Genomic DNA, 121,896 nt, shown 5'->3' on the forward strand with positions numbered 1-121,896 from the left:
GGTTGGCTGCTGCCACGCATATTTTGGGTTGAGGAATTTAACTAAGTGAATTTGGAAATAAAGTATGCTATGCTAACTGCTAGATCTAGGCAAAAAATGAATTATGTATAAGAACTAAATCAAATCAACTACTAGATCTGGGACTTCTACGAACATCTCTAGACCAAGGAGATTAAAACAAGTGGGGACCAAACTCTGAAAAAGGTAAGTACGGACAGAATCGAATCTGCAGCCTAACTAACTAAAGCATCAACTGAAAATGACTTCATCTTCTTCAACGAACACAAATAAATGCAGAGATCGAGAAAAAACAAACTCAGATGTAGATTGGAAACATAATTTTAACGGTAAACGAAACAACGACGGAAATCACACTACTAGACGAAGCAAACCAAGCAGAACAAAATCCCCATAATCTCATGCACAAATTTCACCTCCCCTGTTCAGATCCACACTTCGGATGCTAAATCCACTCCGGATCCAAGCATCCGAACAAAAATCCAACCGAACACAACTTCAATACCACGATTCTCGAATCTCCTAAAATATTCAGCAACAAATTCAAGAGAACATCTCAAATAAACAAACCAAAATAGCAAGCGTCATAATAATCAACACGAAATCCAACTTCATCAAGGCAAATCAAACGTAAACAGAACGGATAAACTGATTCAGCAACAAAACAACAAGCTCGACTTCCAAACGTGAAGTTCGAGACGGAACAGAGTAGTAAACAGAAATTAAGAGAACAATTGTTTCTTCGCCCTCAAGGGACGGTGATGCACTGATACGAGACTCCTGAAAACGAAAACCACCCCAAATTTCCCATATCCCTAGTGTGTGTGCTAAGAGCGTGACTGTGTGTGGAGTGTAACCGATCTGCCATTCTTGTTGCGCACTCCTTTATTTATAAGCTTCGAGGTGGGGCCCAGCGAGGTATTGATTGACTTGATTGCCCTCAGCTTTTGGCTTCCTTCCTCTAGCTTTTCCTCGTGATTCCGTTCCTGCTCCTCGCTAGATATCCTCCTCCAGCATCTCCTGGATCTAGCGCTACACACACACCTGGCTTAACAAAACTTGTTAGATCCAGCAGAAATGTGATGTTTTTCACTACATAACCAATGCATGAAATTAGCCTTATCAATACTCATGCGCGATATATATAAATGCTAGATCTAGATTTAATATGCGAGTAAACTATATATAGTGAACATGTTTATGTTTGGTCATATTAAGTTAAGTCGTTGGGAAAAGGGAAAAACGTCGAGACATGCATGAATTAGGTTTTGAATTGTGAATTTGATTTGTATGTACCTATGTGATTTAAAAGGTGAAACCCCGGTTGCAAAGTCAGATAAAGGAAAAGAGAAACTTACTTGAAATCTAAGCAGTCGAGGTGGGCTTTATTCTTAAACTCTTTTACTTCTTGCAAAATATTGATTGGTGTTATAAGGGTGGTTTAACTGTTATGCCATACCTATATTTGTTTTATTGTGATATTGTGCCTGAAGCCTAGTTTGTGAGTTCGCTCCATTAGGCCAAGGTTTTGGATATGTTATACGAATTCGGGTCTGAGTACGGGCCGCAAACCCTACCAGGCTGTGTACACGAGGGGATCGTGAGCCGTCCTTGCTAGTCGGCCGGTCTCGTGGGCGAAAAGTGTGGCCACACTTTCGTCGCACCATGGATATGATTGTGGAATTTGATGAGAAAATGGGAGATATTTGATTGGCCAATCTATGAAAATATTTTGTGACACTCGATGATATTTTATTTTGATAAATTGTAAAACTCGAGTTCACTTGGTAAGGGTGGCATAACTTATAAAATGTTTTGGCAACGAGCTCACTGAGTATTTCAAAATACTCAGCCCTGCATGTGTTTTCCTTATGTACAGGTTGAATGACGACGAGCGGTGGCGGGTGTTGAGCATGATAAATAATTAAGATGGATGTTATGAACTTCAAGCGTAGTTGTGTCTTCATACATGGCTATTCTTTCTCTTGGTCGTTTTCCGCTGAGTTCTGATGCACCTTAGAGTTCGTCGTTTTTGGATATTTACATCTTTCCTTCGATTTGAGGCCTTAGACTTTTTCTTGTGATTCTATCTTAAACATTATGTCATACTCTTGAGAATTTGATCGTTATTTATGATACCCCTTTCTCTTTCTCATTCAAGCTTTTAGGCTAAGTTGTCGCTTTAAATACTCTGATAGTTCTTTTATATCTCTTTGTCAAAATTCTTTAAATGAAACCCTAGCCTTGTTCATTTCTTCGAGTCCGGTTGGTAGCAGTTGCCGCATTTATTGTACCCTAGGAGAGCGGGCTGTTACAATAATGGTCTAATACGTTTTGGTATAGAAAATAGAATGCAGAAAATAAATACTATAGATTTCAATAAAAATAAGTATAAAATAAAAATAACTATCCCCTCTTGATATGATTTTCCCTAATCCTTCATTGATTTTAGTATCTTCTTTACTGTTCTTTAGTGTTTCATCTTGTTTCTTATGAGTTGTTTTTTTGTCTATTCGGGTTTCAGGAAAGCTATCTGGAGATTTGATAGTGTTTTAGATCTAACTTTGTTACTCCTCTGTTTTGTGAGGGTTGATCTCCCCTCTCCTAGTAGTCGTATCGGTTGATGAGGTGATGGATTCGCCGAGTTCGGGAGGGTCCGTTAACTCGCAGAAGAAGATAATAACGCATAAAAGATCAATGAACGATAAAAGATAAACTGAATTGATATTTTTTGAATGAATAATATGAAGGTCTGTATTTATAATATGTGGAGATAATATTCTACCTAAATATAGTTAATTATTATAATTCTAAGCAAAAGATATGATAAATTAATAAACTATGGAAAAGATATGATAATTCAATACTAAGTATTGATACTGGAATATTACCGAAGATGTACTCGTATCATCTACACTCAACATATTCTAGAACCAATTGGTGATAGGAGTGACCCATTAGACTTATATTGGTTTCATTATTATTATATTTTTATTTTATTTGCAAACTCCCTCTCTCAAAGCTCTTCAAGGTGAATTTTGGAGAGATTGGACTTTTATTTAGACTGGGGATATATTATTGGGTCAACTATTTTTCAATTTCAATCCAGATTTACTGCTCGATTAGTTAAATTTAAAAACCCCCCCTCCAGCGTCCCCATTTTATTAAAATGGAAATGTTTTTTCGAACACTTCAATTGCCGTAACTTTTTTATGGATGCTAATTATCATCCGCATGAAAAGTAACTTTTAGGTAGTTATGATTTTTCCCTACTCCACATATATCTAATCCCATTAAAGTGTATTTTCCATTAAAAGTCTTCATCTGTGTCTTTTTCCTTTGAAAGTGTTTTCATCAAGCTAGAGTGTTTTTTCCTTTTTTTTTAGTTTGCAAATTTTCATAAATATCATTCTTCAAAATCAAGACCCCTCACCTCTATATAAACCTATGTTCTTCATATATATTCCATCAAAACTTACATCCAACAATACAAATATTTTCGAAGAAAATGGAAAATATGAGAGGAAAAGTGGTTGCGTTGTTGTTAATGATGGTGTTTGTGTCCGCGCATGGGGATTGTTACGATGATTGTATGAAGGGATGCACTAAATTCCCTGCAACTTGCGATGTCGACTGTCGTCTACATTGCTCCCGTGATTCCAACGCCGAAATGTTGCCGTCCTCCGCTCCTAGTCATGTGTTTCATCGTGGCGGTCCGGAACTCAAAGAGGGAGAGGAATGAGGGTTGCTTGAGCACTTCATAATTTGAAAACTACATACAATAAATATTGTGATGAATGTGTAAGAGCATTTTAAAAAATTGTTCAATTAATATAAATAAATTATTAGATAAATTGAAATGGAGATTATTGACTATGATGTATTTTCATTTTAATTTTAATATTCTAATAACGGTGTCGAAATGACTTAAAATTCACAAGGTATACGTCAAAGTTTATCCCTTCCACCATGTATTTTTTGGATGTTTAGTCTTTTATCACACCCAACTTAGATATGAAAATCAAATGCGGAATAAAAGAGATCGAAAAAATTCTAAAGACTACTGCAGTATAATTATACTATTATGCTTGAGAGATTATTTCTCAATTGTTACACAACATTTGATTTGCTTCAATTCTAAGTATACATGAAAGATACTATTTTCTTGATATGTTTTCCAAAATCCTTCATTCATTCTCCTCTTAATTCTTTCCTTTAATGAAATCTTCTTTCCAATTTAAAGCCCAATTGTACACCTTTCAATGTGAAATTTAAAGGGATTGGACTTTTTTTCTGATCAGGTTGGACTAGCCCTTTATCAAATTGACTCAATTTACCATGTTAATTAAATTTGGCCCACATTCGGCGTTTGGCTCTCATACGATAATAGAATTAATAGGGTTTCATCCTAAACCAACTGGTGTTTGGAAGAGTGACCCGTTACACTTATATATTGGTTTCAGGGGGCTCTTTTTACATCAATGTGTGATATTAATTTACTCCCTCCGCCCGCCATTAGGAGTCTCGGTTTACTACTTTAGTCCTTCCGCCATTAGGAGTCCCGATTCCCTTTTACTATAAATGTTAGGTACACCTCACTTTCTATAACTCATTCTACTCACATTCTATTGTAAAATTAAAATATAAAAATGGGTTACTTATTCCACTATGTTTTCTCACTCACTTTCCTTCTTATTTCTTAAAATCCGCGTCAAACTAAAATGAGACTCTTAATGGCGGATGAAGATATCAGTTAATTTTATTTCAATTGCCAAAAATTCTGATTTTGACAATTTTAACGGGTTTTACTCATATTCAGAAGCCAATTTAGACATTTTTTACTTGTAGCCATGACTATTTCAATTTTTCCTTAAAATTAAAATATTTTTTCAAACACTTCAATTACCGTCTACTCTCTGTTGGAACAATAAATTGCTAATTATCATCCGCATTAAAAGTATTTTTTTTGTAAGTGTTGACTTTTCCCTTGCTCCACATATATCTATCTAATCCCATTCCATTAAAAGTCTTTATCTACAGTGCTTTTTCAGTCAAAAGTGCTTTTTCTATAAAGTGGTTTTTTTCCAGTTTCAATTAATTCTTAGTTTCTATTATAGATATAGTGGCTAATTTTCATAAATATCATTCTCCAAAATCAAGACCCCTCACATATATGTCGCATCAAAAAATTACATAATTTTGTAAGAAAATGGAAAACATGAGAGGAAAAATGGTTGCTATGTTCTTAATGATGGTGTTTGTGTCCGCGCATGGCAGTTGTTACGACGATTGTATGAATGGATGCGGTGATTTCGTTACAAATTGCTCTGTCACCTGTCGAAACCAGTGCTTCACCCGTCCGCGTGGTCCCACCACCGCGTCGGTGCCATCCTCCGCTGCCGGTCATGTGCTTCACCGTGGCGGTTCGGACCTTGAAGATGGAAAGCAATGAGGCTTACTTGAGCACTTATGTTGTAGCACAATATTGTGATGAATTTGTAGGAGCATTTTAAAAAAAATTTGCAATCATATTGAAATGATTATATATGATGTGTTTTAATTAGTACTCGTATGGCAACAACATAAAGACGTTCTCATATTCATATTTATCACTAATTTTATGTCATATGACTCGCAACCATGCTCAAGAAAAGCTTACTTATTGGTTTTGATAACTGAACCGATTATGATCGGTTATATGAATGGTTCCTATTATCAAATCACTACGCATGGGGTTCTCGGTTAGAATCAAGAATGGTTTTGGTTTAACTAAAAGAACTTTAGAATTTATAATTTCAAGAATAGATAATTTACATACTCCACGTGTCCACCATTTAAAGATATGTTTTATTCGACACGAGTTTTATAAAATTATTTAAGTTATATGAAATGAGTGAAAATAGTTATAGTAGAATGTGTGTAAAAAAGAGTTAGTGGATCATAGTGTCCAGTAACTAAAATAAAAAAATGTGTATATTTCTCTAAACGGCAGAGAAATCAAAATGACAAAATGTGTCAGATTTTAGGATTTAGGTGGACGGAGCGAGTACCGTTTATTTTGGATAAACTTTGTAGTATGACATAAAACTTTGGTTACAGAATTTTGTAAAGTGCCTCCGAAATTTCAATCACAAAATCTCAAATATTGCCTTAGGAAAAAAACTGGATGCCGTTGACTTTTCGATAGAGTAGCATGTAGTACTAAATACTACTACCTCCATTCCATAGTAGTGAAGACGTTTCTTTTTGGCACGGAGATTAAGAAAAATTGTGTTAGGTGAGTTAAGTAAAAGGAGAATAAAGTGGAAAATGAAAAAGGTAGAGAGATGAAGAGAGAAAAAAATAAGAGAGAATAAAGTAGGTGTGGAAAAATGTGTTGACTTTTACTATAAAAGAGAATTATCTATTACTATGGAACGTACTAAAATGACAAAATGACTCTATTGTTAGAGGGAATATAATGGCTTAAAATTAAAGTCTTTTATCAAACACATCCACTGCATGCCGTTGACTTTTCAATGGAACCATAAATTGCTAATTATCAATTGCATTAAAATTACATTTTTTAAAGCGTTGATATGTGGCCGGCCTTCATATACATCAATCCAACATATATTTCAGCTAACAAGAGATGAAATACATAATCTGCATTATCAACCCTTTCAAAAGTGTCTTATCTTTAAAAGTGGTTATTTCTTTATTTCCATTATATACTAATGGATATTTTCCATAAATACCTCTCTCCGAAATCATAATACCTCACATATATAAAAATCTACGTTCATCACATATACCCCATCGAAAAAATCACATCCAAAAATAAAAATATTTTTCGAAGAAAATGGAAAATATGAGAACCAAAATGGTTGCGTTGTTGTTGATGATGGTGTTTGCGTCTGCGCATGGGACTTGTTTCATCGATTGTATGAAGGGATGCAGTGGAAGCGTTATAGCTTGCATTGCCCATTGTATAGGAAACTGCCACAACCCGAGTGGTTCCAACGACACATCGGTACCATCCTCCGTTGCTAGTCCCGTGTCTCAACGTGGTGGTCCCGAACTCAAAGAGGGAGAGTAATGAGAGGCTTGCTTATATTGTTGCACAATTTCATTACTACAATAAATCTTGCGGTGAACACATTGATTGTTGCCTCTTTGAATTTGTGAAAGCATTTTAAAATTGTGCAATTAATATACAAAAATTATAAGATAAATTGAATTGGACATTACTGATTATGATGTATTTTAATCTCATACTCTAGCATGCCAACATACAGAAGTTCCCATAATTTTATGTCAAATAACTCACAGTCTTAATAGTATATACTGACAGTTTTTTTTAATATTTCACATATATATAAACATATGTTCTTCATAGACAGTTCATGTTAGTATTTGTGAGTATTCCAATTTTTGCTAAAAATTGAAATATTTTTTCGAACTCTTCAATTGCCATCTACTATTTGATGGACCCATAAATTACTAATTATCATCCGCATTAAACGTTTTTTTTTTGTAAAAGTTGATTTTTTCCATTCACATATATCTAGTCCCATTAAAGTGTTCAAATTTTGACTTATTTAAAAGAAATAATAAAGGCTAAGTTTTTTCTAATTCATCTTAATTAGGGTTCAAAATATTTGTTCAAGAACTGCACCATATAAGCGTAGCAGCTGCCGTTGATCTTGGTATAAGTGCAGCTTCCGTTGAGCCAGCTGGATCAACAACCATCCACGTCAGTGGTGGATCCCGAAATTTTTTAACCAAGGGGTGTGAGTCTTATAATATAAAGTTACTCCTACATAACATGCATAAACTAAAAATTAATACTCCTTCTGTCCTAGCATAAGTGAAGAGTTTTTATATAGCCACGGAAATTTAGGTAGTGTTATTTAGTGAGTTAAAATTACTATATACTCTCTATGTCTATCAAATGCTGTCCATATTTGATTCGACACGGGTTTTAAAAAAATGTGAAGAAAGAGCGTTGAAAAAGTTAGTTGAATGCGGATACCACTTTTATATACTCCTTTCGTCCCATTAAAGATGACCCACTTTTCATTTTGGTATGTCTCAACTAAGATGACCAATTATTAAAAATGGAAACACTTTTCTCTCTACTTTATTCTATCTCTCTTACTTTACTTTCTCCACTTCATACACAAAATAAAGTTGCATAAATTCACGTGTCGCCCAAAGAAGGGGTCATCTTCCTTTAAAATTTATTAATTTTATATTTTAGGATTTTTTTTCTCATTAAAGGCAAGACCTGTTCTACACTAAAAACACCATAATAATTTTTTTTTCTATCTCTCTTACTTTATTAATTGTGCATTAAATTCATTTCGTTTCAAAAGTTTTCATTTTCAATTGACGGATCATATATATAGCTGATAGTTAGGAGTAATATGGTGGCATGGTTTAAGAGTAATATGGTGGCATGGTTTAATCAGGATTCATTTATATGCAAAAGGACGTAGATAGAATAAAACAATTCAAAATTACTGTGCTTAAAATTGATAAAATATAGTTTTTCAAACACTTCAATTCCCGTGAACCTAATTATCATCCACATTAAAAGTATTTTTTTTCAAACGTATTGATATGTTGCCTTCCTCCACATATATATAGTATATTTTGAAATATTGTGATATTAAGTAATCCTTGCGAATTACATGCTTAAAGAGGATTGATTATATAAAATTATATAAATATTTTACTTTTTTTTCTGAATTATAATCTTAATGTGATTCTATAGAACTTTATAATTCAATAGTCTATTTGAAAATTCAATTCTTAATTAGTACTAGTACACTTATTGGTCTCAATTCAATAGTACACTTATTGGTCTCAATTCACCATCTAATCGTTGGAGGATATAATTTAGATAACATGAGATGAAAAACATAATCCGTAAAATATCATCCCTATTAACAGTGCCTTCATCTAGAATGCTTTTTCTTTAAAGTGGTTATATCCTCAATTTCCATTATAGACTAATGGATATTTTCCATAAATATTCCTCTCCAAAATCACAGTCCCTCCCATCTATATAAACTTATGTTCATCACATATATGATATATCCCATCAAAACTCACATATATCCAACTATCCAAGTGATCCAACCATACAAATATTTTCAAAGAAAATGGAAAACATGAGAGCCAAAATGGTTGCTTTGGTGTTAATGATGGTGTTTGCGTCTGCGCATGGGACTTGTTTCATCGATTGTATGAAGGATTGCAGTGGAAGCGTTATAGCTTGCACTGCCCATTGTATAGGCAACTGCCACGACCCGGCCGGTTCCGACAACACATCGCTGCCATCCTCCGTTGCTAGTCCCGTGCTTCAACATGGCGGTCCGGAACTCAAAGAGGGAGAGCAATGAGAGGCTTTTGCTTATATTGTTGCACAATTTCATTACTACAATAAATCTTGCGGTGAACACATTGATTGTTGCCTCTTTGAATTTGTGAACATGTATTTTAAAATTGTGCAATTAATATACAAAAATTCTTGGATACATTGAATTGTACATTACTGATTATGATATATTTTAATCTCATACTCTAGCATGCCAACATACAGAAGTTCCCATAATTTTATGTCAAATAACTCACAGTCTTAATAGTATATACTGACAGTTTTTTTTTTAATATTTCACATATATATAAACATATGTTCTTCATAGACAGTTCATGTTAGTATTTGTGAGTATTCCAATTTTTGCTAAAAATTGAAATATTTTTTCGAACACTTCAATTGCCATCTACTAATTGATGGACCCATAAATTACTAATTATCATCCGCATTAAACGTTTTTTTTTTGTAAAAGTTGATTTTTTCCATTCACATATATCTAGCCCCATTAAAGTGTATTCATCCATAGTGTATTATCCATTAAAAGTCTTCATCCAGTGCGTTTTTTCCTTTAAAAGTGTCTTCATGTAGCTAGAGTGTTTTTCCTTAATTCTAGTTTCCATTATAGACTAATGGCAATTTTTCATAAATATCATTCTCCAAAATCATGATCCTCATCCTCACATATATATAAATTAAACCTATGTTCATCACATGTATCCATCAAAAAATCACATCCAACAATACAAATATTATCAAAGAAAATGGAAAATATGAGAGCCAAAATGGTTGCGTTGTTGTTAATGATGGTGTTCGTGTCGGTGCATGGGGATTGTTACGATGATTGTATGAAGCGATGCATTGGACCTGATGTAGTTTGCTCTTTCGACTGTGTAAACCGGTGCTCCAGACCTCCGCATAATCCCAAGGCCGAAATCCCGCCATCCCGTCATGTGCTTCACCGTGGCGGTTTGGACCTCGAAGATGGAAAGCAATGAGGCTTACTTGACCATTTATTGTTGCATAATTTGAATACCATATAATAAATATTGTGATGAATTTGTAAGAGCATTTGAAAAAATTATGCAATTAATAAAAATAAATTGTTAGATAAATTGAAATGGAGATTGGTGGTTATGATGTATTTTAATCTTATAATACTCTCGCATGCCAACATATAGGTGTTCGCATATTCATATCTATCACTAAGTGAAGAGTTTCTATATAGCCACACAGCCTTAGGTAGTGCCGTTTAGTGAGTTAAATTACTATATATTTCCTATGTCTATTAAATGTTGTCCACATTTTACTCACACGGGTTTGAAGAAATATGAATAAAAGAGAGTTAAAGCAGTTAGTGGAATATAAATATCACTTTTATATACTTCCTCTGTCCCAATAAATATGAAACATTTGGTTTCCGGCACAAGATTTTATGCAAGTGTTGTTTTATGAGTTAATGAAGAGAGAGTGATGTTTCCATTTTAGGAAATGTTTCATTTTTAGTGGGACAACCCAAAAAGGAAAACGTTGCATTTCTAATAGGACAGAGGGAGTATTAGTTTTATAATAAAATGTGATTGTAACGAGTCAGTGAAGAGTAGGGTCCATTTACTAAAAATGGAAAAAATCAAAATGGACAATATTTTATTAATGGACCGAAATATGGACAATATTTGGTTGAAAAAGGAAGTAATAAATTAGGATATAGGAGTAGTAAAAAAGCAGGAAAGACAAAAAAGGATAAAGCAAAATAGAGAAAAAAAGAAGATATAGCAAAATAAAGAAGAAAGTTAATTATTGCTGAAAAAAAAGAAATGTATCACTTAGCCTACTACATCTATTAAAAGAGTCTTCACGAGTTGCCTTTTCTTTTAAAATTGTCTTCATCTAGAGCATTTTTTTCCCGTAAAAAATTGTGATCATATGGGTTGCTTTTTCCTTTAAAAGTGTATTTTTCCTTTAAAGTGTTTATAATTTTTTATTTTCCATTATAGAAAAATGGCTATTTTTCATAAATACCTTCCTCCAAAATCAAGATCACTCACATATATATAAACCTATGTTCTTCATGTATATCACATCAAAAAATCACATAAAACAATATGTAAAGGCAAAACATATTCTTGAGTCCTTATACTTTAATCAAAATGTTCATTAGGTCCTTGTACAATTTTTTCGTTTTAATAGGTCCTTATACTTTTCACAATATTTTTATCAGGTCCTCGTACAATTTTTCGTTTTATTAGGTCCTTATACTTTTATTATCTTTCATTAGGTCCTTGTACAATCTTTTATTTTAGGGAACTTTTTACATTTATCTTGGATAATAATCTAAATTTAATTAAACTTAATGAACTTTTTAATATTCCATTATTTAACTTAGCATAGTCTATAAAGATAATATCATCTTGTTATCCAATAATCTCAATAAGTTGTAGATAATAATAAAAAGATTAACCGTGATGATTGAAGATTAAAATCGAATTTTTTTTAGAATAACTATCCGAATTTTCAATTGATTATTTATATTTATATTGAAAGGTATGTTTCCCTGAATATTTATAATCATAAGATAAGTTAAATAATAAAACTAAAGGTTCATTAAATTTAATTAAATATAAATTATTATCTAAGATAAAAGTAAAAAAATATCTTAAAATAAAAAATTGTATAAGGACCTAATAAAAGTTATAATCAAAGTATAAGGACCTACTAAAACGAAAAAATTGTACGAGGATGTGATGAAATTTATGAGAAAGGTGTAAGGACCTATTAAAACGAAAAAAATGTACGAAAAACTAATGAACATCTTGATTAAAGTATAAGGACATATGAATGTGTTTTGCCACGTATAAATTGAAATGGATGTATTTTAATCTAATACTCTCGCATGCCACTGATTTTATGTTAAATGTTTCATAGCCATGCTCAAGAAAAGCTTACCTACTCAGTTCCAATACCCGAACCGACTAAGATCGGTTATATGAATGGTTCCGATTATCAAATTACTACGGATCTCAGTTAGAATCGAGAGCGATGTAATTTCACCAAAAGAACCGACCGTTATAATTTATAAATTCAAGAATAAACAATTAAGCATAAACTTTATAGTACAGGATTTTTTTCTATGCAACAGCGAAAAATTGAAAACTACGAAAAATTTCATCTGCTCCTCAAACCCAAATGCGCCAAAACTTTGGTTACAGAACTCAAATTGCATCGAATTCGATTTCTATTATATTGTTAAATTTCTGGCTTGACATCGTCACCAAAAGATACATATTGCACGGAATTGACTAAAATTTCATCCGTTGATTTCATGTTCATGATTACTTATATCGATTTCCTGAGTTTATAGCTAGTAGAAAAGTTTTCGTGAGAGAATTGTCCACCGAAAAATATAGTTTCTGAGTTTTGATTGGTTTAGATTTAGATAATTCTTTGCCCAATATATGTCGAGGCTCTTCCACTAAATGGTCTATTCTCTTACATAACTCCATTCACATTTTATAAAGTACTACTCCCTCGGTCCGCGAATAGGAGCTCCATTTTTCCATTTTAGTCCGTCCATGAATAGAAGTCCCAGTTCACTTTTACTATAAATGGTAATAGAGTCTCACCTTTCACTAACTCATACTCACATTTCATTTAAAACTAATATATATACAAGTGGACACCTATTTCACCCACTTTTTTTTAACATTTCTTAAAACTCGAGCCCCGCCCATAAATGGAACTCCTAATGGCGGACGGAGGGAGTATAAAACTAATATTCACATTTTCCTTTTTGGTTATCCCATTACAAACGAAACGTTTTCTAAAATGGAGACAAATCTCTCTCTACTTTTTCATCCCTCGTACTTCACTGTCTCTTCATTAACTCACAAAACAACACTATATAAAAGCTCGTGCTGATTTTCAAAAGTTTCATTTTAAGTGGGACGGAGGGAGTAGATAAAAGTAATGAGCGATGAGCTGCTGAGGTACGAGGTTGGTTGTAATGTTTTGGCGATGTTTGTTGGCAATGTGAATTCGGGGAGAGCGGTCGACACGTGCAATTGGAACGGGGTGGGACGAGCGGAGTTGAATGAAGATGAGAGAGGAGATGAAGTGGTGGATGTTGGGGTGGTTTTGAGGAGGGGGTTTGTGATGAATTGGTCGATAACGCCGACGAGTTATTGTAGGAGCTGCGGACCAAGTAAGATATTATTCACTTCTTTCCTTTATTCAGTACAAACTATGATCTTGATGGTTAGAAAATGTCAATAGATGGTTAGAAAATGTCAATAGATGACAAAATAATAGCAACAGAAAATGTCAACATAGTGTCAATGGTTGATGTTGTGTTGACATTTACATTTTTTGTTGCTACTATTTTGTCATTTGTTGAACAGATATATTTTAACGATTCAGATCATAGTTTGGAGATATGAGTTTACATTTTATCGCTACCCATATGTAATAATCTTAAATAGATTGTATATCTAATTAAATTAGTTATAAGGATGAAGGTGAGATTACACTATTTACAAGCCAAGTTTTTGAAAGAGAAGGTAACTGAACAAGAGGTAAGTACTCCCTCCGTCCCTCATTAATTGTCCAGAGAATAGACAATAGCGAGAATCGAACGCTGACATGTTAGACATTCAAGAGACACACACACACAGAATAGGTGTTGCCGCCCGCATTGACAAATATTGCGTCCCTCCATGCAAAATAGTCTTGTTTTTCCATCTTTGATCGTCCACTAAAATTAGACTCTTGACTGTTTACGGTGTATTTAAAAATTAATAATGTCGATTGTCTTTGCAGGAAAGACCAGACGCCATATGTTCTTTTTCATAGGTATGTGCATGTTCTTAATTAAATCTTCTTTTTTCAATCATTCATACTTCACCTACTCTGTTTCCTTTATGTTTGATTGTTGTCAGCATACTTTTTCACTTTCATTATTCTCAGATTCCTTAAATTTAACAACTCTTTTGCTTGACAGGTGGTCTGACTATAGCCGCTCTTATATCCTGTGTGATGGCTTCATATGTCTTCACTCGAAGGAAGCGTGGAAAGGCAAAACAAGAGCAACAAAAAGACATCGAACACTTTCTGAAAAACAATGGAAATTCTGCACCGATTAGATACAAATACTCCAACATAAATAAAATGACAAACTCATTCAATGAAAACTTGGGGAAAGGAGGATTTGGCAATGTTTTCAAAGGACAGTTTCCCGATGGTCGTCCTGTGGCGGTGAAAGTCTTGAATGAATCAAATGGAGATGGGGAAGATTTCGTGAATGAGGTCGCCAGTATTAGCAGAACCTCCCACATTAATATCATCACGCTTTTGGGATTCTGCGTTGAAGGTTATAAAAGAGCTCTCGTTTATGATTTCATGCCTAATGTATCTCTTGAGAAGTTCATTGGCAATAGTGCATCCTCGTCTCAAGAATCTGGGTTGGGATGGGACAAATTGTTTGAGATCACTCTTGGGGTAGCTCGAGGGCTGGAATACTTGCACCAAGGCTGTAATACAAGGATTCTGCATTTGGACATAAAGCCTCAGAACATTCTTCTCGATAAGGATATGAATCCAAGGATTTCAGATTTCGGGCTTGCTAAATTGTGTCCAAACAGATCAAGCATAGTCTCTATGATGGGGACAAGAGGTACTATAGGATACATTGCCCCTGAAGTGATTTTTAGAAACTTGGGAGATGTCTCTTATAAGTCGGATGTGTATAGTTATGGGATGCTGGTTTTGGATATGGTTTGGGGAAGGACAACCGTTGATCGAAGAGATGTAGATTGTACTAGTGAAATATATTTCCCCACATATCTCTGCAAGCAGATTGAGATGAATGCTGAAAGAGATGGAGATCTTGCTGGAGCATTGGACGAAGAAGACGAAAGCCAACACGTGAAGAGAAATTTGATCATTGTTGGGCTGTGGTGCATTCAGACAAACCCTAGGGACTGACTGTCGATGACAAGGGTGTTAGAGATGTTGGAAGGGAAATTTGGGGCATTGGAGGTTCCACCTAAACCTTACCTAAATTCACCCCCTAGAGCAGCACCAACCTCTTCAACTTCTGAATCTTTATACTCCGTCCGTTCCCTCATAGTTGAGGCGGAACTTTTCAGCACGGAGTTTAAGAAATGAATGTTGAGTGTGTTAAATAAATAGATAAAAAAGTAAGAAAGAGAAAAAGGTAGAGAGAATAAAGTAAAAAGTGAATAAAGTAGAGAGAATAAAGTAAGAGAGAGTAAAGTAAGAGAGGGGAAAAAATTACTATAAATGGAAATGACTCAACTATGAGGGAACTTCCCGAAATGGAAAAATGACTCAACTATGAAGGAACGGAGGGAGTAGTATTTTTCTTGAATTTGTGTGGTAAGTTATGTTAACTTTTACTGTAGAAAGTGTGTTACTGTCTGTTTACATAGCAACAAGAATGTATCCTTGACCTCTATATATCTCTATCTTTTTATTGTAAAGTAAAGTGAAGATCTCTGGCTTTGACCGCTCCGCCAAACTACGTAAATAGATATTGCATCAAATCCGATTTGTATTGTTACTATGATTATGGTTTGTTTTTTTTGCCTTATCTCTTGTTATTTTAAATTATTACTCCTCCGTCCCAAGATAAGTGACTTGTATTCCTTTTTGAGATGTCCCACTATAAGTGACCTATTTCCATTTTTAGCAAAAAGTCATCTCCCTTATTTTATTCTCCACCTACTTTATTCTTTCTTCTATCCTCTACTTTTCCCTCTCTCATACTTTACTCTCTCCACTTTAACTTATTTAAATACCATTCTTTAAATCCCGTGCCCAAAAGAAGTAGGTCACTTATCTTGAGACGGAGGAAGTATTAATTATAGAGTAAATGTCAAAATTGATCCTAAACATATAACCAGAATACGAATTTGGTCTAAAATATTCGTTTTTTGAAAATCAGGTCCAAAACATTTGAAATCGTTATCGAAGTGGTCCTAAACATTCGAAATCATTGTCGAAGTGGTCCTTTTCCGTTAAAAACTAATGGTCAATGCCTAATTAATGATTTTTTAAACTTAATTTATATACTAATGCATAATTAATTAAACAAAATTAAATCGGAATCTATCTCTCTCTTCTTCTCTCCGACGCTCAGCGTCGCGTCTTTCTCTCTCTGCTCGCTCCTCCACAAATCATCGCCATCATGTGTTTCTCCGCATTGCTGCTGTCCGAGATTGAAACCGTCGCCGTCCACCATTGCCCTCTCTCAATTTTCTTTCTCGGCGGTCCGGCGTTGTTATCAGCGCCGATGCGGTCGCTGTTGCTGGAAGATGGTTTCACTTCCGTTGTCTCTGCCTGCTCGTTGTTTTGCTTCTCCATGACCTATTCGCCACTGCTCTTGCCTCGGTCCAACCCATTGTCATCCTCTCTCCGTCTTCCAGCTCAACCATCAATGCCCTCTCTTCTTTCCCTCCTTCTTAATCAATCTTATTCAAATTCATATCTTTCTCATAATCAAATTTATGTGTTTCTCCTTTTCGAAGCTTACTGACTTGAGGCGGCGGGTGCTAGGGCTGATTTGGGGGCCGAGATAGGCGGCAGCGGCGTAGATTTCTGGAGCAGAGGACTCTATTTTGATTTTTTTAAAAAAAAATTATTTTATGTTATTAAATTATTATGCATCATTATACTAATTAAATCAAAAAATTATTAATTGGGTGCTGACCATCAGAAATTATGCATTAGTATATAAATTAAGTTTAAAAAATCATTAATTAGGCGTTGACCATTAGCTTTTAACGAAAAAGGATCACTTCGACAATGATTTCAAATGTTTAGGACCACTTCAATAACGACTTCAAATATTTTGGACCAAATTCATATTCTGGCTATATGTTTAGAACCAATTTTTACATTTCCTATTAATTACATATTGAAATTTTTGGTTTGACATAGTTAAATACATATTGCACGATATTGACTAAAAAATTATATGTATATTTTATGTTCATGATTGCTTATATCAATTTCGTAAACTTTTATAGTTAGTAGAAAAGTTTAGTGAAAGAAAAGTCCACCGGAAACTATAGTTTCTGATTTTTGATTGGTTTAGATTTAGAAAATTCTTTACCCAATATAGTCGACGGTCTGCCACTGACACATTGATTTCCAAGTCAAAATGGTCTATTCTCCCACTAGGGATGTCAATCGGTCAGCCCATCGGGTTTTGGGCCAATCCTATTCGAGTTGCAAGTCAATCGGGTGCGGGCTAATCGGGCTGTGATTTTTTCGGGTTATAAAAGTTTAATCCTAACCCTAAAAGCTCGGGTTTCGGGCTAGCCCAGCGGGCTAATCGAGTTGCTACCGATAAAATTAACATGCGTTCAATCCAATAAATAAAGGTAAAATTAGTTATATTTATAAAATGAAAATTTTTAATTATAATAAATTCGAGATATATGCTAAACTCAAACATAAACATGATCAAATACTAATATTTGAGATTTATGCAAAATAAAACATAAACATCAAGAAAAATGGCATCCCATGTTTTAACAGATCCTGACCCCATGCTGTCGTACCAGTCTCTAGCATCATCTCTCAAGGAAAATGGGAATAGCCTTAGTCTGATTTGTTCATCTCTCACCCCATTAAGCTTCATCGTGTTACTGATTTGAATAAACTTAGTGAGATGCTTGTTGGGATCTTCATTGGCCTTCCCCGCAAAAGCATTAGCCTCAGCCATATTAAGCAATCCTCTCTTGAGCTCAAAATGATTGGCATCGATCCCATCGTTTCCAATTGGTGGGTTCTCTACCTCTCTGTAAACGTACATGTTTTGCACTGGCACTGTGGCTCGTTGTTCCTCTTTTTCTTTCAGCTGTTTCATCACATCTGCAAGTTGTTATTGGAGTTGTTGGACTACCGGATCTGGATGTGGTGTATAACACTCTTCGTTGTCTGTCATTGCTATTGCAACAGGAGTAGGCGGTTCTCTCTTAAGAGGCGAAAGTGATCGCCCTTGGTTGAGCCTTCTCTGAGCGTTCCTCCTTCGGTTGGATGCTTCGATCTCAGGATCGAATAACTCTAATGGTTGCCCCTTAAAGCGAGTGAGCATACAACCTGAAAAAAAAAACACAAAAGTGAGAATAACTCAAAAAGAAAAGAAAAAAAAAATAAAGCAAGTAAAATCTAGATTAGTAATCTTAATTTTTATCACGATATTAGGCTATAGTAACACAAAATTGTCCCCGACAACGGCGCCAAAAACTTGACTCAACTTATCTTTAACACAAGTATACCCGCAAGTGTACAGGGCTAATGTAGCAAATAGTAAGCAAAGAGTATCGTATCCACAGAGACAATGAGTGTCAACCTAATTACCACAAACCAACCTCAACTACTATCTAGATGAATCGGAAAGTTTTGGTTTTTCTAAATCTACTTAAAAACAAGGTAAAATCAATTAAAAACAACTAGAGAACTGAAAGCAAATAAGAAAACGGATGTAGATCAAGGATGAGAAGGGTAGAATCCTACGAGATCGATAACAACTATCCTATGCTCAACTAACTTCCTAACTATGCCAACAAAAGGTCTCAAGGATTATTAAGCTATCACTAAGGTAAAACTATATCTTTTCTCAAAGCATATAATTTGTAGATTGCTACCTAGAACCCAAGTGTCCTTCCTAGAACTAAGGTAACAACTCCTAAAAGCTCCTAAGATACTTAGCTTCATTCAAAGGCTCAAATCTGTCGATTATATTGGCAAAGACGTCAACTTCTCTTCTTTCAAATTAAACTACTCATCTCCCGAGTATTGTAGTAAAATCCACATGCATTTATAAGGTGATCAGTCAAATAAATGTATAAGTACAAGAGAAGTCAAAATAACCACATGAGCTAAGGCATAGAAAACTGAAATCAATTAAACATAAGAATCATTGTATTTCCCCCGTAGAACTCTACGAAGGATTTAGTTACTCATGTTCAACACAAAAGTCAAAGAAATATTCAAAGAAATATTCAAAAAAACATTGTTTGAACAAAAATAAAACTAAAAGTAAAAACTCCTAGAATTGGATTGGGCGGATTGGAGGCTTCGTCTTCAATCTTTCGATGAATACTCGTCCTCTGCTCGTTCTACTCTTCTTCCTAGGTGAAAAAGTTGTATTTTTGGGGTAGGAGATGTGTAAGTTGTGTTTGGAGGCGTTTTCCTAGACATATATATAACTAGGGTTGACTTTGGGCCCGAAATAAACTGTCGGACGAAGCTGGCGGGTCGCCAGGTTGGGTGTGCGTCGAAGCTGGCGAGTCGACAGCTGCTGACGGCATTTTTCTCGTCTTTTGCTGGCGGGTCGCCAGGTTCGTTTGCATGCGAACCTGGCAGGTCGCCAGCTATGTCACTACTCTGCGCAGTCTTGGTAAAACGGCCATAACTTCTTCTACCAAACTCTGATTGAGACGTTTAAGATATCCACGCGAAGATATTTCGAAGACGAAGAGAATGGTATGCATTAAATACGAATCGGACTTCAAAATCTCCAGAAAAGCTGTCTCAAACATTGAGCAGCTGCACATCCACATGTTTTGTACATTTTTCTACACATTTTTCACAAAATGGTCAAAATACCAACATACTAGAGAAGTAGCTATAACCATGTCTCAAAGTACACAATATATGATCAAAAACAAGTAAAACTACTCTCTAAAACCATGTAAAATCCAAGTTAATCAACTCCCCCAAACTTAAACAATTGCTAGTCCTCTGCAATGAAGAAAAAGGATTAGAAGAAACTTGGATTCAAAAGAGTTTTAGACATCATCATCGTCTGAAATAATACGGAATAAAGGAGCATATCACAATACAAATTCCATCAAGTTAAGCCGTTGAATTCACTTTTACTACTAACTCGTATATCATCTTGAATTCATGCTCCACTCGGGATGTATATATGTGTGTATATTCACCTCACTCAAAGTGTATAAGATATCAAGTAACACTCAAATCAATAAAAACTGCATGGTTTACCATAGGCTTGCTGAAAGTACTTGTGTGTGTGTTCACGGTGCGCACAGAAGGAAATAAACAGGTTCCCTTGGTCCAGCAAATCCACTAGATCACGCGGTCTAGGAACTCGTTGGTCGTAGGAAATCCTGGTCGTCGGACACACATAGCACTTCTTTCAAAAACCCTCAACCACTTTACTAAACCTAGTATAGGGAAGTAGGGATCGATCCCACAGAGAAGGATGCGTAATAATCATGTTCAAAGATTTGGACTTGTTTTTGGTGTTGGCTGCTGCCACGCATTTTTCTTGGGTTGAGGAAAACAAATTAAAATTGACTTGGAGATTTTAAAACTTCTACACTAATAGCTAGACTTAGGCGAAATAACAAAAGAACGTTGAAAAGAAAATTAACTGCTCAATCACCAGATCTAAGAAAACTACTCTAATTACCTAGACCTAGGAAACAAACTGACTGTGGGGACCATGATTGAAAAAGCAGAGTACGGATGAAAAGTTGGCAGAATAACTAACTCGAGTACTAACTAACAGCGACATCACTTTCTTCAACCAAATTGCGTAAAAACTCAAAAGAAAATCAACATGAACGAAATCAGAGCAGAGCAAACTTAATCTAAATCAAATTGATGCATAACAATGAAGAACTGAGCGGATCTACAGATGCTAGACTAAGTAAAACAGGAAACAAGCAGAAAACTCAAATCCATCTAACAACTTCCTTTTCTTACTTCGGATCCAACCTCAGACGCTAAATCCACTCCGGATCCAAGCTTCCGACATAAACTCCAACCAACAGAAACACTTCATCACTTCAGATTTAAACAACAACCTCCAATCAGTCAATAAACCACAGATCTATCACCAAATTCCCAAATCGAGTACCACAACATCAAAATAAAACAGAGATCGACATAATACTTGTTAAAATAAACTCTCAGCAGCAAGATAACAAGTAACATTAACAGCCAAATCGACTCCCGAAAGTGAAGTTCGACCGCAAAAGTGCAAAACAACTGAAATTAAAAGAGATTGTATCTTCGTCCACACGCGGACGGTGTTGCAACTGAGACCTTCTAAAGAAATGAACCCTTCGTAACCCCGAACTATCCCAGATCTCCCATTCCCAAGTGTGTGTTATGTGTGTGAGCTAAAAGAGAGTGAAAAAGTGATATCTTGTGCGTTGCATGCTCTTCTATATATAGGCGTTGGAGTGGGCCCAGCGAGGTATAGATAGACTTTGTTGCCCTCAGCTACTGACTCCCTCCGTCACGCCTTCTTTTCCTTTGAATTCTGCTCACTTCACTCCATTCCTTTGCTAGACCGTTTCCTTCAGCATTCCCTCGATCTAGTGATTTTATCACACACCTGGCTCAGGAAACATGTTAGACCCAACAAATTGTAACGCTTTTCACCATATAACCGATGCATGAAATTAGCCTTATCACTTGCTCAATGTCTAACCTCTCCTCTACTTCGTGTGACAATAAATCTAGAGTCCGAAATATCTTTTATTTAGGTTATAATGTAGGCTCTTTGGTAAGGTGGGGTAATATTTGGCTAAAGTGACTAAATTCCAATACGATAAAATCCCAAGAAATCACAACAATCAGCTTTCAACTTCAACCATTCACCAAAACACTTCTCAACAATAACTAGACTTTGTCTAATTTCTTCCCAACTTCCAAAGACCTTGAATTATTTATATACTATATCTTTTCTTTTTTCTTTATTTTTTTTTCTTTCTTTTCTTTTCTCTTTTTTCTTCTAAGTACAACCAATTTCCAACTTGATAAGCTAAACACGACCAATTTCTTTCAACAACTAAACTCTCCAAATTCTTCTTTTCATAGCTCAACAATTCTAGAGTCTAGGATTCCCAACCCACTTGATTAGCTTGACAAAAGAAAAGGCAATAGGCTCAAACTTGGCTATCAAGGGTATTGTATAATAAGGTTAGTGTTTAGGTAAAAATGAGGGTAACAACGATGGCCTAACATCTTCCCCTATCTCTAAGGTCACTATGTAGACTCAATAAGACAAGGAGCAAGTTATAGAAACACATAGACAATTGATGATAAATCACACATGAAAGAATTAAAAGATCAAACCTCACTGGACAAATAGCATGAATCAAGGCAAACAAGCAATTCATTACTTATGCATCCTATTACTCAAACTCTCAAGTCAATGATAAAGTGATAGCTCAAAGTAGAAGGTTCTTTTATCATAGACGACTAGTCTTCACCCAAATTACTACCAAATTTTTCAATTCAATTTCAAAACCCAACCAATCAAAGTAAGCATTCAAAGAGTTCTAACAAAATAATTCTATCCTAAAACAAAATAAAGCAACAAAAGCAATAAGATACGTACCTCGTTAGTGTCCCTATCCACCATATCATCCCCCCAAACTTATTCAAAGCTAAGGAAAGAATAAGTTTAAAAACTTGGTGGAGAAGGGAGACTTACATGGTAAGCAAGCAACAAAAAAAAACACACCAAAAATAAAATGAAACGATAAAATTAAAAGTTACCTACTAGGGGTTACCTCCCCTACAGTGCCTTTGGTTATCGTCGTTGGTTCGACGTCCTCCATGAGCTGCATCATGTCACGCCATAAATGGTGGTGTTGGATTTTCTATCAATCTTGGAAGCATATGATCTAGCCAATCTCTTCTTCCACCAAGTAGTTTTCAAAGCTCCATCACAAATTTTGGTTTCCACTGTCACAATTCTTCCCCACTTTAAGAATTTTGTCCGCAAAATTTATTTCTTTCTAATTTAAATGTGCGCAATAAAATTGCTAACCCGTAAACAAATGTGGATAGTTCTTTCTCATCTTTTCCTCTGATTCCCACGTTGCTTCTTCGACTACATGATTTTGCCAAATAACTTTCACCATTGGAATATCTTTTCTTCGCAATTGTTTCATCTGGCGGTCCACTATATTGACAAGTTCTTCTATATAACTCAAATTTTCAAAAATCTGTATATCAGAATATTTCAGGACATGTGAAGGATCATATCGATAAAGCCGAATCCTACTGACGTAGAAAATATTATAAATCTGTGCCAACTCTGGAGGTAATGTTAACCTATACGCCAATGGTCCAATTCTTTCAACAATATCTCACGGTTCAATATGATGAGGACTCAACTTACCTTTTTGCTCGAATCGCATGACTCCTTTCTAAGGTGAAACTCACAAAAAGACCATATCAAGACTGAGATAGTAAATCGCGGATCTCTGTCAATATATAAGATACTAGAATACCATATAAGCGTTCCTGCAGATAATGATGTCAAATCTTCAAAGAAAAATAATGTCGCTAATAACAGATTTTGATCAGAATAAGAAACTTCATGTGCTTGCGATTATTACGACGCATAAGCAATAAACTTTCCATTAAGTCAAAAGATAACCAAATCCTGTTTCAGCGCATCACTATAAATAACATAATATCTTGTACCTTGAAATTGATCAAATAAGTCTTCTATTCTCGGTAATAGATATTTGTTCTTCATTGTCACTCGATTCGACTTCCAATAGTATATATAATGTCGCAGTGTATCATCTTTCTTCTTCAAAAATAATATTGGTGCTCTTCAAGGTAAAACATTAAGTCATACCCATCTCTAACAACTCTCGTAACTGTTTCTTCAACTCTTGGAACTCTAATGAAGACTGATAAGGCTAATTTCATGCATCGGTATGCGCAAAAAAAATGTTATAATTTGTTGGGTCTAACACGTTTCCTAAGCCAGGTGTGTGAAGAAAAGCGCTAGATCAAGGAAGTAAGGAAGGAGATGGTCTAGCAAGAGAAAGGAGACGAAATGAGCAGGAATTACGAGGAAATTGGCGTGAGAAAACTGGGGAGGCGAAGAAAAAAAAAGATGACACAGAGGATCTCATGGAGATTTTCAGCAAGTTGGAAATCAACTTGCCATTCTTGCAAGCCTTGAAAATGCCCACCTTCAGTAAGTTCATCAAGGAGTTTATTGCAGGGAAAACCAAGCTAGATGGGAAGATTGTGATTGGAGAAACTGTGTCTGTTGTGATACAAAAAAGAAGGATGCCCTCAAAATGCACGGACCCAGGTATGTTTACATTACCCATTTCTTTAGGAGATATCAGGGTTGAGCATGCCATGTGTGATCTAGGGGCGTCAATAAATGTTTTGCCACTTTCAATCTATAAAAGGTTAACTGGGGTAAGAATGGTTGATACCAAGGTAGTGATCCAGCTAGCAGATAGAACTTGCATTTGCCCTGAAGGAGTGTTGGAAAATATTATAGTCAAAGTGCATGAGTTTCTATATCCTGCTGATTTTTACGTGATCAAGATGAATGATAATGAGTCTGCTGAGTCTAGTGGGGTACTTTTGGGGAGGCCATTTTTGCGTACGGCTAAGACCATTATCGATGTGTTTGATGGAACAATTTGCTTGGACTATAATGGGGAAAAATATACCTTTAGCATAGATGAGGGGATGAAAAGGCCTTTAGATGTTGAGAATCTCTATGCTATTGATGTTATTAACCCTTTAGTCCAAGAATATCTTGAGACAGAATTGATACAGGAATAGATCGACAACTCGGAGTTGAGCCATTCAATTGACAAAGAGGTTGTAGGGTGGTGTGCAGCAGTGAACACAGAGGAATTGACAGATGAAGAGCTCACAGAGGCCATTATGGAATTCTGCAGAAGCCCGGAATCAGCTAGGTCTAAGGGATCAGCTTATGTGGCCAGCTTGGAAAAATCTCCTAGGTCAGGGAAAGAGACCACCAGAAATTTCAGAAAAAAATCCCTTGCCCCAGGAGACGAATGGAACGAAAAAGGAGCTGAAAACACTCCCACCAGGTCTTAAGTACGCTTACTTGGAGGAGGACGAGACATTTCCAGTAATAGTCAACAGCAACTTGACCAAGGGACAAGAGAAGGAGTTGTTGGAGGTCATCAAAAGGAACAAGAAGGCAATAGGATGGACGCTCTCAGATTTAGTGGGAATAAGTCCAGAGCTTTGCATGCACCACATCCGTCTAGAAGAAAGTGCAAAGGCTCATCGAGATGCACAACGGAAGCTGAACCCAAACATGCGAGAGGAAGTCCTAAAGGAGGTATTGAAGTTGCTTGCTCTAGGGATCATTTACTCCATTCCTGACAGTGAGTGGGTCAGTCCTGTCCATATGGTGCCCAAGAAGTCTGGGATACAAGTTGTAAAAAATGAGAAGAATGAATTGGTACCCACCAGATTAGTAACATGGTGGAGGATGTGCATCGACTACAGGAAGTTGAATGAAGCCACAAAGAAGGATCATTTTCCTTTACCATTCATTGATCAGATGCTGGAGAGATTGGCAGGCAAACAGTATTTTTGTTTCCTTGACGGATACAGCGGATATTTCCAAATCTACGTTAATCCAGAGGATCAAGAGAAGACCACTTTTACGTGCCCTTTTGGTACATATGCATACCGAAGAATGCCATTTGGATTGTGTAATGCACCGGGGACTTTTCAACGATGTATGATGAGCATTTTTTCGGATCTGTTGGAAGTGTGCATTGAGATATTCATGGACGATTTCACCGTCTATGGGAACTCATTTGATGCTTGTTTAGCCAGCCTTGATCTAGTGTTACAGAGATGTCAGGAAAAGCATTTGGTGTTGAACTTCGAGAAGTGCCACTTCATGGTGACTGAAGGCATTGTCCTAGGTCACGTGGTTTCTGAGAGGGGTATCCAGGTAGACAAGGCAAAGGTGGATGTGATATCAAAATTACCATACCCTACGAATCAAAAAGAGGTGAGAGGTTTCCTAGACCATGCAGGGTTCTATAGGAGGTTCATAAAGGATTTTGCAAAAATCGCTCAACCCCTCACTCGGTTGTTACAAAATGATGTTGAATTCGTCTTTGACGAAGGATGCGAGAGGGCGTTCCAGTTGCTTAAGGACAGGTTAGTGTCAGCACCAATAATCAGGGCACCAGACTGGAACCATCCTTTCGAGATAATGTGTGATGCAAGCGATTTCGCCGTGGGAGCTGTCTTAGGAAAAAAATTGATGGAAAAAGCTATGTTATCTTTTATGCTTCCAAAATACTAAATCAAGCTCAGAAGAATTATGACACCACGGAGAAGGAAATGTTAGCCATCGTGTATGCCTTTGAAAAATTCCGACCCTACCTTCTTGGGTCAAGGGTTATAGTCTTCACGGATCACGCAGCAATAAAGTACTTACTGGCTAAGAAGGAGTCGAAGCCAAGGTTAATCTGTTGGGTGTTACTTTTACAAGAATTTGATTGGGAAGTACGAGATAAAAGAGGAACGGAGAATAGGGTAGCAGATCATTTGAGCAGAATCTTCCAAGGAGAAACAGAAGAGGCCATATTCGATGCCTTTCCCGAGGAACATTTGTACCTTTTGGAGAAATTTCCTAGACCACCTGACTGGGAAGCAATTTTGGCCTTGACCGGTCTAGGGGAATCGGATAAAGGGAAGCGCACGCTGAATGCAGAACCGTGGTTTGCTGATCTAGCCAACTACTTGGTCACGGGAGAAATGCCGATTTCAGAAGAAGTTTCCCGGGCCTAGAGGATGAAGATTAGAAGCGAATCCAAATTTTATTTTTGGGATGATCCTTACTTGTGGAAAATGTGCTCAGATCAAGTGATTAAGCGCTGCATTCCTGAATGGGAACAAAGAGATGTGTTAAATCATTGTCACGTGTTAGCATGTGGAGGCCACTTTGGGCCAAGGAAAACAGCGAGGAAGGTTCTCGACAGCGGATTTTATTGACCAACATTGAACAAGGATGCTTTCGAATTCTGCCAGTGTTGTGAGAGATGCCAACAGACAGGGGGAATTTCAAGGAGAGATGAGATGCCACTGATCCCAGTGATCGTGTGCGAAATTTTTGATGTGTGGGGAATGGACTTTATGGGACCGTTTCCGTCATCATGGTGGCAGTGGATTATGTATCTAAGTGGATAGAAGCTAAGGCCACCACAACTTGCGAATCGAAGGAGGTGGCAGAATTTCTCAGGGATAATATTTTCAATAGATACGGAGTTCCTAGAGCCATCATCTCAGACCAAGGAACACATTTCTGTAATCGCACCATCGAGGCTTTGATGAAGAAATATGATGTACACCATCGAGTGTCAACTCCTTACCATCCTCAGTTCTTTTCGTTTTTTTCAGATCTATACCGATGGATTCTACCAAGGGAACTGAGTATGACCCCACTTTGCTGGCCGAATTGACACAGAAGGTGGGAAGCATAGAGAAAGCGAAGGAGGTGTACGCCCTATTCGCCGCCAGTTTGATGCCGTCTGCGCTGACTGTACCGTCACTGCCAATTCCGGCGGATTCGGCCGCGACACCGGCAAATCTCTCTGCAATAAGATCGCAAGTCGCTGAACCACCGCATGCAAAGGCCGTCTCGCAATAACAGAGAAAGAGGAGGTTTTACACAGACAATCGGAGGACGGTGAACAGACGAATGACGAGACCTTGAAGGAGACAGAAGGTAATGTACCGGAGAACCCTAATCTTGAGGGTAGGGAAATGTGTGAGGGGGAAACCCCTATTGCTGATGAAATTCTTGAGGGGGGAACCCCTATTGCTGTTGAAATATGTGAGGGGGAAACCCCTGTTGTATTTGAAGATCGTGAGGGGGAAACCCCGGTTTCTGTTGAAATTGCTGAGGGGGAGACCCCTGTGTTTGAGAAGGCTGTTGAGGGGGAAACCCCTATGTTTGAAACAACTACTGAGGGGGAAACCCCTACTTTGGAGAGAATCACTGAGGGGGAAACCCCTATTCCAGGAGATGTCAGGGGGGAGAACCCCATCTATATCGAGGGGGCAACCCCGATGTTGGTTGAAGAGGGGGAAACCCCAGAAAAGCTGTTGGCGGAGTTAGATCTACATTCGACGGCGGTACCGGAGCCCGAGGAAGGGCTAAAACTGATCGTGGACCTGGTTGATGACCAGGAAGCAAGTGAGCCCAAGATTGATGAAAGGGCCGAAAGGAGGCGCACTAGGAGAAGCCTCCTTGACGAAGTCGATGACTTCATACCTGAAGCGACAGAGACAGAGGCGCGCTTGGCCAAGGAAAAGGCAAGAAAAGGAAAGGCACTGACGACTACATCTACCCGGTCAAGGAAAGCTCCCTCCGTCCAAGAGGTCGAGGAGACCCTTTCCCCTGTGACCGAGGAAACCCTTGTCGACGAGCACGAGGAGCCCATCCCTGAGCCCAGCTATAATTCTGAGGAGGTTGACGAAGAGCCGATTCCCGGACGCCCGGTAATTTGGCTGACTAAGAGTTTGCTGGAGGAGATGAGACAGTTTGATGACCAGAAAAGGATCGCGGTATACAAGGAGAGGTGTAGCGCAGGGAAGATGGCCAAGTCGGGGAAACAGTATAGCAAGAGGGAGCTCAAGATGATTGCATGTGACAAAGAATTCCGCGCCTATATCCAGGCAATAGGGTTTGAGTGGCTGTTGCAGCACAGCCAAGAGAGGGTACCCGTGGATCTAGCAAGGGAGTTTTTCTCCACTTTTCGTTTGAAGAATACCTTAGACCTGGACGAGGATTCCATCACATTCCGACTCTTCAATCAGGAGCACGAGTTGAGCATTAGGGAGTGGTCCCTACGGATAGGGTTGTTCACTAAGGAGGAAGATGAAGAGGGGGCTTGGAACGACAGGATGGTAGGGATGCCAAAGAACACACCTGGGTTCAAAGTCCAGACAACATGGGAACTGGTCACGCACTCTAAATCAGGGGCGTTTAAATCCAGCTACTCCAAAGCCTCTCACATCGAAGATCGGATCCTCCGCTTTGCTCAAACATTTATCAGTTACAATTTGATGGCAGTGCGAATTCAGCCCTCACTACTACCGATCTCTACTTCACATGGTGCATGGCGGAGGGTGTGAAGGTGCACCTCGGATATTGGATGGCGCAGGCGTGCCACCGGATGACGAGCAACCCAAGACGTCATATGTACACCTGCCACCTCATCGGCGCTTACCTCCAGAGGAATATAGAAATGAGAATTGCCAAGGCCGCCCCACTTGTAGTCATGTGCGACCCCCCAGAGGTGTTCAGTGTTGATTATTTCTTCAACAAGGGGCTGCTGCAGACTCAAGGCACCAAAACTCTCTTTTATTCATTAGGAGACAAGGTGAAGGCGGAGCCGGAGGAAGCCGAAGAGGCCATGCCAAGTGAAGAGATCGAGGAGCTGCGGAAGGAAGTCCAGGACATGAAAAAGGAGATGCAGATAATGCGGAAGGATATGATGAAGGAACTCGGTGGGATAAGGAACGAATTGATGGGAAATCGGGAGGCAGTGCAGACCCTGAGGGGAAATATTGCTGATTTGGCAGTAAAATGTGCCAAACAGAATGATAGGATGACGGAAGCGGTGGAGCTTTCAATGAAAATGTTGAAGTGGATGCAGCAGACGCTCCCCTTGACCCAGTTGAGGACAACTCCTGGGTCCAGCAGTGAAGTCAGGCAGCCCACTCAGAGCAGTCCCTCCGTCAAGCGACCACAGCAGTCGCTTCAGATGATCTCCCCGACCATTCCCGTGCAAGTTCCAGCCCCACCAAAATCAAAATTGATCGTGAGAAAGTCAGTACCGGAAATCCCAGAGCAGAAGGAAGAAGAGCTAGAGCAGCCAGCTAGGAAGAAGGTGAAAGCGACCCGCCCCGGAGTCCCACCCCAGTCTGGCTCCCGAGGGAGCCAGCCCCAGAAATAATCAAACATCTCTTGACCAAGTAACTTTTATTTTTTTTTCATTCTTTTCGTTTTTTTTTTATTGTCTACCTGTTATATATGTGTTTAACATTTGTTATATCTTCTCCCACTTAGCCCACTGCGTGGTCTAAGTGTGAGAAGTTTGTGTTTTCTGTTGTTTTATTTGTTTTCCTATGTTTTTTCTGTGTCTTTCTCCCACTTAGCCCATTGCTTGGTCTAAGTGTGAGAAGTTTTATGATTTTGGTCTTGCATTGATCTCTCTGTTCCCCCCTTCACGACGATGGCTTAGGGACAAGCTTGAGTGAAGTGGGAGGGGGAGAGGAGTCAATGCATTACCCGAATTGCATGTTAAGAGTCTGTTAGTTTTAAGTGTTGTCACATGAGCCACTGGATTTAATATGGCATGATCCCCTTAGTGAAAGTAATTGAAGATAGGAGGCATTTCAACTTAGAAGCTTTTTCCTTAAATGAGCCTAGTTAATTTGAATGAAGCAAGAATGACGGAGAATGCCTCTACTTACTTAGTTGTGAAGCCTTACTATATAGTGAGTTATAAACCTCAGATAACTTTGAGCTAACAAATGTTTAAGGGCCACCACTGAATGCTTAGGGAAGAAGAGCTATGAAGGAGAAAGAAAGAAAAAAAAAAAAAAAAAAAAGGGGGGAATTGGGTTATGGAGGTATAAGCTGGACGAAGTCCAGGGTAAGGCTGTATAAGCTGGACGAAGTCCAGAGGAAAGAAAAAATGGAGGAATAAGCTGGACAAAGTCCAGATGTTGAAAAAAAAATGAGAAAAAAGAGAGGAGGAATAAGCTGGACGAAGTCCAGAAGGGGGAATGGTCTAAAAAAGGAATAATAATAGCCTGACCCAGGAAGGAGAAAACTCTCATAACCCAACGCTTCAGTGGTGCAGCATTAACTTAAGAGAGAATCGATCCTAACATCCCTGGTGAGGAATGAGTGATCGAGTGAACCTAACAATTGGGTAAGTAGAAAGCTATCTTGACAAGCTGACAGATTGACTAGGTAAAGGAAGGGAAAGGGCCTATTTGGAGGAGTACAAACTATTGGAATGACCTTAATCTTGTGGGGACAGATGCCTAAAAAATTGAAACTAGCTCATGTATATATGTGTTTTGCGTGTTTGTGTGATTTTCTTATATTTCTTAGTTTTTCTTGTGTCTAGGTCTAAGAGTCGGTCAAGAGATAACCTCGCTTGAAATTTGCCTTATTCTTTTTCTTTTCTTGTCTTTATACTTGAGGACAAGTATGGTTTAAGTGGGAGCAGTTTGATAAGGCTAATTTCATGCATCGGTATGCGCAAAAAAATGTTATAATTTGTTGGGTCTAACACGTTTCCTAAGCCAGGTGTGTGAAGAAAAGCGCTAGATCAAGGAAGTAAGGAAGGAGATGGTCTAGCAAGAGAAAGGAGACGAAATGAGCAGGAATTACGAGGAAATTGGCGTGATAAAGGAAGTCTACAGCTGAGGGCAACAAAGTCATTATCGATACCTCGCTGGGCCCACTAAAACGCCTATAAATAGAGAGGAGCATGCAGCGCAATGGATATAGTTTTTCACTCTTCTTAGCTCATACAATTTTTACACACACTTGGGAATGGTTCTGGGGTAATCGTGATAGGGGGGGTATTTTCTAAAGATTTCGTGTTTGGTAACACCGTCCTAGTGAGGGCGAAGATACAATTGCTTTTAATTTCAGCTATTTTGCTAGTTTCCACCGTCGAACTTCACTTTTGGGAGTCGACTTTGATGTTGATGATGTTTAACTGCTTTTACGTTCATGGATCTGAGTTTAGCTGTTGAATTTCAAGTTATTTTGCTTAGATCTCTCTGCTGTTAGCGTAATTCTTAAATTGCTATGTCGATCTCTGTTTATTTCGTTATTGAGGTGTTTGGTGTGGAATTTGGTGACAGATCTGTGGTTGATTGAGTGTTCGGAGCTTGAATTTGTGAAATCTGACGTGATGGAGAATTTCTTCTGTTTGAAGTTCGTGTCGGACGCTTGGATCAGGAGTGGATTTAGCGTCTGAAGTTGGTTTTGGCGTGTGAAAGAAACAGTAGTTGATAGACTTGTTTTATTTCCTCTTGGTTTCTATTTTACTTCGTCTAGGGTATGCAGATCTGTTAATTTCTTCATTTATTATGCGTAGATTAGATTTCAAGTTAGTAGCTCTGTTCTTGATTTGCTTATGTGTTTTACTTAAGAAGTTTTATGCAGATTTGGTTGTAGAAGACGATGTCACTGTCAGTTAGTACGAGAGTTAGTTATTCTGCCACTTTCCAGTCGTACTATGCTTTTTAGATGTGATCCCACCGTAGAATTATCTCCTAGGTCTAGCTGTTAGGTTAAATTTCTTTCTAAGATTCCCAAGTCAAGTTAATTTTAATTTTCCTCAACCCAAGAAAATGCGTGGCAGCAGCCAACACCAAAAATACTCCCAAATCCTTAATTTCGAGTATTACACATCCTTCTCTGTGGGATCGATCCCTACTTCCCTATACTAGATTTAGTAAAGTGGTTGAGGGTTTTTGAAGCGGGAAAGTACTCGTGTGTCCGACGACCGGGATTCCGCACGACCTACGAGTTCCTAGACCAAGTGATCTAGTGGACTTGCTGGATCTGGGGAACCTGCCTTATTTGAATATCGCAACACTGCACACACACTACACACGTACCCATTCTCGTTCACTTCAAAGACGGTTGATAAATATTAATATAAATAAATGCAGTGCTCAATAGAGAAATATGTCTCCTGATAAGGTGAAAAATCCAGATAAATCTGCACTTCCAATAAATCAAAAAGCCGATCTAGATAATATAAGAAAACCTGGAACAATATATTGATTACCGTAGAATACCACTCGATCCCGTCTCGATGATTATATTACCATTTCTTTTACTTGACAAGCTACCTTGGTTCGATGAAGTGAAGACTAATCTATACCCATAATAATATCAAAACTTGTGTATGAACAAGAGAATCAATATCCACTGGCAGCTCAATTGAATTAACTCGCAATACATTCTCTAGAAAATCGTGTATATTGAAATAATTCCAGCTCATAATCAACAAACATAGTTCCTTGATTAAAGATAAAACCTTCTCTGTTTCTTATCACAATACACTTCTTTGCATATATATAGCATTGAGTTCTCTAGAAAAATCATCTGAACTGAATACCAGAGGTTGTATCATAGCTTGTGGGACTTTTTTCCACCAAGGGTAAGTATTGGTTCAAAGAATAGATACCCTACAATCAAAACCTTCTTCTGACATACAACTCATCTGATTGAACACATGTTCTAACCATTTCAACCATATCTCAGCCTCGGCCGGATCAGTAGTCTCATAAAGTCAACAATTCCATTTTTCGGTGCTGTTTAATGTTTCTACCTCTTTGACTCATCATTGGTCCATGTACCAATAATCCAAATATGATGCAGCATGTATATGAGATGTTTCAATTAATTGATGATGCAGGGCGGCTGACCCTTCTCTCCTCAGTGACATATGTTCCTGACAATACAAATGCAAATGAAACTTATAACCAAAACGTATCATATGATATACATGGATACTATTTCCCAACGGGATTCTATCCCCGCTCTGATACCACCTAAACTGTCACATCCACTTTGGGTGTATTTGCAGCTTTTGTTTTCTTATCATTCACTTTAGAATTTGGTACAGTCTCTTCTAAAGAAAGTGATTCTCCACATGAACCAAACATCCACCGCGGCAATGAAAAATCCCCCAATGTGGACTCAATTGCTTGTGTCTTTTGGACCTCTACAACATGCACAGCTTTGCACTCCATCTTCATAACAAGTTCCTCATCTTCACGACTCTTCATAGCATTATAGATAGACAAAATGTGTCGTTTGTTGCCCATACGAAGAGTGAGCTCTCCCTTTGCTATATCTATCAATGCTTTTCCCGTTGTTAGGAATGGGCGCCATAGGATAAGCGGCACATTCATGTCTTCCTCCATATCCAACACTACAAAATCGACGGGAAATATGAAGTCATGTACCTTCACCAGAACATCCTCAACAATTCCTTTAGGATAGGTGACTGATCTATCCGCCATCTGCAGTGTGATTGTAGTCGGCTTGAGAGTGTTGATCTTCATCTTTCTGGAAAAATGATAATGGCATCAAATTTATGCTCGCCCCCAGATCACACAGTGCCTTTGTCTGTCTGTCATTTCCAATGACGCATGAGATATTGAAACTCCCAGGATCTTTAAGCTTGGCAGATAGATTCTTTTGAAATATCACACTACAGTTTTCAGATATGTTCACCGTCTTATAATCAATCCACTTCTTCTTCTTGGAGAGCACATCTTTTAGGAACTTTGCATACGTAGGCATCTCTTGCAGAGCTTCCACCAATGGTATATTAATGTGCACCTTCCTAAAAATATCGACAAATTTGGAGAATTGCTCATCCAACTTCTTCTTCTTCATCGCAAATGGGAAGGGCACTCTAACTATCGTAGGAATGGAGGGAGGGGGCAGCTTTTCTAGCATTGTGTCTTTCTTGGTCCGAATGTCCACTTTATTCTTTCCCTTGGAATTCTCTTCTGCTCTGACATCTTCCTCTGGAGTACTCTTCTTTTCATCTACAGGCATGGAAGGTCCTTCATAGCTTTTACCACCTCTCAAGTGTATGGTCTTGCAGTCTTTGGGATTGTTTATGGTATGTGCTGGAAATTGCCCTGGCTGATGTTGGACACCTACAGCTTGAGAAATTTGACTAATCTGAGTATCAATGCTCTTCATATGCACATTCGAGCTTTTCACATCGTTTTCAACCTTCCCCAACCTTTGACTAGTGCTCTCCATGTACTTGTCAGTTTTCTCCATGTACTTGGTAGTCTGATTCATGAATGCTGCCAAGATATCTTCAGTAGTAGGCTTTTTCTGCTGTTCTACCAACCCATTAGACACTGTGAATCCTGGCGGTGGTTGCAGAGCATTGTTTGGATTCCCATATGAGAGATTGGGATGCACTTTGTTACCATAGTTGTTTAAGTTACCACCACCTTGGTTGGGGCGATAGTTGTTGAAGTTCATGTTATTCCCTCCTTGGTGCACATAGTTGACACCTTCAACTCCTCCTTGCAGTTCTGGTCCAGGTTGTCTCATCTCCATGATCCCCAAGTGAGTGGTCAAAAGATCTAGCTGCTGAGACAGTTTGTCTATTCTATCATCTTCTATAACAGAAGCCACCCTGTATGACTTATTTCTTTCATTATTCCATCCTTAATCGGTGGAAGCTACTCTCTCAATCACTTGCATGACATCATTCTCTCCTAATTGAAGGAGTGCTCCTCCTGCGCTCCAATTCAGTTCACGCATTGCATATGGAGTACACCCCCTGTAAAAATTTATGACTTGGTGTACCGGACTTAGACCATGCTTGGGGCATCTTTTCAGCAGTGTCTTGAATCTAGCCCATGCTTCTCGGATTGTCTCATGAGGTTTCATCTGGAATTGAATTATATCTGCTTGCCTCTTTAGAACTTCGCTGGGTGGGAAGTACTTCTCCAAAAATAAGTCTACCATGGCATCCCATGTTTTAACAGATCCTGACCCCATGCTGTCGTACCAGTCTCTAGCATCATCTCTCAAGGAAAATGGGAATAACCTTAGTTTGATTTGTTCATCTCTCACCCCATTAAGCTTCACCGTGTTACTGATTTGAATAAACTTAGTGAGATGCTTGTTGGGATCTTCATTGGCCTTCCCCGCAAAAGCATTAGCCTCAGCCATATTAAGCAATCCTGTCTTGAGCTCAAAATGATTGGCATCGATCCCATCGTTGCCAATTGGTGGGTTCTCTACCTCTCTGTAAACGTACATGTTTTGCACTGGCACTGTGGCTCGTTGTTCCTCTTTTTATTTCAGCTGTTTCACCACATCTGCAAGTTGTAATTGGAGTTGTTGGACTACCGGATCTGGATGTGGTGTATAACACTCTTCGTTGTCCGCCATTGCTATTGCAACAGGAGTAGGCGGTTCTCTCATAAGAGGCGAAAGTGATCGCCCTTGGTTGAGCCTTCTCTGAGCGTTCCTCCTTCGGTTGGATGCTTCGATCTCAGGATCGAATAACTCTAATGGTTGCCCCTTAAAGCGAGTGAGCATACAACCTGAAAAGAAAAACACAAAAGTGAGAATAACTCAAAAAGAAAAGAAAAAAAAATAAAGCAAGTAAAATCTAGATTAGTAATCTTAATTTTTATCACGATATTAGGCTATAGTAACACAAAATTGTCCCCGACAACGGCGCCAAAAACTTGACTCAACTTATTTTTAACACAAGTATACCCGCAAGTGTACGGAGCTAATGTAGCAAATAGTAAGCAAAGATTATCGTATCCACAGAGACAATGAGTGTCAACCTAATTACCACGAACCAACCTCAACTACTATCTAGATAAATCGGAAAGTTTTGGTTTTTCTAAATCTACTTAAAAGTAAGGTAAAATCAATTAAAAACAACTAGAGAACTAAAAGCAAATAAGAAAACGGATGTAGATCAAGGATTAGAAGGGTAGAATCCTACGAGATCGATAACAACTATCCTATGCTCAACTAACTTCCTAACTATGCCAACAAAAGGTCTCAGGGATTATTAATCTATCACTAAGGTAAAACTATATCTTTTCTCAAAGCATATAATTTGTAGATTGCTACCTAGAACCCAAGTGTCCTTCCTAGAACTAAGGTAACAACTCTTAGAAGCTCCTAAGATACTTAGCTTCATTCAAAGGCTCAAATCTGTCGATTATATTGGCAAAGACGTCAACTTCTCTTCTTTCAAATTAAACTACTCATCTCCCGAGTATTGTAGTAAAATCCACATGCATTTATAAGGTGATCAGTCAAATAAATGTATAAGCACAAGAGAAGTCAAAATAACCACATGAGCCAAGGCGTACAAAACGGAAATCAATTAAACATAAGAATCATTGTATCTCCCCCGTAGAACTCTACGAAGGATTTAGCTACTCATGTTCAACACAAAAGTCAAAGAAATATTCAAAGAAATATTCAAAAAACATTGTTTCAACAAGAATAAAACTAAAAGTAAAAACTCTTAGAATTGGATTGGGCGGATTGAAGGCTTCGTCTTCAATCTTTCGATGAATACTCGTCCTCTGCTCATTCTTCTCTTGTTCCTAGGTGAAAAATTGGTATTTTTGGGGTAGGAGGCATGTAAGTTGTGTTTGGAGGCGTTTCCTAGGCATATATATACCCAGGGTTGACTTTGGGCCCGAAATAAACTGTCGAACGAAGCTGGCGGGTCGCTAGGTTGGGTGTGCGTCGAAGCTGGCGAGTCGCCAGCTGCTTACGGCATTTTTCTCGTCTTTTGCTGGCGGGTCGCCAGGTTCATTTGCATGCGAACCTGGCGGGTCGCCAGCTATGTCACTGCTCTGCGCAGTCTTGGTAAAACGGCCATAACTTCTTCTACCGAACTCTGATTGAGACGTTTAAGATATCTACGCGAAGCTCTTTCGAAGACGAAGAGAATGGTATGCATTACATGCGAATCAGACTTCAAAATCTCCAGAAAAGCTGTCTCGAACATTGAGCAGCTGCACATCCACATGTTTTGTACATTTTTCTACACATTATTCACAAAATGGTCAAAATACCAACGTAATAGAGAAGTAGCTATAATCATGTCTCAAATTACACAATATATGATCAAAACCAAGTAAAACTACTCTCTAAAACCATGTAAAATCCAAGTTAATCAATCTATATTATAGAATAACCAATGAAGTGTCAAATTAAAGTCAAACAAATAGAATGATAGAAATTTTATCGGGTTTTCGGGCCAGCCCATCGGGTTTTCGGGTCTGGCCCTAACGGATTGCGGGTTAATCGGGTGTGGACTAATCGGGTTGTAATTTTATCAGACTAGAAATTTTCAGCCCTAACCCTATAAATTTGGCGGGCTATTGAGGACGGCCCATGGGTTACGGGCTACATTGACATCTCTGTCTCCCACTTCTTTATTTATAGCTAGTAGCCTTTCTAGACTGTAATAAATTTTTTATTTTATTTTAATTAATCATGGATTAATATTATAATCTAGTTAAAATTTCACTAATAATATCCGTTGGCCATTTGTTTTTTACGGAACTGTAACAAAATGACCGATCCGACGATGATTTCATTTGTTTAGGACTCGATTTTCATAAAGTGAATATTTTGGACGAATTTCGTATTTTGGCCATGTATTTAGGACCAAAATAGTATTTTACTCTAAATTCAACGGCAAAGAAGAAGGTAACTATGTAATTCGCCAACAACCCATATTTTTCTTTGTAGGTTTCGTTATCTTTGCTAAACACTACATCCGTCCAATGTGAAACATAACCGACACGAGTTTTAATTCAAAATTAGTAAATTACGAAATTAAGGATACTTATAAATTTAAATATATCTATTATAATATCATTACATAAATGTGCTTTTATGTGTAGTTTATTAATTTAATATTTTTAATTGTGCTCTGAATCTCATGCATGTTTCCAGTGGCTGGATGTAGATGAGGTTGGATGGGTTAATGATGTGAATCCGGGTATTCAAAATCATAGGATGCAACTACATCGAGGGCCAAGGGTTGATTGGGGTCCGAAAAGAAGGTGGAGATATGGCAAGGAGCCAAGCCGGATTCGAAGGTCTGACTCAAACCAGAATTTTCCTAGAAATATGATGTCCAAATGCTGTTCTAAGACCACCATTATCTTCATCATCAAAAGAGCTTCGCGTGAGTACCTTACACGCCTCAATCGGAGCTCGGATGAGGAAGTTATGGCCTTTTAACGAAAGTCGCGCAGAGCTGCCAAAAAAATGCCCGGCCACAGAGAAAACGCCCGGGCAAGGCCCCAAAACGCCCGGGCCGGGCGTTTTGCCCGAAAATGCCATTTTTTTAAGATTTCAAAGACTATTTTCCCTATTACTTTTGTTTTAGTATAAATACTCTTTTGTAGGGTTTTCATTCTCAGCTTTTGAATATTTGTAAGAGACTATTTCTCCATATTTGAGAGCTCACCTTCTTCATCTTTTGAAGACTTATCAAATTCCTTCCGGTTGCATTCGATCTTTTGCCGGGCTAAGGTTGATTGTAAAGGTATGCTTGCTAGTTCTTGTGTTGCTAGTTTGTGGAGCCATTAGGTGTTTGTATGTGAAAGTGCCTTTGGGATTTCTTTCTTGTTCTTCACCTAAATCATAACACTAATCCATCATCTATCCTTTTATCCATTTTTCTTGTTCCATTTCTTGGTTTATCTTGTTTATTCGCTGGGTTTATTTACAAGAACAAGTCCGGGGCAAGTTCATGAGTCTTCAATCTAGAGGATTCACATTATTTGGTATCAAGAGCCATTGGTTCTTGTTCTTGTAAGAAAAGAAAAAAGAAAAAATCCCCAAAGGGTGAAATTGTTAGAAAATTGTCAAAAAAAAAAGAAGAGATATCTCCAAATCTATCCATGGGCATTAGCTATAAACTTGCATATGTGTTGTTGGGTATGTTTATGTGAATGTTACAAAGTTATAGGCCGATATTCCATCAATTGTTGGGTCTATTGTTGTTTAGTGAAAATTGTGAACACAAATTGTTTGTTGTTTTATCCCTTTGGCCATGCACCCTACTTTCACTAATCTTGTGGCTTCTTGGACTAGTTTTCACTTGCCTAGTTGTGTATCTTGTTTGTGCTATTTGTGCAACCCTTGGGATTACATCATCGAGAGCAAGTGAGGGAGAGTATCTAGCCACTAAATCTCTAAACCTTCCGAGAGACATTGGGTGTGAGTTTGGGGAATTGGGGACATACTTTGTGGGTTGGGAAGTGAGCTCCTCACTAAAGTCTCCATTCTTGGGTGTGTGCGTTGTTTGTGTTATTAACAAAAGGGATGTGTCCCTAGTCCTCTTTATCTTCTTTGTAGGTACCAAAAATGCCACCACGTACGAGGATTTCTAAGCACAATTCGCCTAGAAGGGAGGATGGGGACGACATCGCGTCCACATCCGACGACACCCTCAAAGAGATGTTTTCCTCAATCATGAAGGAGATGCGCGATGCGCGGGGAATCATGAATTCTATGCAAGAGGGATTTACGGCATACCATGAGAATATATCTCTCATAAAAGATCGAGTTAGGCATAACAATTCCATAGCACCTAGTGACCGAGAGAGACATGATAGGAGTGACTACAAGTCAAGGTATCACGATGATGGACTTGATAGAGGGAGTAGAAGGGAACAAGTACCAAAGTTCTATGGAGAGTCTAACTCTAAGAGGATGAATGATCATGGTCATCTTAAGGTGCATGAGCGGTTAATAGGGGAGGAAGTCTCAAGTAAATCAAGGGAGAGCTCAAACCCTCGACATTATGGTGGTGACACAAGACGAAGAAGCATCCCACCAAAGAAGATGGACCTATCTCATCCTAGCTATCATACGAAGGTTTCGTCGTGGTTGTCATCCAACTTCACTACTTCAAAGGGCTTGATTCAAAATAGGTGTGACAATAAAGAACGTGTCAAGAATATGGTGGATTTTGTTGATGATGATGATGATGAAGAGCAATGTGAGGATGAAACGGAGTCCATGGTCACACATGAACAAGATGCACACCCAACTTTCAATGATGGCATGTCTAGCATAAGGGAAGCCGAGGACGGGAGTGAGCCATTAAATGCCCTTCAAATCTTGAACAACGAACCAAAGCCACATGAGGTTGATAATGGGAATAAGCACTTGAGAGGGAATCGAGAGAAAGAGCAAAAGCTAGAAAATGAGAGCATGCTTCAAAAGCAAATAGAGCGTGAGAAAAGGCGAAAATGTGAGATGCAAAAGCCAAGAGAGAGTGGTGGGGGTGAGTGTGAATCAACACTTTCAAGAGAGAAAAACCACAAGCATGTGAGAAAAAAAAGTTGCTTATTAGATTCTAAGATCACCCATGGGAGGGCTCTAAACCACCCTATCATTTTTGCCCTTGGTGAGGAGAATGACCTTTATTTCACTAACTCTTATTACTTGTCTTTTCTCTTGGATGACATTTTGAGACAGGAATTGGAAGGATTGGAATGTGAACCCCGAGTCGTGGATGCACCGAGTAACTTCTTACCGGTGATGAACTCATGGACGCAAGGTCAAGTTGAATCACCTCTTTACCAAGGTTCAAGTATTCTCACCTTAACTTGTGATAATGATTTAATGAAACAAGTGAATGTGATTTGTTTTCAAATGCCCATTTGTATTGATACTCTTATCACTTGTGGTTTGTTTGATATGTGGCATGAAAATCTAGAATCATTACTTGCTAAGTTTAGTCTTACAAGCTATGAGGATCCTTTCTTGTGTATCCCTAGCCCTTCTAAAAATGTCAATTCTTTTATGAAGACAATGTTAGGTATGTGGATTGGTAGAGTGGATGGATTTGGGACCAAGAGATACAAAGTGTTTGACGCATGTGTGTCTTGGCATGATAAGTTCTTTTATTGCATAAAAATCAAACTTTTCCATGGAGTTGGCATGTTTTATGGATCCTTTATCAAAGGTCTTACAACAAAACCTTATAAAAGGATTGTTAGAGTTGTGTGTCTCCATACCATGTGCTTATATTTTGGACTTGTTAGAGTATGGAAAATATCTTGATGACACGCACAAATGTGTTAGGAGAAAACTTGTTGATAGTACCATTACTTGTGATATTGAGTTTACATGTGCATTATGGTTAGGGTGTAGATCTTATGCTCCTTACTTGATGCAAGTTTCATTGTTTGATCATAGCCTCCTAATCCCTAGTGGTCGAATTTTTCCAATATTGTTATTACTTTATGATCACAATGATGGTATGATTGATGAGACCATATATGCATTAGATATATTCCACATGGAGATTTGCAATCTTGACTATATACCTCTCTACACCCTTGGATATAGTCTCTACACCCTTGGTAAGCCAAGTACATCTTCTAGACCTATGATACTTGATTTGGACTTACTTGGTCTTATAGGTATGCTTGATCCGGATTTGAGGACAAATCCTTCAAAAGAATGAGGGAATGATGTGAATCCGGGTGTCCGAAAGATGAATCTAAGAACCGGATTTGAGGACAAATCCTTTCACAAAGAAGGAGAGGATGATGTGAATCCGGGTATTCAAAATCATAGGATGCAACTACATCGAGGGCCAAGGGTTGATTGGGGTCCGAAAAGAAGGTGGAGATATGGCAAGGAGCCAAGCCGGATTCGAAGGTCTGACTCAAACCAGAATTTTCCTAGAAAAATGATGTCCAAATGCTGTTCTAAGACCACCATTATCTTCATCATCAAAAGAGCTTCGCGTGAGTACCTTACACGCCTCAATCGGAGCTCGGATGAGGAAGTTATGGCCTTTTGACGAAAGTCGCGCAGAGCTGCCAAAAAAAATGCCCGGCTACAGATAAAACGCCCGGGCAAGGCCCCAAAACGCCCGGGCCGGGCGTTTTGCCCGAAAATGCCATTTTTTTAAGATTTCAAAGACTATTTTCCCTATTACTTTTGTTTTAGTATAAATACTCTTTTGTAGGGTTTTCATTCTCAGCTTTTGAATATTTGTAAGAGACTATTTCTCCATATTTGAGAGCTCACCTTCTTCATCTTTTGAAGACTTATCAAATTCCTTCGGGTTGCATTCGATCTTTTGCCGGGCTAAGGTTGATTGTAAAGGTATGCTTGCTAGTTCTTGTGTTGCTAGTTTGTGGAGCCATTAGGTGTTTGTATGTGAAAGTGCCTTTGGGATTTCTTTCTTGTTCTTCACCTAAATCATAACACTAATCCATCATCTATCCTTTTATCCATTTTTCTTGTTCCATTTCTTGGTTTATCTTGTTTATTCGCTGGGTTTATTTACAAGAACAAGTCCGGGACAAGTTCATGAGTCTTCAATCTAGAGGATTCACATTAGTTAACCGATATTATCGTCGGCCCATGAGAGATTAAATTCGGATTTTGGAGCTACCGTCGAGCCCACAGGATAAGGATACATCGAGATCGAAAATGTTGATTATTCATCATTCCCAAGTCAACACGGTTGTTCATAAATGTTACAGATGAGAAGCAGAATAATGCAACACATAAATACAGTTTTTGCTTTTTGATCTGTCTTATTCATCAAGCATTTGGACATGAAGATAGACAACCCCCATACTCTCTCTCTATGCATATTCTCTCTGCTCCTCGTCTCATCCAAAATCTGCCGCGCCGCAGACTTCCGATACGAAGCCTGCGCGCCGCAAAATTGCAGCGGCGGTGGCCCCAACATTAGCTTCCCGTTCTTCCTCCAATCGCAGCAATCCTACTGCGGCTACCCAGGCTTCGCGATCGATTGCAGCACCAATGGATTTCCGATTCTCCGTCTCTCGGAAAACGAGTACATAATCGAAGACATTTTCTACGAAAATCGATCTCTCCACGTCTTCAACGCAGCGTTGCTACCAATTCCATCGTCGATCGACAGCTGCTCTCGGAGATTGATCCGAAACGCGACTCTCCCCGACGGCAGATTCGATTACTCCGGCGGTGAGGATATCGGTTTGTTTTTCGGCTGCAAAAACGTGAGCGAAGAGCTGCGGAGGTATGGAATCGGCCATTGCAATGTTTCTAGAGAGAGAAGCGACGAGATTGATTTGGCGATGTTTGGTGGCAATAAGGATTGGGGGAGAGCGATTGGCACGTGCGAGGAGAGCGTTGTGGCACGTGCGGAGCTGATTGGAGATGAGAGGGAGGATGAAGTGGTGGATGTTGCGACGGTTTTGAGGAGGGGATTTGTGATGAATTGGACGGCGAGTGATTGTAGCTATTGCAGTGAGAGCGGCGGCCGCTGCGGTTTTAACGAGACTTCTTTCCATTTCAGGTGTTTCTGTCCCGACGGGCCGCATTCAAGGAGCTGCAGACCAAGTAAGATTTTGTTGACTTCGAACGTTCAATCAAGTTGATGTTAGGTGCGCTAGACAGAATCATGAGATATACTTTACATATAATTAATTACTTATCATTTTAATATAAGCATTGTAAAGATGGACTGAGATGCATTGTTACGAGCTAAGTTTTTGAAAGAAAAGGTAGATAAGAATAAACATATATAGCCTCTAGTGACGGGCAATAGTGGGAATCGAACGGGTTTAAGTTGTGGCATGTGGACATTCAAGTCGAACTACATTTATCTCTGAATCAACTACGAGTATCTCTTAATTAACGACTTGATGGATTGGAAAAGTGGGTTAAAAACACCACATATTAAAACAAGACACACTCGCACAAGGAAAGAATAGGTGTTTCAGTGTTGGGCCGGTTGGCAAATACTCCCTCTGTTCCATAGTAATGGAGGTGTTTCTTTTCAGCACGGAGATTAAGAAAAATTTTGTTAGGTGAGTTAAGTAAAGTGGAAAATGAAAAAGGTAGAGAGATGAAGAGAGATATAAGTACGCGAGAGTAAAGTAGATGTGGAAAAATGTGTTGACTTTTACTAAAAAGGAAAATGACTCTATTACTATGGAATGTACTAAAATGGCAAAATGACTCTATTACTATGGAACCGAGGGAGTACTACTTTTGTCCACGAAACATAGTCTAGTTTTTCTATTTTTCGGTAGTTCACTAAAATTAGCCTTTGTCTATTTGCGGTAAGTTTTTCTCTTTAATGAGATGATTCCCACTTCCACTAATAAAACTTCAACTATTTCTTTATCTATCTCTCTTAATTTACCAATCTAACATTAAAATTCGTATTGTCCAATGCTATAAATATTTTTTTGGAGAAAGGTAGTAGTAGTGTTATTCATGTTATTGTGCCATCTTGATACTCCGCTCCAACTTCCAATACTAGATTACTTTTATAACGTACATTTTGTCAACCATCTCAGAAGGGAAAATATTAAAATTATAATGTCCATTTTCTTAGCAGGACATATCAGACTCAGTATGTTCTTTTTAATAGGTATGTCCCCTTCGCCAATACTTTGCTAAGATCTTCATTTAAATCTTCTTTTTCCAATCATTCATACATCTTCTACACTGTTGCCTTAATGTTTGATTGTGATCAGCATACGTTTTCACTTGCATTCTTCTCAGATTCCTTAAACTAAACAACTCTTTTGCTTGACAGGTGGTCTGACTATAGCCGCTCTTACATCCTGTTTGATAGCTTCATATGTCTTCATTCGGAGGAAGCGTGCAAAGGCGAAAAAGGAGCAAGAAAAAGACATCAAACGCTTTCTGAAAAACAATGGAAATCTTGCACCGATGAGATACAAATACACTAACATGAAGAAAATGACAAGCTCATTCAATGAAAACTTGGGAAGAGGAGGGTTTGGCAATGTTTACAAAGGACAGTTTCCGGACGGTCATCTAGTAGCAGTCAAAGTCTTGAACGATTCAAATGGAAATGGGGAAGATTTCATGAATGAGGTTGCCAGTATTAGCAGAACTTCCCATGTTAATATTGTCACTTTGTTGGGATATTGTTTTGAAGGTTCGAAAAGAGCTCTCATTTATGATTTCATGCCGAATGGTTCACTTGAAAAGTTTATTGGCAAAAATGATTCATCCTCTCAAGAATCTGGGTTGGGATGGAGTAAATTGTTTGAGATCGCTCTTGGGGTAGCTCGAGGGCTCGAATACTTGCACCAAGGCTGTAATACAAGGATTTTGCATTTGGACATCAAGCCTCAGAATATACTTCTTGATATGGACATGAACCCAAGAATTTCAGATTTTGGGCTTGCTAAATTGTGTCCAAACAGATCAAGCATAGTCTCTATGATGGGGACAAGAGGTACGATAGGGTACATTGCCCCTGAAGTGTTTTCTAGAAACTTCGGAGAAGTCTCTTACAAGTCTGATGTGTATAGTTATGGGATGCTGGTTTTGGAAATGGTTGGTGGAAGGACAACCGTTGATCGAAGAGATGTAGATTGTACTAGTGAAATATATTTCCCAACATATCTCTACAGGCAGATTGAGATGAATGCTGAAAGAGATGGTGATCTTGCTGGATCATTGAACGAAGAAGAAGAAAGCCAACGCGTGAAGAGAAATTTGATCATTGTTGGGCTGTGGTGCATTCAGACAAACCCTAGGGACCGACCGTCGATGACAAGGGTGGTAGAGATGTTGGAAGGGAAATTTGGGTCATTGGAGGTTCCACCTAAGCCTTACCTTTGCTCATCCCCAAGAGCAGCACCAACCTATTCAACTTCTGAATCATTATAGTAGTTTGTTTGAATTTGTATGGTAACTTTTATGAAATTTTAATGCAGTAATATTGGAACTTCATCTAACTTTCACACTTTGATTTCATCCCACATTCATCAGGATTTGCATTTATATTTATTTTGATAAATTGTGTGGCTGAAGGAAACTTTATTTATTCCACATCCTAATTCCTATACACTAGGTCAATGCTAGTCAACTGAAGAGTAATGTAATCAACTTGGATGGGGCCAATGACTTACTTAATGGAATCCACATATTAACATTTAATACAACTCTCTCAAGAAAAGAAACCAACACAAAGCACAATGGCTCTTTGCAAGCAAGTAATGTTGTTGCTAGGCCATCTTCTTTTACTAGTACTACTCAAAGCTGATTCGAAATGCTCCAAATCCTATGCCTGTGGAAACTTTTCACTAGAGTTTCCATTCACTGCTAGTATTGATCCCGACTGCGGATTGTTCATAGTTCATGACTGTGACTCTACAAAGGGACCTCCAACATTACGCAGAGGAGCTCGAACCTCATATCAAATTCTTGAATTATTGACATCATCGAGTGTTATACTTTCTTAAATCTGTATCTGCCCGAGTCTCCTTTCGTTTAATTTACATTCCCTCCAAACGTCACATTTTTCACATGCTACAATCAAACTGTCGTTCCGCAAATCAAAGATTATTTCCATAGCTACCGCAGCTTACGCTGTAATATCTCCACTGTCCACTATAACCCCCCCCCCCCCCCCCCCCAGCTCATCAGGATCATGCTGATAAGAATGGCCAAAAAACAGAATGTGCAGCAAGATGTAAAAGAAGACATTGCAACTTGAGGAAGAAGAGAGTTTTTGCATTAAGCTTTTATTAAAAAAAGATGCGGCTGTTACAACTTTGTCTCTATATATACCATGCTAGAGAACAACCCAGAACATTAGTCAAACCCAAAATCCCTAACAAAGCATGCTGTAAAATCTGAACTACAAGACAATGTTCATTAAGAGAAATAAGGTGTGGTCCATCCTTTTTCAGGTGCTGAGATAAAGCCTGTACCTGGACCAATCAGCTGATTCCACCAAGCAGCACTTCCTTCCATGTAGGAGCAGCTAGCATCGGCTCCAACGTGGCACAACTAGATATTATCTTTGGCATAGGATATGTAGCATCACAAATTCTCTTAGCTGGCTTCTCTTTAGCAACTTCAGTTTGGATAATCATGTTAACACATGCTCCGTCTATTCCTCGAGATTGTTATTTGAATCAACTACCTATCAAGTCTTCCCATTCCAAGTCAACTGTTTCGTGTACCTCAGTAGTATCAACAACTTGATGAACTGGAAAAGTAAACACAAGTAGATTAAACAAACCACAAATTCCACTACATTTTCCATTCTCATATACTTTTCATAGTGTGGAAAGCATGAATCTCTTAGTTTCTTAGTATTCTCTAGGTTGATCAGTATAGTATAAGGGATCATTTTTTTATTTGTTTCACCTTAAATTTGAAGGCTAATGGTTGAATTTGATTGCAGGAAAGACGAGACATTGTATGTTCTTTTTAATAGGTATGTCCCCTTTAACAATACCTTTTTACTAAGATCTCCAATTATTCATACTTCTTCTACTCTGTTTCCTTTATGCTTGACTGCGGTCAGCATACCATTCTTCTAAGATGCATTAAATTAAACGACTTTTTTGCTTAATAGGTGGTCTGATTATAACCGCTCTTGCATCCTGTTTGATAGTTGTATATATTTCATTCATAGGAAGCGTGCAAAGGCAAAATAAGAGCAAGAAAAAGACATCAAACGCTTTCTGAAAAACAATGGAAATCTTGCACCGATCAGATACAAATACTCCAACATCAAGAAAAAGACAAACTCGTTCAATGAAAACTTGGGAAGAGGAGGGTTGGAAATGTTTACAAGGACAGTTTCCTGACGATCGTCTTGTGGCAGTGAAAGTTTTGAACGATTCAAATGGGAATGGGGAAGATTTCATGAATGAGGTCGCTAGTATTAGCAGAACTTCCCACGTTGTCGCATTGTTGGGGTTTTGTTTTTGAAGGTTCAAAAAGAGCTCTCATTTATGACTTCATGTCGAATTGTTCTCTTGAAAAGTTCATTGGCAACAATGCTTCTTCATCCCAAGAGTCCTCATTGGGATGGGATAAGTTGTTTGAGATCGTTCTTGGTATAGCTCGAGGGCTTGAATACTTGCACCAAGGTTGAAATATGAGGATTCTGCATTTCGACATCAAGCCTCAGAACATACTTCTGAATAAGGACATGAATCCAAGGATTTCCTATTGCGGGATTGCTAAATTGTGTTGAAACAGATCAAGCATAGTCTCTATGATGGGGGCAAGAGGTACAATAGGGTACATAGCCCCTGAAGTGTTCTCTAGAAACTTCAGAGAAGTAGAATCTGAAAGCCAACCTTTGAAGAGACACATGATCATTGTTGGGCTGTGGTGCATTCAGACAAACCCTAAAGACCGACCGTCAATGACGAAGGTGGTAGAGATGTTGGAAGGGAAGCTTGGATCATTGGAGGTTCCACCTAAACCTTACCTTTATTCACCACCAAGATCAGCAGAACTATCCTATTCAACTTTTAAATCTTTTTAATAAGTTGCTTTACTCTATGGCAATTATGTGAAAAATGTAGCACTATTGGAACTTTATCCTTTATTTTTGGTTGATTAAATAGCTTTGGCTTTGTAGAAAGTGTTAGGGTAACTATTAGATAAATAAAAACAAAAATTTGATGAATTTATATATCCATGATTATATACATTATATGAGAAGTTGGAGGAATGTATTTGGAATGTATTTCCAACCGTCACACTTTGGAATTTTAGGCCGAACCCGATTCCTATTATTGCTAGGATTATGGTTCGATGTTTTTTGCTATTTATAAATCGTATCCAAAAACTATATAGTGAAATCTCTGTCTAGACATCTACGCCAAACTACGTAAGTACATATTGCATCAAACCCAATTTCTATTGTTACTAGGATTATGGTTCCCTGTTTTTGCCTACATATATCTCTTTCTATTGTAAATTGTATCCAAGAAATTATTGGATAATATAGTTTCTGAATTTTGATTGGTTCAGATTTAGATATTTATCAGCCCAACCAAAAGTGTTAGTTACGGCCCATACTGTCCTTAACTAGTGCCCAATATAATCGATGGTCTTCCACTGACAAATATAGTTTCCAAGTCAAGCAGAGTACAAAATGGACTATTCTCCCACTTTCTAAATTCCTTTATTTATAGCATAGTTACCTTTTTCTGAGTGTAACTAATTTAGTAGTAATGGCTAAAACCAAGATTTTGTTGTTCTTACTCTCATGCAATATCCTATTCCCCAGAATTGATTCCAAATGTCCAAAATCTTTCTCATGTGGGAATCTAGGTTCCTTGAAATTCCCTTTCACTCAAAATAGAAAATGCGGGTTATTTTTCGTTGAAGGCTGTGATTCTGTATTGCCCAAGCTTCACCTAAGGCCTGAACGGTATGGGTACGGGCAAGGAGTGTACAACTTTGTCGGCAACAATTTATCGACGAACGAGTTAACAATTTTCGATGGTACCCACCAAATGAGTTTGAATGACAAGAGTTGTAACTTTTTTGAAAATATATCTCTATCTCAATCTCCCTCTGTTTCATTCACTTTTACCCCTAATATCACATTCTTCACGTGCTGGAGTGTAACTACTGATCCAATTGTCCAAAATTATTTCCATAACTACCACCGTGCTAGTTGCCAAGGCCCCCCAGCAGTCTATTATAGAAACCAAGGACAGTATGATCCAACCAATAGTAGTATTCCTTCAAGGTGTTCAATGGTTCAGTTACCAACAAAATCGAACCGAGTTACTAGTGAGCTATTTGAAGAGTTGAGCGCTGAGTTTACTTTGAAGTGGGATGTTTCTCAAGAATGCTGGGATTGCTATGGTCGAGGAGGGCAGTGTGTTAGTGACAATTTGAATAAATTCAAATGCAGAGAAGAAGGTAACTATTTAATTTGCTAACAACCCATATTTTTGAGTGAGATGTCGAATCTTGAGTTCAGTTTAAGAACAATAATTTACCGTAGGGCTTCATTAGAGGATTGGCCTCGTAGGAAGATTTTTTTATCAATATCTACTGCATCATCCATTTCATTTGAGTTCAGATAATATATTCATCTCTAATCGCCTCTTTTTTCTAGCATAAACAATCCAAAATTTCACTATATCTTAGTTACCTAGGTTTATCAGTGAGTGTCATAGGAAAGATCAGTTTTCGGGGTTGTTTCACCTAAACTACGAAAGCAAATGTTGAATTTGTTTGCAGGATATATGAGACAAAGAAAGATCATTTTCATAGGTATGTCACCAATGCTCTGCTAATACATTCTCATCTCCAGTCATCTTCTGTTTCAATATACCACTAATAATGGCGATCGCAATGTCCATTTCCCTAATACTTGAACTTCAATATGATCATGGATCAGCATACTGTTTTCAGTTATTACATTCTTCTGAGATTCATCAAAAACATTTGTTTACTTCAACAGGTGGTATCACTGTAGTAGCCTCTCTTACATTGTGTTTGATAATTGTATTCGTTTTCATTCGGAGGAAGCATACAATGTCAAAACAAGGTCATGAAGGGGAAATCGAACTCTTTCTGAAGAACAATGGAAATCTTGCTCCAATGAGATACAAATACTCCAGCATCAAGAAAATGACAAGTTCATTTAGTGAAAATTTAGGAAGAGGAGGATTTGGCAGTGTTTATAAAGGTCAATTTCCCGATGGTCGTCCTGTGGCGGTGAAAGTCTTGAATGAATCAAATGGAAATGGGGAAGATTTCATGAACGAGGTCGCCAGTATTAGCAGAACTTCCCACGTTAATATTGTCGCGCTGTTGGGGTTCTGTTTTGAAGGTTCAAAAAGAGCTCTCATTTATGACTTCATGCCTAATGGTTCTCTTGAAAAGTTCATTGGTAACAATGCTTCCTTGTCTCAAGAGTTCGCATTGGGATGGGATAAGTTGTTTGAGATTGCTCTTGGAATAGCTCGAGGGCTTGAATACTTGCATCAAGGTTGTAATACGAGGATTCTACATTTGGACATCAAGCCTCAGAACATACTTCTGGATGAGGACATGAATCCAAGAATTTCAGATTTTGGGCTTGCTAAAATGTGTCCGAATAGATCGAGCATAGTCTCCATGTTGATGGCAAGAGGGACAATAGGGTACATTGCCCCTGAAGTGTTTTCTAGAAACTTCGGAGAAGTCTCTTATAAGTCTGATGTGTATAGTTATGGGATGTTGGTTTTAGAAATGGTTGGAGGAAGGACTACAACCAATAACCGAAAAGCTGTAGATTGTACTAGTGAAATATATTTCCCCACTTATCTCTACAAGCAGATTGAGATGAATGCTGAAAGAGATGGTGATCTTGCTGGAGCATTGGATGAAGAAGACGAAAGCCAACACATGAAGAGAAATTTGATCATCGTTGGGTTGTGGTGCATTCAGTCAAACCCTAAGGACAGACCGTCAATGACAAGGGTGGCAGAGATGTTGGAAGGGAAGCTTGGATCATTGGAGGTTCCACCTAACCCTTATCTTTGTTAATCCCCTACTGCAGCACCAACCTATTTAAGTTCTGAAACTGTATAGCGGTTTGCTTGAATTTGTATGGTGAGTTTATGTGAAATTTTAATGTATCAATATTGGAACTTCATCCCGCATTAATGGGGATTTGCATTTATATTCATATTGATGTATTTGGATATTTGATCTATCTTTATTTGCAAGAATTAATCAAGGTCAAGGTTCTTGTGTTATGTGCTAAACACAAAAATTCACTTGATATCTAATGGGACTTTCATTATGAGTGCTAAATTAGAGGTACAGGCTCAGTACAATTTCTATTGGGACTTCCGTCGAACGGGTGGAACGCAAAATTCATATGTATTGTGGGCCAGAGCAGATTTTATATACTAATAGCTTCTAATTTCACTCTGTTTCACGAGAATTATGCTGATTTTAGTATCAACCAATAAATTAACGAAAAAATTAGAAATAAGTAATAGAAAATCCAAACAAAATAGACAATCTTTGAAAATAACAGGGACAGCTCAATCAAAAACCCACATTAATTCCCCAATATATTAAAAGCAGGATAAGATACCTCGATGCCAGAAGCCTTTGCCCAAGAAGTTGCAGAGAGCTAAACAGAGAGAAAAGAGATCTTAATTGAGATAAGTGAAACCGAATTGAATGGATAGAAAGCCAACTACTGGGCCGGCCCAACGGTTCTATACGTTGCAGGCTGTTAAAGGCTTGGCTTGAGCCTTTGGGTGTCCACAGATAAGGCGGAATGCCCATGCCACATCCAAAAAAAACTTGTCCGTCTAGTCAGGATAACTACAAAAACTTGTTCAGCCACGCCACAGCTACAAATCACTTATTTTATCAATTGTTTGTACATTTTAATTGGACTACAATAAAATTATTTGGACAAAATAAGGAATAGGTTGTATTTATAGAAATACATTAAAAAAAAACCAGAAATTGCAGCCGCGACGGTCTCGTGGCGTGCAATAGGCCGTCGCGGCGCTCCACCACCCGCACAGTAGTGAACTGCTCCATCTAAAATCGCGTATCACTTAAGAAAGTCATAATCTTGATTAATTGTGGTAATATAAGATAAAGATAGGAAAAATAAATTAAGAAAGAAAATTAATTATCCTAAGACAGTTTTAAGAAGAAATACGAATCAATTAACTCAGGATAGAGAGAATCATTAATATGCGTGGCTTCTTTAGTCCCATAAAAACAGATCATTTTTGTCATTTTAGTTTATCTAATGAGGAAAGTCACCGTCTATTTTTATGGAATGGATAGAGTATCTGTTCTACTATAAGCGACTCATATTTTTTTTTTTAATTATCTCACTATAAGTTAGTTATTTCATTTTTTAGCAAATAAACAACACATTATTCTCTTTTACTCACTTCATTCCTTATTAACATATGGCTACATTGAATTGAAAAGTTGAAAGAATAAAAGAAAGGAGAGAGAGATGGGTGAAGAAGATGATGACATGGAATTTATTTTTTATTTTTAAAATATAATTAATCAAAACAACGTCGTTTTGATTGCCACATAAATTATAATTTGCCACATCAGTTTCGATTTTTTATTTTGGGGAAAAACAGGAAAATATTAAAGTTCATGTATTTATATTCAAAAAATAAAGTTTAGGGGAAAAACCAGAAAGAGTTGCAAGTTCATGCATTTACAAACAAATAACCCTTCTCTTTTACTCGCTTCATTCCTTATTAACATATGGCTACATTGAATTGAAAAGCCAAAAATCCAACCCTGCTGCACTGAATTCCCCTTCACCGACATTCATCACTCCATATGTGGACTATACTGATAGGGACTTGATATTCTATTTTATTCCGGAAGAGAGTTGATATTCTCTCCGTATATTTATTTAGTTTACTTATGTTTTAGTATGTTTTAGTTACTATGATTTTATTTACTTTCCCTTGTAATTAGGATTTGATTTGCTTTTGATTTACTTCCCTAGTTTATAGGAGATCTTTTTGTACCACACATATTATAAATATGTGTGAAGTCTTTTATTATTATCGAGCAGAATGAATTAAATTAATATTTATCATTCTCTCCCTACGGTTCTTCCTCTTGGAGAAACCGATTACTCTCCAATTTCTCTCAATTCACGCCTAGTTCTCTCAAATAACTCCTTTGATAGGTAAAATCCTATCAAATTGGTGCTTTCATTTGGTTCTCATCCTCCTATTGATTTCTACCACCATGTCCGTCTTGCTGTCAAACTCTCCTCCAGACTCTCCTCCTCGGTTTTCTGGTGTTAACCCCGTGAGATGGATTTTGGATGTTCAAGAGTATTTTGACTATCATTTGTTTTCTGATACTGATCGTTTATTTTTTGTGAGGTTATTTTTTGACCATCCAGCATCTGTATGGCTCCACGAGTATCGACACTCGAATCCTAATTGCTCATAGCAAGAATGTATGTTGTTTATCATAACTTTGATGAGGATGCCATTTACTTCGCCGAGACGAATAAACTTCTCAACAAAATTTCGGAGGCAGTTGCATATTTAGCAAAAAAGGAGGTCATGGCTAAAAATGAGGCCACATTTGATTCTGTCGTCGAGACTATTGCAAAAAATGACGATGTGTCAACAACAAATGTCAAGTCTGATCCCGTCATCGACGAGACGGAAAAAGATGACGACGAATCGCCTCAAGCGTTGGATGAGGCAATGGCTTTGGTGGAAACCAAATGTCCTCCACAGTCTCATAGCCCAAAAATCAATGTTGTCATTATTGGTTATGTCACTGAAATCGCCGAAGAGATCTCATGCCCGAAGACGGTTTCTCCATCATTCGTTGAGGTCACAAGCGATACAATTTTGCTTGAAGATCTAAACAATGACAACGAGATGGAAGGTTATTTTTCCGACTTCCACCTTGAGGGCAAGGTGGTTTTCAACGGTGGGGAAGTTGATAGGGACATGATATTCTATTTTATTCCGGAAGGGAGCTGATATTCTCTCCGTATATTTATTTAGTTTACTTATGTTTTAGTATTATTTAGTTTCTATGATTTTATTTACTTTCCCTAGTAGTTAGGATTTGATTTGATTTGTTTTTGATTTACTTCCCTAGTTTATAGGAAATCTTTTTGTACCACACATATTATAAATATGTGTGAAGTCTTTTATTATTATCAAGCAGAATGAATTAAATTAATATTTATCATTCTCTTCCTACGGTTCTCCCTCTTGGAGAAACCGATTACTCTCCATTTTCTCTCAATTCAGGCCTAGTTCTCTCAAATAACTCCTTTGATAGGTAAAATTCTATCATATAACTCAGTCAATCACAGTTTCCATCATAAAAATCCATTTAGTATCAAGTAAGTAGCTCGTCCCACTGTAGAAGTCATACTTGGATGACGACACGAAATTTTAGAAAAATTTATTTTATGTACTCCCTCCGTTCCACAGTAATAGAGACATTTCATTTTTTGTACTCGTTTTGAAAAAATGATATTAAATAGTTAAAGTAGAGAAAGAGTAAAGTAAAAGAGACAATAATGTAGAGAAGAGTCTTATCTACAATATTCTCTCTCTTACTTTACTTTTTCTCCACTTTAACTATTTATAATTATTTTTCATAATGAGTGCGCAAAATGAAACGCCTTTGTTACTATGGAACGGAGGGAGTATTAAATAAGGAGAGAGTATATTTTTATACATTGATGTAAGAAAGAACTTTTTCAAAAAATAAAATGTATTATCATCTTTTTATGACAAACTAAAAAGAAAATTTTGTTATCTAAGACCAAGCCTATCACTCCATGGTTTATCCATATTTTAACAAAAGACTTGGAAAGAATGAGCTCATCAATATTATAAGGATTTGTGTAACGACCCGCCCATTTAGGGTATAATAAATGCGGCGTTCGTTAACTAGGTAGACTTAAATGCATCAAAGATCATAAACTAGGGTTTCAATAGAAAGGGATTTGACCAAAGCATTAAATGAACAATTCAGTAGAGGAAGAATAATGCCTTAGCAAAGGAATCCATCAAAAGGTTTATTGGAATAAAAGCTTAACCAAGTTCTTCAAAAAGAATATTTCTAACTGTTCATATTCCAAAACATACCCACGAAAATAAAAGAATAGAAGTATTTATCCCAACAAAAGATCACAGTTTTCATAATCAATAGCGGAAGCGACCAAGAAAGAAGTGAGGCTATGTATGAGGACACAACGACACCTTAGGTACAAACAGATCATTTTATTATTCTCTACTCAACACCGCCGCCCGCTCGTCACCACTCAACCTGCACATAAGGAAAACACATGCAGGGCTGAGTACGATAATCATACTCAATGGGCTCATTGCCGAAAACAGTTTTATCACAAATATAGTTATTATCATGCCATTTTCAAGTGTCCATCGGGGTTTTAACTTTAGAAAGACCCGAGGCACCAAAATATCTTCTTTCTCAAATATCACAGTCGCGCAACCATTTTTCTCATAGACGTTTACCATATCCTCATTCTACATGACAAGGACTGCGGCCGCAATCCAGGTCACTAGACCGGCCAACCTGTACGCTGACTCTCGGTCTAACATTGGTGTACACTAACCCAAATAGAGTTTGCGGCTCTACAAGGATCCGAATTCGATTATAACAATAGTGGCATAGCCACGAGGGATAGGCACGACAAAACAAATCAAGGCATGATAACACATCTTTCATTCTCATCAATATCATTTTAGGACAATGTCCTTATTTTAAAAGAAAGCCCACCTCGTAGGTTTAGCTCGATAGAATTCTCTTCTCCTCGTTTATCACGCTGAGAGCGCGAAGCATCACCTTTAAATTAGGCGTATCACAAATCAGTTTCAATCATGGATTTCAAATCATGCATGATCTCACGTTTCCCTTTTTCCCATCGATTATTTTCAAAATCATCAATCAAAATCAATGTATGATTAGCATATCATTTTTATTCAAATAACAACTCCAATTTCACCAATAATTCGTAACACGTATGAGTGTTCCACACACATAACACACGCATACGAACACAACAATTGTGCACGCCGATCGAGGCGTGCACACACACACTCTCGGCCACACACACATACACACATCCATGCATCCCAAAATTTCATCAATTTATTTCCCCTTCCCTCATCTAAATGCATGTGGACTCAAGAATACCGATTGATCGGTAGAAGAAGAGAAGATCAATATTTAAAGTACCTTTTCCAAAAGAACGAACGGTAGAAACGAGGAATTAATCTTGATTCTTCAATAATCTCTTGAATTTCACTTGAATTCTTCTCAATTGATGAAGAAATCTTGAAGAAAACTTGAAGAAAACTTGGAGAGAGTGGGGGAGTAATTTTCGAAAATAAAGAGGAGTGGGAGGCGCCGGTTTTTGATCTCTAGGGTTAGGGTCTTCTCTTATTTATAGAGTGCCAAAATAATATCCCAATAATTAATTAAATAAAAGATTTGGGAGAGATATTGGGGAAGTGGCATTGAATTGGTTGAGAAGAAGGAGGATTTCGAAAATTATAGGCTATTTATTTAGCCTATAATTAAATTCAGATATTTTACGGAGTAGAATAATATATCACGGAGCAAGAAAATAATAATAATCCTCCCTAATTAAAAGGAAATAGGCGTGACTTTTTCAACTCCTCCAAGAGATTGAATTTCAAATCCTAATTTAATTAGGATATGCAATATCTTCTTAGATTTGGCAAGATATGGTAGGATATTCTAGCATATTTATATTTATTCATGGAGTAGAATAAATAAGGGATCAAATAAATAAATAATTCCCTGTTCTCCAAAATATGAGATTTTCGAAAATCTCATGAATATCAAAGGTGGTATTTTTCGAAAATTCCATGATGGAATTTAAGTACAATTGGACTTTGGATTTAATTTGGATAATTATCCCAAACAAATAATTAAATCCAAGAATAATATTATTTCTTCTCCAATAAAGATAGTGGCCGAAAATTCCACATGATTTAAATAAATGCTCCTATTATTTCTCTCACTCATCCCTTAGCAAAATAAATAATAATTTCCCCACAATTATATTTCTCCGCATCAAAATATTCACATATTCCAAATCAATCATCTCTTCACTTTCACTTCATTTTCTCATCGCATTGACCTTTCAACGGCCACGTCATTTTTTCCACATCTTTGACTATTCAATAGCCACGTCAACATTTCAACAAGTTGACTATTCAACTCAATTAGAATTCACATATGCAATTAGGTCACATAGACACTATGCAATTAATTACTCATCAAATAATTCACATATCATAGCATTTAAGGCATTTAATGCAAAAATTTTATAACCCGAAAAAATTAGGGTTTGAAAAAGTGGGGCGTTACAATTTGTCTTTTGATTTCTACCATTCCTTTGAACTTCTTCTTGGAATTGCACCAAAACAACTCAATAAGCATCATATCTAACAAAATAACAAAACTAAGCAAAGCTTCTTTCAAGCTTGATTTGCATTCACAAGTACTAACATCAAAACAAACCAACAAAGTGTTAGAAATCCATGTTTGTTGGTAGAAAATTCATACTACTTGACATATGAGTTATGACTATTGTGACACAAATACAAAAAATGCAATCCCTGGTTCATATCTCCAAGACAAGTCAATTACCCAATCACATGATAGATTCCATTCCAAATTTAACATGGCCACAACTTAACAAGATTCATGGAAAAAAAATTCCCAACTTATTAAACTAAAAAATCAACAGTCACATAACTAAAGCTTCTCTTCATTCATTCCTCAAGAATATAGACATGAACCTCCACACACTCTGTCTCCGCATATTATCTCTGATCATCATCATCTCCTCGATGATTTCCATGTGTTTTCCGGCTGCAAAAACGTGACGGACGAGCTGCTGAGGTACCAGCTTGCCTGTCATGACATCAACAATGACTTCAACAATGCATCGGGTCCCAGCAACTTTGGCGAGCATTTGCCGTACGACAGCAACTTTGTGCCCAGCACCGCGCTAAGATATAGATTGGCTATGTACGGCGGCAATGGAAATTTGGGGAGAGCAGCTGGCACGTGTGAGAGAGCGTGACCGTACGTGCAGAGTTGAGCGAGTATGAGAGAGGAGATGAAGTGGTGGATGTTGCGGCGCTTTTGCCGAGGGGGTTTGTGATGAATTGGACGGCGGCGAGTGATTGTAGTTCTTGCCAAGAGAGCGGCGGCCGCTGAGGCTTTGATGAGAGTTCTTACCATTTTATATGTTTCTGCCGTGACCGGCCGCGTTCTAGGAGCTGCGGACCAAGTGAATCCTACTTTTATATATCAATTTATAATAAAATGTAAGCGAGAATGAGTTAGTGGAATATGGGGTCCACTACCAAAAATGGTGAGAAGTGAAATGAGACAAATTTTGTAGGATGGTCGAAAATGAAAAAATGTGACAAACTTTCAAGGACAGAGGGAATATTTTATTGACTTCTTACATCTTTTAAGTAGGGCTGGCAAATCGTGAGGATTGGGTCGCTATCGGGTCAACCCAATATCGACCCAATCTTATCGGGTCCCAACCCAACCCAAATCATCGTGTTCTTATCAGGTTCAACCCAAACTGATTCGTGTCGGATTCGTGCGGATTTCGTGTCATCCAAAAAAATATTGGTCATCTTTTAATGATAATAAATTACTACACAATACAAACGATATACGATAACGACCGACATATGATATTATATAATTAAAATTTGATATTACACGATAAAATAAGATATTACAAAATTAAAATAATTAATTTAAATAATATTTAAATCCAAATAATAAAATTAAAGTATATTAAAATTAAATCTAACAAATAAAATTAAAATAATTATTTTTTAATAAAATTTAAGTATGCAGTAATATTTTATTTATCATAAAAAAAAATTAATAATAGTATTAATCATATTTTTACTAATAAAATTAAAATTATAATATTTTTTAATTAATAAAAATAATTAAAATTAAAATTTAATATATTATTTTAATTAATAAAAATAATCAAAATAATAAAAAAAATCTTAACGGATAACCCCAACCCGACCCGCATCCGACCCAACCCAACCCAAAATTTTCGGGTTCTTATTGGGTCGACCCTATAAGGACCCAAATTTTAAACGTGCGTGTTCGTGTCGAGTTAACTTCGTGCGGATTCGTGTCGAATTATCGCGTCGGATCAAAAATTGCCGGCCCTACTTTTAAGTACATTTAGTTTTGTTTAAGTTCAAGTCTACCTTCATTTTTGTTTGGTTACAAACACATCCCACATTGAATAAATAAGGGGAGTTGGAAGCTATATAGTATATAATATAAGTGTTGTGAAACTCCAATTAGTTTGAGGCTTTTTAGTAGTTACTCAAAAACAATATCAAACTAATGTGCAACTCCGTTTAACTACATTCAGTTCTTGTAATAGAGTATATGTTCTTTTTGCTTGGAAATGGAGAATTTATATATAGAATAATAATGTTGATTTTCGTTGCAGGAAAAAAGATCAGATACAGTATGTTCTTTTTCATAGCTATGTTCCCGTCATCAATACTAGGCTAATATCTCTCCAATAATTCATAGTAATAACTGAGGAAACGTGTATCAGTTTCTTCTACCCTGTTTTGTTTACTTTATGCTTGAATGTGGTCAGCATACTTTTTCAGTTACATTCTTCTAAATTCTTTAAAAGTAACCAAGTTTTTTTGCTTGACTGGTGTTCCTATGGCCGCTCTGACATCCTGTGTGATAGCTGTATATGTTTTCATCCAGAGGAAGCATGCAAAGGTAAAACAAGCGCAAGAAAAAGACCTCGAACGATTTCTGAAAAGCAACGGAAATCTTGCACCGGTTAGATACAAATACTCCAGCATCAAGAAAATGACAAACTCATTCAATAAAAAATTGGGAAAAGGAGGGTTTGGCAATGTTTACAAAGGACAGTTTCCCGATAGTCGTCTTGTAGCAGTCAAAGTCTTGAACGATTCAAAAGGAAACGGGGAAGATTTCATGAACGAGGTCACCAGTATTAGCAGAACTTCCCAGGTTAATATTGTCACGTTGTTGGGGTTTTGTTATGAAGGTTCGAAAAGAGCTCTCATTTATGACTTCATGTCGAATGGTTCTCTTGAAAAGTTCATTGGCAACAATGCTTCCTCGTCTCAAGATTCTGGGTTGGGATGGGATAAAGTGTTTGAGATCTCTCTTGGGATATCTCGAGGGCTTGAATACTTGCATCAAGGTTGTAATACGAGGATTCTGCATTTGGACGTCAAGCCTTAGAACATTCTTCTCGATAAGGACATGAACTCAAGGATTTCAGATTTCGAGCTTGCTAAATTGTGTCCAAACAGATCAAGCATAGTCTCTATGATGGGGGCAAGAGGTACAATAGGGTACATTGCCCTTGAAGTGTTTTCTAGAAACTTCGAAGAAGTCTCTTACAAGTATGATGTGTATAGTTACGGAATATTGGTTTTGGAGATGGCTGGAGGAAAGAAGACCATTGATCCAAGGCATGCCGATCATGCAAGTGAAATATACTTCCCAAATTATCTTTACAAGGAAGTTGAGGTCAATGCTGAAAGAGCAGTGAATGAAGAAGCTGAAAGCCGACCCTTGAAGAGAAACATGATCATTGTTGGGTTATGGTGTATTCAGACAAAACCCAAGGACCGACCGTCGATGATGAGGGTGGTAGAAATGTTGGAAGGGAAGCTTGGATTATTGGAGGTTCCACCTAAACCTTACCTTTACTCACCCCCAAGATCAGTATCATCCTCCTCTCCAACTTTTGAATCTATCTCTTAAAGATGGTAATCGAGAGAGGCGAGATTCATAGGGCAATGCATATTGAGAGAGCTTTGGGAGTAGAAGATGATTTTTATATTTCTGTGTAATGTTTACAATAGAATTCATCACCTCAATATATAGGTGTGAATATAGGCTATGTATGGAAACACAATCATTTTGTAATCAATCTATTCTAGGACAATATGTAATTGTATCAATCCTAGTAAATTAATTTATTCTGCAATCTTCTTCATTTATTCTGCAATCTTCTTCCCTCCGCTTGATATGCATTGAAACTCCCCCTCAAGTTGAGCAATGGTATCTCCGATGCTTAACTTTCCCAATTTTTCCTTGAGAACTTTTGGATGGACTACTTTGGTGAGTATATCGACCAGTTGTTCTTCTGATCGGACAAATGGGAATTCAATGATGCCTCCTTCTAATTTTTCTTTGATGAAGTGGCGGTCAACTTCCACGTGCTTCGTTCTGTCGTGTTGCACTGGGTTTTCTAATATACTAATAGTCACCTTGTTGTCACAGAACAGTTGGCTCTTTCGAGTAGGTGGAAAGCCAATTTTTTGTGAGCAATCTTCTTAGCCGTAGGATCTCCATGAGTCCACTCTTCATTCCTCGGAACTCAGCCTCAGCGCTTGACAGAGCTACTACCTTTTGTTTCTTACTTCTCCAAGTAACCAAGTTGCCTCCAATGAAGGTAAAGTATCCTCCCGTAGATTTTCTATCCACTGAATTGCTTGCCCAGTCGGCATCAGTGTATCCATCAATTTCCAAGTCTTCTCTCTTTGCTAGAAATACTCCATAGCTTACCGTACCCTTCAGATATCGCACGATCCTCAATGCGGCCTCCATATGATTTGCTTGAGGTTGGTGCATGAACTGACTCACGATGCCAACTGCATATGTGATGTCGGGTCTGGTATGTGAGAGGTAGATGAGTTTCCCGACAAGTCGTTGATACCTTTCTCTGTCTGCGAGATCGACTCCTTCTTCTATTTTCAAGCCATGGTTGGGAATCATTGGAGTGTCTGCGGATTTGCATTCGAGGAGACCAGTTTCCGCCAGCAGGTCTAGGACGTATTTCTTCTGTCTTAGGAATATTCCGTGTCTGGATCTCAACACTTCTATCCCCAAAAAATATTTCAGTGCTCCTAGATCTTTCATCTCGAATTCTTTAAACAAGTTCTTCTTCAATCTCTGGATTTCTTCCACATCATCTCCAGTAATGATCATGTCATCAACATAAATAATCAGACAGGTTACCTTGTTCTCTCTCCTTTTTGTGAAGAGTGTGTGATCGGAATGGCTTTGTTTGAATCCATGCTTGATCATTGCTTGGCAGAATCTTCCGAACCATGTGCGTGGAGATTGCTTTAACCCATACAACGTTTTCCGTAGTCGGCAGGCTTCTCCTTTTCCAAACTCTTCAGAGAGTCCCGGTGGAACTTCCATGTATACCTCCTTGTATTTTTCTAACTCTCCATGAAGGAAGACATTGGTGACATCGAACTGGTGTAGGGGCCAATCTTTACACACTGCTACAGACAACAGGGCTCGCACAGTATCCATCTTAGCGACTGGGGAGAATGTTTCATTATAATCCACTCCATACACCTGGGTGTATCCTTTTGCTACAAGTCTCGCCTTGTATCTCTCGATTGAACCATCTGCTCTTCTTTTTATGGTGAATATCCATCGGCATCCAACTGGTTTCTTTCCTGACGGCAAAGTGCATTTCTCCCATGTGCCGTTTTTTTCCAGTGCATCTATCTCCTTTTTCATGGCTTCTCTCCAATGTTTGTGTTTTCTGGCCTCTTCAAATGATTGAGGGATTTCTTCTTCTTCTTCTTCATATAGGGCAATTTCGAAGGCCCGGGCCCGGGCCATTTCTGTCAGGTAAGCCCTGAGCAATATTTGAAACTGCATATTTTGTTTCTCCCTTTCCAGTCCGGTGAGTATCTTTTTGGAGGGATCCCTCTCGTACTCCTAACGGGTCTCTGACATGGTTCTTCAGTATCTCCACTTCTCCCACTAGTTCCACATTCTCCAGTATTGCCCCTATTAAGATTAGTGTTTTCTGAAGGTATAATATCGAAATCGAAACTATTTACCCCAGGAATCGAAGACTGGGTTGACGGCTGGACAATGTCACTTTGCTCCTCGTTCTGTATTACTGGGCTTGACGGCCCGGCGGTGCCGCTAACCTCCTCAGTTGGACCGACGTCTGTGACAGGGCTTGGTTGTGACTCTCCCCCTGTCTGGTGTTCCCCTGGATGTGGTTCTCCCCCTAAGTGGTGATTTTCCCTTGGATCAATATCTGGTAACCAATCTAGGAGGTCACTGTTTGGACTATTGTCTAAAGGTTGTGTCTCCCCTTGACTACTAGATTGGTTGTAGAAGTATTCACCTAACAAAGTCACAATTCATGGTAGTGTGCACTCGCCGTGTTATTGGGTCATAGCACCTGTACCCTTTCTGATTTTTTCCGTAGCCAAGAAAGACACATTTGAGAGCACATGGATTAAATTTAGATCATTCGTGTTTGGGAATGTGAACAAAGACTGAGCAGCCGAACACTCTGGGTTCAAGGGATAAGGATGATGGAATTTCGAAGTGGTGTGAGAAAACATCTAAGGGGATTTTGAAGCTAAGGATTTTCGTGGGCAGGCGATTTATAAGGTATACTGCGGTGGCTACAGCTTCGGGCCAAAAGAATTTTGGTATTTTGGATTCAATTAATAGGGCTCGGGTAATTTCAAGGATATATCGGTTTTTTCTCTCGGCTACCCCATTTTATTCTGGAGTATATGCACACGAGGTTTGATGGACTAGTCCCTTTTCCCTGAAAAAGTCTTGCATTTTTGTGTTGACAAACTCCCCCCCATTGTCGGATCTAAGATTTTGGATTTTCTGATTATATTGGGTTTGGATAAGGTTATAAAATCTACAAACTTATCAAAGACCTCATGCTTATTTTTTAAAAAAATAGATCCAAGTCATGCGAGAGTAGTCATCAATAAATAGTACGAAGTAACGAAAGCCTTGTCCCCCGGTGATAGGGGCAGGACCCCAAACATCAGAATGTACCAAAGCAAAAGGAGATTTCATTCTAGTATTGTTCAACTTGAAAGAATGTCTATGGTTCTTGGCCAATACACAAGTATCACAATGAAAAGAGTTCATAGAAGTAACTAATTCAGGAAAAAGTAGACGAAAATATCCTAGAGATGGGTGCCCTAACCGACGATGCCAAAGCCAAGCCTTTCTGTCTGTCGGTCCGGGAGTTAGCATCATCGCAGCACTCTGTTGGGCTATCTCGTCCACATAGTACAGTCCGCGTTGTTCAGTGCCACGCCCAACTATCGTCCCCGTCTTGATATCCTGTAACATGCAAAATTGAGGTTGCATTAGTAATTTACAGTGAAGCTCCTTAGTCACATGACTGATTGATAAGAGCTTGTGAGATAACGACGGAACATAAAGACAATTAGGGAGGCATAAAGTGGGTGAAATGTTTATTGTGCCCGCCCCCTTGACTGGTGCTAGGTCCCCACTGGCAGTTTGTATATAGGATTTATTGGAACTGGATATGGACACAAAGTCTGAGGCGTCAAAAGAAATTATATCTGTCGCCCCACAGTCAAAGATCCAGTGGGGGTCTTTTGGGCCGGATATGGAGGTAGAGGAACATGCTAATGCGTCGAAGGAGTTTCGACACGGTATAACATGCTGAAATATGACATTTTTGGAAGGTTGGGGAGTAATGTGAAAAGTTTTGGGTATTTGGGGGTCATTCCGAAATATACCAGAATGTTGGGGTGGAATATGAGGGTCTGGTATGAGGTGGGGGTTAGTTTGAGATTTATGGGAATTTTGGGGTGGGATTCAGGATTTAGGGATCTTTGTGGGGATGAATTGGGATTTCCGAAAATGGGTGATATTTAAATTGAATTCACCCCCAAATTCGGGAACCCTAGGCTCCTTCACATTCGCGAACCCTAGCCGCCGTGGGACCCCAGCCGTCGCGATTCCGTTCCCGCCGGTGGTACCGGTTGCCGATTTCTCACCTTCAGACCATGCCCTCGCCATGGAGACCGATGCTGTGGTTGATTTCTCCTCATTTCGGTTCTCACCTCCGCCTATGGTTGATGGACCACCGCCTCCCGTCGGTTTCTCGATGTGGGTGGTTCGGTCTACGGCGACTGCCGCCGACACTCTACCTCCTCCATTGATTCGATTTGAACTTCGAATCTGTCGGGCCTTCTTCATCTCCTCCCACCACTCCGGGAAACCATGAATATGGAAGCAAGTATCCTTGGTGTGCTTCTTCCCTCCACAGTGGCTGCACACCAATTTGCTCTTGTCTTTGTCCTTTCGGAAATTGGGGTTCCTCGGCGGTTGGTGGCTCTGTGTGGAGGTTCGATTTCTGTCGAACACGGCGAGTCCTACTCCGATTCCAGACTCCTTGGGTTCTGGATTCAACAACTTCTCATTGACAGACTCTCGTTTGACCAGTCCGTACGCTTTCCTTGCAGCTGGGATTGGATCCATATTAAGAATCTCTCTTTTGATTTTATCATACCGTTGGTCTTCTAATGCCCATAGGAATTGGTACAACCTGTGCCTCTGTGTGTTGGTTGTATTTTTCGATGCTAGACAGAGTATCCATCGGGTTTGGGTCTCTGGTGTCAATTGAGATCCACAAATCTTGAAATTTCTGCCATAGATTTTCCAGTGATAAGTTTCCTTGTCTCAAACTGTATGTTTGTCTGTGCAGATCGGATATTTGGAACTGATCGGCGCAGCTCCCGTACGTCGTGGCCAGGCTCTCCCATAAGTCATAGGTCGTTTCGTACTGTGAGACCTCGTTGATGAGGCCGGCGTCGATGTTGTTGATGATCCAGTTGAAGCAACAATCATCCCGCTGCTGCCATCGGTTGTAATTGTGGTCCGTCGGTGGGGGAGGATCTGTAACTCCATTTATGTGAGATGCCAGACCTTTCCCCCGGATTGCTCGTCTCATCAGTTTCACCCATAGGGGATAATTGTCCCCATTGAGCTTCTCTGTCAGGTGCACCTCGCCTAGTGATTCCAGAGATGAAGGCCGTTGGTTTGAGTTTTTCTGAGACATGCTTATTCTCATGAATTAGCGAACTGTTCGGCTGAAAGGGTTATTGGTTGGTTGTTCTTTGGAGGGGTATCAGATTCAGAATCTGACATCTTGTTTGTTGTGTTTTCGCAGGGTTCAAAAGGTCGGGAAAGGTACTTGAGACTGTGATGATATTTTTCTGAGTCTCAAGCCCGAATAAACCTCCTCTGATACCATCTTAAAGATGGTAATCGAGAGAGGCGAGATTCATAGGGCAATGCATATTGAGAGAGCTTTGGGAGCAGAAGATGATTTTTATATTTATGTGTTATGTTTACAATAGAATTCATCACCTCAATATATATGTGTGAATATAGGCTATGTATGGAAACACAATCATTTTGTAATCAATCTATTCTAGGACAATATGTAATTGTATCAATCTTAGTAAATTAATTTATTCTGCAATCTTCTTCATTAATTCTGCAATCTTCTTCCCTCCGCTTAATATGCTTTGACACTATCTAGTATTTTGCTTGAATATGGCAAGTTATGTGAAAAATGTAGCATTATTGGAACTTATCCTTTTTGAAGAATATATAAAAATTATTATATGAAAAGCTGGAGGAATTTATTCGAACCGACTTACGAAAGTTTAGACCCAACCTGATTCATATGGTTACTAGGATCATGGTTATCTGTTTTTGCCTATATACATATCTTTCTATTATAAATTATATCGAAAAATTATATAGTGTGCATCCCTGCCAAAATACATATTGCATCGAACCCAATTTCTATTGTAACTAGGATTATACAGTAAAATTCCTAGTTTGGCCTAACCGTCAAACTACATCGAATTGCATCAAATTGGATAAACAATTCATGTGTTATTTCGCTTATATTCGTGATTACTTATGTAAAAGTCTTAGTAACAAAAGTATTGGAGAAATATAGTTTCTGAATTGATTGGTTTAGATTTAGTTATTTATTAGCACAACCAAAGTTGACTAGGTCAGTTTCAGTTTCGTACAATACTATTCTTTACTAGTGCGCAATATAATAAATGGTCTTCCCGCCAATCATGCTGATTTTAGTAGCAACCCATCAATTATCAAAAATTAGAGAAAAGTAATAGAAAAATCCAAACAAAATGGCGAATGACAGCTCAATCAAAACACATTAATTTCCTAGTAGACTTGGTCAGTCTCATTTACTAGTGCCAATAACACATTAATTTCCTAGTCAATTAGCGTACAAAATGGTCTATTCTCCCACTTTCTTAATTCTTTTATTTATAACTTAGTAGCCTTTTCTGAGTGTAATTAATTTATCCATGTCTAAAACTAAAACCAAGATTTTGTTATTCTTACTCTCATGCAATCTCTTCATTCCCAAAATTGATTCCAAATGTCCAAAATCTTTCTCATGTGGGAATCTAGGCCTCTTGAAATTCCCTTTCACCGCAAGTAGCAATTGCGGGTTATTTTTGGTTGACGGATGTGATTCCGGATCACCCCAGCTTCGCCTGAGCCCTGAAAAGTTTGGGCTCGAGCAAGGAGAGTACAACTTTCTCGGCAACAATTTATCGACGAACGAGATCACAATTTTGGACGGTTCCCGCCTAAAGAGCTTGAATGACAAGAGTTGTAACTTTTTCCAAAATCTATCCCTATCTCAATCTCCCTTTGTTTCATTCACTTTTTCCCCTAATATCACATTTTTCACATGCTGGAATGCAACTATTGATCCAAATGTCCAAGATTATATACAAAACCACTACCACTATGCTAGGTGTCAAGGCCCCCCAACAGTCTATTATAGAAACCCAGGACAAGGACAGTATGTTCCAACCAATAGTAGTATTCCTGCCACGTGTTCGATAGTTAAGTTACCAACGAAATCGAACCGAGTTACTCACGATCTATATGATGTGTTGAGTGCTGAGTTTACTTTGAAGTGGAATGTTTCTCAAGAATGCTATGATTGCTATGGTCGAGGAGGGCGGTGCGTTAGTGACAATTTGAATAGATTCACATGCAGAGAAGAAGGTAACTATTTTTATTTGTCAACAACCAATATTTTTCTTTATAGGTTTTGTTATCCTTGTTAAACACCACCGCAGTAAATGTCACGAGTTTTAATGCAAAACTCGATTATCACATATATAAGCTTTTATGTGTAGTTTAGTACTCCCTCCATTTCGCCATAATTGGGGCGAAACTTTTCGGCACGGAGTTTTAGAAAGGAATATTGGTAGTGTTAAATAAATAGATAAAAAAAGTAAGAGAGGGGAAATGGTAGAGAGAATAAAGTATATAGTGAATAAAGTAGAGAGAGTAAAGTAAGAGAGAAAAAGGTTACCATATATAGAAATAACTCAACTATGAAGAAACTTCCAGAAATGGAAAAATGAAGAAACCGAGGGAATAATTTAATAAACATATACATATATCTGATTGTATTTTCAATGGCGGATCTAGGGTAGATTGAGTGGGTCAACCGATCTTATCTCTAGCCCATGAGAGATTAAATTTGGATTTTGGAGTTACAATCGAGCTCACAATGCGTTAGCTCTGCCCCAAATTTCATTTGGAGTAGGGGTTCACATTTGATGTGAGCGTTGATTTTTTTTCATGATGTCCGACTCCACATAAATATGTAAGGTTAAGTGATTGATGACCAAATTATTACTATAGAGGTGACCAACCCCAAAATTCTATTGGGCCTAAAAAGAAACGGCCCAACTCGAACCAAAAATTGGGCCAAGTGCATATTCTTTTCCAGATGGGCCTCTCAAATTCTATGAAGCCCTACAAAATAATTTCAGCCCAGACCAACCAAAAACCAGCCCAGAATATCCACTAATTTTGGCCCAGGCCAAATAAAATATAAATTGGTGTTGTAATTAATGCACCTATATTTGCATGTTATCTTCACTTTATTGTGAGAAGTCTAGAAATCTATGTTTAAATGTTAGAATCTACAACTCTATCTTTAAATGTTATCTTCACTTCGTCATGTCTTTTGCAAGTCCTATAAATAAGTCCCTTTATGTTTGAAAGGGATGCTGAATCTTGAGTTTAGTTCAAAGACGGTAATTTAGCATAGAGCCTCGTTTGAGGATTGGCCTCGTAGAAGGATTGCTTATCAATATCTATTGCATGATCCATTCCATTTGAGTTCAGTATCCATCTACATTAGCTTCTTTTCCCATATACTTTTCATGGTGGAAAGCACCAATCATAGAAAGATCAATTTTTTGGTTGTTTCACCTAAACTAGATGGCTAATGTTGAATTTGTTTGCAGAACATACGAGACGTAGAAGGATCACTTTTATTGGTATGTCACCAATGCTATGCTAACTATATTCTCATCTTCAGTCCACCTCTATTTCAATATTCTACTAATTATGAATATCGGTGATAAAAAAAATTATCGACTCTATTTCCCTAGTACTTGAACTTTAATGTGATCATACTGTTTTCGATTATACATTCTTCTGGGATTCATCAAAAAACATTTTTTTTTTTACTTCAACAGGTGGTGTTACCATAGCCTCTCTTACATTGTCTTTGATGATCGTATTCGTTTTCATTCGGAGGAAGCGTACAAAGTCAAAACAAGGTCATGTAGGGGACATCGAACTCTTTCTGAAGAACAATGGGAATCCTGCACCAATGAGATACAAATACTCCTACATCAAGAAAATGACCAATTCATTTAGTGAAAATTTAGGAAGAGGAGGATTTGGCAGTGTTTATAAAGGTCAATTTCCCGATGGTCGTCCTGTGGCGGTGAAAGTCTTGAATGAATCAAATGGAAATGGGGAAGATTTCATGAACGAGGTCGCCAGTATTAGCAGAACTTCCCACGTTAATATTGTCGCGCTGTTGGGGTTCTGTTTTGAAGGTTCAAAAAGAGCTCTCATTTATGACTTCATGCCTAATGGTTCTCTTGAAAAGTTCATTGGTAACAATGCTTCCTTGTCTCAAGAGTTCGCATTGGGATGGGATAAGTTGTTTGAGATCGCTCTTGGAATAGCTCGAGGGCTTGAATACTTGCATCAAGGTTGTAATACGAGGATTCTACATTTGGACATCAAGCCTCAGAACATTCTTCTCGATAAGGATATGAATCCAAGGATTTCAGATTTCGGGCTTGCTAAATTGTGTCCAAACAGATCAAGCATAGTCTCTATGATGGGGACAAGAGGTACAATAGGATACATTGCCCCTGAAGTGTTTTCTAGAAACTTCGGAGAAGTCTCTTACAAGTCTGATGTGTACAGTTATGGGATGCTGGTTTTGGAAATGGTTGGAGGAAGGACTACAACCGTTGATCGAAGAGATGTAGATTGTACGAGTGAAATATATTTCCCCACCTATCTCTACAAGCAGATTGAAATGAATGCTGAAAGAGAGTGATCTTGCTGGAGCACTGGACGAAGAACATGAAAGCCAACGCGTGAAGAGAAATTTGATCATTGTTGGGCTGTGGTGCATTCAGACAAACCCTAAGGACCGACCGTCGATGACAAGGGTGGTAGAGATGTTGGAAGGGAAAGTGGGGTCATTGGAGGTTCCACCTAAGCCTTACCTAAATTCAGCCCCTAGTGCAGCATCATCCTATTCAACTTCTGAATCTTTGTAGTATTTTGTTTGAATTTGTATGGTAAGTTATGTTAAATTTTATTGTAGAAAGTGTTTAGGGTCACTGTTTACTGAACAACAAGAATGTTCCTGTTTCTTTTTCTCTTGAAAAGGAAATATAGGAAGAAACAAGACAGGAAATTATGTCCATTTAAAAGTCAGGTTCATTCTAGATAGTCAGAAATGGTTGCCAGTCACCGTTATACTTAAAAGGGAAGTTGGGAATTTATTACTACTCCATATTTATTCAATCCCAACTTTTGTCATTTCTACACCTTAGTCCTAGTCAATCAATCCAGTTTTCTACAGCCTATTAAATACTACTCCCTCCGTCCCAGAGAAGTTGGCATACTTTGAAAATGGCACGGGATTTTAGGAGGTTTTGTTTTGTGTGTTAAATGGAGAGAGAAAATATAATTTTTATATTCATGTGAGAGAGAACTTTTTCCAAAAGGAAAATGTGACATCTTTTGTGGGACAAACTAAAAAGGAAAGTGTGCCAACTTCTGTGGGACGGAGGGAGTACTAGGCAATGACATATTGTAATGAAGTTGTGGATTCTACTTATTGATAAGTTTAACATTGTTTTCTTAGTATTATTACATGCAAAGTATCTAAATCCAACAAGGTTTGGTGTGGAAAAACTATTATCCACAGCAAAATAAAGCAAAATAGGCGACTAGGTTTGGAGTGAATTAGAGGTACAGGCTCAATACAATATCTATTGGGACTTTCGTCCAACAGAAAATTCATATCAATTGTGGGCTAGTCGAATTTATCAGCTACTCCTATAGTTTTCCACTTCACTCTCTTTCACACGTTCTTGCTTATTCTCGATGCTACTCATCAATTAACGAAAATTCAAGAAAAGAAATAAAAAATCCAAACAAAACAAATAATTTCGAAAAGAATTGGAACAACTCAATTAAAACCACCCTAGATTATATTGTAAGCAAGATAAGATACCTCGATTCTGGAAGCTTTTTCACTAGAAGTTGCATTGAGCTAAACAGAAGAAGCGATGCTAACTGATCGGAAGTGTGACAACTGACAAGTGACAACTGATAATAGTAAAACCGAGTTCAACAGCAACTACTGGACCGGACCGGTTCGACACGTGGCGGTCTGTGATTATCCTTCATTGCAAATTTGCAAAAAAAATATTTTAATTCTCATCTACTGCTTTCCTTCTTAATTTGATGTTTTTACTTTTTTTTTCTTTTCTCATGCTTTACTTTTTTTTTCTTGTTTCTTTTTTTTTGTATCTATTCCACCTGTTCCATTTAAAATGACATGTTTTTCTTTTTAGTTTGTCCACATTTCCTTTTTTGAAACTTTCTCTCTCCTGTTAATACACCCAACCACTTTTTCTGACTCGAATTAAAATATTCATCTCTCTTTCTCTCTCTCATTTAATACTTACACCCACATTTTCTCTCTCCAATTAAACACATTAACCAATAACTCATAAAATCTCGTGCCGGCTAAGAAATGTGTCATCTTAGCCGAGACGGAGGGAGTACTTTTTATTAAAAATCGTCCATCTATAGATCTATTGTTCATGAATGGAGATGTATTTTTTTTATAATTTTTTATGTATGTAAGTATATATATAGTACTCCCTCCGTCCTACCAAACGAGAAGAGTCTTATTTTACTATTCGATACGTCTCACAATAAGAATTACGCATATTTCACTTTTACCATAAATGATATGCAGACCCTACATTCCACCAATTTATTTCACTCGCATTTGATTATAAACCTAATATATATAACCGGAATCCATTTCCACTAACTTATTTAATTCAATTTTTTTATATTTTTTAACATTAATGTTATAAATAAGTAGGACCTTTATTGTAAGACAAAGGTTTGGCCTTCTAGTAGTCTTCGATAACTAATTCCAAGTCAACAAGCGCGTTGTATTGTACTCCCTCCGTCCCAGAAAGATTGTCTCATTTCCTTTTTCACACTCGTTTTGCAAAAATAATAATAAATAGTTAAAGTAGAGAGAAAGTAAAGTAAAAGAGAGAATAACGTAGAGAATAATCTTACCTACATTATTCTTTCTTTTATTTTACTCTATTTCAACTTTACCTATTTATTTTTATTTTTGTAAAACGAGTGCAGAAAATGAACTGAGACAATCTTTCTGGGACGGATATGAAATATGAGTGATATTCTGGCCTATTTGAAGCGCATGAATTTTGAAGCAATTCAAAGTATGGCTTCTCCCAAAAATCTGCACTCACTCCTTTTCCTAATCAGCCATCTTCTTCTTCTTCATCTCCTCAAAGCTGAATCAAAATGCCAAAAATCCTACCCCTGCAGAAATTTCACCCTCGAATTCCCCTTCACCGATGTTCATCACTCCGAATGCGGATTATTCCCAGTCAATTGCAGCCTCCCTCACAAAAATCCACTAATTTATCTAGGAGAAACTCCGATGGATCTGCTGGGGAAAGTCTCGGACAACAAATTTCTGGTCCACGATTCTGATCTATCAAACTTCTTCAATGGAAGAAGCTGTAACTCCTTCGCAAACGTATCGCTGCCAAAATCTCCTTTCGTCTCATTTTCGTACTCTCCTAATCTGACCACCTTCAACTGCTTCAATCCGAGTCAAAGAGTCGTAGATTACTTCGCGCAGTACGAGAATATAAGCTGCGATATATTAGACATTTATTACAAGCGACAAGCGACAGAGGAAGCTCCTGTAGTAATTGCTGATGTTCTTCCTGAATCGGGATGTGCAATGAATCAAATGCCACTTAGGTCTGGGCACGGATTTACTGGTGAGGTGTTCGATTTTTTTAGTCCGAATTTCACTCTAGAGTGGAGTTTGTCTGAAGATTGTTATGAATGTTTCAATGGAGGAGGGCAGTGTCTCACTAACGACAACAATCAGTTCTACTGCCAACGAGGTATTTAATGTTTCAACTTCATCATTCCATATCTTGGTTCTAACATAACAAATTTGATCCTTAATTAGGCTGCGAATGGTCAAATAATCTGCCAGAAAGGTTTCGATTATTCCATATTTTGTCTGCATTTCCATATTAGTGTTGTAAGGGTAGCAATTGGTAAATAATCTTCCAGAAACGCGACCGGTTTGACCGCGCATGCGTTGCAGTCCGCCACCTTTGGCAGTTCGCCCGAGATATATCGTCCTTACCCCTGCAATGGGGCGGACAATAGGCTAGACTATGCAAAAATGTGTGCATAGTCCGCGGACGATGCATAGGGCGCGGACTAAGGATTGGGCTTAGGGCGGGGTGCTACAGTGGCAGACTATGCGACAGACCCGCCCCATTGTGGATGGCCTTAATTAATTTGGAAATGGTTTTGAGCTTATAGCTAGGACTCTTAATATTGTAATGGTTGTATGTTTAATTCTGCGTGAATTCTGCAAGTTACTCGGTAAGATTACCACAAAACTCAGACATAGGGGTGTATTCAATAACATAACATATCATTACTCAGCAATTTTATAGGTGAATTAGGACACTCTTGCAACTAAAAACTAAGCTGGGACATGTTTAACATCAATTCTTCTGCAAATCGTTGTTACTGTTTCGTGTATCTCTGAATCAGCGACTTGATGAGTTGGAAAAGTAAACGCAAGTCGACTAAACAAACCACAAATTCCACTATATCTCATTCATTTTCATATAGTTTTCATGGTGTGGAAAGCGGCAATCTCGTAGTTTCTTAGTATTAGCTAGCAAGGTTTATCAGCATCGTTGAAAAGATCAGTTTCTGGTTATTTCATCTAAAATTTGAATTCTAATGTTGAATTCGTTTGCAGGAAACACGAGACCTAAAAAGATACTTTTCATAGGTATGTCACATTCTCATCTTCAGTTATACCAACATGATGATTGGTAATCGATTTCTCATAACAGCGTCTTTGTTTCCCTAATACTCGAACTTCAATGCAATCATGGATCAACATACTGTTTTCAGTTATAAAATTTTTCTTCTGAGAAACATCATACATCTAAGCAACATTTTTACTTCGACAGGTGGTATTACCATAGCCTCTCTTGCATCCCTTCTGATAATAGTATTCCTTTTCATTCGGAGGAAGCGTGCAAAGGCAAGGCAATATCGTGATAGAGACATCGAACTCTTTCTAAAGGACAATGGGAATCTTGTACCAATGAGATACAAATACTCCAGCATCAAGAAAATGACCAATTCATTTACTGAAAATTTAGGAAGAGGAGGATTTGGCAGTGTTTATAAAGGACAATTTCCAGACGATCGTCTAGTAGCAGTGAAAGTCTTGAATGAATCAAATGGAAACGGGGAAGATTTCATGAATGAGGTTGCCAGTATTAGCAGAACTTCCCACGTTAATATTGTCGCGTTGTTGGGGTTTTGTTTTGAAGGTTCAAAAAGAGCTCTCATTTATGACTTCATGCCGAATGGTTCTCTTGAAAAGTTCATTGGAAACAACGTGTCTCAAGAGTCCTCGTTGGGATGGGATAAGTTGTTTGAGATCGCTCTTGGGATAGCTCGAGGGCTCGAGTACTTGCACCAAGGCTGTAATATGAGGATTCTGCATTTGGACATCAAGCCTCAGAACATACTTCTGGATAAGGACATGAACCCAAAGATTTCAGATTTTGGGCTTGCTAAAATGTGTCCAAATAGGTCGAGTATAGTCTCCATGTTTGTAGCAAGAGGGACAATAGGGTACATTGCCCCTGAAGTGTTTTCGAGAAACTTTGGAGATGTCTCGTATAAGTCTGATGTGTATAGTTACGGAATGTTGGTTTTGGAAATGGCTGTAGGCAAGAAGGCCATTGATCCAAGAGATGTCGATCATACAAGTGAAATATATTTCCCAAATTATCTCTACAAGGAAGTTGAGGGCAATGCAGAAAGAGATGGAAATATTTTCGACGCAATGAATGAAGAAGATGAAAGCCAACCTGTGAAGAGAAACATGATCATTGTTGGGTTGTGGTGCATTCAGACAAACCCTAAGGACCGACCAACGATGACGAGGGTGGTTGAGATGTTGGAAGGGAAGCTTGGATCATTGGAGGTTCCACCTAAACCTTACCTTCAACCATCCCCCAGACCAGCCCCAGCCTATTCAACTTCTGAATCTTTATAGTAGTTTGCTCTTGAATTTGTATGGTAATTATGTGAAATTTTAATGTAGCAAAGTTGTACCTTCTTCCAACATTAATCGGGATTTGCATTTGTTTTCATAAATATTAGCTATACATATAGACAATAGTCTTTTTATTTAGAAGTCTGTCAGACAACCATGGTTCATCTATCCACCAGACGTAGTTTTCTAGTATCTCCGTAGGAATGAAGGATACGGAGGTACAAGCCTATTATCATGTTCAATTAAGGTTGTCATATAGACAATAATCTTAAGTTCCTACAAATTGTCCATCTTGCTACTAAGTACTTTATCTATTTGGGTATTTGATCTATCTTTATTTGCTAGAATAAATAAAGGTAAAGATACATGTGTTAAACATTAAAAATTCACTTGATATATTCACCACCAGGATTTTAGGGGATTCTTAATAGAGTATAATCCTCTTTTGGTTCTTTACATATGGCCGATTTATGATTTTGGTCCAGAATATTCACTTTTCAAAAAGTAAGTCCGAAACAAATGAAAAACGATATCGTTTGCATCCTTTTTTGACGGCACTGTCAATTCTCAACGGTCAACCGTCAATTAGCAAAAATTTGACCTGATTAGCAGAATTTAATTACCGTAGCTAATTCAATATTTTTTTTAAAAATTTTTGGCTTTACATTTTTAAATAGTCTAATATTAAACAAAAAATCATAATCTCATTTCATTCAAATTTCTCTCCCCTTTTCTCCTGCTCATTCTTCTTCTTCCTCCCCAATAACCCTAATTCTTTTTTTCCATCTCATTCTTCTTCTTCCTCCACAAACACCTTCGAACATGGGCCGTTCGACGTGTAGCCGGAACTCCGTCTCCGTCGACCACGACCGCTACCGCGACTTCGGAGACTTCCGATTTAGCTACGCTTTCTGCTATTGTAAGAAGATGGCGGCGCTCTGTATTGTCATCGGACAAGGCAAACCGTCGAGGGGGAAGCTTTACTTCACATGTGAGACGAAGGAATGCGGTTTCTTCAAGTGGTGCGAGCCAAATCGTGATGCCAAAATTACGAGCCAAATCGGGCCTCTTCTTCGTCATCCTCGGTCGGTGGTGCCGATTTTGAGGAGCTGGCTTTGAATTTGACCGAAATTACGAAAAAAATCTAGAAATTAATGAATGTTTTGAGCTTTGTTGTTCTTTGTTTTGTTGTTGTTGCAACATTTATGTGTATATTCAAGTAATTTGATGTAGTATTTGTTAATCCTATTTGAATTTTGAAGTAGATAAGTAATTTGAATTTGTTGTAGTGTTGTTCGTATTTGAATTTTGCGGTGAATCGTTTATGATGTTCTTAGAAAAATCGCCAGAAAGCCCTAATTGGACAATCCTAAAGTATAAGTCAAAGTAGTCCTTCCTATAAATTTTTTAGTTCCATTTGATCCTGAACATTTACGCACACCAATTGCAGAGTTACAGTTACAAAATTTTGTGAGTGATGTTGGTTTCATACATTATGAGATTGCTTCCTCTATGTGATTGTTTCTTCATCGACTATGCCAATAAATTGACATCAAATTGAACCAATAAATGGACAACAAAATAAAATACAAAGTGGTCCTTCATATTCATTTTTTACTTCGTATTGGTCCTGAACATTTAACCGATCAAAAAGACATAGGCATAAGGTACTGCATTGAACAACAGATCACAAATTAAGCCATTTACACCTGATAATGTCATAAGGTAATGTCATAAGCCATTTACACCTGATACATACTAAAAAACAACCTCATTTACATGTTACATCCACAAAAAAATATTTTCATAAGGCAATGTATCAACATTAACACCATCAACACCCAAAAACCATCAAAACCCACAATGACGGGGATATCGGGGCTTCTTCGTCCTCTCAAAATCGGGGTCGCTTTCTGGGGAAGCTCGACGGTCACCCACTGAAGATGTAGGGTTCATTTTCAGAGAAGAATGGACATCTGCGTCAAAGCTAGAGTTAGAACCCACAAATCCCGACGCAGCCGATGGTCCTTGTTCGGTGTCAGGCGAACGTGAATCGCTCGTTTCAGCCTTCTTCCTCTTCCTCGCATAAGATTTTTTCACGTCGGAGAGACCTTCGGTGTAACGGTGGTTTGGGTACGACGACTTCCAACTCATGGCAACCAACAATAATCGGTTGGAATCGGTCGGAATCGGTCGGAATCGGAACTAGGGTTCTTCTTAGAGAGTGACGAGAAAGAAAAGAGAGAGATTGACGTTTGGTCGGAATCGGAGTGCTTTAGTGAAAAATGATAATTGATTATTCATATTCAAAAATATTTAAAAAATTGAATTATTAGCAAAATAATTAACATAATATTAACCAACTAATAATCTCAGATTAAGTCTAATCCGGTCAAATTTTTGCTAATTGACGGTGCCTTAAAAAAAGTATGCAAACGATATCTTCTTCATTTGTTTCGGATTTACTTTTTGAAAAGTGAATGTTCTGGACCAAAATCATAAATCGGCCATATGTAAAGGACCAAAATAGTACCATACTCTTCTTAATATGTCAAGGGTCGAAAAGTTGCGTGGCTTAGGAAACTTTATATATGTCCTATCCAATAAAAGGATGTGTAGTGTAGGTCAATTCTACCTGAAGTGTGAAGAGGGAAGGCCAAGTCAATTAGAGTGAAGGATGGTGCCAAAGTTAATATAATCCACACATCAGCATTTACTACAACTTTCTCAAGTAAAAAAAAAAACAACACAAAACACAATGGCTCTTGGTAAGCATGTAATGTTGTTGCTAGGCCATCTTCTGCTACTACTCAAAGCTGATTCAAAATGCCCCAAAGCCTATGCATGTGGTAACTTTACTCTAGAATTTCCCTTCACCGTTAGTAATGATCCCGACTGCGGATTGTTCATAGTTGATGGCTGTGATTCTGCAGAGGGACCTCCAACATTACGCACAAATTTTAATACATCTTCACATCAAATTCTATAAAAGACTTCCCCAAATGCGTTCCTAATTCACGACAGAGGGCTTCAAGAATCACTGAACTCATCCAAGTGTTATACTTTCATTCATCGTATCTCCCCGAGTCTCCTTTCGTTTCATTTACATTCTCTCCTAACATCACCTTTTTCACATGCTACAATCAAACTGCCCTACTGCATATCCAAAATTATTTCCAAAGTTATCACAGGTCATGCTGTGAAACCTCTACTATCTACTACAAACCTCCCTCAGCTCATCAGGATCATGCTCAGCCTACTCCTCCAGATTGTGTATTCAGTCGACTACCTATCAAGTCGACTACTCGATAAGGACATGAACCCAAGGATTTCTGATTTTGGGCTTGCTAAACTGTGTCCAAACAGATCAAGCATAGTCTCTATGATGGGGACAAGTGGTACAATAGGGTACATTGCCCCTGAAGTATTTTCTAGGAACTTCGGAGAAGTCTCCTACAAGTCCAATGTGTATAGTTATGGAATGTTGGTTTTGGAAATGGCGGGAGGAAAGAAGACCATTGATTGAAGAGACGTAGATCGTACAAGTGAAATATACTTCCCAAATTATATCTACAAGGAATTGGAGGTCAATGCGGAAAGAATGCTCATTGTTGGGTTGTGGTGCATTCAGACAAACCCTAAAGACCGACCAACGATGACAAGGGTGGTAGAAGGGAAGCTTGGATCATTGGAGGTTCCACCTTAACCTTACTTTCACCCACCTCCTGTAGCAGCATCAACCTATTCAACTTCTGTATCTTTCTAGTATTTATCTTGAAAGTTTAATGTAGCAATATTGGAACTTCACTCAACTTTAACACTTTTATTTCATCTCACAGGATTTGCATTTATATTCATTTTCATAACTATATACGGAGTATATAGTTTCCTACAAATTATCCCTCTTGCTACTAACATTGTCAAAACACTTGATCTATTTGGATATTTGGTCTATTAGTTGCTAGAATTAATCATGGTAAAGGTTCTAGTATTATGTGTGAAACATTAAAAATTTAATGTTTAGTGTAGGTCAGTACTAGTCAACTGAAGTGTAGCATAGGGAGCTTGTGCCTCCCACTCACCAAACTAGAAAGGAAGACCAAGTCTATTAGAATTTAGAGTGAAGGATGGAGCCAATAACTTGATGGATTCAAGTCAAGATATTAGTAGTTAACACACATCTCAAGAACAGAATCCAGCACAAGACTACACAAGTCTAGAAAGAGAGAGAATGGCTCTTGGCAAACATGTAATGCTGTTTCTATGCCATCTTCTTCTGCTGCTAACACTCAAAGCTGATTCCATATGTCCCAAATCATACACATGTGGAAACTTTTCTCTAGAATTTCCCTTCACCATTAGTGATGATCCCGACTGCGGATTGTTCTTAGTTTATGGCTGTGATTCTGAAAAGGAATCTCCAAGAATACACACACGAGCTACAACATTTCCATATCAAATTTTACGGAAGGCGTCCACAAATTCATTCTATATCCGCGATTATTATTTTCATGAAGCATTGAAATTATCCACATGTCTCCCTTTTAGAGATCTGTATCTGCCCTCTTCTCCGTTTGTGTCATTTACATTCTCCCCAAACCTCACCTTCTTCACATGCTACAGTCAAACTCCACATGATTATTTCCCAGGTTATCGCAATTTATCCTGTAAATACTCCACCGCCTACTATGAATCCCCCTCAACTCATCACGATCAGGCTCCGTCTATTCCTCCAGATTGTGTGTTAATACAACGACCTATCAAGTCCAGAAACAGCTCAGCTGATCTATTACAGCTCCTGACTGCTGATTTCACTCTAGAGTGGAATGTCTATCAAGATTGTATCGAATGTTACCACCGTGGAGGGCAGTGTTTTACTGACAACAAGATGCAGTTCTACTGCAGCAAAACAGGTTAGTCTTTTCTTTCTTCTTTTTGCTAATTGTAGTAGGCTCGAACTGTGATAGGTTTAGGCATTAACCACTCTACTATTTGGCGAGACAACAGTTGCTTACGTTGTGATTTGATAGTACTAATCTAAAATCTACTTGCACTCTATCAAAAATCTATATGTGGATTAGGAAAGTCTTGCAGCTACTGAGTAGGGCCGTCCCTTAAAAAAAACACCTTTAGTAATCAATAAACCAATAATTAAGTTGGGATATGTTTAACCTCAAGTCCAAATTCCAAGTCAACTGGTCCGTGTATCTCTGAAATCTGAATCAATCAACGACTTGATGAATCTGAAAAGTACACGCAATTCGATTCTCATATACTTTTCATGGTGCAAAGCAACAATCTCTTAGCTTCTTAGTATTAGCAAGGTTGATCAGTATCGTAGAGAGATCGGTTTTCTGGTTGTTTCACCAATAACTCAAACTAATTATGATGATCGGTAATCAATTTTTACTCTATGTTGAAATTCAATAGCAGTGTCTCCGTTACCCTAATACTTGAACTTCAATGTGATAACGGATCAGCATACTGTTTATGACATTCTTCTGAGATTCGTATGAACAGCATTTTTTACTTCAGCAGGTGGTGGTGTTACCATAGCTGTTCTTACATCCTCGTTGGTGATTGCATTCGTTTCCATTTGCTCTTTGGTGATTGTATCCATTTGCATTTGGAGGTATCATGCAAAGGCGAAGCAGGAACGTTATAGGGACATCGAACTCTTACTGAAGAACAATAGGAATTTTGCACCGGTGAGATTCAAATACTCGAGCATCAAGAAAATGACCAATTCATTTGGTGAAAATTTAGGAAGAGGGGGATTCGGCAGTGTTTATAAAGGACAATTTCCAAACGATCGTCTTGTAGCTGTAAAACTCTTGAACGATTCAAATGGAACCGGGGAAGATTTCATGAACGAGGTCGCCAGTATTAGCAGAACTTCCCACGTTAATATTGTCATGTTGTTGGGGTTTTGTTTCGAAGGTTCGAAAAGAGCACTCATTTATGACTTCATGCCTAATGGTTCCCTTGAAAGGTTCATTGGCAAAAATGCTTCATCGTCTCAAGAATCTGGGTTGGGATTGGATAAATTGTTTGAGATCTCTCTTGGGATAGCTCGGGGGCTGGAGTACTTGCACAAAGGATGTAATACGAGAATTCTGCATTTGGACATCAAGCCTCAGAACATACTTCTGGATAAGGACATGAATCCAAGGATTTCAGATTTTGGGCTTGCTAAACTATGTCCGAATAGATCAAGCATAGTCTCCATGTCGGTGGCAAGAGGGACAATAGAGGGTATATTGCCCCTGAAGTGTTTTCTAGTAACGTCGTCTCTTACAAGTCTGATGTGTATAGTTATGGAATGTTGGTTTTGGAAATGGCCGGAGGAAGGAGGACAATTGATCCAAGAGATGTAGATCATACAAGTGAAATATACTTCCCAAATTATCTCTACCAGGAACTTGAGGTCAATGCAGAAAGAAATGAAAGCCAGCCTTTGAAGAGAAACATGATCATTGTAGGGCTGTGGTGCATTCAGACAAACCCTAAAGACCGACCGTCGATGACGAGGGTGGTAGAGATGTTGGAAGGGAAACTCGAGTCATTGGAGGTTCCACCTAAGCCTCAACTATAACCCACCCTTAGAGCAGCGCCATCCTATTCAACTTCTGGATCTTTCTAGTTTTTTGTTTGAATATTTATGTTGACATGTGAAGTATCTAGTGTGGCAATATTTCATTGCAAGTGTCAGTGTTAAGAAAAATTAAAGGGAAAATCCACTTAGCTAGATTAGAATTTTCATTGAACCGGTTTAGGCAGCACAATCTGTATTGGGACTTCTGTCGAACAGGTAGAGTGCAAAATAAAATATGACAAAAAATCATCAAAAATTGGAGAATTTCCATTTAAAATCCAAAATTCTAAACCATATGCATACTAATCAGTAACCACCAATTTCATTTCCAACATGTTAACAAAAGAATGCACTCGTTTTTTTTCCTATTTAAACAATGAATTAACTACACAAAATATTATCGATTTTAATATTCGATATCCAAAACAATCACCTAATTAAGGAAGAACAATAGAAGGAGAAGCAACGAGAACAAAAGAATGGCAGCAATTGAACAAGATGAGCTAACCTATACTACTCTAACTCCACTCGGTCTCTTCCCTTCCATCGCATCCTTCTTATCCCGGCAGTCGGAGCAGAGGAACGGGCCTTGCCATGGCTTCAAACTCACCGAGAATATCGAGCCAGCATGAACCGAGACTCCCTCGTTCGGTGCCAGGTCAGCTTGGCAAACGGCGCACGTAAAAAGACCGCCCGTCTGCGCAGTCGGCTCGTCATTTCCAAGCCTGCCATTTTTTAATAAATAAGATCAAGATTTTGTACAACTTCACATATTACTATTATTGTTGACCCTATTTTACGAGGTCTTTGCATTTCCAAACAGGGCGGACGAAAAAAAAAGAAGAGATGGATACTAAATTTTCTAAAATTTTTGTTCGAAATTTCAAAACGACAACTTTCTTTCTATTGTACGATAATTCACACAAAATACCGAGATAATTTGATAATTTGATATACATGATTTGATGGATCGAAAAACTTTGAGCTCGTTTGACCATCTAATCCTTCGGAAACTCATATTAACTCAAATAACGGTAAGGAAACGGGTTTTTAGGTTGCATACTGACCTTTCAGCAAGCATTGCTGATCCTTCTTCGAATAGCTCTTCAACGATACCCACTGCGGATAGCTTCTTTGTTAATTTGTTGGATTTCCAAGACTTTTTCCGGAAAAACAACGCCTTGAGCTTGTTGTGCTTCACGGGCGGGGGAGAAGGCGGCAGTTTGTTATTGTCCGGAGGAATTATATCGACGACTATGCAAGTCGTGTCATCCTTGAGCCCACGCGCCCTCAACGTTTCCTATACAATAGCGTTTTGATGTAATGAGATAATGGAATGCCATAAAGGGCTTATGATGACTATGAATAGATTCATGTAAATCGAGATTTACACGAATCTTCTCTTTATGGTAAAACTAACAATTTTTTTTGTCGTATAGCCAAAAAGAGAAGATTCGTGTAAAATAAAGACTGAAAGGCTTTCATGAGTTTGGTAATCGGTACCTTCACCACTAGACGAGCAGCAAGCTCCGCAGGCAATCCATGGCACGATTTTGCAGCCATTTCTGATGACAATGCATCCCAGACGCCATCAGAGGCGATTATCAGCCTTCCGCCTTTACTTGATAGCTTCACGTAAACGAACAAAGTCAGTTGTTTCGGAAAGAAATTTGTCATGCTAAAACAAGAAAGTACTGAAGAGGTATAAAAGCTACCTTTACTTGCTTCACATAGGGTATTGGAACGATAAATTCGCCCACATCCATGTCACCAATTGATCGAGAAAGACACAAACCGCCTGGCCAACAACGAAGAGGACCAATCTGAAGAGGCAATTAAGGCGAGAAAATCACTATTTCTCCTCAATCCAATAACGAGCTTTCTATAATAAACGGATGCAGATCATACCTCAGTCCCGCCAAAAATGCTAAGCCTCCCCACTTCGCCTCCACTGGCAGTGACACGCTCTCTTCTGTAAGTTTAGAAAGCGAACGGATTTTCAGTGAGAGAAGTATACGAAAAGCAAGAATTTAACATTACACTCGGAGAAAAGGAACTAACTCCTCTGCATTTTCTTCAAGTCTATGATCAACGGTCAAGATGGAAACACCGCCACCCTGAGCATCTAAAATGCAGCGCGAATCTCCAACAGATGCGACAGTAACTGTCCACCCGTCAATAATCACAAATGTAGCTGTAGTGCCAGAAGTCTTTCCTGCAGAGGAGACGAGATTCAGTTAATTATTTAAGCACATAAAAATAAGACTTCGACAGATCAAAAAATCAGTTAAATAGTGCAGGATCCGTGCCTTTGGCCTGAAATTCCTTGTCGGTTTTCACAAAGCCGGCAACCAAAGCTCTAGGTAAAGCATGTAGCCATTCATCCCGTCCAAGTCCACGAGGCATGGCATTTAACACGTAGTTTAACAAATGGTCTCGCGAAAATATTGCAGCTGCACTCCCATTATGCCCATCGAATATCTACAAATTCATAGATTAAATCCCATCAAACAAAGGCCATAATCTTTTAAAAGATTTTTTCAAGAATCATCAGCAAAACTCCAAAACTGATCTAATAGACCCTAAGTTTCATCGACAACCTTTTATTGATGCAACGAATCAAAGATAGTAAATTCTCCGAAACACCAAATCCACAAATTGATAGAATAACTCCAATTATACAAAAAGACATTTTTCAAAAATCATCAGAAAAACTCCAAAACTGAGTTAATAGACCCTATGTTGCACAGACAACCTTTTAGTACACGCAACGAATCAAAGATAGTAAATTCTCCGACACACCAAATCCACAAATTGATAGAACAACTCCCAATATACAAAATCCAATCATTTATGAAAAGATCTTTTTCAAGAATCATCAACCAAACTGAGCTAATAGTTTGGTAGGGGTGATAACTCATCTAGGGATGGAAATCTATGAACAAGGTCATTTTTGTTCATAGATTTCCATCCCTAGTGGAGTTATCACCCCTACCAAACATGGCCTAAGTTTCACCGACAACCTCTTTATTAGGACACAACGATTCAACGATAGAGATTCTCCAACATACAGAATCTCAAACAGATTTTGCTCAATAAAACAAAAGCAAGTGACTAAACACAATCATCACTTCATAAAACTGAGACAAATAAATGGATCACATACTCCAAAAACAGAGAACGACGTTGATGGATTTCCAGCAACTCTCTGGCAATCAGTCTTCATCAAGAAATAATCCTCCCCTTTCCTCGACTGAGCTGCAGAGCCATATCTCACCGCGGGCCTCTCCATTTTCTCATTCCTCAGCTCCCTATTGATCAGTGCAGCTAATGGCACAAGATCATGGTATTCATATCTATCCCCCCTCGACCCCATAACTAAATCCCACAGCTCTTTGTCTCCGAGCTCAACTAATTAACCGAACTTCAAACCTTCTTCAAATCGCAGATAACATTCGAATCACCCCGATCCCCACCATCATATCCACTAAACAAGACTCAACTTCAATCCCCACAGCCCTTTTTCACTTTTTTTTCTCCAAGAAAAGTGAAATTCACACACACACACACACCACGAACAGAAAAACCCAAAACACCCAGAAATAGATAAACACTATATCTCCAACCCCACTTCAACAAAATCCAATCTTTTCAGCAGAGAAACAAAACCCCTTCAAATTCAGAACTTCTTCACCTGCAATCACAAATTGTGGCCAAATACACAATACAATCAAAATAAGATCTCAAATCCCAACAACACAGCAATGAATTGAAGAGGAAATAATTAAAAGATTCCAACAAGAAAGGAAACTTGGGATTACCTAATAAGAAGACAGGAAGACTTCCAGTGTGTGCACTGTGTTTTTTTCTTTAATTTAGCAAAAGAGAGTGGCAATATGCAGAGGGATCTGATGGTGACTGGAAAATCAAACAAATCCACAAGAAAAATTGAAGGAATATGAAGCGAAATTCACATGGAAATGGACCAAACGCGGATTGATGACAAGGAATGAACTGTAAGTGCAAGGCCCCTCCAATCATCAAGAACCAATTTTTAATTACTTAATGAAACAGAAAAAACATTCCACAATCAAAATTAACGTGTTGAGTAATGACTAATGAGAATTGATTAGTTCTTTATAAGTGAATACAGATCAGCAATACAGGCTAACAAAGATATCATTTGCAGAGGTAAACATTTTTGAGGTTTTGTGTGACAGGTGGCGGTGAAGCTATTATTTAATTAATTAAATTTGAGATTAATAAAATTGTGTGATATCCTAGTTTTGATCAGATATAATTATGGAAACATATTATTCAACAATTGTAGTTATAAACATATTATTCAACAATTGTAGTTATATTGGTATGTAAAAGAACAGCTGCATTCAGCTCATCTTTCCTTTTCACCTTTTTTTCCTTTTTTATTTTCCTTTATTTTTGTCAACTCATTTTTAGCTGTACGGCGCTAAGTGGGCCCAAATAGATCAATAATATTGGGCCTTTGTGGGAAATGTAGGGCCCGATTACATTGTAAATGGGCTAATTAAATCATCTAAATTATTTGTTCTACTAATATTTTCACAAAGTATAGCAAACTTTATTAATACAAATAAAAGCATACTCCTATTATACTCCGTAGAAAATAAATCCTTACTTAAACTAATTAAAATACTCAGAATGCCAAATTTTATACGTTAAACTCTATGTAACTTAGTAATTTTTGGGTTTGACTGTACCAAACCCGCTTTTGGCGGAATCCAACTACTCCTACTCGACCGGATTTACGGATTAAGGTCGAAAATTTTCTAGCGGGTGACAGAGTTTGAACTCGTGACCTCAAGTCACCACAGCTCCACGCTGCCTACTATGTTACAGCTTATTGGTGAGAACTTACTACTTTAATGTTTAAATGACTCTTTTCTTCCTCACTTTGCATCATATAGTATCTGGAAAAAGATTTAAAAAACTTATTTGTTTAAGATTGGAATATCTAATTTTTATCAAATCATAGACAAATCTACAAATACTAAAAAAAAATAAACATTACAAAAATGAACTAGCTTTGTAAACGAATACAGTTAATCGAAGCTCGTATCGGAAAAAAACTTATCCAAACAGGAACGAAGCTACTTGACATCTATGTCCCACCTCAAAAATTAATTCTTTATGCTATTTTAATTTTTGATCTTTAATTTGTAACCTTTTTTTTTATCAAAATTCTTATACATGCTCCTTCTCAAATCATCAAAATCAAATTTTACTCATATTAATCACAGTGCAAATGAGCCGAACTTGAGCTCATATTGGTATTTTGTTCATTGGACTTTAGCATGTTTGTAAACTTTTTAATCAGTAATTTTGTTCATGAATCTTCAATCTAGCCTGCTAACATTTGGTTCGGTTCGATTCATGCCTCATCTACAATTCTAGATTGAATTCTGAGTATATCTTTTAACTAGAAAGCAAGAATGAATTTCAGAAACAAAAAAACACGTCCAATACTCGACCAACTCACGAGCTTGTTTGAGAACTTGTCAATCGAGTTTCTCCATGAATCCTCAATCGAACCGGCCAATATTCGACCCGGCTCAGATGATATACGGTCATATTCTGGAATACATTTTTCAAAAGTGAGATTTAATTCAATTAAAAAAATAAAAAAAAAGTGAGTTTTTAAAAAGACAAATCAAGATATTCTACAGTGTGTATAACAAGATAAGTAGATTCTGATTCCCGCTTGGAAAATCCAGATGCAAAAAATTGATTTTTACCCCCAAAATTTCGAGACTTTGCTGTGATTAGCAGTAATTTCCTTTCCATAATTTCCCGAGAGCATCGCTTCAATGGATCCCACTCTCGATTCGCGTCAAAATCCCAACTGAAGAAGAAAAACCCTAGAAATTCCAATTGCATTCCCCTTCAAACACGGTCAATTTCGGTCGAAGCGCATACCAATTCCTTTCAACTGGAGTGTCAGCAACGCCCCAATTCAACCTCCATTTCTCCATATATATATTTAATTTCGACATGTATGCGTATTTGTAGCTGAAGGTGGAATTTTGTGAAGGTTGATTTAATACCTCATAGCTCAATTTTTTTATTCGTCGGAGTAAACCCTAGAAAATGGTCGCCGCCGCGCCGTGCGACCACCGGAGCGCGAAGGAGGTCATTTTTGACGCCTCCGCCGGTGCTTCCGCAGGTAATTGTTTCAGTAATTTACACTCGCTGAAATTCGAATTTGTGTTTCTGTGTTTGATCCGGTGATGATTGATGGATTTGGTGTTAATTGTTTGCTTGATTGAATTTTTAGGGGCAATTGCAGCTACATTCGTGTGCCCCTTGGATGTGATAAAGACGAGGCTTCAAGTCCATGGCCTCCCTGAAATGCAGCCGTCTGGTCGTAAAGGTTCGAAATCTTGTGATTTTTAGGTTTTGTTTGAAAAGGTTAACTTACAGTACTAACTTACTAAGATCAGCTCTGCTTAATTAGCTTATGATGTGTGTTTTTTTGTGGTGAAATTTAGGTAGTGTGATCATTGTGAGCCTGCAAAATATTGTTCGAAACGAAGGTTTGAGGGGACTTTACCGTGGCCTAACGCCAACTTTGACGGCATTACTTCCAAATTGGGCTGTGAGTGGTGTCTTTCAATCATTGAATTCGCCTGTAACCTGTTTCATTTTTGTAACAATAGTTCACTATTATTTTTGGCTATGTTAGTGATGCTGATTTAATAGCTTCGTATTTGTTATGATGACTATTAGAAGCACGCGGTGACTTAATTCATGGCTGAAGCAGTTTTCTAGGAGTATTTGTTAATCCTCCTTTATACGAATTCAGTTTCACTACATCATACATGTCTGTGAAATTCTACTCAATAGCAGTAGTAGTGATTTAGAATCTCATTTCTTGCTTTTTTGTATATTTGAGATTAATATTTTATTGTCCTTGTTTTCTTTGGCCGTGATCTTTCCTTATCATTTTGTCTTTTAAGAAGACGACACTTCACATGTTCGAATCAGATTAAGTATCTATTTATTTAATACTTGTCCGCTGACTTGCAAAAATGATATTCCTTGTTGCAGCTGTTTTTACAAATTTTCATCTTTGAGGAAAATTGACAATTTCTCATTGATCATTGCAGGTATACTTCACGGTTTATGGGCATCTTAAAGAGCTACTACATACATATGGTATGTCTCACACAGCTTCAGAAATTGCTGTACGTAAAGAATGTAAAGAATTCTATTTTGGAATGATCTTACACATATTTTGCAATTATACAGAGGGCAGCAACAACAGCGACCAGCTTTCAATTGGTTCAAACATGGTAGCTGCCGCAGGAGCTGGTGCTGCAACATCTATCGCAACGAATCCTTTGTGGGTTGTTAAGACCCGACTTCAAGTAGGTTGGAATGTTGTTTATAAATTGGATGCTATATAGTTGGTGGGGGATGGGGCATTGTTGGGGCAGATATTTGAGATTAATACTTCTTATTCCACATTCGTGACGACATGTAATTTGTAGTATTTAATAAATCTTGTGATTCCGTTGTGAGCTGCATCACTTATAGTATTGGCTTTTGGACTTGTATATTCATCTAGTTTTGGCTCGCTCGAAACTAATTTGGACTTCATCTCTGTTCGTAGACACAAGGAATGAGGCAAGGTGTAGTTCCTTACAAGAATATATTTTCGGCTTTGAGTCGAATTGCCCGTGAAGAAGGATTCCGAGGATGGTACAGGTTAGTTCGTGCTTGAACACACAAAAATTTGAACAATTATCTACCACTGAGAAGGGCCGAGCAGAATTTCCGGGTTCACGTTGTAAATTGGTATTTAATTCTCCTTTTGTTGTACAGTGGTCTTCTGCCTTCGTTGGCTGGAATCAGTCACGTAGCTATTCAGTTCCCTGCGTATGAAAGAATGAAATTCTCCTTAGCTAAACGAGGTATGACAACACATTTCCACTTCGTTTCTGGCTTTTTCTGATGTTCTAGTGTACACGTTCTGTGTTAATATACATCACTAGAGCCGAGCATTCTCGTTAGATGTGTGGAACTATATAACTGAATGCATACTCGTTATTTTTGTGTTTCCATATTTGGAAGGTAATAAACGGGATAACAACTGAAACCATATTCGTTATGCTTTTGTTTCTTAATTTGGAAGGGAATAAAAGCGATAACGAGCTCAACCCCGGGGAACTGGCAATTGCCTCCTCATCTTCAAAGGTCGTCGCCTCTCTATTAACTTATCCTCACGAGGTATGGTTTCCTTCCATTATCTTAATACTATTACACATTTATCTAGTCAAAAAAAAGAAAAAATACATATTTTATGAATACTCAAACTTTCTCTAGGTTATTCGTTCGAGGCTGCAAGAGCAAGGTCAAGTGCGGGGCTCTCAGCCAAAGTATTCCGGTGTCATTGATTGCATCAAGAAAGTTTTCAGACAGGAAGGACTAGCCGGGTTCTATCGTGGCTGTGGTACAAATCTCCTACGAACAACTCCATCCGCTGTGATTACATTCACCAGTTACGAGATGATACACAGATTTTTGCTGCAACTATCGCCTCCAAAGGAGAAGCAGCATCCGAAACCTCACCCCAAACCCGATTCTGGAGCCAATTCTCCAAAGGGATCAACTAGCTCCGGAGAAGAAGATGATTCAGACCTATCTGTAAACCCATCTAAAGAAAGAACTATTATTCCTTTGGATAATACAGATCATAAGCTCACTGCTAGGCATTAGCTCACCTATTTTGTTTTACCAAAAGCTGAATTTTCACCTTCAATTTTGTTGTCAATAAAAAGCAAACTGCAAGTTTCTGTTTGTTGTATGTATACCATTGTTGGATGTATTAGACATATTGGTTTTGTCTTGTAATGTTTCAGAAATCCCAAGTGAGTTTTTATTGATCTTTTTTGAATTTTTGAAATTTTGCAGAAGTTCATTAATATACAAAAATCTCTTTATAAGAGCATAAATTTTTCCTAGTTTCCTAAGCTTTTCTTCTCACACCATGAAGTATAAACCATTTCCTGCAAAAGCAATCTCTTTCTCTAACAAAACATTTTTCAGTTAGATATATCTTTGAGAGAAGCCAACACCTCAGCCATGGAAGGCCTCATCTCCTTCTCGAGCTGCAGGCACCGGAACGCTATCTCCGCGACTGAGGTAACCATCTCGGTGACTTCAGCGTCGAGGTTATACCCGAGAGACGGATCGGCCAGCTCATGAAACGCACCCCTCTGTATCCTCATCAGCGCCAAGTTGGCCAAGTTGATCTCATCCGTCCGCCTGCCTACATCCACAGCTGGCATAGATGAAATGAGCTCAGCGAGGACAACACCGAAGCTGTAGACATCGCTCTTATCCGTCACTTGGTAGCACATATGGTACTCGGGGTCGATGTACCCTGGGGTCCCTCCAGGGACAGTTGAGATATGACTCGCATTGTTCGGGAACAGCCTCGACAGCCCAAAATCAGCCACTTTGACGTGATAGTTTCCATCGAGTAATATGTTGTCTGTCTTGACATCGCGGTGGATTATGTCCGACTTGTGGAGATAAGCCAATGCGGTTGCAGTTTCAACGGCAATCCTCATCCGAGTAGGCCATGGGAGGGGCGCTACGTCGGCTTTCTGGCCGTGCAGATGATCAGCCACAGTGCCGTTGGAGATGTACTCGTACACGAGCAGAAGTTCCCGGCTTCTCCTAGAAGTGCAGCCGTACAGACAGACCAGATTCGGGTGCCTTAAACTCGTAAGAATCTCGATCTCGTTCATGAACTGCTCCATTCTTCTGCAGTTCTGCTCGTAGAGGCGCTTTATCGCGACTTCCCTCCCATCTTGTAGCTTCCCTAGTACACAAAACGTTGATTTCGCCCTCGAGCATTAACCAATCTACAACTAGATTATAACTAACTGTATTCATTATGTAAACTACTTGAATGTTGATTTCTTACCATAGTATACTGTCCCGAAACCTCCATCACCGAGCTCTCTAGAAGGATCGAAGTTGTTGGTGGCAGCTTCGAGGTCTGTGTATGAGAAGATGGGGATGCCAAAGAAGGAGCTCGCACCATTGATGTCCGACTTTGAGGTCTCGAGAGACATTTTAGAGGCGCGAAGGTAGCCCCCACGGACCCTTCTCTTCAACAGCCAGATCATGTAGGAGACCAACAAGCATAGAAGAAACAATAGTCCACCTGCAGATATGGCTGAGTACCAACAAAAAAAACTAGTGGTTTAGATCCAAAAATCGTAAAGAGAAAGAGAAAGAGAATGTGTATAATACTTTACCTACTATCAGCAGCACCCGCTTATTTCTGTGTCTGTCTGCACACATATCATATGTGACACCATAGGAAAAAAAATTATGAGAGAATTGAGATGAAGATATGTACAAGAAACAGAGAAAATATATGAACAACTAAATTAGGCGAATGCGATTCATTCATCTCGGATTCATGAATTTATTCATGTGTAATTCTCACTATATCATCAGTTCAATCATGCTACACACACACGCACACAATTCAACAACATCAATTATGAAGTATAAATCCACGAGGTCATTTTAATTAAAACGGAAAAAAAGAAGCTTGCAAATAGATTTAATCTAGAGGAAGAGAGAGCATATGAAACAATACCTTTATTGCAGTAGAACTCGCTAGTGGAGTTACTAAAACACTGCCCTCCGCCAAAGTAACATTCAGAACAATTAGAAGAAACATTAAACCTAAGTGTAAAATCATCAGTTAACCGACTGAAGTTGAATTCAGAATTCTGATAGAGCTCAGCTATCGATACTCGAATCACTTGACGGAAATCGGTGAGAAATGTTAGACTGAGTTCTCCGCAAGGGTCGGACTTTAGGAACTTGGAATGGGAATGGAATGAAGCAGTAGTGATGATGATGAGAGAGTGGAGTAGAAAGAGAATCAGATAGTTGGGAAGCTTCATGCTGTGAATTTGTGTTTGTACACCACATGTTCCATGGATTACGTATAAGATGGTGGAGTTGAGAAGACGAAGACGAAGACTTGGTAAAGCATGTCAATTAACGTCTGAGACGAGTTATGACTTTTCAGTCTTTGGCTTTGCTTCGTTTCTTCCCTTTTTTGTAAATATAAATTATGCAAAAATCTATTATCCTACATTTTTTAAAACTCGGGTACCCGCGGATACCCGATCCGAAAATTTCGGGTACCCGATCCCGAATTTCCCAAAATCTAATACCCAATATTCGATCTGAAAATGATTCCGGGTACCCGAATACCTGACACGGGTATCCAGCCCCGAAAAATTGGGTATCCAGTCCCGATTTTGGACTTTTATTTTGTTTTTTTATTTTTTTAGGAAAATCAGCTAGAAACTTTAAAAAATACAAACTTGTAGTCCGAATTTGATAAAAACTTAAAGTAGTTCGAATTTAAGAGAAAAAAACTACTAGTACAAATTTTTAGAAACAAAAAATTCATAAGTTATAACACCCCTTATTCATCCATAATAAACATCACAATTCATACATTAACCCAAAATATGACTTAAGAGTGAAGGATTTTGGGAGTATATTTAATTATTTAATTTCTAAATAATAGAACAAATTATTTTATTAAATTTAAAATATGAAAAATCAGGTAATTCGAGTATACCAGATAATTCAAAAATCTTATATCCGAACCCGGTCCGAAACCCAAAAAATTGGATATCGGGTATCCAATTACCCGATATTTGGGGTTTGACACCTCTAATAGAAACTTTGAAAAGGTATAAATTAAAATACGTACCAAATTTGTAAAATAAGATAGAGAAAAAAAATTATTGGAATTAGTGTAAAGAAATTGTGAGATCCATTTCCTAAAAGTAAAACACGCGGATAATTTAATTTGACTTAAATTTGTAATGAGTCCATAAATATCCATTGGCTCGGGCGCTCGGCTATCCCATTGCCGGAGTCATGGATGGACTTACATTACCAACATATACAATTATACATCAATAACATATGCTAGTAGCAAAAAATAATCACATTGCCACCACCAATTGCTAAGGAAATACTCTACTAGCTAGCTCTCTTTCATCATATGCACATTCCCGCTGCCAATTGCTCAAAAATAGACAAGAAAAATACACATAGAACAAAGAAAGAATATATAAACCATTCTCACTCACTCACTCACTCACACACACACACACAAACACATATACACCATCTCATCCCCTAACACAAGTGTGATTCTTGATGTTGTAAGCCCACACCAACAACATCAAGAATCACCCGACCGAACTCGCCGTCGTCGAGGCGCTACTAATCCACGTGTCCGTCACCGCCGTCGGCGACGATCGATAAATCCTACTCTTCAGCAGCACCACCTCATCCGTCTCCGGCGACGGCGGTATCTTCCCGCCAGAATTCCCCTTCACCCCCTCGAAATCGCCGTCCCCTCCGCTCTCTATGTCGTGGAGGATCGCCACCACCTCCTCCATCGTCGGCCTCATGTCCTTATCCAGCTGCAGGCACCGGAAAGCCAGCTCCGCCACCGTCGTCGTCATCCTCGTCACCTCCGCGTCGGAGTTGTACCCGGTCGCCGGGTCGATCAGCTCGTCGAACGCGCATTTCTGGATCTTGCTCACGGCCAGGTTGGCCAGGTTGATCTCGTGCTTATGCCGGCTTATGTCGACGGCCGGCATGGACGAGATCAGCTCAATCAGCACGACTCCAAAGCTATAAACATCGCTCTTGTCTGTGAGTTGGTAGCACTGGTGGTACTCCGGGTCCACGTAACCCGGGGTGCCCTGGGGCGCCGTGGAGATGTGTGTCACGTCATTCGGGAAGAGCCGCGAGAGGCCGAAGTCGGCGACCTTCACGGAGAAGTTCGCGTCGAGGAGGATGTTGTTCGTCTTGACGTCGCGGTGGATGATGTCCGACTTGTGTAGGTACGCGAGCGCGGTGGCCGTCTCCCGCGCGATGGTCATCCGCATCGGCCACGTGAGGGGCGCCGAGGCGGCGCGCTGGCCATGGAGGTGGTCCGCCACAGTGCCGTTGGGGATGTACTCGTACACGAGGAGGAGCTCGCGGCTGCGCCGCGAGGTGCATCCGTAGAGCGAGACGAGGTTCGGGTGGCGGAGGCTCGTGAGGATCTTGATCTCGTTCAAGAACTGCTCCACTCGTCGGTAGTTGTGCTCGTAGAGTCGCTTGATCGCGACTTCTCGGCCGTCGTGGAGCTTGCCTGGTTAAATTTGACCAAAAGCTAACGCACTTAATATGTAGGATAAATATTTTTTTAAAAGCAAATGTTCGGAACCAAATTTGGACTTTTAGTCTAATTAATTAATAACCCCTTTTTGAGATGAGTTGAGTGGTTACCGTAATAGACGGTGCCGAAGCCTCCGTCGCCGAGCTCTTTCGAAGGGTCGAAGTTGCCAGTGGCCTCGACGAGCTCGCTGTACGAGAAGATGGGAATGCCGAAGTTGAAGCTTCCGTCTTCGATATCCGCTTTCGAGGAGGGATCATAAGATAAGTTCCTTGAAAGAAGGTAGGATCCAACCTTCTTTTTCTTTCGCAGCCAAATATATAAGGCGCAGACAAGCAACAGAGCAGATCCAGGTATCACTGATTCATCATAAATCAAGAAATTATCAAGTTACATAAATCACAGAATTTGTATGCTTTTAATCAATGTGCGGAGAAAGAGAGAGTTAGCTTACATGTAGCTAATAATATCTTCCTCAAGTTATTTTCTGCAACAGAATTTAAACAAAGAAATCACCATTTCTGTTAGTTAGATTCATGCCAAAAAAAAATTGATGCAAACAACAAAACTAGGCATGGATTTAGAAATGTATAGAGCACAGACAGTCGATCCATACGGGTTAGAGCCAAAAATTTCCAGACACGAATAAACGATACCTCGTTTGCAGTAGAACGTGTTATTGTTGGCAGTGAGACACTGCCCTCCTCCATTGAAACAACCAACACATTCATCACAAACATCCCATTCTAGCGTAAAATTAGCAGTGATCATACTGAACAAATCATCTGAGTTTCGACTAGACCTCATAGGCAGCTGTACTAACCAACATCCTTCTGGAGCATCAATTTGCTCGGAAGGAGTACCATCGGACGATGGGATTTTATAGTACACGGGGTAGATACACTCTATCTTGCTATAGTTTTCGAAGTATTTATCAAATTTAGACATATCAGTAGGTTCGACGTTGCAGGGGAACAAGGTGAGATTAGGACTGAATGAGACTGAAATCGAAGGAGATCGAAGCAAGGACTGATTCATGAAAGAAAAGCAGCTTTTGTTAAGCAATTGAGCTTCAAGCTGAGGATCACGAATCAAGATTTTGTTTGATGAATCATAGTACTCCAAAAGAGTGTAACCAAGATTTCCACCACCTAAATGGATCACTTGATCATCCGAATCACAGCCATCAACAGCGATCAATCCGCAGTCGGGATCATCCGCTCTTGTTAATGGGAAGTTGAGAGTTTGATCTCCACACTTGAAGGATTCTGGGCATTTTGAATCAGCAGATTTGAAGAGATGAAGATGGAAAGGGAGGAAGAAAAAAAACAAGAGTGTGGTTGCATCCATTTAAGAGAAAATGAAGTTATTGTAAGAGAATTATGTTTTGGCTACTTTTGTATAGTTTTTGGTTCTGACAATTCTGTTGTTCTAATCAAACACGTTAATGGACTTTGGCAAATAAATTTCGTAGGAAAGATGTTTATTTCCTTTTTATTTTATCTAACAAAAAAAGTTAGTTAATGTGTGGTGGTTGAAGGTTGAATCAGTCTTGGCAAGAAGATTCCTAATTGATCAGCAATCATTGTCGCCAAAAAAATCTTAAATTGAATCGAATTGGTCAAGCAAAAAATCCCATTCTACAATCTAGACTCTATACTACACAGATTTCTCATCTTGATTAACTCTTCCTACAATTCCTCCAAATTTAAATAATCAACGAATGAATTCACCTAATTGTACCTTTTTCACAGATGAATTGATTCATGCTGTTATGAAGGCACTGCCCTCCTTGATGGAAACAGTTAGAACAAGCTTCGTAAACATTCCACTCTATAAAAAACTCAGCAGTCAATATATCAAACAATTGGTGGGCATCTCCTTTACTAGAATCTATAGGCAATTGAATCACCCCACAATTCGCAGGAATACTTCTCTCGTTTGCTGCAGAATCATCATCTGTTGTCGGGTCCAAATAATACGCGGTGAGAGGCCCGCCGCGTTGGTCGTGGAAGCTGAGGTAATTCTCGAAATAATCTTGAGAATTTCGATGGTTGGAGCAAGTGAAGAAGGTGAGATTTAAGGGGATTGAAATCGAAATAGAAGGGGATTTTGGGAGAGAGAGATTTGTGAAAGGGATGCACTTGAGCTGAGATTGATATAAGTGATGAAGATGAGGGTCGAAAACTTTGATTTGATTTGCTGAAATACTGCCTAGAATTTCATACCCCGAGAGACCTTCAGACATGATTACTGGGTTTCTTGAACCATTGCAGCCGTCAACCGTGATCAAGCCGCAATCGGGATTTTTGACGTCGGTAAATGGAATTTTAAGGGGGAAATGATCTCCACACTGAAAGGATTTTGGGCAATTGGAAGCTGCTAAATTTGGTAGATGAAGAAGATTATAAAAGAGGAATGAGAGTAAAGAGGGCATGATTTCTATTTCCGTCTAGTAGATGAGAAGGGGTAAGATAGTGGAATTTGTGGTTTGTTTAATTGACTTGTGTTACTTTTCCAGTTCATCAAGTCGTTGATACTACTCAGATACACGGAACAATTGACTTGGAATGGGAACACTTAAGGTTAAACTCGTCCCAAATTCATCATTGGTTTATTGATTAACTAAAGGTGTTTTTGAAGTGGTCTAATCAAGAGAGTCTATGCAAGTAGATGATACCATTAGTACTACCAAATCATTGTGTAAGCAGCAGCTGCTGCTACGTGTACTGGCCAAACTGTAGAGTGATTAAATGATGCCTAAGGCTATTGAAGTTCGAGTCTAATATGGTGCGGTCTTTCAGTCTAAAATTGCAATTGCAATTAGCAAAAGAAAGTACCTTTATGGCAGTAGAACTTATCCCGGTTGTCACTATAACACTGTCCTCCTCCATGGTGGCATTCGTTACAATCTTGAGAAACATTCCACTCTAGAGTGTACTCACCAGTCAGGAGATGTAATAGATCAGCTGAGCTGTTGCCGGACTTGTAAGGTAGTCGACTGGGTACACAATCTGCAGTAGGCGGAGCATGATCCTGATGAGCTGGGGGAGGTTTGTAGTAGATAGTAGCGGTTTCACAGCGTGACCTGCAATAGCCTTGGAAATAAACTTCGATTTGTGGTAAGGCAGTTTGATTGTAGCATGTGAAGACGGTGATGTTAGGGGAGAATGTAAATGACACGAAAGGAGACTCGAGTGGAGACATATAAAAGGAAGTATAACACTTGGCTGAGTTCAGTGATTCTTGAAGCCATGTGTCGCGGATTAGGAATGCATTTGTGGATGTCTTTCGTAGAATTTGATGTGAAGATGTATTAAAATGTGTGCGTAATGTTGGATGTCCCTTTGCAGAATCACAGCCATCAACTAAGAGCAATCCGCAGTCAGGATCACTACTAACGGCAAAGGGAAATTCAAGAGAAAAGTTTCTACAGGTGTAGGATTTGGGACATTTGGAATGAGCTTTGAGTAGTAGAAGAAGAAGATGGCATAGCAGCAACATTACATACTTGCCAAGAGCCATTCTCTCTCTCTACTTGTGAAGTCTTGTGTAGTACGAGTTGTGTTAAATAATAATATGTTGAAACATGACTCCATCAAGTCGTTGGCTCCATTCATCACGCTGATTGACTGACTTAGTCTTCCTTCCAAATTCTAACATAGATATTCTTCTAACTAAGTTCCCTCTTTCACACTTCACTTGACTAGCATTTACCTACACTCCACCATTCCTCTCTTGTCCCATCCGAACCCCGTCCAACCCCAAGACCGGCCTACTCAGTAATGTGACCAAGCTAAAGAACGAGCACCATCAACATCTTTTAAGCCTGGTATGTTCCACATAATACGAATATTCAATAATCTAGCCAGTTCATAGTTTTATTTGAGGCCACTTATTTTTTCTGATCTAATAGCTACAGCCTGTTGAAAATGTGTGCACAAAGCCAACTCTTTCAACATCAAAGAAAAGATGAGAGGAAAAATATCTATTTTAGGCTAAAAAAAAACAGAGTCTCATACTTTTACGACAACGTACTTTAATCTGTAAGCAGCACGGTCTAGATATATCGCGGATATTATCTTAATTTCTTATAGTAGCAGCCAAATCAAAGGCAAATTTCATGAAGAACAACTGGCTGATTCTCTCTCTCTCTCTCATAACTGGCAGATAATATAGGTATGATTATGAGGTGTGACTCACGGAATAGCGAGATACAGCGAGGAGGTTACAGCTAACTAACTAGACCGGCCGTGGAAGCTTCTAGAAGGATGTTCTGTTTCTTCACTAGGGGTAAGAAGAAGTGTGTTTCTCAGTACTATATGCGTGTACATTACAAGAAACTACTTTCAGTAGAAAGTCTTTGCTCAATGACTTCTTCAGAGGAAGGAGTTCATTAGTAAAGGTTTCAGTAGCAACCATTGCTACTGAAACTTAGCAGAGCAAAGAGAGTGTGAGAGCAGGCAGTAGCTCGTGCGATAAGCTAGTTATAGAAAGATAGCACACTGCTTATAGCATAAGTTAGTATGATGTTGTGAAACACGAGCAGCTCTCTCGTTTGGATGCAGATCTTTACGATCAAACCACGTAACCTATTGTCTCTGTTGTTTTTTCGCTCGTGTGTGATTGATTCTGAGATTGAAGCATAACAAAGTACCTGTTTTTTCGCAGTAGAACTGGTTCCGGTTGTCTGCAAGACACTGGCCCCCTCCCCGGTAGCATCGATCACAATCTTCCGACACACTCCACTCCAAACTGAAACTATAAGTCAACATCTCCGACAGTTGTGTCGAGTTCACATCAGACTTCACAGGCAACTGAGTCAAGGAACATTCACGAGGAATCACCCCGTTATGACTCTCAGTTGCCGGAATTTTGTAGTACAGAGTGGAGGCATCACACTCTTCCCTCCTATAGCTTTCGAAATACTCTTGTATTTCGTCGTTGCTACTCTTATTAAAGCACGCGAAAAACGTGATGTTAGGGGAGAATGTGAATGAAACCGAGGGAGATTGAGGCAGAGACACATTCATGTAAGAGAAGCATCTTGGTGATTCCAATAATGTCTGAAGCAAGAAATCAAGGATTGTGAATGTGTTATTTGATGGCTGGTTTAGGATGTATTTTGCTGAGGTTGAAGCTCCTATATGTAACCGTGGATGTTCTTCTTGAGAGGTTGAATTGCAGCCGCCAACTGCGAACAATCCGCACCCGGGATCACGGATATCGGTGAATGGAAACCGGAGAGTGAAATTTCTACAAGAGTAGGATTCTTTGCATTTGGAGTGAGATTGAGGTAGAAGGAGAAGGCACAATAACAAGAACAACACATGTTTGCTAACAACAACCATTCTCTCTCTTGATTGATTGATTAGGTGGTTTAAGTTTAATCAAGTTTTGTTTAAATAAAGGCATTTGTTGATTAATTAAGTCATTGGCTCCATCCATCAAGCTTTTGACTTGTTCATTTTTTTTTCCCTAGAAACTACATGAAGAAAATACCCTAGCTAATTATAATATTCCACTTTTTAACTTCTAGTATGAATGTATGATTTAACACTTTGAATTGGTCTATGAAGCAAAAGTTCCCTAAGACTTCAAACACACTTCTCTTGTGTCTTGTTAGATATGTGTCATGGAAATTAGTAACTTTCTCTGTTTTCGTTACTTGAGTAATATTTTATTAGCAAAAAAAAAACACTGAATGCACATACCTTAATTCTCATCTACCAAAGAAATACATCAAATGACTTGGGATGAAGGAAGTAGATATTTGTGAGGAGTTTTTAAAACTAACACCCCGATATAGTGGAATGTATTTTTATGTAGGATATTTGAATTCTTTTCAGTTTGTGGACTTGTATTTTCTAGTCTTGATTCAAACATTAGTTTATGTACAAAGTTGCCTTTTTTTCTATTATAGTTATGGATGATAGCAACTTGGTTGAAAATTTGGTTAGGTCGGCCGCACTCTTTCCACATAAAAAACAAAACCATAAGATATGCATGGAATTGATGTGATCAAAATTTAATAATTGAAAATAGTGCACTATACTCGCTAACATAATAAGCAAGTAGTATATTATTTATTTAAAATATTATTCTTAAATTAGAGCAATATCATAATTTTATCCCACATTTGCAAAAATTACAAAGGGATGTACTACTTGATTTTGTTATTCACTTAATTGTCTCACGTCAAAACTATCAGCCAACAACTTAAGAGCAATTTTGACGATTTTACATTATTTATAAAATCGTTTTCAAGTTTTTAAGGAATATTCCTTATTTTAATTTCATTGGGTCAGCAGCGGTTTAGGTGTCAAGCGGGAACTGAACCACGAATTGAAAACCTTATTTGCGGTTCTAGTTTTGAACCTAAGATAGGCAATTTTTTTGCCCATTTGGGTTTTTTGGTCAAGGTTGATTTTCTCGATTTTTGCCGATTTCAGATCGAAACCACTGCTAAATCATTGGTTCGTGGTTCGAAAAGTGTTACAACCAAAATCGAATTGGCAGAACCTACATACCCGTTCCATTTAAATTAGAAGCATCGGTTACCAATTAAAGTTCTAAACCAGAACCAAAGCACCGGTTATCATTCCAACCGGAACCGTTAATCTGGTTCTGTGCAAACCGGCGGTCCGGTTGGTTTGAGTAAGCTATCACTTATATTTAATTTACTTAAGTGATAATTAGTCTCAAACTAACTATAAAATAAATCGATAGTACTAGTATTTTGTTATATCTAAGCCAAGATATGAAATTAAGCTAGAACATTACCTCGTTCTCTACGGCAGTAAAACTGATTGCTGTCGTTAGTGAGACACTGCCCTCCTCGCTCATAACAATCATAACATTCTTCAGATAAACTCCACTCTAGAGTGAAATTCGAACTAAACAAATCGAACACATCACCAGAGAAATTTTGGGCAGACCTAAATGGCATTTGATTCATTGTACATCCCGATCCTGGAAGCACATCATCAATTACCGCAGGAGCTTCCTCTGTCGCTTCTCTCTTGTAATAAATCTCTAAGATATCGCAGCTTATATTCTCGTAGTCGTAGTGCTTGAAGTAATGTACAACTCTTTGACTCGAATTGAAGCAGTTGAAGGTGGTGAGATTAGGAGAGTACGAAAACGAAACCAGAGGAGATTTTGGCAGCGATACGTTTGCGAAGGAGTTACAGCTTCTTCCATTGAAGTAGTTTGCTAGAACAGTATCGTGGATCAGAAATTTGTTGCCGTCTCTGCCCAGAAGATCCATCGGATATTCTCGTAGATAAATTAGTGGATTTTTGTGAGGGAGGCTGCAATTGACTTGGATTAATCCACATTTGGAGTGATTTATATCGGTGAAGGGGAATTCGATGCTGAAATCTCTGCAGGTGTAGGATTTTTCGCATTTTGATTCAGCTTTGATCAGAAAAAGAAGGAGATGGAGGAGGAAGAAGATGAAGTGGTTTTTTATTGGAGGAGCCATTTTTAAAAACTGAAATATGTTTTGTGTCCTTATTTTATAATTGGTGCCTTATTTGTGTAATAAAGGTGCTTGACTTTGTCTAACACGCTGTTTGACTGGAGTTGGAAATTTGTGGTGGAAATGGAATACAGAGAGTCTACTTTATGCCAATTGTGGGCATTGCTTTCATTCAGTTGGAAAAAAAGGAAAATATTATTCAGTCTAGTCAGCGTCATATTCTTAATTTATAAGTTATAGTACTATATAAATAAAATATTTTCTTCATCAATAAAAAATAGTCTCATGAAAGAGCAAGTTTTAGTGAGCAATAAAGAAGTAAAAAAGAGAGAATGAAAATAGATAAGAGGAAGAGGAAAAATGGTAAAAAAAAATAGTTTTTGTAATGAAAATAAGACTATTTTTTTTGGAGAGTTTGACCATATGTACCGAATTCGCATTTAGCAGAATCTAAATCGGGTTCACGGATTAAGGTGGAAAGTCTATCAGCAGCCGTGGTCATCTGAGTGCAACATTCTTTTCGATTTATGATAAAAGAGAGAAGTCAAAATAAAATAGGACAAAGTACGTAATTGACTCGCCTATTGCACGGAATTGTCGAATAGTATATAGATTGGGTTGGAAAAGATTGGTCTGGGACAGTTTCGTTGGGCTGGGCTAGAATTGTATATTTGGGCCTCATAATTTTAGAGGCCCATCCGGAAAAGAACATATACTTGAGCTAATTTTTGGGTTGAGTTGGAAAATGCGTTTTCAGGCCCAATATATTTCCAGAGTTAAGACGGAATTCGACCTATGTTCTAATTGAACTAACAAGAAATTAAGTTAAATACCTAATGACTTTTTCTATTACCATTAGATTTTGGGATAGAGCTTCGTAAGGGTTTAGTTTATCTCACCGTCACATATCAGATACGCTTCCTAGGAATGTCTTGTTCAAAGCCGACCGCTAATTATCTTTGTTGGCCGGGTACGATTCCAACTTTTGTGGAATTGAAACCATTGGCAGTATCCCAAACCTAACTCTCGTAAAATCTAACAACATATGATACTAAATACTAATTTCATCCAAGCAATATAAACACGTGAAAGAAAAACACAAGGATACCGGCTTTATCAAATATTAGCATGTTGGTGAGACAAACAAAAAAGCTTAATATTGAACACAAATGAAAAAAAAATTAGCAAATTATAGTTACCTTCTTCCTTGCACTTGAATTTATTCGAATTGTCACTAACACACTGCCCTCCTCGACCATAGCAATCATAGCATTCTTGAGAAACATTCCACTTCAAAGTAAACTCAGCACTCAACATATCAAATAGCTCACGAGTAACTGAGTTCGATTTCGCTGGTAACTGAACCATCGAACACATGGCAGGAACACTACTATTGTTTGGAACATACTGTGTACTATAATAGACTGTTGGAGGGGCTTGACAACTAGTATTGTAGTGGTGGTTATGGAAATAATCTTGGACATTTGGATCAATAGTAGCATTCCAGCATGTGAAAAATGTGATATTAGGGCTAAAACTGAATGAAACAAAGGAAGATTGAGATAGGGATAGATTTTGGAAATTGTTACAATTCTTGTCCTTCAAGCTCCTTTGGCGGGAACCTTCGTAAATCGTGAACTCATTCGTCGATAAATTGTTTTTCCCTACAAATTGGTACTCTCCCCGCCCGAGGTCGGGCTGTTCAGGGCTAAAGCAAAGGCGAGATGATTCTGAATCACAACCGTTAATGAAAAATAATCCGCACTTGTTATTTTTAGTAGAGGTAAAAGGGAAACTCAATATGCCTAGATTTCCACGTCGGAAAGATTTTGGACATTTGGAATCAATTGGGGGGAAATGGAGATGGCATGAGAGTAAGAAAAGAAAAATATTTGTTTTGCCCATGACTAAATGTATTACTACACTCAAAGAAGGCTACTAAGCTCTTTATATAGAATGGAACTAAGAAAGTGGGAGAATAGACCATTTTGTACTCTAGTTGACTTGGAAATTAATTTATAGTGGAAGACCATGGTAAACCATTGTATTACCTGAAGTAATTTTAATTTTTTTTATCATGAGAATAACCGAATATTTTGCTTCTCACAAAATAAAAAATATACTAAATGGTGTGAATTGTGAGATTGACTCAGTCAAATTTTGTGGCGCGGAGCATTATCTACATCTAAACAAATCAGAACCAGCTCTAGTGGACTATATATTTCTCTCTCTAAAATTTTTTACTAGAACTATATTTTCCCAACTCAATCATTAGGAGTAATTCCCCTTAAAAACGTCTCTTGAATTTGACACAGTCGCAATCCATATTTTGTCAACTACGTTGATATGATTTGTAATGGGGCCATTAATAGTATAACCTTGATTTGATTATATGTTTGACTATAGTAATATTAAGAGTCCACTTTAGCTCGTCTTAAATTTAATTACACATAAATAATACTTTCTATATCTCATAATACATGTCACGATTTTCTTTCTTTTTCCTCTTACAAAAATGTCACATTTCCTTTTTTTTTATTAATATAATATGTTGTTTTCTCTTTCCACTTAACACATAAAATAACATCTCCTAAAATCTCGTGTTAATCCATAAATATATTATCTATTATGGGACGGAAGGAGCATATTCTAGCAATCAAAATGGCTTGACTCGTACTATTGTAATTGTCCTAATTTGAGCCAATCAAAATTATTCAACCCGACCCAATGGGCTACCCTAATTTCAAGCCCCTCGACATGCATGAAAGTGTTTTCCTACCCGATCTAGGCCGATCTACATAGGATTTGTAACCTATTTTCTAGCTACTAGACATTACGTTCTTCCCCTTTGGTTCGAAACGTTACATAATATAACTAAAAACTCAAGCGAAAACAAAGGTAATTAATGCCAAAACCACTATTGCAGTGACTCGAAATCTAGTTTTTTTTCCTTATCCACTATTAAGGTAATTATGATCTATCGGATGGAAGAGGAGCGTCTTATCAATTAAGTAACTTCATCGACAAAATAATAGTACAATCTAGTTCTCAGTGCCCAATAATGTTTCATAGCTACTTTCGTGGTGATATGAAATACCGACTCTCTTGGATGGAGGAGAATTATCTTATCAGCTAGATTGCACTTCATCGTCATAATAATAGTAGTACAATCTAATTCTCGATGCAAGGATGCATCAATTCTATACGACGTATCGTCGAATGACAACTTTTCTAGAGTTTCACGTATTGATAAAATCTATGTTACTTAAACCAATCAAATCTAAACATCCAAGATTGATAAAATTAAATACCTAACTATAGCCCAAATTCAACTTTATGCCAACAAAAATCATGCACAATTAGGATAGAAAATCGCACAGAAATCAATCAAAAAACTCCAGCACAGAAAAAAAGCATAAACTGAACTTACTTAAAAAGGAAAGAAATCAAGAGAAAATATCTCACCCGGTTTGCAGCTCCTCGAATGCGGCCGATCGGGGCAGAAACACCTAAAATGGAAAGAACTCTCATTGAAACCGCACCGCCCGCCGCTCTCTCGGCAATCGCTACAATCACTCGCCGTCCAATTCATCACAAATCCCCTCCTCAAAACCGCCGTAACATCCACCACTTCATCCTCCCTCTCATGCGCACTCAGCTCCGCACGTGCCACAACGCTCTCCTCGCACGTGCCAATCGCTCTCCCCCAATCCTCATTGCCAGCAAACATCGCCAAATCAATCTCGTCGCTTCTCTCACTAGAAACATTGCAATTGCCGATTCCATACCTCCGCACCTCTTCGCTCACGTTTTTGCAGCCGAAAAACAAACCGAATTCCTCCCCGCCGGAGTAATCGAATCTGCCGTTGGGGAGAGTCGTGTTTCGGATCAATCTCCGAGAGCAGCTTCCGATCGACGAAGCCAGCAACGCTGCGGCGTTGAAGACGCGGAGAGATCGGTTTTCGTAGAAAATGTCTTCGATTATGTACTCGTTTTCCGAGAGACGGAGAATCGGAAATCCGTTGGTGCTGCAATCGATCGCGAAGCCTGGGTAGCCGCAGTAGGATTGCTGCGATGGGAGGAAGAATGGGAAGCTGATGTTGGGGCCGCCGCCGCTGCAATTTTGCGGCGCGCAGGCTTCGAATCGGAAGTCTGCGGCGCGGCAGATTTTGGATAAGATGGTGACGAGGAGAGAGAGTGTGAAGGGAGAGAAAGCGTGGTGTGTTTTCATGACTAATTTCTTGGTGAAGAAGATGGAGGGAGACTGTATATAGGTGTTGAATTTTTTTTAATTTTGTTTAATTGGGAAAAATTTTGCGTCTGCCTAAAATTTGGACTATTTAGGAATTTATTGAATTAAATGGATTAAATATTAGTAGAAGGTGAAATATTATAGAGTTGCATGAAATTGACTAATCTAAGCTCTGACCATTTTGGGCGACCGTTTTGAATATGGAAGGTGTTAAATAGGATTATAATTTATATGTATTTGGATAAATTAGTGTTTCTATCGTAAAAATATTATTTATATTTCAGTAATTTTTTGATATTTTTAAAAGAGTAAATCTCTCGTACACTCCAAACATCGTGGGAACTAATTATCAAAATTAAATTATTGCCCGAAATAAATCAGAATTAAGTGTTGCAAACACGATATTAAAACATTGGTCACACTATGTGTCTATGCGTACATAAATTTTGTCTTTCTTAAATCTTCGATACATAACTAAACTTTTATCTTTCTTAAAATTTATATCAAGTCAAAATGAGATATTTCATTCAGAGTAATACTCCCTCCATCCCACATAATTTGAGACACTTTGACCCGGCACGAATTTTAAGAAATCTAATAAAAAGTAAGTTGAAAAAGTTGGTGGGATATGAATCCTACTTTTAAAGTATTAGTTTTATAATAAAATGTGAGTAGGAATATATTATTGGAATATGGGGTCCACTATCAAAATGGTAAAAGTGAAATAGACAAATTATGTGGATGACCCAAAATGGAATACTGTCTCAAATTATGTGGGGGGGGGAGTACTATATTTTGTATATTTAAATTTTAGTATTGTATATTTTGCATATTTAAATTGTAGTAATATTAATGTTTAATAGGATTTATGTCGAGTTAAACTGAGATACTTCATCGAGATACTTTGTCGGATCAAACGACTATTATATAGGGGAATGTTTTAATGAGATTTGTGTGGCCAAAGTGAATGGGAGGAGATGGATGTCTAGTAGGTCCATGAAATAAGAATATTGTCAAGTTGCCTTCTATAATAAAAAGTTGGATTCAAATTTAGAATGAAATTTGACTTTCAAATTTGTTTTTTATTGGAATATTTTTATTGTAATACATATAAATATAACACAAACAATTTAGAATATTGTACTCCTAGGACATAGTCATTGACTCCTTAATTAATCTATCAATAGTCAATAGACATATTTTTATTTTGGTAGGTAAAAAATTTAGTCTTTGTTATTTTATTTACATGATATAACTATGTTTTTTCTCTATCTAGTTACAACTTCAAGTACAGTAATATATTAAAATCACTTTTCCCTTTCATAATTACTAATTTTAAATTAAGAGTGAATTACATATTTAGGACCTATACTTATCACGACGCACGTTTGCGGTCCCTATACTTGCAAAATATCATTTGCGGTCCTTATACTTGTATTTATGCACGTTTTAAGGTTCTTTTCACTTTTTGATTTTTTTTTGGACGAAAACACCCCCAAAGGAAAAATTTGTACACTATTTTCTCTATTTCATCCTCCTTCTTTCTTTTTCCTTTGTCTATAATAAAATTAGAACTAAAATTATGGGTTTGTTAATCTTATTTCCTTGTGTTCTATTAAATTTTTTGAGAAATTTAATCATATGATGATAAATTTTACATTTTCACGTCATTTTCCTTCATCACACTAGAGTATTTGTGATTATGCTTCAAATGTGGAGTATTATAATTAATGATCCCGTAAATAAAAGATTAAAAATTTGAACGACGAATTTCAACAAGTGAATATTTGAATCTAATCAATCGTAAAGTGATGAATAATAAGCGATAAATGGACTGGATGAAATTATGGTAATTTTGGTTGTGTGTATTTAGCAAGTAGGCAGCGCCCGCGACTTATGTCGGTTCTCACATCAGAAATTTCTCTTTGCAATTCTAACAAAATAATGTAAAATAAACTTCTTAGCTGAACATTTGATTTGTCTAATTTCCTTCTTCAAATATGTCTCATCTCAAATTTTCTTATAATTATACAAGTCATTTACATAAAGAAGAAAGAGAAAAAATGAAGAAGAAAGAAAAAGGAGAGAAAATAGTAGTAGTATATAAATTTGCCCTTCATTTATTTGGGGGTATTTTTGTCCTAAAAATGTCAAAAAAAAAGAAAAGAACCTTAAAACGTGCACAAATACAAGTATAGGGACCGCAAATGATATTTTGCAAGTATAGGGACCGCAAACGTGCGTCGTGATAAGTATAGGTCCTAAATATGTAATTCACTCTTAAATTAAAACTCATAGTACTATTAGAACTATGAATAATAGATTAATGGAGCATTATTTTGAATTTTGACTATTTGATTCCTTCTTTAGGCTATCCTTTATTCCGTTTTCAATAAATTACTATCAGTTGCACGATTTGCACGTTAAAGTAAAATTAAATAATAGTATTTCAAAAATAAACAATTTGTAGTATATGTATCTACTCCATGATGGAAGACTAGCCACATCTCTCCATATGCAAATTTAATCAACTAGGCTACGTTAATTTATGGGAAATATTTGATCCTAATGTTTCCAAATAAACTTTTGTGTGTTAGTTCACTTAAATTTTTTAAGGAGTTGGTGTTGTATATTTTATAGAATAATGAATTACTGCACCAATTTGACCACTCAAAGAATTAGAAATTAGTAAAGTATGATATTCAATTTTCTTTGTGCAAAATCAATACTCCATCTTTTATTGATATAATGAGGTTAATTCTCCACTAGGGGGATGGAAAGCATGAAGACAATGAATAATTGCTGTTTTCTAGCCATAAGCATCTACAACTTAAAAATTAATAGTGTAATTAATTAGTAATATGAATTATAAGTTTATAATCATTGTGTGAGACTATAGATAAGTATATAGTCCATAGTGATATTATACTCATTCGTGAATCATTATTTCAAATGAACACGTATCCACCACAAAAACTGATTAAGTAGGAAAAAATAATATTGGCAAATTAGAAAATGTCAAAATGATATGCAAATACAAGACGTTTTTCCACTTGGTCCTGTCTACATAATAATGGTGCAAGTCAATTTTGATCACACTTCTACTATTTTCAAGGGAGTAATCAATTATTAAAAAATATAGTCTTTGATAAATGTATGTGCATATTTTATACATATTGGGACGTATTTTGTGAAAAAATAATACTTAAATCAAAAAAATATTATCAGAGTATTTAAGTTGAGATTTAACTTGAATATGCACTTTATTTCTTTTATTTCTTTTTTATTTCCCTTCATTCATAATGATAATTAATTTTTTGTTGAAAAACCTATATCTGACTTTATGAATTTTGATTTCCACAGCCTCTATATGGGCCTAAGTTTCAAACTTTAATTAGATTAGTGATGATGGTTGATGGCTTCATGTAGAGAGGACTTTGCTTTCTTCATTTATAGTAATACCGAAATATTGAAAACATGTCTAAACCTTTTGAAATTTAGGGTTTGTATTATTATTCCACTGTTCTACTCATCTACGTTTGTACATTTTTTGGTGTTCGATTTCTCAATATTAAATTGACACATGATTACCCTATATTAAATTAGACTGAAAATTAATTTTGTCATTATGAAGAAGACCAGACACATAACTCATGACTAATAGCAAACCACACATTTAACGAAATATTATTATGAAAGATTGATTTACAAAGGAGTATATAAAATATTATGCAATGAAAAAGAGTTCAAAGTAATGATTTTAAATGGAAGAATTGTGTTTAAATTTTCTAGCTAAATGAACTATTTGCAAAGAAGTAAAGCCCAATAATTCTCACTGTATTAATGGGTTTAAATTTCAATTATTTCGTGGAAAAAGCCCAATAACATATTTTTCGTGCAATGATTTTTAAATTTAATATTTACATTTATCAAAATAAAAGAAAGAAGATTAAGTACATTTTGATTCAAACTTTAATCAGTGTGATGAAACCCGATTTTTATTGTAATACTTAAACCTTATATTTAATATTCTAGTTGGATTTTTTTATTTATTTAGAATTCTTTATTGTACCATTTGTGATTTTCTCATTTTCAAAATTATTTTTCCACGTCCGCCCCCCGTTACATATCTTCTTTATAAATGATAGAGACTGAGACATTTCATCAATAATGAAAATCATTGTTTACAAACCAAGTTGGCAAAACATATATAACAAAATATCACTCTCAAAAACAGGAAAATACAAAATAATTAAAGAAATAATATAAAATGACAAAAGTCATTTTCCTCCTTGATCCAATCATCCAAATGGATATGCTATTTTCCACCTTGATTTGTTTTAAAGTTGATCTTGTTGCACCTTGTGGTGCAACATTCACTAACAAAAATGAAGAAACACACAAAGAAAGAATCTATAGAGGATATACCGAATAATTCATGGTTCTAGATTTATTATCATTGCCCCTCACTATTTAGTTACATCTTATCTATTACTCAATTCGTCTCAATTCGTCCCGATTAAGAGTCACACTTTTCCATTTCAGTCTGTCCCCCATTAAGAGTCACACTTTCTATTAACTATATTTGTTACACACAAAAAGTCAAAGTGGTTAAACATTCCACTATCTAACTCCATTTATTTTACATATTCAAACACTTCATTAGCATCTGTGTCCGATCAAAATATGACTCTTAATTGGGGATGGATGAAGTATTACTATATAAAACATTACAGATGATCAAAATTTATTCCAACCTATCATAATCATAATAGGTTCAAATGTTTAATTATAACGTGTGATAAGACATTGATAAGTTTTTTTTAACAATTCATTAAAAGTCAAGATCAGTGATAAAATATTTTTTTTTGGTATCAATTAACTATAAAATTTGTAATTTATATTGGGTTACATGTAATTAACTGTGAATATTAAGGCGCTAGTTATCTAAACTTTGAGATGTCTAGTTGTTATGAGTAGGTTATAAATACGTATGACAAATTATGTGCGTCAGTTGCGATATGAATATTACACGATATATCAAATCCGAACAATCTACGATAATAAACTCTTGATAGGAACACGACACAACACATATAGACATAAAAAATAGATTGCATATGACACAGCAGTTATATAAAATCTAACATTTTCGAGATTAGAAGAGTATAACTCAAATAAGCTCACACTTTTAAATATTGAGGATAATGAATTGTGTAAATCCGACACGAGTCCAACATAAAATTATAATTTTTATCCTATTATTACGAATATGATAGTAATACAATAATTTCATATATCTTCATCTCGTGATTTTGTATTGTATTCAAAATTGTCAATCTTATTATAATTACATTTACATGTGTACCTATATTTTTTAAGTTGGTTCAAAATCATGACTTGACCAAAATATAAGAGTATACATGCAAATATTTCTTAATTTAATTGTACATTTGACCAGTATTGGCTGCCACCACATATTAATAATATACTAATGGGACCCATTGGTCGGCTAACTAAGATAATTGAAATTAGTAGTACACCAAAGCCTGAACATTTAAAACATACTTATAAAGTAAAATGGTATAATTTCATATCTAATAATAGGTCAGATTTATTATACAAATTTATATAGTAAACTTTGATTCACTATGCAGTTTCTTGCAGCAATAAAACATGTTTAAAATACTAAATTTTTTTAATGCCAACACGATTTTCACATGCAAATCTATCAATTATCTTTAAACCCACAATTAATTATTTTATACAAATCAAATTAATTGTGTTTGGTGAACCAAAACCCTACTTGGATGCAAATGGGTATAAAAAATTTATTTCTTCTTAATCCGAAATAATGGTGCATTTTCCATTTTTCGTGTCACATTCAATTTCGCAATTTCATTTCTGATATATAGTACTAGTAGTACTTTTTATTTTGTACACATTAATTGAATAGATATTATTTTTTTCAGTTAAGATAATTCAAAAGTAGGTAGGAGTAGTAATTTTTATAAATTCCTTCTAATTCATGTATACATTTGACTTTTATGCTGTATTAAGTATCTAAATCTCAACCCTAATTAGCAAAATTGAATGCTGTTTTACCAGCATTTATAATTAAAATAGAACAAAAATTTATGAGTAAATTAAAACAATTTGCTAGTGTAATACTTCCTCCGTCCGCGAATAAGAGTCTCATTTTTTTCATTTTAGTCCGTCCAAGAATAAGAGTCTCGTTCACTTTTACCTTCAACTAATTCATTCACATTCAGATTTCATTTAAAATTAATATATATAAATGAGACCTATTCCTTAAAAAAAAATTTCATCCAGTTTCTTAATATTTATTAAAATCCGTGTTATTAAAAAATGAGGCTCTTAGTAGACACAAAGGTAACAAATTTTTATCTCTCCTTTTTTCAATTACTATATAAATAATTCATTTCATTTCTCCACACACATTTCCTCTCTCTATACTCACAAATACGTTTGCTCTTTCTCTCTCTAAACACACACATACAAACAGTCTCTGTGTGTCTCTCCATCTCTCTCTGTAGAGCTTGAAATTGATTTTTTGATCGGAGGAAACCAGCATTGCTCTGCTCTAACTAGCTTCCGCAGCTGCTAGACAAGGAGATACGTCGTGTTACGGCGGCATATGCCTTTTCAGCTAAATTGATACAGATAGCTTCGCGGATACCACAAATTGAATAGTTTAATCGGTAGATTTGACTTTTTTGTGTTAATTTGGGGGAAAGCATGTTGGGGGCAGGAGTGCAGTTTAATAGGAGTAGAAACGGCGACGATCGGTTTTCCACCGCCGCCAAGGCACGTCGGAGCCAAAATTTCACGAGGAGAGTTCAGAGCCCGAGCGATGAGTTGCCGACGGCTGAATCGTCGTCTGTTTGTAATCTGGAGAGGTTTTTGGAATCAATCGCTCCTTCGGTCCAGGCGCAGTATTTATCTAAGGTTTTGTTCTGTTTTTTGCTCGTTTTTCAAATTAATTGAGCGATATGAAATTCGCGATTGATTTATTGAGAAAAGGATGGTTTAATTTAAAGTAGAGGTTGTTATTTTTATTCTCGAATTTGATGGAATTGGTCTGCAAATTATGCTTTTTTTTACATAACTTTGTGTTTAGAGTTTAATTGGGCGGAAGCTTCAAGCTGCTGCGCTTTAGCCAGCAATGCTGCTTTAATTGTGGTTGTAATTTGTGATTTTAAAATGTAGAGAGTTATTAGTATGATTATTGTTGTGTAACTGCTGTCGAATTAGAATATCCATCATTAATTTCGATTTATTGGTTCATATTGTGAAATGGATGAAAATTTTCAGTAGGATGTTAGAATTGATTGGAAGTTTTCATATTGTGATTCATAGTCTTTGATCAATAATTTTGATAACTTCGTGCCTAATAATTTAATTCTGGAAATGATGGATATAATTGCTGTTTGATGTATTACTATGTGATTTTACCAAAAAAAGACCTTGTCAATCTGTTCTTGTAAGTTACTTTGCTGCCAATTCAAGTGTAACTGATCAAAAGTCAGAACTGATTACTTGAATGGCTGAATCTGTTCCTGCTCTTGTCAAATACTTTACGAGTGTCTGTATAAATGCTGCAGATGACAATGCCCAGGGACTGGAGAATATGTAATATTGAGTTTCAGCCATACTTTTTGCTTAGTGATTTATGGGTGGCATTCAAGGAATGGAGTGCTTATGGCGCGGGAGTACCTTTGCTACTAAATGACAGGGATAGCGTGATTCAGTATTACGTTCCATATTTATCAGGCATTCAATTGTATGGCGACCTTTCAATGAGTACGACAAAGTTGAGGTACCTTCTTTTGGATCTCAGATTTCTATCAAAAATATCTCTGCTTGTTGAGAGATTATTGTTGAATTTGAGGCCTTTAATATTGTAACCAGGAGGCCGCGTGTCTAGTTTAGTGATGTGTATGATAAAGGCGGCTTCCTCCCTTCTTAGCTGTTTCCCGCATATGATAAATCTTTATGAGCTTAGCCTACTCATTTATGCTTGAAATTATCATATCAAATTAAGAGCAATGAGTGACTTCTAAGTTTCAGAATTTCAGCAAACAAGTGGGTATTTACAATCAAGCCTAATGTCACAAATATGTGCCTTATGCGGTACTTAAGGCAAAAGAAACATATATTTGACCCTTTTCACAAGCATTTTGTGCTTAATACAATGTGGCACTGGTCGTTTGTATTTGCAGCCCATGAATTTACTGACTGTGGCGAATGACTTCTGATGCACTTTTCCCCATTTTATTGATCTATGTGTAGTCGACTTGGTGAAGAAAGTGATGGAGAATCTTTTAGGGATTCTTGTAGTGACGGGAGCAGTGACAGTGAACTAGACAGAGTTGATTCAGGTGGCAAGTCTCCCAGAGAAGGCTTTTCAAGTGATGATGGCGAATCTGGAAGCTCAGAGGGCAGCTTGTTGTTTGAGTATCTTGCACGGGATCAACCATATTGTAGAGAGCCTTTGGCAGACAAGGTCAGTTGTCTCTTTGATATTCTCTTAGTATCTTCTTCACCTGAGATGTGATTCTCTCTTTTGTTTCTCAAATCGTATTATGTTGAAATCTCTACAGATATCTGATCTAGCTCGTGACTTCCCCGAACTTACCACTCTGAAAAGTTGTGATCTGCTTCCTTCCAGTTGGCTTTCTGTGGCCTGGTACTTACCCCTTTGTTTAAATTGAATCCGTCGAACTATCTCAAGTTGTTATTCCATGCTTCATGCTCACCCTATGTTTATCAATGATCATATCTAGGTACCCAATTTACAGAATACCAACTGGGCCAACTCTCAAAGATTTGGATGCTTGCTTTCTAACCTTCCATTCTCTTCATACCCCCATGACAGGTAGACGGTAGCTATTATGATGCGCGTTTTTTTCACCCCCGCCACAAATTTAAAAACATGCACATATGTAGTGCTTTTATAGTGATCTAAGAATAGGCTGTCTCAATTTGCAGGAAATGAGGCTGTGCATCCTCTAGTCGTCACTCCTCCATCCGAAAGTGATGGTGTTTCACAGATTTCGCTGCCGGCTTTTGGCCTCGCCTCATACAAATATAAGGTTTCACTATGGACTCCAAATTCAGGAAATCAGCCCGAATTAGCAAATTCTCTCATGCAAGCTGCTGATGATTGGCTGAACTCACTCCATGTCCACCACCCAGATTTCTCATTCTTCTGCCGTAGGTAAACTTCATTGCAGTACCCCTCCTTCGCCATCGCCTTCTTCTTCATCCCTTCATAAACATGATGCTGATGCTGCGGGTGCGTTAGATTCTACAATGAACGCCAACCAAATGCCGTTGTAGAGCTGTTAAAAACTACGCGATGACGCGAAAATAAATTTTGGTATGCTGGCTGAACTCTAGCACTTTGCTGGTTGATGCTCTGTTTTTTTTTTATTTTTGCAATTTGTATTATAGAACAAGCTGTGGTTTTTTTTCTCGTCATGGCTATACGATGTAGACTTGTAGGTTTTATCAAACCATTTCTGCATTTTATGGGGAGTTTATAGAGAAACTGTAACCAAATGTTGAGCTTAGTTTTTGTCACTTGTAACTAAATGTTCAAATTAGGCCCACCTGACGGTCTAGGGAGTGGGGGCAGCCGCCCCCTCCCGCCACCCCAAATTGCCGGGGATACTATGTTTTTCCGTGATTTAAAAAATGGTGGTGTTGACGTCAAGGGATACTTGGAGATCTATACGTAGTTGTTACGCTTCTGCAATAGATATCTCGACTAAGCATACGTTAATGAGATTTTTAGGTATCCTAACTTAGAAGACGTTAGTGAGATTTTTAGGTATCTCGACATAGAATACGTTAGCGAGAGTTTTAGATATCTCGACTTAGAAGATATTAGTAAGATTTCAATGGTAGTATCTAACTTTCACAATTCAACAAATTGGTGGATTGAATGTTATATCTTGTGTTGTGAGTTTTCTACCTCAAGGTTTTTACAAGAACTCCAAATTAGTAGTAGTAATTTTTTGCCACATTATATATACCCTTTCAAAGTAATTTTTGAATATTATTGAATGAACCCATCTAAATCTGAAACTCGTATCTTTACGATGATTATGAAAATTAAATTCGCAACTTTCGGCTAGTTTCTAAATTTGAAAATTTCCTCTTTAGGTGAGATATACAGATTAAAACAGCAATAAATACTCATGAATTTCGTTTTCCAATTTTTCCTTGTCACCGCTGCCTCATGTCCCTCATCAAATAAGGTACATTAAGAAAAAAAAAATTAAAAAAATTAAATTTGTAACCGTATTATTTATCATATTAAATATATACATAGAACTAATTACTAAATTCCAAAAAGTCAAATTCAAGGTAGAAAGGAAAAAAAATGTGACAGTTACACTCTTAATTTTTGAATTGGTACTTTTCAATAAACTCAGTCTTCTCCATCGTTTACTAGTCAATTTCACCGCTCTAATATTTCAAACTATAACAGTATATTTAATCCTCCGTCCACGAAAAACTATCTCATTTTTATATTTTGGAATGTCGGCAAAATATAGTTAAATTTCATAAATAGAAAGTTAATCTCTTATGCTTTACTCATATTTTCTCCACTCTTTCATACTTTACCCAATTTTTTCTCATTATTTTTCTTACTTTACTTATATCTCATTAAAATTCGCGTCGTCCATCTGGGACTCTGTTTTTCATGAATGGAGAGAGTAATCCAAAGAAAATTACAAAAAGCAGCTTCATTTATCGCATCAAACACTAAATTTCCAAGCAACGAAACATTGCATTAGCACTAGTATCACTTAAGTAACATACCACACTCATCAATAATCATCATTTTCATAGAAAATAAAAACATATAAACTGTAATACCATAGTACAACCACAAGTTATACTCAATACTTATAAGACTAAAACAAGTCGCACTTCAATAATTATTATAGTAATAGTAGTAATGATAATATTTAATTAATTTAGCATTTAGGGTAGGGAATGTTACAAGCACTAGACACTTTCTTTGCACCAGGGGACTTGATGAACTTCTGTAGATTGGGATTCCTCATGTACTGGCACAGGCACGGCCTCTGCTCCTTGAGCTTGGCGCAGCAGGCGGTGCTCGGCTTCCCTCCCGACGTGATTGCGGCCGCGCACGGGCTGAGCTGCAGCGGGTTGCACGTCACGGCGGTGGCCACCTCCACTTGGGCCAGGGCTAGCATTGCTAGTGCAAGAATTGCTAGGCTTGCTATTTTGGTGTTCATTTTTTTGGTGTGTGTGTGTTTTTTTTTGGTGGGATGTGTGTGTGAGAGAGAGAGAGTGAGTGAGTGTGTTGTGAGGAATTTGTTTGGTTTGTGGCTCAATTTATAGAGGGGGAGAGGTATGGGTGTTGAGTCTCTTTTCACATTGCTTTTTAGTTTATACTCTACAATGTTTGTAAGTGTGCAAGTGGAATCATGACTCAATTTTTAATTTCTACACATGCCACATAGTTGCAAGATTAATTTTAGGGTTGGTGGGTGAAATTTGCTGCCAACAAAAAAAAAAGTTTTAGCGAGTTGAAAGATGATGTATTCTGCGACTGTTATCAAAAAACGGACTTTAACTAGTTGAAGATCATACATAATGCAAGTGCTAAAAAACGGTCTTTAATGAGCTGACGATCATATACTTATGATTTATAGTATGGATCATATGTTATATGGTTGTATATTTGCGGATGATTGTTGAGTGTCAAAATTATCAATTAATTACAAGTAGTGAAGTAGTATTTTTCTAACTCATGTAAGTGTGAAATGTACCAATTTTCCTTAACATATTGAAAATAAAAATAACAATAATGTCATCTAGAACGCCATCGAATGCTATGGACTAATAGTTAGAGTTTGGACTTCGGGCATAGAAGAATTCCATCAGTGATTAATAGTATGTGTTCAAACTAAAATAAAAAATAACAATGTGAGGAAGGCCTTTTCTTCAAAATTATGTATACGTGTATGTTGTCTTCGCTTGTTGAGCTAAAATTCTACCCGAATTGAATGTGACTTGAATCTGAATTTTATGGTTAAAGTGAAATAAATTGAATGTAACTCGAATCCTAACTTTATGGTTAGAGTGAAATGCATTAAATGTGACTCGAATCCGTGTTTTGTGGTTAAAGTAGAATCTTTTTATTAACCGCGATATACTAATGTTGTAAATTCATATTTTGTGGTTAAAATAGATTTTTTTTATCTTGTACAACTAATTAAGTTAATTATGTAAAACGAACATACATAATATATTGCAACAAATTATTGAAAAAAATACCTGCACATTTATTGTTGCATCAAGCGTGAAGTTTCAATTCATCTACTTATATTTTTTCAATTTCATTGTTTGATCTTAACTGGAAAACTTTCCATTTTAATAGAAAAGCAAAAAGATGAAAGTTCCCAAATTTTATGCTTTAGCTCGTTTCTTTCTGTCTTCCATACCTTCATCCTCCCTATTTTGCTTTTTCCCCCAAGCAAAACCTTTCCATGTGATATTTCATGTGATGTTTAAAACTTTGAACTCTTCTTTCTTTCTCTTAGTTTTTTTTTAAAAATAAAAACTCAACTATATACCCATAGTATCCATTTGAAAGATAATTAAAACAATTCATATATATATAATTAACACGAATTATAGAAAAATTCTCCTTTCAACATTTCGAATACGAAATTTAGAAAATACAGCTCTCATGAAAGTAAAATTATATGTCCATATCAATATGTATCTATATGACATATACATATGTACATGCATGGTGTGAGCATAATCAATAATAATTTATGGATGCACACAAATGCAGATTAAATAAAATGATGGGAAAAATTAAAAGTGATAATGGGCAAAATTAAAGTGATAATGGGAAGACTTTGTAGACATTGGTAAGTCACGCTTATAAATGATGATTTATAATCATGCTGCACTATCCATCATCATCATCATACCCATACTAATGCGTGTCTAATTATTCTTTTGAGTAATGAAGTGTTTTTTTCACCTTCGATTTTTACTTCAATTATTTCTATTAATCCTCATATTTTGATTGAATTTTCTGAGTTTTGTGTAGTTTTAGCTACATATTTCGATTAATAAAAGTATATGATAAAAAACATTTGCATTGGATTGTCTAACAAACCTTAATGTTGGCTTTCTTGCTTGAGAAACACGATCGAAGAACACAATTTGAATGCAAAGAACCTTTTATTGAACTGCACTCAAAAGAAGATCCACACTTGGATTGATTTACAAGATTGAAGATAAAGAGAAAATGAAAAAGAGAAAGAGCGTCTCAACTAACTAACTAATCGGCTAACAAATGCCTTTTAACTATTTTTCAAACCCAACGGCTAGTTGGATCGTACGGCTACGATTTAATTCCAACCTAACTAAGCTGAATCTAACGGCTCCTGAAGCTC

General features: G+C 37.6%; 9 protein-coding genes, 2 long non-coding RNA genes and 6 pseudogenes across 21 annotated transcripts; 11 read left to right on the plus strand and 6 right to left on the minus strand.

Annotated features, from left to right (window-relative positions):
* Positions 1 to 14,362: 14,362 nt before the first annotated feature.
* Positions 14,363 to 33,818, plus strand: LOC125210030 (LEAF RUST 10 DISEASE-RESISTANCE LOCUS RECEPTOR-LIKE PROTEIN KINASE-like 2.5 pseudogene; annotated as a pseudogene).
* On the minus strand, positions 33,815 to 36,065 carry LOC125210028 (uncharacterized). The gene is made up of 3 exons (XM_089066615.1): positions 35,607 to 36,065; positions 34,389 to 35,384; positions 33,815 to 34,288 (listed from the first exon to the last, which is right to left on the minus strand). The coding sequence occupies exons 1-3, from the start codon at positions 36,063 to 36,065 to the stop codon at positions 33,815 to 33,817; spliced, it is 1,929 nt and encodes a 642-aa protein (XP_088922741.1).
* Positions 36,066 to 43,276: 7,211 nt separating this feature from the next.
* Positions 43,277 to 46,549, plus strand: LOC148930800 (LEAF RUST 10 DISEASE-RESISTANCE LOCUS RECEPTOR-LIKE PROTEIN KINASE-like 2.1). 3 transcript variants are annotated; one of them, XM_089068821.1, is made up of 3 exons: positions 43,277 to 44,165; positions 45,172 to 45,204; positions 45,373 to 46,549. In XM_089068821.1, the coding sequence occupies exons 1-3, from the start codon at positions 43,394 to 43,396 to the stop codon at positions 46,479 to 46,481; spliced, it is 1,914 nt and encodes a 637-aa protein (XP_088924947.1). In that variant the 5' UTR covers positions 43,277 to 43,393; the 3' UTR covers positions 46,482 to 46,549. The 3 variants fall into 3 exon arrangements, with proteins under 3 accessions (XP_088924947.1, XP_088924948.1, XP_088924946.1); XM_089068820.1 differs by having other exon boundaries at positions 43,278 to 44,165; positions 45,169 to 45,204; XM_089068822.1 differs by lacking the exon at positions 45,172 to 45,204.
* Positions 46,550 to 47,306: 757 nt separating this feature from the next.
* LOC148930801 (uncharacterized) lies at positions 47,307 to 52,932 on the minus strand. Its single transcript, XR_016137218.1, has 2 exons — positions 52,675 to 52,932; positions 47,307 to 47,808 (listed from the first exon to the last, which is right to left on the minus strand). It is a non-coding gene; the product is annotated as an uncharacterized LOC148930801 (long non-coding RNA).
* Positions 48,112 to 49,503, plus strand: LOC125209406 (LEAF RUST 10 DISEASE-RESISTANCE LOCUS RECEPTOR-LIKE PROTEIN KINASE-like 2.4 pseudogene; annotated as a pseudogene).
* LOC148930802 (LEAF RUST 10 DISEASE-RESISTANCE LOCUS RECEPTOR-LIKE PROTEIN KINASE-like 2.4) lies at positions 49,524 to 52,263 on the plus strand (annotated as a pseudogene). Its single transcript, XR_016137217.1, has 3 exons — positions 49,524 to 50,498; positions 50,823 to 50,855; positions 51,046 to 52,263. The product of XR_016137217.1 is annotated as an LEAF RUST 10 DISEASE-RESISTANCE LOCUS RECEPTOR-LIKE PROTEIN KINASE-like 2.4 (transcript).
* Positions 52,933 to 54,547: 1,615 nt separating the features above from the next.
* On the plus strand, positions 54,548 to 67,516 carry LOC125209412 (LEAF RUST 10 DISEASE-RESISTANCE LOCUS RECEPTOR-LIKE PROTEIN KINASE-like 2.4; annotated as a pseudogene).
* Positions 67,517 to 70,197: 2,681 nt separating this feature from the next.
* On the plus strand, positions 70,198 to 71,906 carry LOC125210036 (LEAF RUST 10 DISEASE-RESISTANCE LOCUS RECEPTOR-LIKE PROTEIN KINASE-like 2.5; annotated as a pseudogene). The gene is made up of 2 exons (XR_016136497.1): positions 70,198 to 70,378; positions 70,580 to 71,906. The product of XR_016136497.1 is annotated as an LEAF RUST 10 DISEASE-RESISTANCE LOCUS RECEPTOR-LIKE PROTEIN KINASE-like 2.5 (transcript).
* A 2,008-nt stretch (positions 71,907 to 73,914) lies between these two features.
* LOC125210031 (LEAF RUST 10 DISEASE-RESISTANCE LOCUS RECEPTOR-LIKE PROTEIN KINASE-like 2.3) lies at positions 73,915 to 76,919 on the plus strand. The gene is made up of 3 exons (XM_089067204.1): positions 73,915 to 74,614; positions 75,499 to 75,531; positions 75,716 to 76,919. Exons 1-3 carry the CDS (start codon positions 73,915 to 73,917, stop codon positions 76,816 to 76,818), a joined length of 1,836 nt encoding a protein of 611 aa, XP_088923330.1. The 3' UTR covers positions 76,819 to 76,919.
* A 4,132-nt stretch (positions 76,920 to 81,051) lies between these two features.
* On the plus strand, positions 81,052 to 83,474 carry LOC148930803 (rust resistance kinase Lr10-like; annotated as a pseudogene).
* Positions 83,475 to 83,716: 242 nt separating this feature from the next.
* Positions 83,717 to 87,553, minus strand: LOC125209404 (putative protein phosphatase 2C 15). Its single transcript, XM_048109008.2, has 9 exons — positions 87,235 to 87,553; positions 86,580 to 87,107; positions 85,723 to 85,894; positions 85,475 to 85,628; positions 85,322 to 85,385; positions 85,129 to 85,236; positions 84,917 to 85,042; positions 84,481 to 84,713; positions 83,717 to 84,138 (listed from the first exon to the last, which is right to left on the minus strand). Exons 2-9 carry the CDS (start codon positions 86,787 to 86,789, stop codon positions 83,922 to 83,924), a joined length of 1,284 nt encoding a protein of 427 aa, XP_047964965.2. The 5' UTR covers positions 86,790 to 87,107; positions 87,235 to 87,553; the 3' UTR covers positions 83,717 to 83,921.
* Positions 87,554 to 89,127: 1,574 nt separating this feature from the next.
* LOC125209407 (nicotinamide adenine dinucleotide transporter 1, chloroplastic-like) lies at positions 89,128 to 92,339 on the plus strand. The gene is made up of 9 exons (XM_048109010.2): positions 89,128 to 89,615; positions 89,727 to 89,822; positions 89,941 to 90,047; positions 90,559 to 90,607; positions 90,701 to 90,819; positions 91,065 to 91,159; positions 91,277 to 91,365; positions 91,587 to 91,681; positions 91,778 to 92,339. Exons 1-9 carry the CDS (start codon positions 89,540 to 89,542, stop codon positions 92,168 to 92,170), a joined length of 1,119 nt encoding a protein of 372 aa, XP_047964967.1. The 5' UTR covers positions 89,128 to 89,539; the 3' UTR covers positions 92,171 to 92,339.
* LOC125209401 (LEAF RUST 10 DISEASE-RESISTANCE LOCUS RECEPTOR-LIKE PROTEIN KINASE-like 1.1) lies at positions 92,308 to 94,520 on the minus strand. The gene is made up of 4 exons (XM_048109005.2): positions 94,074 to 94,520; positions 93,724 to 93,759; positions 93,387 to 93,641; positions 92,308 to 93,281 (listed from the first exon to the last, which is right to left on the minus strand). The coding sequence occupies exons 1-4, from the start codon at positions 94,384 to 94,386 to the stop codon at positions 92,497 to 92,499; spliced, it is 1,389 nt and encodes a 462-aa protein (XP_047964962.2). The 5' UTR covers positions 94,387 to 94,520; the 3' UTR covers positions 92,308 to 92,496.
* Positions 94,521 to 95,279: 759 nt separating this feature from the next.
* LOC125209393 (LEAF RUST 10 DISEASE-RESISTANCE LOCUS RECEPTOR-LIKE PROTEIN KINASE-like 1.2) lies at positions 95,280 to 108,412 on the minus strand. Of its 7 annotated transcripts, none has more exons than XM_089067439.1 (4): positions 107,629 to 108,412; positions 97,135 to 97,167; positions 96,794 to 97,039; positions 95,280 to 96,656 (listed from the first exon to the last, which is right to left on the minus strand). In XM_089067439.1, exons 1-4 carry the CDS (start codon positions 108,392 to 108,394, stop codon positions 95,701 to 95,703), a joined length of 2,001 nt encoding a protein of 666 aa, XP_088923565.1. In that variant the 5' UTR covers positions 108,395 to 108,412; the 3' UTR covers positions 95,280 to 95,700. The 7 variants fall into 7 exon arrangements, with proteins under 7 accessions (XP_088923565.1, XP_088923567.1, XP_088923570.1 ...); XM_089067441.1 differs by lacking the exon at positions 107,629 to 108,412 and adding an exon at positions 103,464 to 104,290; XM_089067444.1 differs by lacking the exon at positions 107,629 to 108,412 and adding an exon at positions 101,338 to 102,031.
* Positions 100,389 to 102,106, plus strand: LOC125209425 (uncharacterized). Its single transcript, XR_007174324.2, has 3 exons — positions 100,389 to 100,512; positions 100,851 to 100,973; positions 101,352 to 102,106. It is a non-coding gene; the product is annotated as an uncharacterized LOC125209425 (long non-coding RNA).
* Positions 108,413 to 114,887: 6,475 nt separating the features above from the next.
* Positions 114,888 to 118,000, plus strand: LOC125209411 (uncharacterized). Its single transcript, XM_048109013.2, has 6 exons — positions 114,888 to 115,384; positions 116,041 to 116,255; positions 116,729 to 116,942; positions 117,040 to 117,125; positions 117,223 to 117,314; positions 117,428 to 118,000. Exons 1-6 carry the CDS (start codon positions 115,175 to 115,177, stop codon positions 117,658 to 117,660), a joined length of 1,050 nt encoding a protein of 349 aa, XP_047964970.2. The 5' UTR covers positions 114,888 to 115,174; the 3' UTR covers positions 117,661 to 118,000.
* Positions 118,001 to 119,178: 1,178 nt separating this feature from the next.
* Positions 119,179 to 119,790, minus strand: LOC125209420 (non-specific lipid-transfer protein 2-like). The gene has a single exon (XM_048109021.2). It carries the CDS (start codon positions 119,710 to 119,712, stop codon positions 119,428 to 119,430), a length of 285 nt encoding a protein of 94 aa, XP_047964978.1. The 5' UTR covers positions 119,713 to 119,790; the 3' UTR covers positions 119,179 to 119,427.
* Between the last annotated feature and the right edge of the window lie 2,106 nt (positions 119,791 to 121,896).

The sequence above is a fragment of the Salvia hispanica genome, chromosome 3 (assembly GCF_029641045.1).
Source record: "Salvia hispanica isolate PSC_SH4W2 chromosome 3, Shi_PSC_v1, whole genome shotgun sequence".
Classification (NCBI taxonomy): Eukaryota; Viridiplantae; Streptophyta; class Magnoliopsida; order Lamiales; family Lamiaceae; genus Salvia; species Salvia hispanica.

Coding starts and splice junctions, on each gene's coding strand:
- LOC125210028 (XM_089066615.1), bottom strand. CDS start 36,065: ATGTACGTTTACAGAGAGGTAGAGAACCCACCAATTGGCAACGATGGG. Junction 35,385..35,606: donor CCAAGCATGGTCTAAGTCCG/GTACACCAAGTC, acceptor CTGTCTCAGCAG/CTAGATCTTTTGACCACTCA. Junction 34,289..34,388: donor GAAATGACAGACAGACAAAG/GCACTGTGTGAT, acceptor ATCACACTGCAG/ATGGCGGATAGATCAGTCAC.
- LOC148930800 (XM_089068820.1), top strand. CDS start 43,394: ATGAAGATAGACAACCCCCATACTCTCTCTCTATGCATATTCTCTCTG. Junction 44,166..45,168: donor TTCAAGGAGCTGCAGACCAA/GTAAGATTTTGT, acceptor CCATTTTCTTAG/CAGGACATATCAGACTCAGT. Junction 45,205..45,372: donor CAGTATGTTCTTTTTAATAG/GTATGTCCCCTT, acceptor TTTGCTTGACAG/GTGGTCTGACTATAGCCGCT.
- LOC125210031 (XM_089067204.1), top strand. CDS start 73,915: ATGGCTTCTCCCAAAAATCTGCACTCACTCCTTTTCCTAATCAGCCAT. Junction 74,615..75,498: donor TCAGTTCTACTGCCAACGAG/GTATTTAATGTT, acceptor ATTCGTTTGCAG/GAAACACGAGACCTAAAAAG. Junction 75,532..75,715: donor TAAAAAGATACTTTTCATAG/GTATGTCACATT, acceptor TTACTTCGACAG/GTGGTATTACCATAGCCTCT.
- LOC125209404 (XM_048109008.2), bottom strand. CDS start 86,789: ATGGGGTCGAGGGGGGATAGATATGAATACCATGATCTTGTGCCATTA. Junction 85,629..85,722: donor CAAGGAATTTCAGGCCAAAG/GCACGGATCCTG, acceptor TCTCCTCTGCAG/GAAAGACTTCTGGCACTACA. Junction 85,043..85,128: donor CCTATGTGAAGCAAGTAAAG/GTAGCTTTTATA, acceptor GTTTACGTGAAG/CTATCAAGTAAAGGCGGAAG.
- LOC125209407 (XM_048109010.2), top strand. CDS start 89,540: ATGGTCGCCGCCGCGCCGTGCGACCACCGGAGCGCGAAGGAGGTCATT. Junction 90,608..90,700: donor AGAGCTACTACATACATATG/GTATGTCTCACA, acceptor GCAATTATACAG/AGGGCAGCAACAACAGCGAC. Junction 91,682..91,777: donor TATTAACTTATCCTCACGAG/GTATGGTTTCCT, acceptor AACTTTCTCTAG/GTTATTCGTTCGAGGCTGCA.
- LOC125209401 (XM_048109005.2), bottom strand. CDS start 94,386: ATGAAGCTTCCCAACTATCTGATTCTCTTTCTACTCCACTCTCTCATC. Junction 93,760..94,073: donor CGAGTTCTACTGCAATAAAG/GTATTGTTTCAT, acceptor ATATGTGTGCAG/ACAGACACAGAAATAAGCGG. Junction 93,282..93,386: donor TTTCGGGACAGTATACTATG/GTAAGAAATCAA, acceptor TTTGTGTACTAG/GGAAGCTACAAGATGGGAGG.
- LOC125209393 (XM_089067439.1), bottom strand. CDS start 108,394: ATGAAAACACACCACGCTTTCTCTCCCTTCACACTCTCTCTCCTCGTC. Junction 97,168..107,628: donor TTCGAGGAGCTGCAAACCGG/GTGAGATATTTT, acceptor ATTCTGTTGCAG/AAAATAACTTGAGGAAGATA. Junction 97,040..97,134: donor GAAGATATTATTAGCTACAT/GTAAGCTAACTC, acceptor ATGATGAATCAG/TGATACCTGGATCTGCTCTG.
- LOC125209411 (XM_048109013.2), top strand. CDS start 115,175: ATGTTGGGGGCAGGAGTGCAGTTTAATAGGAGTAGAAACGGCGACGAT. Junction 116,256..116,728: donor ATGAGTACGACAAAGTTGAG/GTACCTTCTTTT, acceptor ATCTATGTGTAG/TCGACTTGGTGAAGAAAGTG. Junction 116,943..117,039: donor GAGAGCCTTTGGCAGACAAG/GTCAGTTGTCTC, acceptor AAATCTCTACAG/ATATCTGATCTAGCTCGTGA.
- LOC125209420 (XM_048109021.2), bottom strand. CDS start 119,712: ATGAACACCAAAATAGCAAGCCTAGCAATTCTTGCACTAGCAATGCTA.